Source organism: Haemaphysalis longicornis, unplaced genomic scaffold (genome assembly GCF_048455015.1).
Source record: "Haemaphysalis longicornis isolate Haplotype H1 unplaced genomic scaffold, Haemaphysalis longicornis Haplotype H1 scaffold_2, whole genome shotgun sequence".
Classification (NCBI taxonomy): domain Eukaryota; kingdom Metazoa; phylum Arthropoda; class Arachnida; order Ixodida; family Ixodidae; genus Haemaphysalis; species Haemaphysalis longicornis.
In genome coordinates, this window is record NW_027526295.1 from 195,345,916 (window position 1) to 195,490,094 (window position 144,179).

The 144,179-nt window shown below is 47.3% G+C and overlaps 3 protein-coding genes and 1 long non-coding RNA gene across 4 annotated transcripts in view; 3 read left to right on the plus strand and 1 right to left on the minus strand.

Annotated features, from left to right (window-relative positions):
* LOC144169745 (uncharacterized) overlaps nucleotides 1–2,801 on the plus strand; it is a 5,960-nt gene extending 3,159 nt beyond the window's left edge. Inside the window, exon 3 of the long non-coding RNA XR_013322511.1 lies at nucleotides 1,245–2,801. This is a non-coding gene — a long non-coding RNA (uncharacterized LOC144169745). The remainder of the gene's footprint in view (nucleotides 1–1,244) is intronic.
* The window catches only part of LOC144169741 (putative sodium-dependent multivitamin transporter), a gene marked incomplete at its 5' end in the record, with an annotated part of 51,649 nt that extends 19,539 nt beyond the window's left edge, over nucleotides 1–32,110 (plus strand). The window contains 5 exon segments of the mRNA XM_077699065.1: nucleotides 5,139–5,346; nucleotides 6,642–6,796; nucleotides 21,436–21,698; nucleotides 27,604–27,814; nucleotides 29,838–32,110. Coding sequence (XP_077555191.1) covers nucleotides 5,139–5,346; nucleotides 6,642–6,796; nucleotides 21,436–21,698; nucleotides 27,604–27,814; nucleotides 29,838–29,876 — 876 coding nt within the window. The 3' untranslated portion in view covers nucleotides 29,877–32,110.
* Nucleotides 11,331–15,106, plus strand: LOC144169744 (uncharacterized). The gene is made up of 4 exons (XM_077699068.1): nucleotides 11,331–12,997; nucleotides 13,860–14,037; nucleotides 14,587–14,669; nucleotides 14,741–15,106. Exons 1-4 carry the CDS (start codon nucleotides 12,832–12,834, stop codon nucleotides 15,088–15,090), a joined length of 777 nt encoding a protein of 258 aa, XP_077555194.1. The 5' UTR covers nucleotides 11,331–12,831; the 3' UTR covers nucleotides 15,091–15,106.
* A 16,132-nt stretch (nucleotides 32,111–48,242) lies between the features above and the next one.
* LOC144169740 (cytochrome P450 3A41-like) lies at nucleotides 48,243–114,401 on the minus strand. The gene is made up of 14 exons (XM_077699064.1): nucleotides 114,083–114,401; nucleotides 85,998–86,097; nucleotides 82,107–82,159; nucleotides 78,833–78,929; nucleotides 74,964–75,089; nucleotides 73,975–74,212; nucleotides 66,068–66,198; nucleotides 63,608–63,701; nucleotides 60,448–60,511; nucleotides 56,473–56,581; nucleotides 52,980–53,071; nucleotides 51,797–51,937; nucleotides 49,473–49,635; nucleotides 48,243–48,412 (listed from the first exon to the last, which is right to left on the minus strand). The coding sequence occupies exons 1-14, from the start codon at nucleotides 114,169–114,171 to the stop codon at nucleotides 48,323–48,325; spliced, it is 1,587 nt and encodes a 528-aa protein (XP_077555190.1). The 5' UTR covers nucleotides 114,172–114,401; the 3' UTR covers nucleotides 48,243–48,322.
* Nucleotides 114,402–144,179: the final 29,778 nt, after the last annotated feature.

Here is a 144,179-nt window from a genome sequence, read left to right on the forward strand (position 1 = left end):
AATGCAGGATGAAAAGCTGCAGCTGGTGTAGAGAAACCTTTCCTGCGTGTCTCGCTTGCTTTGAACATTTTGAATTTCACAGCAGTGTACTTAGGGTTATGCCTTGTCCCACTAGCTTGCGCGGTGTGGTTTTCAGGAAATACAAAGCCTTCAAAAACCATATTTTCAGACACCAAAAAAAATCAGAATGGACGAACAAACAATTGCATTTTTGTATTCTCTGCCGTCATGTGGGAACCACGAATCAAGACGTATGAAGCCCATCCCACACATTGTGGACCACTTCAAGAACAAGATAGTCTGTTGTGCATTCTTTCATAGGCTGTGTCAGCGTGCTGAAGTCAGCTGGCTCATTTATGACCCACGAGTCTAGGTGCCACAAAGAAGCAAAGGATACATCAGTGCACTTTGACGACCTAAACAACAATTTTTAAATGGAACCAGTAACTGCCCCAGAGCAATTACAGGGCCCCTGCCCATTTTCGTTGATTCATGATGAGAGCCTATTGTTAGCCAGTGCAAAGATGTCGACCTTATGACAGCGAATTTTGCACTGTTTGACTACAGCTGCAGAGCCAGCAACAAATGCGATCGCGCTCTAAATATTTTTTAATAAATCAAAAATGGTGTTTCTCACTAAACTAAAGCCAGTTCCACGGTGAAAATACAATGTTCTACACAGTATTAAAGTTTCATCTCAAACAAAAAATGGATATGGCAACATTTTGGCTGTCCTTATCTGAACACACCCTGTTGCTTTCTGCGCGATACAAGCTATGCGAAAAAGCCAGACTCTCAAAACACCTGGCAAAACGATTCGCTGGCAACCCATTCGGTTTCGTTCGCAACGTTTGCAAGCACGTGTGGTTTCAGTTGGGTGCAATCCAGTGTCCAATCCTGTGTGCAATCCAGGTTGATAAGGCTGACGGTGCCATACCGAAGAAATATAAATAACGATGTGCAAGTTCATATCGATGTAGACTTTCAACTGATCGTGTAGATCACTTTTATGTTTTACTGATTACCGATTTACCGATTCCTATGAGGAGTTTACCGACCCCTATGAGAGGGATCAACCACATTTTTTTTTCAGCTGACGGGGCCCACATTTCAAAGGTGTTCTAAGAAATAGGCTTTTCTAATAGGGCTGTTTATTAGACAAAGGTTCAAATGAATCTAGCTCTTAGTTTTTGTTAGGTGGCTAATTGCTCTTGCGGTTTTTTGTTTCCTTTTCTCTTCTTTAGGTGATGCCAGGGGACACAGCAGAGGGTGAACATGGCAGTTTGTGTGAAAATAAATTGCAACGCGTTGTAAAAGACATCAAGCGCCCCCGTGGCTCACCGATTAAAGAAGGTCGCGGGGAGGTTTGATGTCAAGATAGTGTTCTCGGCACCAAACAAATTGTTCTGTTTGTGTGGGGCTATTGCAAGAAAAGTCAACCAAACGAAAGAAACTCGGGCAGACAGGTGCGGGGTCAGGTATGAAAAACAATTCGTAAAATGCGCGAAAGGCGTTGGTTACCGAATCCCGTTTGATTGCGGTGGATCCTATGTAGTCCAGACGGGCAGGTGCCTGAACATCCGTCTTCGAGAACACTCGTCTACCTTGAAGAGGACCCCATGTTCCCATCAATCTGACCATTGCAGGAAGCATGTGTGTGTGCCTCTGCTGGAAAAAACAGAAGTCCTGTTTGGGCACCCTCAGCAACGTACACCCGAGGTAGCAGTGGCTTACTTTATCTTTTTGTGCTATAAGAATGTAACTTGTGTAAGCGCCCCATCCGTCGCCCTTCTTAATGAGGAATTCGCCTATCTTGAAGACAGCGTCCAGTGAAAAGGCAATAAATTTCTTGGATTCGCAATGTTCGGTGCTGATGTTATCGATCTGTTAACATTCGCGCGGATCATCGGGCAATTTGTTGCGGCGCATGTGATTGCTGATTTCTTCCCGATTGCTGTTGAATTACGTCAGTTTTGTGTGTATGATGCGGCACAAGGGTGCGCTGTGTCGGGATTTGTTTTTGGTTTCATTATACTCAGTTGTTAGTAAGTGCTCGTCCTGTGTGGTTCTTCTCTTTGTCCCGAGTTTTTCTGTGCTTTTATTTAGCAAATAAATACATTGTCCAGTGCCAGCAAATCAAGTGGTGAGCGTTGCAACATATAGCCTCTGAGTAAATTTCTGTGTTCTAAAGTGAACAAAATATTCTCAGAAAACTATAACAATCATCAATTAGGAATTTCTTAACACCGTTTTTCTTTTTAATGTTAATTTGCATTGGGTATGAGTGGTCAAAGGGGCCGTTTCATTAAGCCGAACCAAGCTGTAAGCATTAAATATGAATGTGTTCAAGATTACTATTTTATAAAGGAATAACACTCCCGAACTCTGTTTTGTGTATTTTATTGCCGTGTTTTCGACTTGTGAGTTGTATTGTTCTACAATTTTTTTCACTTCAGTTGTCTAAAGTGACATTTTCGAATATTTGTTCTAATGGGGTTTTAAGAAAATTTGTGTTTTCATGTTCACTTATCAGCTGATCACTGTTGTAGGGTTGTGTTTTGTATATGTGAGCTCAAGTGTTGCCTGTCCCGTTGAATGTTACAAGTTTTTGTTATTTGAGACAAATGTTGTCTAAGGTGATAATTTTGAATCCTTTATTTCTCAGTTTCTTCTAGTGTGTATATGTAGTCTAAGACAAAAACCCGTGATTTTTATTTCTTGTAACATTTTTTCTAGTCATTGAGCCAATGCATTATTTAAAAGGTTGTAGGCTTTATTTCAATAAAATAGTTCTTTTGGTACTTTGCATTGATGTTTCTTGCATGTATGCATACCCTTTCGACTCTCAAGGAATCCTGTTTGGTCAATTTGCAAAATAGTCGACTGGACTTTTTCTTTGCAGATTTTGAGTCTCGGTGACTGTGCTGCAGAGTCCTGCATGCTATATCTCTGGGGTCACGGGACTCCCTTTCAGCAGGTCAGGGCAACTTGGCTGGGGTCATGTAGTAGCCAAAGTAGCCAAACGGGCTCTTTCTAGCCAAACGGAGAGTCTGTGTGACTACTTTTACTGGTCGCAAAGTAGTCATGACGACTCTCTTCGTTTGAAAATTAGGAGTCGAGGTGACTTCTTTTACAGAGTCCTGCATACCCTTTTCTGACTCGGTCTAACAGAGTCACAAGACTCTTATCCGAACAGAGTCAGGACGACTCTTATTACTGGGTCATAACGTAGTCAAGCGGACTCTTTTTGTTTGCTATATCGGAGTCGCCGTGACTAATCTTCAGGAGTCCTGCAGACTCACTCTTGACTCTTCGTCACGACTCCCTCCCTAAGAGTCCCAGGACTCTGTTTGAAAGAGAGTCTGGTGACCCTCCCCATAAGAGTCCAAAGGTAGTCAATTCTGTAGCAAGCCAATGACTCTGTAAAATGAGTCACTACTGACTACCATTTTTCTTAGAGTGTAAGTGTAACGCTACGCACAACGGTGTGAGCGTTGCTAAGCGGTCAGCCGAGATGTTGTCGGCACAGCGGGAGGGAGGGACGCAGGAAACGCTGACCTCACCCTGCACCGCAACAGTCCCCACCGAGCCAGGGCGCCGGCCACCGCCGTGCGCGGCGGTGGCCGCTGCACTCCCTGCAGGCGCTATCCTGCTTCTCCTCTCGCTGTTGAGGAACATTGCGGTTCCCACAATACCGACCTACCCGTTCGGCAATTGAGTATTAAAGCTCATCCATTCATAGCGCAAGAGAAGAGTCCCGGTGTCCCCGGAACCGGAAACCGCGCAACAAATTGCAACGAAGTGCAAAGGTATCTGACAAGTCCAGTTAGGGAAGCAACCAACTTCTGGTAGCCCCCAGCTTGAAGCTTAACGAAAAAGTCAATTGGAAAACAGATGTTGTCAAAAAAAAAGGCTAGGGTGCTGACTGGAAAAAAATAAAAGAAAAAGCGAACAAGGCCTCTGAACAGTCATGTTAGACTAGCAGAAAAGTACCATAAAGAGTAAACATTATTTTGAGAATGAGGTGAGTGTACGGCGGCCTTACTACTAAAGTCATTGCGCAGCCCCACCCCGTTACAGTTGCGTAATCATCATCATCATCATCATATGTGTGCAGGGATTCAATTGAGAAAACCAGCATTTTATCAATTGTGGGCGGAACGAAAGTGGAATAGCCAGAGGCGTGGGAGGGGGAGAGAGAAGAGCGGGTTGCGTTACATGGTCGGCACAAGATTGTATTTTGAGAATATTCGCAGCAGAGCGAGCAGGTACGGGGCAATTTTTTTGAGGTGGAGGTCTACAAGGACCGATACAAATAGTAATAAACAGTCTTTTTTTTTTAAAAAAAACAACGCGGAAACTTCCTCCAACTGGATTCTTATGTACTGTAATTTAGGCTGGGGCCTCTCAAGCAACTGCGGGCAGTCGCTGCATGGCCAAATAACGGCCGAACGTTCAGCGCTTTTCTGTCTGCTTAATGTCTGCGTAATAAATTCTGTCAGCTTAATGGTCGCACCCAATTGGCGCTACAGTTATGATACAGTTTCAGCAGGACAAACAAATATGACCAAAAACGAAATCATGTACAGAATTCAGGTTTGCTTGTATAAGTAGGACTAATAAGAATATTTGTGAACGCTCATGGCTAAAAAACCTGCAGATATAAGCATAACAGTTCCCTCTTTTCCAAACTTCTATGATTCACCATTGGCGCGTTGAAAGCTTTCTGTGGAAACACAAGCTTCGGAGGAGTTTCCTTTTTTTGGCACTTACAACCGACATATGCATAGGGCCTTTTGCCGGTAAAGACGGGGATTGCGGCAGTAAATGCTGGGATTTTTTTTCTGTTAACTTTTTGGAATCTTTCTGCCCAGAATATGGCACGAAATGTCTTAGGTGAAACCCCATTTCAGAGAGTTCTTTACCACAATAGAAATATGATTGGATGGGGCAAACTTAAACCTGATTACAAGAGTAAGTATTGCTCCTGGAAATGTTCCAGACGTAGATGCGGAGTGAGAAGAGCTGAATGTTTGCGCAAGTTGTATGCAACCGCACTGCTAGTATCAATGCCCTGTATGCGATAATATGCAGTGCACAGTAATAAAAGTTGGGTATATTTCTGCTTCTTATGACAGGTGCTGCCTTACTTTGTGATGCTCCACCTCGGCTTTGTCAAAGGTCTTCCCGGGCTGTTTGTGGCCGGTATTTTCAGTGGTTCTCTGAGTACAGTCTCCTCAGCTGTGAACTCCTTGGTGGCCGTCTTGTTGGAGGATTTCATGCGGCCGTTTTGCATCTCCCAGAAGACGTACGACAAGTATGCTGTACTCATTCTCAAAGTCCTCGGTGAGCATTTCTGGGAAGCTTGTCTTTCCTCCGTTGCATGTCTTCACAGTTCGTTTCAAGAGAGAAATGTTTTTAGGTCAGTTTTAGTGAAGCCTTGTGCATTTTAAATAAACAATACAAGCGAGGAATATGTTACTGAAACTTGAACCATCATGCACAGACAAAGTACTGAATGTGGCTGAGGCGAGTCGACGCGAATGGCGTAGCTAACAGAGTGAAGACGTCCGTCATTGGAGCAGGAAACATGAGATTTTAAGAAATGAAGCTCCGAAATACCCAGTAAAATGAATAATTCTGCCATTCAAGAAACATTTAGCCTTTCAACTTACAGTTGCGAAGTTAACGGTTCTTTGTTAAAGAAAGAACGATAGGATCTGCCGTTAGGGAAATCGACTTGGAATTATGTGGCTTTGAGAAACCACACACAGATCGAATCTCGAATTTTAGAATTTCGGTAGTGGTAATTTATGACCAATCGCTACCCTACCTACGTGGCTGAAGGGAGGTGGCTTACATCCGCCAACTGGCGACCGGGGATGTTATTCGGACGAGATGTTTGTTACTCTTAAAAATATTTGGTTTAACTATCCTCAAGCGTCAACGGTATACCAGCTTTGCGAGGCACTCGTTATGTCTGGCAACTTGGAATCGCTTGATGAATTGCGGGATTCTTTCTTAATATAGTGCAAAAGGTGTAGTGCAAATTGAATTACTGTTCGAAAAAGTGAACTACTACGTTACTTTAGCACAATAACAGGAAATAGAAGGGATCAGCTTAGTAAAGGTCACATATGCTGGAGGGAAATAACGAAAAGAAAATGGCCTTGATTTCAAGACGCAGTGTAATAAAAATAAGCGCACCTAACCGGATGTAAAGAAATAAATTAAACATCCTGAATTTGAGCGACCAAAAAGATTTTTAGTGTTATGATAGGTGCAATGAAAGGAATTCAAGTCTACAAAATGCTTCCTTGTAACTTGGAGTTCATCGACTAAGTCTTTACGAAAAAAACTCCGAATGCACTGGTTAAGGTGTTTGTATGTCTTATGGGTCGGTGGTTTCTAAAACCTGCTTGTCTTATTTCTTTTGCGGCGGAAAATTACTCGTATGTTTGTTTTCGTGACATTTCTTATCCCCATTTTCTCACTTCTGTTGCAAGTCTAAGAGGGCCGCACATAAATATATTTCGTGCTTATGGTTGCAGTTTCTTATCTTCGCTACTGTTCTTGTTATCGGGCGCGGACTTTCACTGATGTGTCTATTATGTTCTGTGCTTATGGTGCTACCATTTCAGCCTTCTTCTTCGGCATCCTGTGCGTTCTGCTCACGGCAGTGGTTGAGCAGTTCGGCGGAGTTCTGTACGCAGGATTCATTATCTTCGGTGTAGTAGGTGGACCTGTGCTCGGAGTCTTCACCCTGGGCCTGTTCTGTCGCAAGGCGAACCAGAAGGCCAGTCCATTTCATACTTGCAATAAGTTTGTAATGCCACTTTGTAATTAATTTGTAATTTCTTTGTAAATTAGAGGGGCCACAATAAAACTACAGGTTTGGCTCATCAAAAAGACAGCTTCGCCCCGAAAACAATGGTACTTATTTTTATTACAAACTTCTAAGAAATAATCGAGATATTAATTAAAGAAAACAGTGGCGACTGGAGAGCTATTTTCCAGCGATTTCGCCATGACGTCACAGAATCTTCTTTGTGCAATGGCGGCCGCTGACACAGCCACCGCCAAGTAAAATGACCAGGCGATTGTGGAAGCGCCTTAGTTTCGTTCGATCGTATTACTTGAATGCTAACCGGCCGTTAACACACCGACAGCTGTTTTAGTGCTGACCCATACTGCGTCACTGTAACGAGAAATTTGAAACTTCTTTTGAACTTTTTCAGTTAAAGAACGTATTTCGTGGTGGGAATGTAGTTGAGGTAATTGCCAAAGGCCAGTTTCTTCAAACTGAACGAAGTTTTATTTTATCTACATGGCTTTTTATGAGCTGTCCAAGCGGGCGTGTCTGTCAAGTCTATATTTATTCATTTATGTGTACATATTACATTAGAACAGGAGGTAAAGTGAAAATTATTATTTTTTAGGTGCGCAGTACCTTAGGACCACACAATGTCCATCCGCGTCCGTGCGCATAGCATTTACAATCGCAAAAAAATCCCACAGGCACTGGCAGGATTCGAGCCTGTGTCTGGTAGACCAGACAGAGTTGGTGTCAGTCGTCTTACCCATTGGGCTACGACCGTTTTTTATCTTTATTGCCTAACTTTGCATAACACAACAGTTACATGCTCAACCTGTTCGGTTGATGTTAATAACACCCTGCAATGCTTTAAGCAGGCAGTTAACATTTGTGCACTTTCATCACAATTAAATCATTCATGATTCTCACATCACAACCCTGTGTGGAGTACACTTATCTAAGCTTACACACACTTTCCTTGAAATAGGAATACATAATAAAGAAGACGCCGACCACAAGAGAAAATAAACAAGGACGTTTTGGCACCCCGACCGGGAGCCTTGTTCACACTTTGTGAACAAGGCATTGTGAACAAGGCTCCCGTTCGTGGTGCCGAAAACGTCATTGTTTATTTTCTCTTGTGGTCGGCGTCTTCTTTATTATGTATTTCAATGTCATTCCAAACCAGACGGGCGTCCGTCGAAGCCCCGATTTTCCTTGAAACAATTAACCACAGGCATCGCGTCCACGTCATTGTTTCGTACAGCCATTCTGCTCCTCTATATGGCGTGAAGGCCGAGCAGGAAAAAAACATCATATGGTATGACATCGTGTTTTACGTCAAGGTAACGCATACCATTCGGTGTCAGTGGCAGATCTTTGTCGAATGTTCGCTGGAGCACATCCCCCCCCCCCCAAAAAAAAAAAAAAACACCGCATCCCAGCAATCCACAAAGACATGCTGTACATCCTCTGGCATTTTACAACGCCTGCAGTTCGTATCCCTGCGTCAAAAACATCCCCCTTTCATGTAACCATGATAAAAATGGCAATGTCTGAGTGTGTCACTTAAAAAAGAAAGTTTTCAAACGACGCATTGCCCACACACACTTTCCCTTCACCTTACCACAATGCTGCCACTTTTAGATGCCAAGCATCTCGTGCTCGGGGCTGTGTTTCTCCCTCCCTCGTTGTCGTTGTCCGCCATCCGCACTCTACTGCGCATGCGCGTCTCTTCAGCCCCGTCAGCGTTTGGGCTGACGTCAGCGCAGTGCACTATAAAAAGAAATAGTTAGGCGGCGCCCGGTTTTGATCCCACGACTCTCTGGCCGCAACGGGAGGTACGTGGCGCTCTTCCTACTGCGCTACAAACCTAGACGGGAGCATGTGCTAAGAACGCGCCTTATGTCCTTCACTCATTCAAACTACGTCAAGAAGCTACTGATACAATGAAGGCACGCGAAGCTGAACGTCAACGGAAACAACGAACTGAAAACTAATGGAAACTTCAGTCGACCCCATGGCTGCTTCGCATACTACTCAGGGTTACCCTACGGGAAGATGGTGTAATTTTTTTTCAGCAACAAAGTAATCCAGAGTCATTCAAAGCTGCATTGACCATCCCACATAACATTCCCACTTTGAATAAAAAAATTGGCGCCGTACCTGCTTACCTCGCTGCAAATGTCGTTGACATGCTATATATATTCTTCCGCCACTATCACGTAAAGACATCTCTTCCCTCCTCCGCCCACATCTCACGCTCTCCCTCCCCCCGTTTCGCTTTTCCCACAATAAACATGGAGGAGGTTTGGTCGAGTAATTTAAATTTTGTCGCGGTGAACGCGACGAAATTGAATTAAATTGAATCTAACATCTATTTAGCCTTTTCGTCTAGGCCATACAAGGGCGTAATATATATATGCGAGTCCTGCACGCGGAGTTCTAAAATCTAGAGCGCAGAGGCCGCCTTTTGGATGGCTGTCCGTTTTAACTTTGCCACTAGAAATGCACACTCGTGGTTTGAGTGGCGTACGCTCATGGGTGCGGCGGTTGCGGCCCGGTTGGTGAGGAAAGCGTGGAGAGGACAATTACGTTTTCTGGAGCCCATGCGTGGTCACTTTGTGAGGACTCCCTTCCTCTTTTTTTCTTCTAATTCGACGAATTCCGACGAAGACAATCGAGCGGCTGGACAGGGTTCGAAGTCCCGGCTTCTTGCGCCGGGAGGGAGAGAGCAAGAAGGATGTAAAAAGTGATGATGATGATGATTAGTGGCTCTCCCTTTGAATCGGGACTTCGGTTGTCAGCAACCGACTTGCCTGCTTTATTCAACTTACTTGCCCTACTTTCAGCTAATCTAGATTTGCCTCCCCCATCTCCCCGTCACCCCTCATTCATTCTCAATCTCATTTTTATTTATTTCAAAACATTGGTTGGTACAAGAGTGAAAAATTCATCTGGGCCTATAGCAAAACCGGGCTCATGCTGTTTTAAACTCCCATAGCCCCTCCCCCTGTTCTTCTCCCCAGTTCTAAATTCTCATCCGTTTGATTACTCCCCTACGTACCCATCTCTTCCCCCCTACTTTCCTACCACTACCAGTTCAGCCTCCTCTTCGTCACCTCTATGGCACTGATGTTGAGGCTTTCCTTCACCGAAATCCAAAAACCTCCGCCAACGTCGTAACCCCATCGCCTCGGGGCGGTCGCATCTCTGTGCAGCCCCTGGCAATGTGGTCTATGGTTTATCGACCTCTGCCGCAGCCAACAAATGTTTCAGCCTGCTGCCTGTAGATACCCGTATATGCCAGGGTCTTCAGACACCCCTCCCGTGCTTCAAAGAGCAATACACTGCTTCGTGTACTGCCATAGAAACCTTCCTTCATTATTTCTGGTTTCTCTCTACTATACGTCTCCAGGGTTTTTTTCGCTTCCATTCTCTGCTGCCCCGCCTTTTAACTGTTGTGTATAGCTCACTTTTCCCGGCCGACTTCAACTCTGAACGCCATGTGGTGTCAATATTTGAAGTTTGAGGTTGTGTCCGACAATCCTGGCTATGTCACTGCTAAAACCCTCCACTGAAACCTTTTGTTGCTTTTCAACACACTACCACTAGGGGGCGCGACGAGGACAAAACATTTTTCCAAAGCGTGTTTCTTTTTTGCTTTCGAAATTAGAGCAGCCACACATTTTAAAGAACAATGCAAATGCCACTTATGCATTGACGACTTGCCTCAGATATGCCGAATATTTTTTTACTCAACAATGTTTACAAGTATGTACATTGCCACCAGACTTTGTAGCTTAGAAATGCTTTCTTATATAAACCCCAGACAACGCACACACATCCAAGTAGTGCTTGGGAAGTTCTACCTTGAAGTCTGGGAACTCCCAGGGACATCCCGTTTAAGTTCCAAAAACATCCCAAATGACACAAAAAAGACCTCCCTGGGATTCCATAGATTAGGGCTTTGCTGGGAGGTCTAACAACCCATGTAGAACAAGGAAAGGAAATGTTTAGGGATGTTCCAAAAAGGTGCTTGTAGGTCCTTTTCAGGACATGTTCGATTAATTTAGGTGGTTATCGATCAGCATTTCATTGCAATGGAGCTTTTCCACCACTCAGCTGCGGAATTAGTGCTTTGTGCAAAACCTTGCAAAACCATTTTATTGGGCAAATTTCATACAAAACAGCCTCCAGTGGCGAAATCACGCAGCACACTAGAAGTACGCAATACATTTCTAATACCATAATAAAAGTTCCTTATAGCTTCAGGCAGGAGTTATGCTTCTGTTTCTAAAAATAAATTCCACTATATATCTCAAGCGGAAGGGAACTTTCACATGAAAAAAAAATTCACCCGCCGTGGTGGCTCAGTGGCTAAGGCGGTGCGCTGCTCAGCACGAGGTCGCGGGTTCGATTCCCGGCCGCAGCCGTCGCTTTTCTGATGGAGGCGAAGAGCAAAAATGCCCGTGTGTACAAGATTTCGGCGCATGTTAAAGATCCCCAGGTGGTTAAAATTAATCCGAAGCCCTCCACTACGGCGCGCCTCATCGCCTGCGTTGCGTCGGCGCGTTAAACCCTACAATCAATCAATCAACATGAAAAAATTCAAAAGGTAACGCAAGTTATGTACAGAAAGATAAGAGTTGTCTGTTTTACCAGCAAGTAGCCATGCATCTGAGTAATTCATTTAGAAATAGGGGCAGCCTAAATTCTGTGCAAATTTTGGCATCAAGATTGAGGTCTGAAAGTGCTGTACTTTCTGAAATAACAAAAGATGAAACATAGTTCACGACCCAGGAAAAGCACATTAGGGCACAGAAAATTGATTAATTGGCTAGCTGTGTATGCGTGCTCACGAAGACGATCGTAAACGTACCTGCCACTCTGGCCCACATAGACCCGCCCGCATCACAGTGGGATCTCGTACACTATACAGTCCATGCATTTAACACACTGTTTTGTTTTTCATGCTTATTCCCACATGTTTCCCCGGGACCCTTTCCATCATTGACCATATGGCGCACAAGGTGGCTAGTTGGCTCTATAGTTGGCAAGGTGGCTCTATTGGCTAGTTGGTAGGGTGGCTCTATAGTGACACTATAGAGGCCCAATAATGTCTCTTTCATCGCATAGGATGTAAATGCTTTACATAAAATAGGATGTAAATGCATTTTTATCTTATTCCAGCATTGAAAATGTAACGTGCACACCTTTAAATAGCAACAGTACTGGCAAGGAATCGATTAATATTGGCGTCTTATTCGCCGAATATACAAGTGCGCTATGAGGCGCGCCGTAGTAGAAGGCTCCGGATTAATCTTGACCACCTGGGGGTGTTTAACGTGCGCCAAAATGTCAACACATGGGCGTTTTTACTTCTCGCCTGCAAAGGCAAGGAATCACATTTATTGGAGAGCTGGTGCAGAGTGGTGCGAAACCTGCCGCAGTAAGCAACACAGTAACCACGAAACTTGTGAAGTAGCGCCTACACCACTACTGAAATCTCTCTTGAGCATAAGGCCGGAATACATGGAGCGTTTATGCGACGAATAGTCGACGAACTTCGCCCGGCGGCGTCCGCTGGACGCTCGGCGGCGGAAAAACATCGTCCGCCGCCTATCTAGCCAGGGCAGAAAAAGTTCGTCGCCGTCGACGGCAGCGGCAAAGCGTTTCCAAACATGGCGGCGCCCTCTTCGCCCGCTTCACAGCGAAAACAGCTTCGTCGCTAATCCCTCAATGCGATATCGTGTGCTAAACCGTTTACTTCGAATTAAATTTGTCCACTCTTGCCCTCACATAAATTTTCAAGCGGCAAATAGCCTTCTTTTTTCAGATAGAAGGGCGTTTTTCTAGCTGTTAAGCCTGACGCAGTAGCGTTGGTCGTCGTCATAGCAACGGTCTCGCGAGATGTGTCGTGACATTCCGTTCTCTCCGCCCGCGCCCCGACTTCCTGCTTCCGAGCGTGCCGCGTCCCGTCCCGTGCCGTACACGCCGGTCGCATTTGTTGCAAAATGTCATCGTCCAAAGCTGTGCGCCTGGAATTTAATGACAAATTCATTACGGCAGTGCAGAAGCGTCCTATCTTGTGGGAATGCGGACGGGCGGACTACAAGGACCAACGTAAAAAAAGTGTGGCTTGGGAAGAAGTTGCTGCGGAAATAGGATGCGACCTTCAAGGTATGTTTACAGTTCCTATTCCTAGTACGCTTCAGCACGCAGGATGTACTTCCTGCAGCGCTTTCACTTACAGGGGTATGTATCCAGCGAAGTCCTCACTGTGCGTCATAGCTTGCCGTTGTCAAAATTGCAAAATAGTTGCAACTGCAATAACTGCCGCAACGTTGGCGCACCCTGCATATCCCGACGATAGAGCCCGCACGCGAGCGGGTAAATTCTCATTTCCGTAATCAGTGAATGGACAGCGAACACCTGCTATTGCGCGACGGTGCAGTGATTAAATGCCGTAAATATTGCAACCCCTAATTTGCTGCGCTGTGTGTCTTGATTTTTTCCCGACCGGCAAAACCGCCTCCGCTCACTGACTAGGCAGTCACTGTTAATGGTTAATCACTACACTCTTTTTTGTTTTGGTTGGGGTTTCGCCCAGACGTATCGCTGGCTTTCGCTGGTGTGTCGTGCACACGTAGGCTATTAATACTGACTAATCAAGGACAGTAACTCTGGCTAGTCAGTGAGCGGAAAGGTTTTTTGCCGGTTGGGTAAAAATCGAGACAGACTAGCTGCTCCCACCGCGAGTTGCGATGCGGGCGTGACATGGGTCGCCGGGAGGTGGTGGGGAGATTTGGCGACGCTTACCGGACTCTTGCCCTACTCGGCATATATTACCCTGGAGCTACACAAACGAAATATTTTTTGACCACCCACACGGCTCGCCGTGCCTCGAAAAGCCAAGGAAACACGAGTGATGTGCAATTGCAGCGATTGTTATATCTGATGCCCCCCCTCCCCCTCTCCAATTGCTGGTGTGCTAGAGATTTAAAGGTGACTATGGGGTAACAATTTTTATACCTACTTCCAGAAGCGAATCTACCGGGCCGATGGAAGAGCCTGCGGGACACCTTCACAAAAAAACTGCGGATGCAGAAAACCGGCGCCCCAAGTGGCTCAGGTGCGAAGGAAGGCAAGAAGGCAAAAGAAGTCACCTGGCCGTACTTCACCATGCTGAAGTTCCTAAAAGACGAGACGGAAATTGACAGGTTTGATCCTTGTAGTGGTTGTTTGACTTGTTTATTTCAGGTCCGCATGCAATCAAAGCAGGTTTAATTAAGTGTCAAAGTTGAGGTTGCACAAGTGGCTAGTTACAATACTATATCCAAGCAACTGGCACTTCATCTTGAACGTACGTGTGAGCTAGTTGCTTGCGTGAAACCGTATGGCAACTAATGCAAATAAGGACAGACGGCTCATGTGCCATTACTGCTTTTTTTATCAATATGTAAGCCTCCTGCAGACTCTTACAAGTACACAGCCATCACAACGCTCAGTGAAAGGGCCAAAATAGTTATAAAACACATGAATACAGGAATAATAAAGGCAGGAAAAAAAACAGCATGACGAAATTACATGAATGCTCCATTACTGGATCAGTCTTCACCAGAACAAGTATACAGTAGTAAGCAATGTGGAAAAATATGAATAACGGGCAGTGCGTGCGACACGAACAATAACCAAACTAGTCTTTTCTGTGCCATAGAACACAGATGTACACTCGATGTGCCTCTAACAAAACTGGTTGTAATTTTCAGCACCATATCAAATATTACTGACCCGGAGTGCACGGATGAATCCCCTCAAGCACTGTTGGCGGCCATCTATAGCGACACTGCAGGTAACAAGTTATTAATCATAAATGAAAGTACTGTGGATGTTCACACTGTCTTCGCTGTTTCTTTTTTGCAGAAGAGCTGGAGGAAGAAGAGGTTGTCGTCCACGACGTTCCTGCCAGCAGCTATTTAGAGGAGAGCAGCCTCGACGACACTACACAGAGCAGTAGCCATGACACATCCCACACCACCGTTCCGGAACGTGCTACTCCGAGGAGGAAGAAAACAACGAAATCAAAAAACAGATGGGAGGAAGAACTGTCACAAGTTGACAAAGCCATTGCTGCCCAGAGCGACCAGGCCTCTCTGTACGGCCAGATGTTGGCAAGCAAATTGAGATCTTGTCCGAAAAGGATGAAGCAAGTCATGGAGTTGGACCTCCTTGATTTCTTTAAGAGGTATACGTTTGAAGAAGAACCTGAGTAAAATCTGTGCATGCCAGTGTCGTGCCTATGTTTTTTGAGGAGCCGGGAGGCAAGTGTGTGCCCACTGCCACGTCACGGCACCTTCATTCATGAAGTACTGTGCGAACATTTTTCGCGTCTCTGCAGCACCTGCACTGTAGTTCCTTGACGGTGTTGCTTCCAAGTCGAGCAACTGGCTCCTCTGGGTTTCATTCCTCCACTGGGCTGGAACAATGTTGCCGTAGTCGTCCTCCATGTCGGCGTAGCCTGGTGGACTGTACGTCGCCTCACTTGCTTCACACAAAAAGTTATGGAGCACACAGCAGGCCAGCACAACAGAAGTTGCGTTCTTGGGGAGTAGGTTGATTAGCCCAAGCAGAACGCGCCATCTCGCTGCCAGTATGCCAAAAGCATTTTCGACGATGCGCCTGGAAAGTGTGCATTTGGTACAATAAGTATAACTGGAGCAATTGCTGTCAATGGTTTGAAAAGGTAAAACGTACATGCAAAATTTTCGTTGCCTGAATTTGGTTGAAATGATCATTTTATACCCGTGAAATCACCATAGCAAAGGTTTAAGTAGCCCCATAACACTTTAAAGCGACATGGAAACAGAATACAACCACATTCAATTGGAAAGAACTAGGCTTTGGTAACTCACTCGGCTCCATTCCAACCATGATTTTTTTTTGCCGAAAAACAAATACTGAAAAACGTAACTATTTCACTATACACGAGGCATGCAGTTACACAATGGAGGGAACACTACAAATAGCATTACGAGTGTGCTAACTGCCCGTTTGCATTCCAGTGATTCAATGAATCAAGCCAAACTAGTGCACCACTACAATAGCAGTTACGTTTCTTGATGGTGGCTTTGATCGGCGGCCGCCAATCGCACAAACTTCAGTATGCTTTTGCAATAAGGGTTTAGCAAAGCAATAGTTTTTTGGTTATAGTGAATGGATGCTTGCGGAAACCCCTCCCTGTACCTTGCTCTGCTCAGCCTGTAGTTGAATACCCTCTGGGCTGGCAGCACGTGTTTCCCAGGGTACGGACGCATAAAATCAGGTCTTAGTTGGAAAGCCTCGTCCCCAACAAACACGTGAGGGGCAACACTGCGGCTCCTTGGCAGACGGGCTGGCACAGGGAAGACCAGGACTTCATTCTGCAGCTGCCTTCCAAATGAAGTAGCCTTGAAAACTCCTCCGTCGCTGTGCCGGCCAGGAGCACCGGCGTCTACCATGATGAAACGGTAGCTGGCGTCTACGATTGCCATCAACACAATGGAAAACGTGCCCTGGAATATGTAAAATGTTATTCACATAAGAAAAGCCACGGACCAGCTTGTTGCGAAAGCACCACTGTTAATTATACCTTGTAATTGAAATATTTGCTGCCAGATTTTGGCGGTGCCTTGATCTGTACATGTTTCCCATCAACCGCCCCGATGCAGTTTGGGAAATTCCAGCGTTTGCCGAATTTCTCAGCAACGCTTTGCCATTTGGCAACCCCTGGCACCTAGATGGGACAAAAAAATAGAGCAGTGCATTTTGCACAGGTTACTTCACATGGCATGGCATCAATGAAATTTTAACTTTACTGCTGGCCACTGCCCTTAATACATGTTACACGTATGGTTCATTTTACAAAAAAAAAAAAAAAACAACGTAAACATAAGGCCAGCAGTACTCACGGGTAGGTACAGTGGCTGCAAGTGCCGCCACAATACTCTGCAGGTGTGGTGGATGACAAGTCGGCATGTTGATGGGGCAACTCGAAAGGCCAGTGCAACCTGCTTAATTGCACTTCCGGAGGAGAGGTACCTGCGCACAACAGAAAACACTCAGTCATGAGGTGAAACAGTGTGTGAAAGCATTATTCATGTTGCAATCAATACTGTACCTGAGGGTAATGGCCAGCCTCTCTTCAGGGCTCAAGGGTTCCCGACACAAATATTTTTTCACCAGGTCCTTTCGGACAAGCTGCAGGAGTTCATCAAATTTGGTCGGAGTCATTCGGTAGTACGAGAAAAACATGGTAGAGTCTGAGTCCTTTTTCATGACTTGGAACTGCAATGATTGGAGTACAACAAGAACACGAATGAATTGTTAAATGTGCGCTCTTTTGTAAAGCAACTTACGACTCGCGTATGTACATTTTTTAAGCTGTTTATGATATCTTGTTCATGTTCCAAAAGCTGGTGAATATATCAACGCCGTGGGCCTCACTGTAATACGAAGGTTGTGTCACCCGTTTTTGGAACCCAAAGACAAATTTCTCCCCAAAGCTGACGTAATCACTAGTACAGAATGGGAAGTGGGACTTACAAGAACTGCAAACAATGTTCGCTATTGACGAACTCTTGTGTGTGAACTCGTGTTTATAGCCCAAGCGCGGATGCTGAGGCCAATGGAGTTTTTCAAAAATCACATTTTTTGGGTTTTATGCGCCGGAGCTGCACCTGAGCTAAGAGGCGAGCCGTAGCGGAGGGCTCCAGATCAATTTTGGCCACATGGGGTTATTTAACGTGCGCCGAAATTTCAACACACGTTTGCGTTTTCCGCCTCCGTCAGAAAAATTGCCGCCGCGGCCGGGATCGATCCCGCGTACGTGCTAGCAGCACAACGCAGCCACCGCGGCGGGTGCGGATATAGTTCGTCAGCACGTCGGCGCGGCCGGACGCTTTTAGCAAGAAACAGCTGAATCAAATCGCTTACACGGTTGATTTACTGCACAAAAACACTCCGTGTTGTTTACATCTACATGTGATCTACATGACCTGCAGTAGCAATTCCGAAAGCAGTAGGGGACACGAACGGGTACTTACCGCGGTGTGGTATTCTCCCTCTTTTTTTCGCTGCTGCCATACCTTGTGCACCCAGTACCTCCGCTTTCTTTTTTTTTCCTCTTCCAGCTCTATTAATTTCTTCAATATTATTCTTTTCTTCGCAAGGAGGAGGCGCCCAACGACACCCATGATCAGCCACGCTCCGTACGGGGTCTGTTGAGAACGGGCGTGCGAGCTGAGGAAAGCGGGGAGGGAGGCTGCCGCTGGTTCAGTGTCGGACGTTACTGATTTACAGGGTTCACAGGAGGAGGAACTTTAGATAGGACCTAAACGTTTACTGTGAGTAGAGCGAAGTAGAGCTACAGAACAGGGAGGAGAACTAACCAAAACCAACGCCGCTTCAACCTTCAACTCAGTATATCCACACAGTGTAGCCAGACCACATAACCTCACCGCTTTCTTCCAATCACAGAAGCACATAAATGTCGGAAACACAACAAAAACTTTAAAAACTTCTTCTACACAACATTTTACGCCTTTCTAGAGGGTTTTGCAACTAAAAAGCAATAATAATAGTCTTGACGGCTTTTTTTGCTTCTCCTGTGTTTCACTTCAATGCATTTGCCTCGTCTAGCCACACTGACAGCAGCGCAGCGGCGAGGCGGCGGCGGCCGCCGTACTTTGCTACATGTAGCGCAGCCCGACGAACATTCGGCGTCGTGACGCGGCTGGTCTTCCGCCGCGCGAACTTCGTCGTGAAAGATCGCTCCATGTATTCCGGCCTTTAACGGAGCTGAGGCGCACAACAGCTCCACGAGCTCATTGTAGCGCTCTCTGCTTCGGCTCGTTCTACAGCTCCTAGGCCTGATGGAATAACGTACCGTGCACTTTTTCATCTCGGCACGCAAGGAAACAAAGCTATGTTGGACCTGTACAACTTCTATTGGTGTTCTGGGTCTGTCCCAAGCCACTGGAAAAGAAGTCGTTTAGTGGCTGTCCTGAAGCCTGGCAAGCCTCCACGAGACATTTCGTCCAACAGGCCAGTGGCATTGGCTAGCTGTGTAAGCAAAGTGATCGAGCGTATGGTCCTCGCTCGTCTGGAATGGTTTCTGGAGAAGCGTGGCTTGTACCCAGACACCATGACATGCTTTCGCAAACGACGTTCCTCAATAGACAGCGTTATTGACCTTGTCACTACCATCGAGAATGAGAAACACCGCCGTAGTCTTACAGCTGCCGTGTTCCTGGACATTAAGGGAGCATTTGATAATGTCTCCCATGATGCCATTCTGGATGACGTTGAGTCCATTGGTATTGGAGGACGGTTGTATCAGTGGATAGCGAGCTATCCAGCGGACGGATGGTTTTCGTGTCCACACTTGATGGAGTGACATCCGATCACCCTGTCACGCACGGCGTGCCACAAGGAGGTCCTCAGCCCTACGCTATTTACCCTGGCTCTCATGGAATCACTAACGTGCTCCCTTAAATAGCGTCAGTATCTGCTTATGCGGATTATATATGCATTTGGACATCAGGTGTAACACGACTGCACGTGCAGACACGGCTTCAGAAAGCAGTATCTGCCACTTTGACGTACCTACGCCACCAAGGAGTTGAAATTTCAACGTCAAAACGTTCAACATTGGCATTTACCTGAAAACCCATGATATTCTACCAAATAAAGATCGAAGGAGCTGTTATTTCATGTGTCACGCATCACAAATTTATCGGCGTGACAATTGATCGAGATCTGTCATGGTCAAAACATGTCTCGGCACTAAGAAGGAAATTACAGTTTCACCCACGTCCTTCAACATATGGTAGGGAAATCATGGGGCCCATCGGTTTCATCGCTGTTGCGCCTTTACCAGGCGCTCTTTATTGGCTATTTGCAATACAGTGCACCTAAACCGTGTAACCTTCGGCGATCGTCATTACGCGTGCTTCGAAGTGCACAGACACAAGCCCTACGAATCTGTTTGGGGTTGCCTCGATGCACATCAACACGTGGAACGATCGCAGAAGCGCGAGTCTGCCCAATTCAAGTCTACCTAGCGCAATAACCTCTTCGTGCGCACCTCCGACATGTGACAAGACATGAGTGCCATCCATTGTCGAGTGTTTTCAGGGACCGGCCGAATCAAAACTACTCCTGAAGTATTTCGGCGCAGCAAAATTTGATGCCCTTCAGTTTTGCAGTCGCCAAAATATCAGAAGTGCCTCTATGGGTTGTACCTGATCTACAGGTGCAGTTGTCGATTCCTGGAATCGGTAAGAAGTCCAACATGGCGTCTTCAGTCTCAAGACAACTTACTATTTTACATCAGTGAAATGTACGGAGAGGCATCGCATGTTTTTGTTGACGGCTCAGTCACGGCGTCTTCGTCGGCAGCGGCAGTGGCTATGCCTGGGAAGGACCTGACCCAACGTTTTAAGATTGCTTACAGGACGTCGTCTACCGCAGCAGAACTGGTCGGTTTACGCGAAGCGCTCCGCACCATTTCTTGTGAAAGGCCACAGCCGTGGATTATCTTTTGTGACTTTCAAACCAGCGCTGCAGGTACTAAGGTACCAAATGAAGCGAGGCGCATATGATCAGCTGACCACTGATATCGCTATCCTGTTTAAAGAGTTGAATGAAAAGGGCCACACGGGGGTGCTTCAGGGGATACAAAGTCACTGTGGCATCGCTGGAAATAAGTTAGCGGATGCAGAAGCACAGCAGGCACACCACAATCAAATTTTCCTGTCTATACCGATCACAAGGCAGGATGACAACGCGATACTCTACGGAGCACGTAAACAAGCTGCAGCCTTGCATTCGTCGAACCCGCAGAATCGACATGAACGCCTTCACAAGCTCGATCCAGAGTACAAGTTCTGGGTCAGTCATGCTCCTCGTCTTCGCCGAAGTCAAGAGACATTGCTGCACAGGCTGTGTCTTGGAGTAGCATTGACTCGGAAGTATCTTCACACAATAGGATGAGAGGACAGCCCAGACTGCCTTCTGTGCGGTTGTCCTGCGACTATCGAACGTTTGCTTAGCGCTTGTCCAAAGTACTCTAGTGAGAGAAAGAACCTTGAGACAGCTTTACTACGCTTGGACACTCGCCCTCTGTCCGAACGAAAGATTTTGGGCACGTGGGCTGCAACAGGAAACAAAGCCTAGCCGTTAAAGCCCTGCCTACATTTCTTGGTGACACTTCTCTGGATTCTCGGCTATAGGTTGCGGCAAAATTGAACAGAGTGCGAAATCATGTCTGGCCATTTTTTTTGTTTTCATGAACGATAGTCGTGTGCTGAAAAGTGAACTGTAGTCATCTGATTCAGCGCCCCGTTGTATGTGAGTTGTTTATTGGTTTCAGTGCTTGCACATAGTTCATGTGTCGCTTTATTGTCATTTCCCATACCTCCCCTATTCATTCCTTTCTCTTTCTGTCCCTAGTACCCCCCCTCCCCCAGAGGGAAATAGCAGGCCCAAGATCAATTTCTCAGGCCGACCTCTTCTACTTTTCAATAAACATTTACTCTCTCTCTCTGTCTCTCTCTTCAGCATGTCATTTCTCTTTGCAGGCTGCTTTGCTGGGTTTTACGGCAGGCTTGGTAATGTGTTCCTGGATTGCGACCGGAGCCACGCTGTACCAGATGCAACCGAAGCCTCTGCCCTTGCTTGTCGACGGCTGCCGAACTTCGTCTGAAGACGCAAGTGCCGTGAATATAACAGATATGCTTTACGATCGTAGTGACTGCAATGTGACGTCAACAGTAGCCACCATCCTTTCCGAAGGTACAATGGCCGAGAATGCTACCTCTGCAGACGTCATCACTGACGACACGTGAGTGGTCTTCATTATCTCTGCCGACTGATCGTGGCGTCCACCCTTCACGCGGATACATAATTGCTTCAAAGTTTTAGTTTATTTCAGATGATTTTGCTCCCCAGTTCATGTACGAGCGCGCTTTTTAATTAGGGTTGGAGATGAGAAGCACACTTAAACGTGCATGCTGGTTCTTTTAGAACGCTAGGTTCGTATAAATATTTCTGTGGTTTTCTAGTTTTAGCTGTGGGCGCAGAGTTTTCTAGTTTTTATGACTATTGCGGCCACAGCCGTAAATTGTCGCTGCAAATAAGTACTTTGTTGTTTTCAACGTAGGCTTAATTTGCCAAACTCATGTTGTTGATGACTGTATTCGCAAGAATATAGAAATTTGCTTTGCCGCTGGCTCTCTTAGTGACAGTGAATGCAAGAAACTTCACCGTTTCTTGTTTCTTGCCCATAACCCTGTTTTAGCACTGGGTACGAGATGCACTTATTCTGGTTTGGCCTTACTATTCAAGCAGAGAACAGATCTGAAAGCTACACTCCTCTTCAAACTAACTGCCCTATCTTCGTTAAAACAGTGCATTCTATGTATTGCCAGGACACGAACAAAAACAAAGACACATGATCAAGGTAAAGTACAATTGATTGATTGATTGTAGGGTTTAATGCGCCGACGCAACGCAGGCTATGAGGCGCGCGGTAGAGGAGGACTCCGGATTAATTTTGACCCCCTGGGGATCTTGAACGTGCGCCGAAATCTCGCACACACGGGCGTTTTTGCTTTTCGCCTTCATCAAGACAGCGGCCGCCGCGGCCGGGAATCGAACCCGCATCCTCGTGCTCAGCAGCCCAACGGCTTAGCCACTGAGCCACCGCGGCGGGTAGTAAAGTACAAGAATAAAATCATGCACCCCTCCGTTTAATGAAGACAAGGGTGGTACGCGAAGCTTTCTTGTCAGGAATTTCTTGGTTGTCGTCTGAGTTTGGACTCTGACTCACAGACGGTTTAGACGTCGACTCGTTAAGCTTTGAGTTTGACTCGCATGCAGTTCGGACTTTAGATCGCAGCGACTTTTACTTTGGTCCTTCGCCATTTGATTTCGCATAAAGAAAGCTTCGCGTTCAACCATTGTCGTCGTTAGACGGAGGGGTGCATGGTTTTTCTGTCTAATTTTGTTCGTTCATGCACCCCTCTCCACAGCCATACTGCTTTGGCCATGTTGCATTCACGCAGTCGGATATACGTCGTCTTCTTAACACCGGGTTCAATTCCGACCACGAGAATTGCTTTTTTGAAGCGCTTCCACAATCGTCATCATCATCGTCATAAAAAACTGGCCTTCCTGCGCTGCCTTGGTGGCGCTCACGGACGAATCACTGGAGCAAAGAAAGCTTCGCTTTAATATTTGCATATACGACTGAACTGGACAGCAGCGGCGCCAAACAGAACGCAACGACAGCAGCAGAATTAAACAAAACATTGCGCATCCAACAATCGGTTCGGCCTAAGACGCCCGCGTATACTTCTCTTGTCCAGAGCATTCGATTATTAATTGCGTCCATAGTGGCTATTTATTCTAGGGATTTATACAGCGTTACCACACAGTTTAGCGAGATACCACTGATAGCAGTTGTGGCCTTGTGTTATAGACAACCTGTAAATATGGGGAGCCAAGAATATTTGAAAGTTCAGCTACTTACAACGAGCCGAGCGTGTCCTAAAACCATCCTTAAAAACCTGTGGTTGGTTCCTCCTTCACAGGAATCGGTAAAACGCGAAAGTGAAATGTGCAGCGAAATTTGCAGCTGAGCATGATTTGCGGGACGGCGGCTGCCTTGTGGATATACTTGGCGAGCGACGCCCTGCTGGCGGGTCGCTTCGGCAAAGGTTTACTGGCGTCATTTCCGTGACGGATAGGACGTCAGTGAAATCTTGGTGAATCATGGCATACAACGCTTTCATGTTAAAAGAGAAAACCCGAAAACGAACAACCCTAAGCATAACCTACTCTCTAGTACTATAGGCTGCTTCCCCCTTCCCCGCAAGAAGACCCTGCGTGCACGGGTGCACCCTTTACAGGCCACTTGCTTCGTTGTACTGGCGTCACTTCCGTGACGGATATGACGCCAGTGAAATCTTCGTGTACCCGGGACTAAAACACTTTCGTGTTAAAAGCAATTCGCATTGCGGTCTTTCCGGAAATACCACTTTGTTCTGTCCGAGTGGCTATAACGAGCTTTAGGGGCTGCTTGAACATTGCGTCCGGCAGTTCATATTCAAATTCAAGTTCAGATTTATTTCTGTTCATGGTCTCCCCGGCAATAAAGCTGTCACTACAGCTTCACGCGACCAGGGATCCAAACTGGCAGCTCAGTGACCACTGTAGAAAACACAGCGCAGTTTAAAAAGGCGGTAAAATATGATAGCGTACTCTTTTTGACAAAATCCCATAATAAGAGGTCGATAAATGGCAACACAAATACTTGTGCCATAAGCTTGAACGAATTTTCTCGGCGTTACATAATGGCAGGGAAAAGGAAAATATAGACCAGGCAATTGACGCATGTTTTGTTAAAAATTAAGCGCGAACTACTATAAAACACGAACAAGAAAGGAGGACGAGACTGGCGCTTGCTAACAACTGAAATGTTCATTTTCACAGAAAACGCACGCACGCACGCACGCACGCACGCACGCACGCACGCGCGCACACACACTGAGAGCCACCAAAGCAAAGTCGTGTCACCGCTGCCCATGAGCATATCTGGGTAAGACAAAAAACTGGGCTGACCCCTGTATCTACCCTCTTTCTTTAAAAGCTTTTACTTCCTATGCAGAAATACTGAAAGAGGGTTGGCTAACATAGCCCGAGCCCCTAATCTGTATGTGGAATGCTTCGGCCAGTTCTCTTGTTGTGCGATCACGGTGCTTGAAAAGTACTTCCGTGTCGTAAAAGCTCGGTTAACATCCACATTTCGAACAATGAGAGGCCAAATGCGTGCAAGGTTTCCCCTTCAAAGAAGAGTGATGCCCCCTAAGACGTACTATAATGCACCAGCCAGTCTGGCCAACGCACACGCGACCACAGGCCAGAATAATGCAGTAGACGACATTAGTGTTGCACGGTACAAAACGTAATCCGTGATTGATTGTACAACCAAGTACGGCAACGTGCCCACCGATGTGAAGTCTGTTGCCAACCATTGAGCATAGACTGCTCAGTTTATTGTTGGCAGAAAACGCCACCCGAAGGTCGAATCTGTCAGCTGTCTTTTTCAAAGGGTGAGACAGCGCATGCACACGAGGTATAACAGCCACTTTTTCGCTTTTGTCCAGATTAGGCTTACCAAGCGAGCTGCCTTTCAATTGTTTCACAAGACGCTGACAGACGGACTGCAACACAAAAACAGGACAGCCGGCATTTCTCAGCCGAACAAAGTGCTCTCAGAAGCTGCGTTACGCCAGATGGTGACAAGACTTGTTAATGGCCGATTTTGGGCTCATAAGCACCATTCTGTTTTGTACTGTCTTGGAGTGGATAGAACTGAAACTAAGAAGGGGCTTGCTTGACCGGGGAGCATACATCCAGCACACATGTTGGGCACAGAAATTTAGCCTTAGGTCGAGGTACTTCAAGGTTCCCTCTGAGGGAACCACGCATGTAAAACTCTAGCCTCTACCTCTGCCCTTAAAGACGTCAAGAACACTGTCTGAAAGATTCTATATAAGCACAGCTTGCCAGCACCAGAAAATCGTGATCATAACGAAAAACCTTAAGTGCAATGTCTTGTAAACCACGGTCCAGGTCACAGTCAACCTTGCTCATAAAAATATTTCTCAGGACAGGAGCCAACTTCGACCCTTTTTTTGTTCGTAGAACTTCTCATTGAAGCCTACCACAGTACTCTTGAGGTAGAAGGTCAGTAATTACAAGAGCAACTCCACCGTGACACCACAGCCATTATTAAGGGCGAACTGATCATTGTCGTTAGTGATGCAGTCCCTAACATATTTTAACAGCAAGTCCTGTCGCAGGGAGAAGAACAGTTCGTCTGCATCAACGCTAACACCTGTGACGTTACGGCACGCAAGAGTGTCTAAATACTTTGCGATTTCTTCAGAATTCTGTACAAAAAAAAAAAAGGGGTCAGGCACGGTCAAAGTTTCTAAGTGCCTTTGTAGGTGACTGGAAACAGCCATTTGCCATGAACCACGCTCAGAGACTATCGAACGAAACGGGACAGCCGGCTTGGGCGTTTTAGCAGCAAAAAACAGTTTTAGTATGAGTTGGTCTTGCTTCTTAACAGCACTGGCTAAGCCATCCAATGAATATTCAAACAACACAGCGAGCACAACTAAAAAAAAAATCCTTTCCTTCAGGCATATATTGCGTAAGCAAGCGCTTGTTAACCTTCCGTAATTGTTGTTAAAGCCCTGTAGTTTATTCAGAATCTTAGGAGTGTTTTATGCCGATGACAGTCAAACGTAATTGGTGCGTTGGCGTGGAACGAGTTATTATTGTCCCGGCCCACGAGTTGTATAAGTGCTCGTTTGTAGTGCTGGACCACATATGCGACTAGAGCCATTAAAAGCTGGTTAAAAGTAATATTGGAGCTGTGAGTCACAGTCGTGGATAATGTACTAGCAGGTAAATGGTAAATATCCAAACGAATGAGGTCTAACTGTTAGTAATTATTACATTGCCCGTAATGGTCGAGGCACCGCGTACTTGAAACGGGACACAGAAGAGAGACGCCACAACAACGCTACGTCTGCATCCTACTGCTGTATCCCGTTTCAAGTTCGCTGAACATCCGGATTGTCAATATGCCAATCAGCCCCTCAATCTGCGCTAGTTGGCCATCATTTGGTAGGATGGCTGACCTTGAAGGTAAACCAATGAGCTGAGAAATCATCGAGGTCTTTGCAAGGGGTCAGACTACTGGTAGACATGCCAGTAAGTTGAAGGTGCTAATAAAATCTAGTTCAGTAATTTGTGTGTTTTTAACATTATTTTGGCTCTGGAGTCAGGCGGAACTTTCTAGTATGCTTCGCGTTATAGAAATCCCTCTAACCGAATATCAATCTGTAAGACCCCGGGAGCACCCGCCGCGGTGGCTCAGTGGCTAAGCCGTTGTGTTGCTGAGAACGAGGTCGCGGGTTTGATTCCCGGACGCGGCGGCCGCTTTTCTGACGGATGCGAAAAGCAAAAGCGCTTGAGTGCACGAGATTTCGGCGCACGTTAAAGATTCCCAGGTGGGCAAAATTAATCCGGAGCCCTCCACTACGGCGCGCCTCATCGCCTGCATTGTGTCGGCGTGTTAAACCCTACAATCAAATCAAAATAAAAGACCCGATGGGCTGTCTGTCTGTTAAAAAAAGCTACGTGTTGACAAAAGATTATAAAATGACTTGGAAGCATTTGCATGCTTAGTCAATTTCGAAAGCTGCACCGCACATCCACATCAAATGTGGTAATGAGAGTTTTACACTGTAGCGCGTCGTTCCTTGCATTGTACGAACTGCTTTACAATTACGAAAACCTGGCAACCTTTCGCTCTTATTTTGTTTGCGCAAGTTCCTTATACCTGCGCTACACGGCCGCTTAAAACGTCTTCCAAAGGCCATTGAATTAATTGCACATCCAGTGCCCCATTGTAAATACATTGGGCGACCTTGTATGCGAGCGTTGAATTGCCAATTAAAAGTTGACGCGTAGCACGGCCGTTGCGCGGAACGGGTAGGAAAACTGCTTAGGAGCTTTATAACCCCGGCCTTTTCGCGCCGGTTAAACACGAGAACACTGAGCCTTGCCCTCAGTTGACCGGTTCTTGGGACCGATTTTGCAAACTACTGCAGTGTGTCCACCAAAACACCGCTCATCTAATACGAGATTATTCGTTGCTTGAAATGCAGATATGTGCTGCCCCTGTACCAGCTGTCGTACCAATGGTACAGTGGGCTCGGCTGGCTGATTGTGGTTGTGGTTGGCTCGCTGGTCGCACTGCTCACGAGAGGCGCCGACGACGTCGATCCCAGACTGCTGAGTCCTCTGATTCGCAAGAGCACAGAAAGGCGTAAGATGTCGCTGAGTAGGGCAGATGACCCATTGCTCACACATCCCCAGGTTTGATTGCTTTTTTATCTGTCTACCTTTTGATGTTACCTTTGTCGATGTTTTTCGGTTAGCCCCTTGAGGAGTGTAAGAGGCATGTACCCTGGATCAGTAGTAATGTTCGTGTAATTTCAGGGGGGCCTTAAGCGAGGCAAGTTATCCCATCTGCGCGTTTGTGCTGTCAAAGCTTACTATCTTTTCGTTAGGCCTGGGGTACTGCCAAACATATTCCGTGACCGGGATGTACTCTGTAATTAGTATCCTTAACTTGTAAATATGTACGGTTCTTGTAAAGAAGGTTCACTGACCTCGGTGTTTCACCGCACGATCAATCAAAGAAAGTCTGCGCGTTTCATGATGGACGTGCTTCACTAATTACTTTGCCCTCCGTGTCCTGTGATCAGCCTACGCCTAAATTAAATCTTAGGAGGTCGCACCAGTTGCCCGAAAGCCATGTGCAATGGCAGCTGTGCTTGAAAGGGTGACGTGACCACGGCCTCCCTATAGCAGCTATAAATGCACAATAAATAAAAGAGCAATCACGTGGGCGTCACTGTTAACTCTTCAAAACTCCGGTTTAAGTCGAAAAAACGGATGCATGAGATGTTTCGCCTTCTATTCCAGTGGCGAACAAACTAGCTATTACAAAAAAAATCAACAACCTAACCTATTTCTACTGTTTACCATAAGCATCCAGTAGAGTGTCGCGATTAGCACTGCTCGCCATTTTTTCAGGGGGTAAACCACAACTAAATAAATCCTCTGGGGCTTCCGCCACTCATGGCATGCCAACTTTTTTTGTGTCGAGATAATACCATGTTTTCACACTTTCATCATGCACAAGATAAATAGGTTGTTTTTTTCTCGGGCATCCAGTTTGTTACTGACGATGCTAAAATATTTCATGGTGAACAGTGTTACTGTTTTTACTTTGTTGAATAAAGCGGAGTTTCGAAAATTGAACCATAAGGTCCCATATCATTTGTAGAACCTTATGACATCACGTGGGTAGGTGGGCCCACTACAGTTCTTATGCGCAAGGTGTAGAAGCAGGATACAGAATCAACATAGCAAACGTGTTATCGTAACCACCGAATCACGATGAGCTAAAGAACTAAGCAAATGCGGAAGCGTTCAAGCAATAGGACCCGTCACCATAAGCCTACTCTTGATAAAAGTCAAAACGAGGTTAAGAGGCTGCGTTTGCTCCAAGACCGTGGTGTGCGTGACCATGAGGCTTCACCAAAAACAACTCTTTGAAAAAGCCTGACAGCTCACGCTGAACGCCTTATCGCACTGCGTGATGGGGTAGCCATTGTTACAACGAATATTAGAGCCTGGCTGCATTACCCGCTACAAGTAACCACTACATTCCAAAATATCCGCTTATGTGTTTCAATGCATTTTTCTGCATGGCATTGTAGCGGAAGACGGGAGAAGGCTTCCCCCTCACTCGTTGCAGTAGGGATTCGCCGCGCAGTATTTGCGCTGCGAGAAAAAAAACTGCGGCTGCCCTGTATTTTTGCTGCCTAAAAACAGCCCGCAAACTACGTTATTGGCGTATTACCCCATCGGTGCCGTTATGCGTTTGCCGCCAACGACGATGCCTCACCTGCCGTGCCTCCACGCAGCCACACGTACCAAGCTCTGGCGCGAACTTGCATCAGCCAGTCTTCCCACTCGAAAAACCCATTGCACCCTATGCTTTCCTTATAGACCACATTTCTTTTTCTACCAAGAGCTACTACTGACGAGATGTTTTTTACACTTTAAGAGCATCTGCTTTGGAACGCTTTCAGCATGTGCACAACGCCAGTTGTGCCTAACCTCAGTCTTTAATGACGGAATGGTAGGTTATGGAACTATAAATTTGAGGCAGTAAATAGACTTCAAACATATTATAGCATTATACTTAGAGCCGTGAATTAGGCAATAACATATTTGTCATTGATTTATGTCATCGTAAAATGAACGACTTATGACACCGCTATCTGAGATAGAGGGCTGTCTAATTCGCGGGATATTTTTTTTGCAGATTCCCATGAAAGTGATCAAGAATAACATTCCTGCATAACACTAGAAATCATTCTTCACTCCAGAAATGAAAGAAAGAATGTTCTCAGAGGCCGGGCCATCATGCGAGCAATGTCATTTTTATGAAGAGAGCGTAGAAACAACTTGTTCTTGTGCCTAAATATTGACCTGTACCTGTCGGACCTGCCTCTGAAAGTCATCTGTTTTGTCTGCCTCAAGCCGACCACGCAGATTACTCTTCGCAGGTAACTAAGAAGAGCAGATAAATCAATTCACCGACACGTGGATGGATGGTCTTCACAAACTCCCGCTCATTTATAATCGGGATTGCGGACAATGAGGCCGGTGTCTTTTGTGATCGTTATCATGTCATTGAAAACAAAAGCCCGTTGTGTCACAGCTCATGAATCACCGCGCAATAGCCACAACGTTTAATTATCAAGCCAGTCAATGTCACTAAAATTTAGGTCGCTGGTATTTTCCTTCATCGTCACTCAAATCAACCAAAGCATTTTAAGTCCTCACATGTCCACATAACACGACTGCACCTTGTCGTGGCAATATATAGAATGATTTTCCTCCACCCTCATTTTAGCTTGTCTTATTTTTATTCCCCCCTTAATTCCCTCGCAGAAGTACAAGGCACAAATGAAGCTGCAAAGTGCGATTAAAATTTTGCTCCGTTTTTCGAATGGAGATGAAAAGAGAAAACTCCCGCATGACGAGATTACCTGGGTGGCCAAATTCATCCGTAGCCCACCTCTACGGCGCGGCTCATTGATCAGGTGTTGCTTCGGTGCGTTAAATTCCGCATTCAATCAATATTTTTTGATGAACGGCTCGAGCTTTTGTATGCGGACTCAGCGAAGAAACCCGTCTGCACATCTGTGATTGTTGATGTACCATGTTTTCGTACGCAAGCAAAAATGGCATTAATAAAATGCGATGAGGCTTTCATACTTTGCTATGAGGCTCCTTGTACTGCCCCCAACAATTTGCCTTCCCACCAATGATATTCTAATGAATTTGTGTGTAAAAGGGCTCGCTCGGTTACAGTGCTTCATGCGGTTTTATGAAGTATTTATATAAGGACTCAGAACCAACGTATTTTTATATAAGAGCTGTCTTGTTGTACATGAAAAAAATGTCTTATAACCAATACGATTGTGCATAGCCGTGAAACCGAATTGGAAGGTGCTCTGTATGTTGCGTTTTCTTGGGATACGCGAGGCTTTATGGAGGTATTTAACAAACTGCCAAGACAATTTAGTAAAGGCAATTTTGATGCCTGAAAACTAATGTCTTCCCACGCATGCTTCTGTGTAGTGGTGAAGTCGACTTCGAAGATTGGACAATGCTCCGTGGGAATTCCTTGTGAATTTTGGTGGTATTCGTTAATTTTACCTGCCGTGGTGGTTCAGTGGCTAAGAAGTTGTGCTGCTGAGCCCAAGGAAACTGGTTTGACACCGGCCCTGGTTACTATTTTTCTGATGAGGTCGCAAAAGTAAAAGTCCAGCGTGTAAATGTTTTGGGCCCACATGTTACAAATGCCCAGTTTGTCTAAATTAATGCGCAACCCACCACTACGGCGTGCCTGATAGCCCAAAGGTGATAAGTTTGGCGCGTGAAACCCACAAATTTGTTTCTCATTTCATAACCTTGCTATATATTTTCACTTCATTTCATAAAAATATTCACTTATTTTCTCACGTTTTAAGCAAGCTGTATTCTCTTGCTGTATTCTCAGTGACTGTATTTGTCTTTTTTCCAGCCATTTTATGGCGGTATTGATGTTGTTGCAATCAGTTGTGTGGTGCCTTGCGTATACAGTTTAGGGGTCCCCAAGCTCAAATCTTGTGTTGAAGTCTGTGTTGAAGTCTGTGTTGAATGTCAGTTTGAAACGAAAGCTAGTATAGTTATGTTTTGATCTACAGTGCTTCATGCAGTGCAGTGCCCAAATCTTTTGCAAATCTTCTATACGACCCAGAGCAACGGCATTTATGAAATAGTGACAAGTGTAGAAAAACAGTGCTTCTTTTCTGATTCTCATGTCTGCTATGAGACATCTTTAACACCCAGACATCTATTACACATGACTGCTGCGAACTCACCAAGATGCACTGAAGCACTGCTCCCATGTTGTGGATCGAGTTGTGCTAGCTTACGAGCCGGTCACCAATGCTGAGTGTTTTGTAAGGGCCCTTACACCTTTAGTGTGTATACTGCAGAATGAATAAACGGTCTTTGTGGTGCCTTCCTGGAAGCACGAGGCTATGTACATGCCCATTTCTTGCAAAATGGTTGACAATGGGACAACAAACATAGGACGTGAAGGGCTGTTTTATTTTTGTTAGCTGTTGCCGTCGTGAAAATGGTATAATAATTTGCACTTTCTCAGCGTGCAGCCGAATGGGTGCAGGTGGTAAGGATTTAATGAATGAATCATTTTAGTAGTTCCAACAAGACTGAATTGTGTCATGTAAAATGTCGGTTAAGTCCCAGCACATATCTCATATCGCATTTCTGCTGGACGCTCAAGCTCAGGAGCAAGATATTACCTCCAAACTACCAGTATGTACATTCAAGATCGAAAAGAATGGCATCACCTGTCGGGGAGACTCTGACCATGTATTGCGTGCACACGGTAAATAAGGGCATTTCAGAGCAGCCAAGAAGACAGGATGAAGCCGTATCTTTAATGTCTGTAGTGCGCACGGAAGATCAAAGCTCTTGCAACGGACCACGCAAGAATAGGAAAAGGCTCGACAAAGGGGCGACGACAAACCTTGCACTTAAATGGCAGTGATGCTGTATATTCACGGGCGTTGGCACCGGCTGAAGACTGTGGGAAGCCCGTGAGGTACCAACGTGTCTTTTTTGCGTGAAACGGGATGACCGGCATGTGTTTATTCATGCACAAATGGGTGCAAAGAAAGAAATTACCGCCTCCTTTCAGAGCACCCGGGAAAACACAAGAGGAGATTAGTGAATTTCGCATGTACAGGTCATGTGCAAGCTACCTCTGACATGGGGACTTCTGAACATTTGGCAGACCGGGCTGTGTCTGAACATACGGGTGAGAGAGCACCAGTATAACCTGAAAGTAGTCCGCTGTTTGCTCTCACTTAGTGGTGCACTGCAAGGACTGCGGGTACCGCGCATGTCGTCCTCTTTTAGACAAAACGACTGTATCATTCAAACACAAAAATACGTTGTCTCGGGAAATAATTCAAGCCTTCTGCATAAGCACGAACCACGACATCTGAAATTTGGCCATCAATAAATTTCCCTCTTCGTTGGTGGGATAACTGCCCTCCACTTTAATGAGAGCGTTTATTTGCGCGTTAGGTATTTTTTGCCCACTTTATTGTTTGGTTGTTCGGTCACTTTTATTTGTGTACGACTTGTACAGTGTGGGCTAGTGCGAAGTATTGGTCTTTTCTGTGCATTAGTGCGTTATTTATGGCTGCACTGATGTTCTTGGAATCTGTTGTGTGGTGCCTTGTGTACACAGTTTAATAACTCCGGCGTTGTCGCGCCGTAGAGGAAAGATAAATTACATGTGTATTTGCTTGAGAAGGCGGAAGGGGTCGCGCTGAGCAGATAGCCCCCTCGGTCCCATAAAACCTGCGGCTAACCAAATACGTAGTGATGCGTACAGCAATGTGACTTGAGAGGGAACATTGGTTTCTCCAGAACGTACAAACTCATCTTTTTCTCACAGCTCTAGCTGAAAGTATATGCATTGCTTGTAATTCCTAAAGATATGGAAATACTCGAGAAAGACCACTGAGCAGTCACTAATCTTATTCCCGTCGGCCTCCAGTGCAAGAGTAGCTGCTAAAGTATCTGGCCACTGCAGTTCTAATCTACACATCGAACCGGTTCGCGAACCGGTTCGAAAAGAATAACTGCAACCAAGTGCGCAAAATTTTTTCGTTGTAGTTCAAACGTTCCTTAATCGAATAATACAAGTTCAAATGATCCTTAGTTCAAAATTCAAAGGACCTTAAATTAACCAAAAATTCCAAAAACGGCATGTCCCACTGGCAATGCTGTCGCTCTTAATGGCATCTTTAAATAATTTGTCTAGATCATCTGGCAGATGAATGAAGTTGTTGCCGCTCACCATGCAATCTTTTTGCCCAGCCCTTACGACGTCACAGGGGCACGTTTACGTGATTCTAAGCCGCCGGTCAAAGCCGCCACTAAAAATCATGTCTGTGAGAATTAGGCGTGCCTCGAGTTTTGTTTCACCGTACTTCTTTATTGCTAGCATGCAGTTAAGGCAATAAAAAATCGGTTCTAGGGGCGAAGCACCTTAGTGGCTCGGGCTGTCAGCGTTACCTGTCGTCGTCTCCTGTCGTCGTCTCATGCCGTCACGGTAAATCAAGTTGTCAAACGATGGTCGGAAAACAAATGTATAATGAATAAATCCGGTTTAAAATAAACATGATTTAAACTAATTTAAAATGCAGGAATAATCAAGATTTAATTGCATTATAACCGCAATTTATTTGTTAAATTGCGCCTCGAAATTCGTTTCAATGCTGAGCACGAGGTCGCGGGTTCGATTCCCGGCCGCGGCGGTCGCTTTTCTGATGGAGGCGAAAAGCAAAAACGCCCGTGTGTACGAGATTTCGGCGCACGATAAAGATCCCCAGGTGGTCAAAATTAATCCGGAGCCCTCCACTACGGCGCGCCTCATCGCCTGCGTTGCGTCGGCGCGTTAAACCTTACAATCAATCAATCGAAATTCGTTTCAAACGCCAGGTTTTCTCCTGTAAAGCCTACTTCTTAGCATGCTGCGGCGTGTGACACGAAGGCAACTTTCGGCAGTCTGCCTCTCATTTAATTGCCTAAATGAAATTCAACGCAAAAGTGGGCGCCAGCGTCTCAGCAATCGCGGGATTGCTCCTACAACCGGCGCTTTTTCGGCGCCCAATCATGATTGTGCCCGCCGCTTGGCAAGAGAGCTCTAAACAAGCTTTGATACAAGCTTTGCATACACTTATACACTGCATGCTTCGCTCCTTCTGAGGTTTCACGTTAGTGCAGATGGCCCGGGATTTTTCGGGATGTTGTCTTATGTCAATTATACGAATTCTTTTCGAAAATACGCAGTTTGCTATTACTCGGGTTTGTTTGTCTTGCCAAGACGTTTTCGATTAGTTATTCCATTCTTCTAGTACGGCACAGAAGAGAGGCAAACGTTGGATGCGTCTCGGCGGACAGGTTTGTCAAATACGCATCGTGGTTACCGACTTCCGTCCCGGTTTTTCCAAGGATATTTCCTTTGAAGAAGACAAAAAAAATCAGGTAAGCTTCCATTCACGCGCAAGACTTGCATGGCGAAGCTGTTGCAGGTGAGCATTGCCGGACACATAGTTAAGTTTCAGTATCATTGTTTATTTGCATAGTTGCGGTGCTAGTAATTGCCGTCATATGCATCGAACAGGCCGTCGTCTTCTTCGCGGCAGGTGGTGGATGGAGTTCTCCTCAGCATTGTAGATTCCGCCAGCTCTTCGTCATCGACTGGAGGCGGTGGTGGCGGGATCTGCAAGTCTTCTCGGGAAGAAGTGGCACACTCCTAGCCATGTCTCCAATTATCCATAATGTCTTCTAGAAAATGCAGCGGCCGCGATGACCTCTCCGAAGCAAGGTGTAGTTTCATCATTAACATTAGCGCTGCCTTTTTCCACATTACGTCAGCGCTCACGTTGGGTAGTGTCAAACTTAAAGGTTTTTCAGTACCTAGTATTTTTTTGGTGAAAAGAACGTCTTGCATGCCGGAATGGAGCGGAGCGTGTTACCAAAGGCGATTTTCTTCAAATAAACAGGGTCACAGTTTATTTTGCTCTCATGGTTGCCTTGACGTCCCATGCAGAGAGTGTAGGCAGACGCTCCTACAACAATCTTAGGCGACTTCGATATGGACCAGCCTTTCACGCTCCCCCCCCCCCCCAAAAAAAAAAAAAAAAACAATTCTACCTCCTTCTTATACCACTAACAATCTACGAAGCCTAGTACAAAAATTCTGACAGTGGTCTACTAATGCGTAAACATTCTTTCCAGCCGCTATCTTATGAGACGAGCCTCCATAAAGTCGGTTTCACCGCTATACGGAGTGAATTGGTAGGTCGATAGTTTACCAAGAATTATGTTAGCCGTTTTATACCACAGTATAAAAGCACCAAGCATTCCTCTGCATCTTGAGGAATTAGAAAATGCAGCAATTAGGCACTTTTGTGGCTGGGGTCGCTGTTGCGAGGTGTAGCAATGTGGTGGCCTACCTGCCCATCACCATTTTGTTTAATACACGAGTTTTTTCGTAAGCCAGGCAGTGGGTGACTTCTCCCTCAGATCGGCCAGGGAACGGATAAAAACGTATCATGAAATCACCACGCACTACTGCCTTGAGAGGGGCAGGAGAAGTAAACTTTTTTTTTAATATTTGTTCGGCAGTCGTGGCAATTGGCAGTCTAGAAGTCCCTGGGCGGTCGATGCCAGGCGGGCCCTTTCAAACAGCCGAAGAATATCACCGGTGTCTTTTTTAGTTAGGTTGTCATGAGGCGGGGGTAAGATGACTTAAATATTCTCCACCCGATAGATCCCTCAGCAGAACTCAGCAAGTCACCTAGAGGTAGTTCCAGGCTAATACGTGTGATAACACCTATAGACTATCACTGAACAATCCAAGAGCGTTCCAACCCGAATGCTACTTTGCAATGCCGAACGAGCACATTTAGGTTATATTTTGCATTGCTGCCCCGAGAACCCCCCTTCTAGCAATCTGAAAATATCAAATTCAGAGCAGTCCGCGGGCGCGATTCTCAGCATCGACCCGTCGACTCAACTATAGACCGTCACAAAAGCGCCGGAGGCTGTTGGAAGGTACAGCCTTGTCGCAACCACTCGTGACAAATGACCAACCCTACCTTGCCCCTTTTTGACGAAATTAAAGTTCTATTCATCCATTCATTAAGCGGGCTAATACACAAGAGACCATTTGCCTGCCAACAAAGTATAAGTGGTTAAGAAAAAGTGGTTCTTAAAAGTTTGTTTCTGGTAATATGTATAAAAGTAAAATATTTCGCGAGATGATTATCAAAAATGTATTCGTTCGTTATTTTATCTTTCTTTTTCTGTCGATGTACAACGCTTGTATATTCGCAGAAAAATAATAATAATAAACAAAAGATATCGGTACTTTGAACTGCAAAACATATGTTTCGTTATCGCCTGCACGCAGACGAGTGTAAGATATTCTGCGGGCGACGAGCAGCAACACACGGTTTCAATATTGGTGCGCATTTCTTTCCTCTAGCTGCGACCACGATCAGGCAGGGAGTTGATGGAGTTGTGATTAATTTGAGAAGTAAAAGTCTGTGGACGATAGGAAGCTGATGGTACGTAGAAGAAAATCCCCATATGACCATGACCGCTCTATATCAACCACGGATGGTTGAACCATTTTTTCGTGAACCGCTAACCATTATTTATTTTTTGGTTCAGTTCCGGAATTCGGTTTCGTTTGGCTCCGGTTCGACACCTTCATATATATATATATATATATATATATATATATATATATATATATATATATATATATATATATATATATATATATTGTAAGGGATATAGTCGACCCTCTGGTAGTAGGCTGTAGGACGTTCATTCGCAGGAGCAGAAGAGAGGTGAGCGTAGGTATAAGCGTACACACGATGGCCGATCTTACGTGGCGAGCACTTCCTGCTGTACTTTCCTTCTGCAGCTACCAGCGCGCGCGAATACCGTCGTATATAGATTGGGCATGATCGCATGGCAGTCATCCCTGGTGTGACGAATACCCCAATGGGCTGATAACTCTGGGTGATCTGCTCATTAGTCTTGATACACAATATATAATATATATATATATATATATATATATATATATATTCTAAGGGGATGTATTGCTCAACGCAAGGTAGCTGACGAAAGGCCTTTAATGACCGTTATCCAAGATGGAGCGGGTTCACAGACGCGCGCCTGTCGTCTTCGTCGTCGGTGGTTTTCGTTTTGTTGTTACTGTCGATGCTGCTTTCGCGGCTGTGAAATTTGGCGCACTATCGTGTTTCGTTCACTCGCGCCTGTACCCTTCATCTCCTTTACAATTTCCCCGGGACGACTAGGAGCCATCCTGGCGACTTAGGGGCACGAGACCATGGCGGGTTCGAAGTATCGCTTCAGACGTGCTACGTGAACGGTCTCTCGGCCACGGCAACGATTGTCAGAGGAAGGATTCAGAGGCTCGACCACATAATTGACAAGCGACGTCCGTTCGAGTACACGATGTGGTCCGTGGTACTTTGAAAGGAGCTGGCTCGACAGCCCAGGAGTCGTGGCCGGAATCCAGAGCCAAACGAGATCATTCGGACAAAATTCTGGGGTAGGCGTCGACGCATCATGGCGGAACTTTTGGCGTCCTTGCTCGTCCGACGTGAACGAGCGAGCCAGTTGGCAACACTCCTCCGCACGTCGGGTGACGTCCGAGATTGACAATGCTTCAGACACGTCGGGACTGTAGGGGAGGATTGTGTCAAGCAGGCACGACGGGTCGCGTCCATACACAAGGAAGAAGGGAGAGAAACCCGTGGTGGCTTGCTTGGCAGTGTTGTAGGCGCAGGTTACGAATGGAAGAATCATATCCCAGTTGGAATGGTCGGATGATACATACATTGCCAGCATATGTCCCCCAAGGTGCGGTTAAAACGTTCGGTTAAGCCGTTCGTCTGCGGGTGATATGCAGTGGTCGTGCGGTGGACGATGCGGCAGCCCTTTAGGAGCGCTTCAATGACGTCAGAAAGAAAGACACGCCCCCTGTCACTGAGAAGTTCCCGAGGAGCGCCGTGACGGAGGATGATGCGGTTGAGCAGAAATGTTGCAACGGCGTCGGCAGTACCGGCACGCAGCGCAGCGGTTTCGGCGTACCGTGTCAGGTGGTCGACGGCTACGATGACCCACCTATTGCCAGCCGCAGTACAGGAGAGGGGTCCGTAGAGATCGATTCCTACCCGGTCAAAAGGTCGAATCGGGCACGCCAAAGGCTGCATCCGGCCAGACGCACGAGGGGGTGGTAGCTTGCGCCGTTGACAGTCTGTGCAAGAGCGAACATAACGACGAACGAAGCCGTACATACCACGCCAGTAATATCGCAGTCTAAGGCGTTCGTAGGTCTTTAGCACGCCGGCGTGAGCACACTGAGGCTCACTGTGAAAATGGTCGCACACTTCAGAGCGCAGATGGCGGGGAATGACGAGCAGCCGTTTGCGCCCATTAGGGTGGTAGTTCCGCCTGTAGAGCTAGCCATCACGAATAGCGAAGTGGGACGCTTGGCGCCGAATTGCTCGAGGTACCGACGAGAGCGACGGGTTCGAAAGGTTGCAAAGCGACATGATCCACGGATCTTTTCGCTGTTCAGATGGCATGGAACTCACGTCAACGAGCGATACAAAGCACCCAGAGGGGGAATTAGTCGTCTCGTCAGGCAACATCGGACACCGGGAGAGGGCGACAGCGTCGTGGTGCTTGCGGCCACAGCGATACACCACGCGGATGTCAAAGTCCTGAAGGCGGAGTGCCCAACGTGCCAGTCGGCCAGAAGGGTCTCTCAGGGACGACGACCAACAAAGCGCATGATGGTCGGTGACCACGTCGAAAGGTCGGCCATACAGATAAAGACGAAACTTCGAGAGAGCTCACACAATTGCCAAGCATTCCCGCTCAGTGACAGAGGAATTCGACTCCGCAAGTGTGAGTGTGTGGCTCGCGTATGCGACCACGTATTCGTGGAACCCGGCCTTCGTTTGAGCCAGAACAGCACCCAGACCAACTCCACTCGCATTGGTGTGGATTTCAGTTGGGCCGACAGGTCGAAATGGCGAAGAATTGGCGGGGACGTGAGGAGGCGACGTAGGGTTGTAAAGGCCTTGTCGCAAGCCGATCACAATGACAAAAGACCCGTCTTGTTGCCAAGAAGTTGTGTCAATGGCGCGATCATGGAGGCGAAGTTACGCACAAAGCGGCGGAGATACGAGCATAGCCCGATGAAGCTACGAAGCTCTTTGATCGTGGTCGGCTTCGGGAATTCAGCCACGGCACGCAGCTTTTCCGGATCGGAAAGAACGCCATCTCTGGAAACGACGTGGCCAAGGATCGTCAGCTGGCGAGCAGCAAATAGGCACTTCTTTAGGTTTAGTTGAAGGCCTGCGTCCTTCATACAAGCTAAAACTTGCTCGAGCCACCGTAGATGCCTGGAAAAGTCGGGTGAGAACACTACGACGTCGTCCAGGTAACACAGGCATATCTTCCATTTGAGGCCGCGAAGAATATTGTCCATCATCCGTTCGAATGGGGCGGGTGCGTTGCACAGGCCGAACGGCATGACGTTAAATTCATATAAACCGTCTGGAGTAACAAAGGCTGTTTTCGGACGATCCGCATCTGCCATCGGGACTTGCCAGTATCTGGAGCGTAGGTCAAGGGACGAAAAATATTCTGCTCCTTGAAGGCAATCTAGGGCGTCGTCGATGCGTGGTAGCGGGTAAACATCCTTGCGAGTTATTTTGTTTAGGCGACGGTAGTCGACACAAAAACGGATGGAGCCGTCCTTTTTCTGCACGAGTACTACCGGCGGCGCCCAGGGGCTGTTCGATTGTCGAATGATACCGCGCTGGAGCATGTCACCCACTTGTTCATCAATTATGCTCCTTTCGGAAGGGGCAACGCGGTAAGGTCGCTGGCGTAAAGGCGCGTGGGAGCCGGTGTTGATAGGGTGGCTGACCGTCGTGGTGCGACCAAGCGACGGCTGTGCACAGTCAAAGGATGAATGAAATTGACACAGCAGGTTTATCAGTTGGTCTCACTGGGGCGGCGTAAGGTCGGCGTCGATGGCACGATCGAAAACTTCCGGGGATACCCGAGATGCAGTGGCAGGATGTGGGCAGAGTCCGGTCACCTCAACGTGCGGCAGGTCTTCTAAAGCGGCGATGAAAACGGTGGACTCCACTGACTCGGCGCGTCCAAGGCACTCGCCGCGGAGCAAAGAGCGAGGACTAGCTCTAGGATTAGAAACGAACAGGGCGGTTTGGCCATCGCGGATACTGAGCAAGGCGAAAGGAAGCAACAGACAGCGGCGTTGGCAGAACAAATGCGACGGCGTGAAAAGTGCATTGACGTCGGAAGGAAGATGGCAGATCAAGGGCACAGGGACGGTGCAGCATGAATGGATAGTGGTGTCGTCGACTACAGAAACTTTCACGGAAAGTGGTGTTGGAGAAATTTCAGATGGTATATCAAGTGGCGAAAACAACTAAACTTCGGCTCGGGCGCAGTCAATGATAGCGTTGTGCCGGGAGAGGAAATCCCATCCCAGGATGACGTCATGTGAGCATGATGAAAGGGCAATGAACTGAACAATGTACAGAACATCTTGGATGAACACCTGGGCGGTACACGTACCTACTGGTTCGATCGAACGTGCTGAAGCAGTACGTAAGGGTGGTCCAAAATGCGGCGTCATAACCTTTTTCAGGCGGCGGCAAAGCTCTAGTCGGATAACTGAAACGGCGGCTCCAGTGTAGACAAGCGCATGAGTGGCGACTCCGTCTATTACGATGTCGACGACGTTGGTGGGTGAGAAGGTAGATCTTGAACAGTTCGACGATGACGCAGCTCTTGCCTCCGGAACTGTGGCGCCTAGTTTTCCGCTTCAGGAGGCAAGCGGCGCCGAACGGCGTCGCGGGGATGGGTGACGGTTGGTGGTGTCACGCGAGTTGGTGGGCGGAAACGTCTCGACAAAACTGGTCGGAGCACGAGGCATCGGCTGCGGCGAGACATACGGCCCGTTCCAAGAAGGCTGCCGTGCAGGCATCCCCCAGCGGCGGCAGCAACGCGCCACGTGTCCGGGAGTTAAGCAAACAAAGCAGATTGGGCGATTGTCCGGCGTGCGCCAAGCGGTGGTCGAAAATGGCGGGTCAAGCTGTACTCGTGGCGGCCTCTGCAACAGAGGCGGCACCGGCAGGTAGCTGGGATACGTTGGTCTTCCTGTGAGCTCAGTGGGCTGTTGCGGCGTGACCGGGACGATTGGTTGACTTGTGACGGCTTCGGAAAAGGGCCTGGAGATGGCGTCAGCGTAGGTTAGAGGTCCGGAAACAGGTAGCGCTTGGAACGAGGTCATGTACGTGGGCGGAACAGCAGGTGGTGTGGGTTGCGCGATGCCGGCACCGATGAGCGAAGCAGTCACAGGTGCGTGTTGGCGGGAGCATGGTATGGTATCGGCTACCTGCTGCTGGATAGCACTTCTAAACGAAGGGGCAAGGGTAGCGTCAGGCGCCGGTGTGAAGGGAACTAGGGAAAGCTGACGGGCAACTTCTTCTCGGATGAACTGCTGAATGCGCGGAGACAGAGTGTTGTCGCTACCAGCAGTTAAACTCGACACATCCGGGCCAACGGATCGCCGTGTGAGAGCTCGCTGTCTCCTGAGCTCGTCATAGTTCTGGCACAGGTTGATGACGTCGGTGACCGTTTGGGGATTCTTCGCCAGCAGCATTTGAAAGGCGTCATCTGAAATGCCTTTGAGGATGTGCTTAATTGTGTCCTCGTCACTCATCGTGGCGCTCACCCTCCTGCACAAATCCACAACTTCCTCGATGTAACTGAGGAAGTTCTCACTGGGCTGCTGCGCTCGTTCTCGCAAGCGCTGCTCTGCGTGAAGCTTCCGCACTGAAGGGCGACCGAAGTGTTCGGAAAACCTCGATTTGAGTTCCGACCACGTGGGGTATCGCTTTGCGTGGTTGCCATACCAAAGCTCGGCCGTACCGGTCAGGTAAAATTCCACGTTGTTCCGCTTCACGTTGTCATCCCAGTTGTTGTGGGCGCTTACTCTGTCGTACGTGGCGAGCCAGTCTTCCACGTCCTGCTTGTCTGTGCCATTGAAGAATGGGGGATCCCGCTGACGAATGGAACCGGAACAGATGATGGTCGTTGAAGTAGGTGCAGCCGGGGGCTCAGTCTCGCGAGGAGGAGCCATGGCGCTGGGGAGCGTCCGGGAACGGAGTTCCAGTGTATAGAGAGGTCAGGACCACAGCAACCTCCATCAATTCTAAGGGGATGTATTGCTCAACGCAAGGTAGCTGACGAAAGGCCTTTAATGACAGTTATCCAAGATGGAGCGGGTTGACAGACGCGCGCCTGTCCTCTTCGTCGTCGGTGGTTTTCGTTTTGTTGACACTGTCGATGCTGCTTTCGCGGCTGCGGAGTCTGGCGCACTATCGTGTTTCGTTCACTAGCGCTTGTACCATTCATCTCCATTACAATATATATATATATATATATATATATATATATATATATATATCAGATAAACGGAACGTCAAAGGCCCGAAAAAATTTGTTCTATATAACAGGAGTGCTGTTTACTGTGCGAGATGTGCAGAAGTGCAAATTCACGTGCGTACACACTTTTAATACCATTTCATTGAACTCTAGTAAGCCCTTGAAAGTGAATGTAGCTGATACTTTTTTCAGAAAAAAAACTACAACAGGTTCAGGTATAACAACCACAAAGTTTATTTGTCAAGAATTAGTCACTGTGCACTAAACAATGCATCAATTTTGTTGTTGTTGGAGTCCTTGCAATTGCACCATCAGGTTCGTTTTTTCCGTTCCACTTCAGCTTTGAACAAACGTTTCAGGTCCTGGTTCCTTCTAAAAAAATTCTTATATACTGCACAGGTGACTGTGCTTCCTGAAGTGTGGTATGTTCTACGGTAGCTATCTCTTCAGGTTCATCTTTCGGCTCATCCTCCTCATTTTCCTCTTCATCGCACCCATCTGCACCAATGCTCTTCACTGTGTTGTCCGGGAAACCCGCAACATCACTGTCGATGTGCACATACTAATCGAAATCCCGTGGGAATTCCTTTATAGCACAATGCTCTATTACGGCCTGCCTCTAAAGAACATCTTTCCAGTCACCTTCGGACAAATAAAGCAAGTTGGTGTCTGGTCACTTGAAAACAATCCTGCATGCCTGAAGCAATCGGCTATAGTGTTAGCAGTTACCTGCCTCCAGTAACCGGCAATAAGGTGAATAGCGCCAAGTATTCCCACCTTGTACTGATTATTCTGGCTCATGCACAGCAGCATCCTCTGCAGGAGACCATTGAGGAAGCCGGGTTTGAGGACTTGAATAACTCCCTGGTCCATGGGCTACAACAGTGCCGTGGTATTGGCCGGGGGGGAACTCCAACTCCAACTGAATCGACTTTAGTCTATTACAGTCCCGTGCCCAGGGCAATTATCATCAAGGAAAAGTACTCTCGTTTTCTTCCTCGAAAATTCCGCATCCTTGGTGTGCAGCCACTTGCTGAAGAGGGCTTTCGTCATCCACCCTATTGAGTTCGAATCGTAAGTGACGGGCATAGTAGTTATGCCCTTAAAACAGCAAGTATTTTTGAATTTCCCGATCACAAACAGCTTCAACTAGTCGCTGCCAGGCATGTTCGCTCCTACGAGAAGAGTTAGTCTCGCTGAGGTTTTGCCCTGTGTATTTCTAACCATTGAAAGTGATCGATTTCGATGGCAGGAGCTTAAGAAAAGTGCCGTTTCATGTGCGTTGTTGATGTCGTCGTCCTTGAACTGATGCATGATCTCCGGAAGCCGTCCTTCCCGCCAGTCGCGACATGCAGTCGCATCAGCTGTGCAGCTTCTCCTGCATTGGTGCAGAAAATCAACTCCATTTCTCTCTTTAAACCTTGTCGGCCCGCAGTTACTGTAGAAGAACTCTGTTATCCCGAGTTGAAATACAAACTCTTTTCCTTCGGCACAGATTAGTAGTCCATTGGTGGGAATGTTCTGCCTCGGGGCTCTCCTAAGCCGTAACACGAGACTCTTCTCCGGTCTTTTGTGGTTGCCGTGTGGCAGAAGCTTCTTTTGGGACAAGAAGCGCGAAGTTTTGAAGGTATCTCGTAACTTGTCCTTGTCGTGCAGGATCCTCCTTAAGCTGCTTTTCTGGACACCGTGCTTCGTCGCGAGAGCCGCCTTCGTGTAAGAGCCACTTCCAAAGTCAAGAATGATGTCTGCCTTCTTTTCTAACGTGAGCGCATGGTGTGCCCGCTCTTCTGCCGCCGTTGAAACAACCGAGGTTAGAGGCCCCAACTTTGCAAGTGCTTACGTCCAACCGAATTTAAACGACGGCAACGCGGTAATGAAGCACTAATGGCACCACGATGAAACGAACGAGGTGGCACGACCTAAGCCATGTAACCTCGGTGACTTGAATCGAGAGCGAATGGCTGGAACAAGAACTGCGATCTTGCATTCGTCACGCTAACCCGGGTGGCTAGTTACGAGACGAGGCTTACGAGGTCAACGGGCTAAAAGAAAAACAAAAACAAAAACGACACAGCCGGAACCAGAAAAAAAATTACACCATCTTCCCGTAGGGGAACCCTGAGTAGTATGCAAAGCAGCCATGGGGTAGATTCAAGTGCCCATTAATTTTCAGTTCGTTGTTTCCGTTAGGTTGAGGTACGTAGCTACCGTTATATTTGCAGTTTGGTTTCCATGGTAACTGCCACACTTTTCACTTACCGGAACTACGAAATGGGAAATTGCGTTGAGGCCATGACTGTTTCGCATACTACTCAGGGTTCCCCTACCGGAAGATGGTGTAATTTTATTAGATGCGACGAGGCTATGTCCCTCCCTTGTCGTTGCTGCGCCGTCCACACCCCCACTGCGTATGCTCGGATTGCTGAACGCCCGGTGGTGTTTTACCCTTTAATGGCTCCTGGAGCGACAGTGTTACCGGTGTCTTCCTGGGCCGGCCCGAGATGAGCCGAGCATGCGCAGTGGGGGTGTGGACGGCGCCACAACAAGGGAGGGACATAACCCCGACCATGAGATGCTGGAGCGACAGTGTTGCCGGTGTCTTCCTGGGCCGGCACGAGACGAGCACGCTTCCCCTTAAAGGGCTCCTGGAGCGGCAGTGTTGCCGGTGTCTTCCTGGGCCGACGCATGGATGGACGACGGACGACGGACGACGGAGCCGAGAGCAAGAGATGCTTTGCACCTAAAAGATGAGGCTCATGGCAATAGGTCTGACAAGATGTTTCATTTTCAGTTCCGTGTACATGGTGACCCGGAAATTTTAGTTCCGGTAACCGAAAACTTCTTTACGTTGCCTGAATACAAAACGAAGCAACTTATGGACTATTTTCTCGTTTAAGTGGCAATTGCGTATTCCATTTATGCGGTGTCTGTTGATCTAGATCGTGTGTTTTAGCAAGGATAATGAGCAGCTCTTGTAACGCCATCAGCTTATCGGGGTATGCGCCACATCAAGAAAGAGTACCATGTAATCGTGGCCAATCTAAGCACGACGGTATGCGCGCACGCTGGTAGCAATGGAAGAAGAAGTACGGTCGAAGGTGCTCGGCGTGCGAGTTCGGCCATCGTCTGTACGCTTGTACCTGCGCTCGCCTTGCTTCAGCTCCTGCCAACAAACGACGTTCGGTCTACTACCGAAGGGTCAACTATATCACTTACAATGTGTATATATATATATATATATGTGTGTGTGTGTGTGTGTGTGTGTGTGTGTGTGTGTGTGTGTGTGTGTAAACATTTGTTTAACCCTTTGTTATCTAAGGACCCTACCTATTTCCTGTTCAGTTGCTAGCTCTTGTGCACTGCTCTTTTGTGTACTGTGTCTATTCTGTCCATCCGCGGGGGGCACACCCAAAACACATTCTTGGGTCATGCCTGTATGGATCCCTCCGAACCAGTCTCCCCAGCCACTGCATACCTTATTGTATACTTTTCCCTTCCTCTTGAAACCGCGATTGTCTAGTCTCTCTCTCTCTCTCTCTCTCTCTCTCTCTCTATATATATATATATATATATATATATATATATATATATATATATATATATATATATATACAGTCGAATCCACTTATAACGATACCGCTTATAACGATATATCGGATATAACGATAGACAACGATTGCACCGTCCAATTTTGTATGCTTTCTATGGTAAAATAACCCGCTTATTACGATGCTCCCGAGCCCCGATATCGGATATAGCGATTGAATCCGCTTACCGCGCGCGCCGAAAATGCGAGCTGCCGCCGGCGCTGGCGCCGGCACTCGGCGCCGACAGCACGCGACGCGCCTTGCATCCCGTCCACCCCTCAGAAAACGAGTCGGCTGCGCCAAGCGACTCCCTACCCGGAGCCGCTGCTTTGGCCTCGTCCGCGTGTCCGGCCGAACCAACGTTCGGCTGGTTCGGCCAGTTCGGCTCGCAATGCTCGCAGCTCGGAAGTTTCCCTCGCCTTTTCTGCGCGCCGAACTGAGTGCTTTTTTTTCTCCGCATCTGCCTCCGTTCAACGTTTCACCAGTTTCACTGCGGAGTCGGACTGAACGTTCGGACGTCATGGCCGATTCGCCTGCGGCGCTGCGGCGAGCATCTAATTGCCTGGAGCAATTAGATGCTCTCGAAAAAGATGTGCGTCAGCTTCGCGTGAAGCAGTCAAAGCTGACTGACTATGGCTTTTCTGCAAACGAGTAGTTGCACTACCTCACTTGCATGCTAATAAAATGTTTTGATCTCTCTTGTGGCTTTTTTTTCTCGACCCGCTTATAACGATTATCGGTTATAACGATGGGATTTTCTTGGCACTTCGATATCGTTATAAGTGGACTAGACTGTATATATATATATATATATATACATACATACATACATACATATAATATATATACATATATATATGCATATTTGGGGCTGCTTGTGTTGCATTTGCTTTAAACTGCAGCTTTAAAAATTCTTCGGGATGGATCAGCCGGCTAGCGTGTCACTGCATGTTCGAGGCCAATGGTCAGTAAAATTTTGTTTTTAGAAGATTACATGAAATAATACTTTGAATGTGACTGTGAATCTTGTAATCATGAAAGTGAGAGTATATGTTAAGCATAGCTTCACAAGTATTAGTTAAGTATTTGTGGAGGTATGCTGGACATATACTACATACACATTGCCTTTCCCCTGAGAGTTCAGAATTAGAAAAGTCGCTTTGGGGTGTAGCGGTGCACATCCTTTTATTTATTCCAGGCCCACATGCCCTTAGCCGTTATGCGAAGTGATCGGGATACAGTATTCCTTGTTTGTTGCATGTTAGATCTCTTCGGACGTGACATCTACCGTATATGATAACTTAGTCTTCTCATTCGATCCAGCGAAAAATTGTGACAGATTTTCTATCGGGCTCCTGGCTATGCAAAGTTGCACTTTCCTGGTCATGCATGGTTCCTTTTCAACTCGTGTCTGTGTGTTGCGTGTAAAGAACGTCAAATACTGCAGCCTCCCGGGATTTTATTCTGACGCCAACGCTGAAAGGGCTCTCGAACAGCCGCCTAGTATAAAACAAAAAAGAAATTATGCGCCGCTGTTCAGCCTTTGAAGCTGAATCCAAACTATGTCTTTTGGCACTGCCGCAACTGCATATGTGTCCAGCTCCAGTATGGGCTGCAAAAATGAAGGAAAGATGGAAAGATTGTTAGAAATAAAGAACTCACTCCGCACAGTAAATTTCACTTTTGTCCGCGGGTTTTATGTTTACACAACGTCACACTGCGGCTACCTAAGAGCATAATAATAAAAAAAATATTGAGAATGGCAGTTTTTCTGCCTTACTACGTTGGTAATACAACTCGAAGCTTGAGGCGATGAGAACTGTCCTTTGTTCGTTACTTTAGTCTTGCTGAATCACTGAAGAACAATTGTGTGGTTAGATTCATTGCTGCACGCAACGCCAATGAGCTTATTTTAACACACGGGCTGTAAACCTCTACGACTGCGAAATGGTAAGTCACGAGAAGAGTCAAACATGTACTCATTTCACACTTATCATTGAAGAGTGAGAAATTGCATTCGAAGATGCGTTCCAGCGCCATAACGTAAATCAAAATCCAGTGGGAGCTGAATAAAATTGGTGCCGAAATTCTCGGTTTTGTGACAAAAATCGTTCGTCTTCGTCCTCAGGGCTGTTTTATATCACCATGATTAACTAACTTCCTTAGGCTACCCTCTCTGATTTAAGCTATGTATACCCTTCTGTACCCAATGTACAATAAATTTGAAGAGCGGAAGCTTGGACGAGTTGGTAATTCATTGCATTGGCGGGAAGCGCAAACTAACACGGGGATAGACAAAAAAAAAGAAAAATATAAACGAGACGACGTTGACAAAAACAAGAAGCGATGTTTTTAGGATCACGATACCCTTGTGGGGTTGCTCAAATAAAGTGAAGGTCGCAGACACAGACTACTGAGACTAAAGCATGATATGAACATTGAAAGCTTTAGAAAAAAAATACTTTAAGCGCACAGTGAAACAATAATAAAAATTGCTAGGCCGAACAAATCATAGGCTGACCATTACCCGGCGATGCTGTTCCACCTTTTGCCTACATTCAGGAAAGAAAACGCGCTTGACCGGGGCATAGTTCAACTCAGAGCGGAGATCTATCACTTGATTGTCAGGCTTTTACATAACTTTTAAAAGAGCAATGAAAGCCTCAGACCACCTTTTGGCTGGGGCCCAGCGTGATTCGGAAATGTCGCAGAACTTGCGTCATGACCGAGGCGAGTGTCACGAGTGCCAGACGCCGGCCGATGCACATGCGGGGACCGATACCAAAAGGTTGGTAGGCAGTGGGGTTTAGAAGGTGCTTGTTGTCGGGACTGAACCTGCAATCGACACGAGAGGCATGAAATTGTCGACACATGTGTGAGAGGGCTCAGGTCGGGAAGCAGGCTTCATAGTAGGTCTCACTGAGCCAGTTCACGTATTTCAGGTTAAAGGAGCCATGAAGACAAAATACAAGTTGGGTTTAACAGAAAGACTGCTTAGTCCCGATAACAATGATACCACTATCATCGCAATCTTCGAACAAATAACGGAGATATTAAAGAAAACGTGTGAAGCCGTGGCGACCCCCTAGCCAATTTCCCGCAACTTTTCTATGACGTCACGGAACCTTGTTTGTGCGATTGGCGGCCGCCTAACTGACCTGTCGCGACGACACATGACTGGACGTCTGTAATGGGACCTCTAGTTCCAATTGACTGCATCACTTCAATGCTAATGTGCAGTTAACGCATTGAAAATTATGTTTTATTGTTGGCCCGTGTGACGTCATTCTTCCTCATAACACGTCAGTGTGGCGCAAAATTTGGAAGTTTTTAAATACTTCTTGCTTTTTTTTTCGTTAAAAAAACGTCTTTTGTGGCTCTAATGGAGCTGAGTGAGATACTGAATCCTAGTTCTTTCAAATTAAACGAAGTTGTATTTTCTCTTCATGGCTCCTTTAAACAGCCTCAACTGTGCTGAAACATGACTTTACCTTTCCTCGCCGTGACTTTTTCTTGTCAGACTAGAGGAGACTATTCAACATTCATCGTTCCTAGAACTCACGGTAAAATGCACAGTACAGCGTCTAAGGATAAAATAAGCCTAATTTTGCTACATAAACAACAGTTGCAAAATTTTGAATGAGTAAACGTACATTCTTCACGCTAACCTACTCTGACATAACATAGAGTCAGCGGTGGAGGTCACAAGAACAAGAACACTTTTTCTCTAACTGTCCGAACAGTTAGGTTGAGCCAGTCGAAGACTTCGCTTGAAATTTTCATTCCAAGGTATTTCAACTCCATGAACCCAGCTTGCTACCCAAAACAAAACTATCACACTTATCGTTCGAATAGTGTTATCACAATTTTGAATTTCGTACGCAAGTATTCAAATTACAGCAACTCCGTGCGCTCTGAAGAAAACGAAAGACTGTAAACTCAATTGTTGCAGATTATCTCTATCCACACTAATAATCAAACAAGTGGAACAAGTGGAGTAGAACGAAAAGATGTCAAATGTCAGATGTCAGAACGAAAAGATGTCAGAAAAGACAGTGTGCTTGTCTTATGCGGCGATATTATCACCGCTCGCTTCGTAATGAGGCAGGCTGTTGAAAATAGTGTCGTCCACGGCCGTAAACATATCTTAAAAGTTCGCAGTGGACATCTTAACATTTAAACATAATAACAGCGTAGTCGTAAATCAAACCTAACTGGTTTAGCGCAGCACGTAGAAAACGGTTCGTTATTGATTATTAAAAGAGCCATAAAAAGCCTACGCAAGCAATACGTTTAGTGTATCGATAAAAATGCGAGTCGTTATTTCGCAAGATCATCGAAAAGATTAATTTCGTACTGGTTGTGTATGCCCAACAGTCTTATATCAAATTACTTAATTTCTTAAAATGGTTCACCCCTTGGTCCCCATCCCTACCGCCTCGATGTCCCTACCCCCCTACCCGTCGTTCTCCAGCACCTAATCTGGCACAGTCCGAAATTCACGCGCTACGGAAACTTCAGCCCTCTTCCAAGTTCCTCGCCCTCGCACATCCACCCTTATGCAATGAAACCATCCACGCTGACTCTTATTGCACACTACTCTATAGAAAGTAGTCTAGCGGGAGAAGTTTAGAGCCATGAGTCTGCTCTCTTCCTCCACACGGGCTATCCCTCCTCCGCTTAATGTAATCAGTAATGTTCCCCAACCACCGTTTATTCTGCTGTGACATCTAGGGAAAAAAACCTTCTGCTTTCCTTCAACTGTGCAAAAATACCAAGCTTCGAAAAGGCGGATCTCTCTTTCCCCTGCAATTTTTACAAATGGCATTTTAACGGGAGCGAGCGTTTCAGTGTCACAACGGAGCCAGCGGATATGGCTTTTCTTTTCGTTGAGCCGTATCCTCATTCCATCTGGTTACCCGCGTACATTTGTGGACCTTCAGTCAAGCACACTCACACCAACTATCCCGCTTTCAACCTCTGCGGTATTCCTTACCTGTCCGGGTCGAACTTCTCTGGGTTAACCCAGTAGAGGGGATCGTGGTGCAGTTGGTAGGTGGGGGCCAACACTGTGGTGCCCTTCTTGATGACGTACCTCCCGTACTGCCAGTCCGTCTCAGCCCCTACTGTTGTGGCGCTGCGAGGTGGGGAGGGCAAGCAGCTTCTCAATGCGCACATCTACGATCTAAGCAATATTAACACGTTGGAAGTGTATACCGGCACGTCGTCAAAGTGCAGAGCTAACAAAGGTATACAGCTATTTCGTCGCTCGTAAATTTATTCAGCCGGAATTATGAAGCGGTGAACGCAGCACAAGTGGAAGTAACCTTACTTATGCACATATAAAACTTATATTACTTATAAAACTTATAAAACGTATAAAACATATATTACTTATGCACATAAAAAATATGTCGGGTAGCAAAGCACGCGAGTCCAATGGCGGAGCTCTGACTCCGCGACCAAAAGTCACTTTTTCGTCCCAGTAGTTTGTAGGCATCGCGAAAAATCATCAGCACTGTTATCGCTTCGATGTTTTTAAGGGACCCCGCAACACTTTTTTCAGCTTTTGTTTAGAATCCTAAATGCTTGCAGAACGTACCCACCCAACACACCCAGTACTTAGATTAGGGTGTCGCTAAGTACCTCAGCCAAAAATAACTGCTCTATGCCCATCAGATAACTTGGAAACTCGCTGAAAATATTTTTCTCTCTTTCCCGGTCTTGACGTCTGTAGAACGCCCGAATTACGTCACTGAGGCCATGTGGCGGTTGTTGGCGAGTTTTCCATCACTTGCAGCTATGAACGCTATTCGATAGAAACTTTAAAAATGAAGCTCCAAAAACAAAGCAAAAACGGAAGGCATATCTGGTGCGACGAACAAATCACGCACTGCCTCTTCGTGCTGGCGATAACTGTAGCTTTCACAGTGCTTCCAGACGCGAAGGAAAGAGCGAAAACGTTTATCGAAGGTGTTGCAGGGGGTGCCTTTAAGTAAAATCTTCGTGTGTAATTATAAACCGATGACTACGACAATTCTTAGTTTCTCAATTTTCCACATTCGTCAATTGCTTGCCCGTAATTCAGAATAAAAAAAACGATTCGAACTGCTTAACATGCCAACAGTGATTAGCATTTTAAAATGCGTTAGCATAAATCAAAGCAATGCGGGGCTTACGTGATGACTGGTGGATAGATTCGTAGCGTCTCGTCGATTACTTGATTTACGTAGCGAAGGTTTGTAAGTGTCTTCACTGACAGGTGGTCTCCCTGGAACGGAAGAAAACGTGTAATATTCCCAACTTCGAATTTTGTTTCCTTACGGAGTGGCCCCGCCTTAAGCTACCCCTTCACTTCTTCTATTCGGAGGTTAGCGTTCTTTTTATATTACATAATTTATTTACCTTTAATAAACTGCTATACCATTGCTCAAATTCCTCTTTCTGGCAATTTAGCAACTGCGGGTGTCGGAGAAATTATAATCCCAATATGTTAACTGCAAACTATAATCATATGTTACCTTTAATTGGCACAAATTACGGTTAAACAGCTTCGCATTTTTTAGGTATCCCACTTTGGTAAATATTCGGTGATACCGTTAAATCATACCCGCACCATTTTTTAAGAGGCAACTAAAAAGTTTATATTGAAAGGCGAATAACATTTTTGTAGTCTTATACTGCTTTTATGAGTTTGTTTTTATAAGCGCTGTGCTATTACGTGTTATTTGTTTATTTTGTTGCAAATTGTGATGTTACAACAGTTCCCTATAGGAATTATTCGGAAATCGTTTCCTTCTTGATTTGAACAACTCTGTTCTTTTTTCGTTTAATTAATTCACAAAGGAGTAAAATTGTGACTACTGCGACATTCGGTACTATTATCTGAAGAACGGGTCCATACAGTGTGCAACACACCTGTCTATAACAGTTAACGATTTCAACTTCAACTTGGTACATCTGGAAACTGCTGAAACAAACTTTCCAGAAAGATGCTGGAGACGAAATGGCTGGGCTTAGATATCACAATGCCGTGGTAGCTTTCTTCTAACAGCGCTTGGGCAAGACAAAATAAAGCTGAAAGCATAAAAGCTGTGTACGTTGCCCTGTGCACATCACGCATAACACTACATGTTACGGGTTGTGTATGGGCAAGTTTTAAACATCATTAGAAGGTGATCTCAGTAACGGCTTCGCTGGAAGTTGGGATATGATATTGAAAGGTCGAACATGCCCGATGGTATTTTATTTTTTCTCCCATCATAAATCCGCCATTACAAAATATCGACTACATCGCGCTGTTTTTGGAACAGAACGCCCTCGCTTCTTCGCAACCGGGGCGAGGAAAAAAATTTCAGAGGTCGTCCGCAAAGCAAGTTTGTGGTTGTAAAAAGAGTTTGACCGAGAGCTAAGCCGAGCAAACTTTCTAGACCTTAATCCAACATTCTGATCTTTTTGTAGACTACCCATCGTTCCCGCAGTGTAATTTAATGCAAACACAATATTGGATCAACTTTGCAAAAAACGTGCTTGTAATAAGGTGGTTTTGAAATATGAAACCTCTTCATTCGTCCGCAGTCATCTGGAAACCGCATTCTACGGAAGGAAACACTTCTGCCGTGGATGTGGTACATGGTTAAATTTTAGCCTGATCTGATCGTTATTAAGAGGAAAGAAAGTTATATGTGCGCCCCTAAACGCAATTTAAAGAAAGTTGTGGCGCCAGCCGTAGGTAAGTTTTTTAGTTCTGTGCTTTGATTGATCAAGGTTCAGATTTCGTAAAGGGTAGGAAACATGATAATATGCACGAAAAGGCGAGGGGTAATGGATCATCAATGCGGTCATAAACAGATAGTGTATTTGCCCAATGCGCTTTCTCTGAAGCTCCTGTACTGGAGGGGAGTAGCTTTGAACTCAGAGTCTACGAAAGTAATTCGGGGTGATCAACGAACTTTTATTGTATATCCTGTGACTATGCAAATTTTGGCGCTCCCACAATGCTTTCAGTATTTTGACTTCTTTGAGATATGCCATTTCGAAATGGCTTATTTGTATATTTCTGTGCGATGTTAAAGGCGTGCGAGAAAGTAAAACGCACATTACAGTAAAAGCTCGTTAATTCCAACTCGGTAAATTCGAACTTATAGTCAATTCGAACTGACGGTCTGGTCCCTGCACAGCCCTGTATATTTCAATGGGGGGAAACCCCCTTTAGTTCGAACGCGTCGGTATCCAGTACGGTTAATTCGAACTGGGATCCCCTGGTTTGCATCGCTCCTCGCAGAAGGAGTCGGTCTAGAGTGATTACAATGGGTTGCACACCCAAACCAAACTAAATTTAGTGGAGATGATGAACAACGAAACCGAAAACTGGCAGCATCTCCACTCCATGGATGATAGCAAGGGTGCGGAGTACGGGGACCCGAAATGACATCCAAATTGCGCCCCGAGTGACATCCTATTTGCACCCCGACCGTCATTCGATTTGAGCCGTGAGTTGAACCTTGTTTATTCCCTAAATGAAACTGAAACTCACGGCTCAAATCGAATTTCGCAAAATTTTCGCTTGATGGTGGTGTGCGCACGGATGGACACGGACATTGGGAGGTCCTATAGGTACTCCGCACCGTTACAGGCGAGGGAGTAAGGCGTTTGACTCTCGGGTACTAACTCACAGTAGTAGCCCAATGGGTAAGACGACTGACACTAACTCTGTATGGTCTACTAGACATAGGCTCTAATCCTGCCGGTGCTTGTGTGATTTTTTGCGATTGTAAAGGCTATGCGCCCGGACGCGGACGGACATTAGGCGGCCCGGAGGTACTCCGCACCTAAAACAACAGCGTAGCGTGTGGGCTACGCTCGTGCGACAGCTTAGTTTGCTTTCGCAGCGGCCGCCGCTGCGCATGCTCCGGCTAGGCTGCCTTGATGGTGGCGCGCTACCCTGAGGGTGACGACGCCCGCGTCGTCTGCTACAACAGCCGCCATTATGCCGCCCGCCGCGGCTGTGTAGCATGCGAAGCGCGCTACCGCTTGCGGTGCACGGATACGCTCGGGAACAAGTACACGTTCAAAAGCTCTTTTTTGCGATGCTTGGACAGGACTTGCATTTGGCCCCTTATCCCCTCAAGAATAGGGTACCGAGCGGCAGTACTGTGTAAATACGGCGGTGAGATATGAAATGCGAGCTACTTTATGATAGAGTAGCTCGGAAATGCGGAAATGATTAAAATATTAAAGTTTTTGTGGTATATGAACACCTGTTTTTCTCTTATTATTATGCGAAATCGGTACTCTTCCACCGCCTCGCCATTTACAGCGTGTACTGACCGGGCAAGCCTGAACGCATCACATCCATGCTGTTGCTCTACCTCTACGAAACAAGACCCGAAAGCTCTAGTGAACAGGTTATTTATTTGTGTGCATAAATGCTGCGCGGACAGAAGCAATTCCACTAACAGAACGCTGGTTAGTAAAACGCTACCAACTGTCGCTGTCGGAACGTTTTGATTGAAAGTGTCACTTACGTGCAACGTAAACAAACCGAAATTACGTCACATATTCCTTCCTGCTCCGTGTAGCAACGAGCGGACTCATGCACGGAAAGGAGGCTTACCATGAATAAAACTCCATTTTTCTAAATAGTAAACAGGTCTTCTCTCGTGATCTTACCTCCGTTTTAAAAGCTTCCAGTGCTTCCTGGCGCATTTTCTCCTGGACGTCAGGGTACTTGCCCATTAGGTAAAACCAACAGGTCAAAGCCGTTCGTACGGGGTCATACCTGCGTTCAGCAAAAAAAATTAAAGCAGTTCCACTCAACTTGAAAGCTGTTGGAAGTGCCGAGCAGTGGTTCCCCAAAGAGGCTGTGACACCGCTATTCACTCATTGCTACCACTGCTCACGCTTTTCCACTCCCTGTACTCCTCCTTTGTTGATGAATTGAACAGATTTATCCAACACAATTCAAATTTCTCGCCTTGGAAGTGCTAGCTCGCCCTCCGCCTGGAACAGCACGACCGGGAGTTCTGTTCCTTTAAGTACAGAGTACTTTACGGTCCCGCCTTGTCGTCGTAGCTAGCTCGCTGTCACGCTGTCTAGCCACCGCCGCAACCAGGCGGCGTGGCGACGTAAATGACAAAAGCAGAGCTCCACGGCATAGTGGCATGACGTACCCCCAAATTTGAGCATTACCACTCAACGTGAAAGCTGTCGGAAACGCAGAGCAGTGGTTTCCTAAAGAGGCTGTGGTGCCGCTATCCGCCCCTTGCTACCACTACTCACGCTTTTCCACTCCCTGTATTACTCCTCTGTTGATGAATGGAACAGATTAGTTCAACGCAATTCAAATTTCTGTCTTGGAAGTGCTAGCGCGCCTTCTGCCTGAAACAGCATCTGTTCTTTTTGTGCTTTCTTTCATCTCACACGTGCCGGAGCGTTCCCCCACGGTTTAGAATACGTGTGTTCCTCAGCCAATTTTTTTGCTTACTATCGTAAAAACCAACCCGACAAGTGTTCTTAACTAAATGAACGCGAAGGCTGCCGGTCAATTACACAGATTTTGCCTCAAATGTACCTGCAGTTTAGTTTGCGCTTAATAATGGGGAGATGTATGGCAAATTCCAGCAGTTCAGGAGTTTTTAAAGGTTAATGTCGGGCGCTCCGACGCACCAACTGGCGCGGGCCCTGGGACGAGCGGCGCGGAAATGAAAAGCACGTGTCGCGCGGCACCTTGAAACGCCGCGCATTCCGAAAAAGACCGCACCTGCGTGCACCGTATGCCTTAACCGCCACCACATGGGATGGCCACCAACGAAGACGATTGGCTTTTCCTTCTTCACCGGCCCTCAGCGGCAGGAGGAAGGGAAGATGAGACAAGAGAGGCGCGGTGCGGGCGCAGGAGAGCTCGGCCCGTCGTCTTCGGGCTCCGCGCGAGTACTGTTTTTTTTTTTTCGCCCGCTGGGCTGTAAATAAATGTACAGTTTTGTATCGGAGGCTGAGTTTGTCGGTTGAGGATACCCGGGGTCAGATCCTCAGCGCTGCTGCGGCTTGGAGGAGAAGCCCCGGGGAAAAGAACACCACGAAGATAACTGTTAAGCTATATGAACCGCTTGTTTTTCGAAGCTTCTGTGCTATGCGGTTACGCCATGGGGGCTCTGTTTGGGTCTGGTATGTCGCTACTTTACCCGATTGCGGTGGTGGCTAGACATCATGACAGCGAACGAGCTACGACGACCACGCGGGAACCTAAAGTGCTCTGTCCTTAAAAGAGGCTTTGAAAAACAAGCGGTTTATATTGTCATAACTGTTCGAAACTCCTGAACACTTGGTGCTTGTCATACATCTCCCCGTTGTTTAGCACAAAGAAAACGGCAGCTATATGCATAGATTTGACGCAACATCTGTCTAAATAACCGGCAGCCCCCGCGTCCATTTAGTTTGGAACGCCCGTTGGGTTGGTTTATAGGACAGTAAGCGAAAAAGTAGCCGCGAAGTACGACGGGTTCCAAACTGCGCAGTAAGGCTCCGGTACGTGCGAGATGAAAGCAAGCACAAAATGAATAGAACTCCCGCTCGCGCTGTTCCCGGCTGGGGGCGTGCCAGCACTGCGAAGGCGGAAAATTGTAATTGCATTGGACAAACCTCCCGTTCAATTCATCAAAAAAGGAGTGACAGGGAGGCGGAGGGCGCGCGCAGTGGTAGCAGTGCGCGGATAACGGCGACACGGTCCATTATGGCGAATCACTGCTCTACACTTCCGACAGCTTTCACGTTGAGTGGAACGGCTGTTGATACTACGCGTTGCGATAATCATCCAGAATCTGTGCAGAAGTCGTCAGAGACAAATGACAAATTGTCACACTCTGGTAACGGTTTCATGTCTCCTCCCACCATTGCGTTAGCTCACAGTGGTCTTGTCGTAGCGGTAGTGTGCTGTTTACGTGCAACCACTTTTCTCCGCAGTTCCGCCAGGTATGTGGACATCTTTTTACCGTATCATAGCATGTCTCGTGAGCAGCACTTAAATGGCGACACCGTAGTCGATGTTCCGAGGATGGGACGTCACCATCGTGTTGACATGCACCAGCACATTCACTACCTGCCACTCATGAGGCGTTGACTCGTCATCTTCAGCGTTGGTGATTTCGACGGCTTCGGTGGATACGTGCACGGATCCATTCGACGTTGAGAATGATAGAACATTGCAGTTCCACAATCGCACGCGGAAAAAGTGCTCATATGCCCTTGTTTTAACGGCGCCTTTAAAAGAGGAGCGCACAAGTCTGGCAACAGTTTCAAATTGTAACGAAACCACTAGCTGTCACACAGAGGAACACGGATGGATTGTCCCGGAACCAATCATGGTAGAGTTCTGGTTGCTGGGCCAAAATCCTGGTCACGTAGAGATAATTGGTCAGCGGTGAGCGTTAGTTCCCGGTTGTGGGAATTACAAAGGTCCGCCATCTTCCCTATCTCTCTCGGTTCGCCGCGGAGGCGAGAGGGTGAGGTCCCTCTCTCTCTCCCTGCGGCCGTGTGTTTCCGCGCCGCGAAAGGATGACGCCGGGGGCGCAGCAGACTCCCTTACGTGACCGGTTTGTCCGGAGCTCCGGGTGGGCTGGTCTGGGGTGGACAAGGGAAGAAGGCTCCCTTGGATACCAGCCATCATCTGGAGCGGGCTTAGGTGCGTGTTACTCCTCTCGGCCTTTCTTTGTCCGCCCTCGCACCTGTTTCTCCCTACCTGGCGTGGTGGTCTTAGCGGTGGCAGTGCGACGCGCCCGACGTTTCTTATTGCGGTGGCAATAAATGTCGTTGTTGGCGATTTCTATGTCTTGTGTGTTCCTTGCTGTTCGCTGCCGCTACGCCAGTTGGCGGTCCGTGGCGGAGTTCAGTGGGGCTAGCCTCGCGGCCGAGTCTCGAGTGCGAGCTAGGTCGCCGTCAGTAAACTTGTTCCCCCACGGTTTAACAGCGTGGGGCTTTAGCTTTGTCGGCCTCGCTGTTCATTTCGTAATTCCATCACTTTTGGCCTTTTACCACTTCTAATGGCAGCTGTGAGCCGGCTTGCGGCAACGTTTCGGGGGGCTGCCATAAGGCACGATGGCACAATACCCCACGATTTGCGCTGCCGTGGTGAATGATGGGCTAGAGGGGCTCGGTGAGGTTATGTCACCTAATGTTTCACTTAAAGCTGCGGTGTGAGAAACATGTGTGGTGATAAGGACGTTGTGGTACTGTCCCTGACGCATGTTACGAGACCGTTCTCGCAGTTTCTTTTCTTCTGTCACCTACTCTGTGATGTATTGTTGCGTCCTCAGATCACGGATAAATTGATGGTCACAGATGCTTTCTCGCGTCTCAAATAATATTTTGCGAAGACAGCCTGACTAGCTGTCAAAAGACATTTGGCGTCCGCATAATCCTGATTTAGTGTTCTCCCTATATTGTCAACAGGGGTCGCACAATGTTTGCACGTACAGTTATTTATTTAAGGACAATAAACAGTTCCCGACGAATTGGTTATTTCGACCCACTTACGGTTAGGCTGAAGCTGAGCGTTCTAACTAGAAGGCAGTGTGAGGGTGGCAGACGCGGCATAACATGCAATGCTCATTAAATGCCGAGTCAATGTAAAGCATTGCAGTGTGAGCTTACCCTCCCACGAAAACATAGGTACAGTTGGTGGCCATCTTGTGCATGGTGGCTGCGGGCAATGGGGCTGCAGAATAAATAAAGAAGAGAAAAGTTCTTTTGGAGAAGGCTAGTTCGTCTTTGAGCTACGTCAGATGGATACATAAAATCATTGCCTTCCCAATCTGGGAAGAAGGCTGGCCAGCGAAGCCCTGGGGGCAGTGCAGGGCGTGCGCGAAACGTAACACATTTGTAATTTATGATTGAGCATAGTTCTTAGCTGATTAGCTGAATGAAACTTGGAAGGACTACAGTTTTACTCTAAGGGACAAACACGGGGCTGCCCGTTTCCCTTCCTCGTCGTAATCATCTTACCGTCTGTGTAACACACCAACCAAAACCGCTCGACCACGGAGGAAAGCAGTCAGGTCCCATCGGGCCGTGGGACGTCCACTTTGAAATCTCGCCACACCAGAACGGGGGGTGCGCGCAACGGTGAGCGCATGAAGCCCGCCTGCGCCTGCACGTCGACCCCTCCCCGCACCCCTACCCCCAAACGCACGCGTAGACATGGCAGGGGGAAGGTAGACGCCGCGCTTTGCGAGCAGTATACACGACTCACGAACGAGGCGGCGGCGGTGGAGAGGAATATAAAGTGGGGCTGTAACCATGCCATGGGTTAATTGGCGTATTCATGGGAGGTTGTGGCCGTTACTACACCAGGGTGGCCAGTCCTGCTCTGGTGAGGGAGTGCGTTACCGGCAATGGTCGCCGGGGTCAGGCCGCACCCCAAGCTCCATTTTGCAATTCCATGAAAACGCGGATTTTTTTTTTATCCGGTGGGAATTGTCTGGCACCGGGATTCGAGCCACGGTCCTTCTGCACGCGAGGCGGATGCTCTACCTCTACGCCACCTCTGCACCTTAAAAAAAAGTTTTTTTTTAAATTTCCACCTCTGCACCTTAAATTCAGGACGACTCAGCGAGCAATGAAACGGATGATGATAGGTGTAACACATTAAGGGACAAGAAGAGAGCGGAGTGGGTCAGGGAAGAAACGCGTGTTAAGGACATATTAGTAGAAATTAAAAGAAGAAATGGACGTGGGTAGGGCATGCAACGCGAAGGCAAGATAACCGTTGGTCATTAAGGGTAACAAGTGGATCCCGAGAGAAGGCAAGCGTTGCAGAGGGCGGCAGAAACTTAGATGGGTAGATGAGATCAAGAAGTTAGCGGGGATAAATTGGTCGCAGTTAGCACAGGACCGGCGTAATTGGAGATTAATGGGAGAGGCCTTTGCCCTGCAGTGGGCGTAGATAGGCTGGTGATGATGATGATGATGTAACCATGCTCCCTCCATTGATGGTGATGCTTCGCTGCGCACCACACAATGGGGGATAGGCAGCTTGCAAAACCTCAGCTTACACCAATTGCCTTAACGTCGGCGTCACATTCAAATTGAAATACATTGCGGGAAAGACATTTTTGTGAGGGAAATGTAAGCCATCAAAATACGGAGGCCCTGAGTGCCTATAAATATGTCTTTAAATGTCTTTAAGACGCTATGTACACAACTGTGTACATTTCAATTCTGCGTTTTTTAAGAGAAAAAAACATACAAAAACAGAAAGTTTTCGCTAGTTTAGCATAATTTTGTATCCTTCGTCTAACAATGAAGACCGCAAACAAAATGGCGACGCGGGGAACGGCTTCAGTGGCTGGGCTTTTCAACTCTTTCTCCTCGTTTTCTCAAAAGACTTGCGGCCCTAAAAAATATAGAAACAATGCATATCACACAAATATACACGTATGTGGAAATATTCAGCGCTACTTGACGCTCCTGAAATCTGTGACGCTAGGTACACGATTCTCTACATGACTGGAAAAAAAAAAAACTAAGTTGGTGTTGGGGTCAGTAACCTGCCAATTCATCTTATTTGGTGAGATACGCAGCATAGAAACAACAAAAAACATTTAGGGGGAAATAGCGAGCGGCGTCTGAAAGGTTTAAGTAAAAACGGCTCGGAGAAAGCGCTGACTTGTGGGTAGTCCTTATCAGGGCTTTATCTGACCCTTTACTCGCCTCCGTCGTTGCTGTTTGCGGGCAGACGCTCTTTGCCCCGGCGAGTACACTTTACCGCAAAAGCTCACTTGGTGAAGCCCGCAATGGTTTCTGGCTAAAACGATGATTTACCTACTCATCCTAGTTTATTCGAACGTGACCGACGTGGTCATTTCCTTTACGCGGTGCTGTGGAGCTGTAAGGATAAAAAGGCCACTTGAGGTTATGCTTTGTAGTCACCGGTTCAAAAAGTGTCTGTAATGGCCGAGGCCAGATGGCCAATGTGTAAATCTTTGAGAACAGGACTTCTACCATAAGATGAAGTGATGTCACAACAAGACCAAAAACCGCACAGTACCGACACCTGGGGTAGCGCGGCTTCCATTCGTGACCTCCCGTCCACGGGAATTATCGCCCTATATGACAGTTCAGTGTCGTGCAGCAGCGGTGAATGTGGCACGAGTTGATCCCGGAAATTATTCTCGTAAACGCCACTCCAGCAAACTGTCTGACATTACAGCTTCAACAATCAGTCGTCTTGCCCTATGCAGGAATGTGCCACTATTTTTTATCTGGTATGGGTTTACTCAGGCTTGGGGTCTGAGGAATATTCTCAGATGTGTAATGAAGACGAAGAAAATATTAATAATAGCGCTTACTTAAGCGCAGCCAGCACGCTATGAGGAAATTGAATACTTTTAGAAAAATACCTTTTCTCTTCGTAGTGGATGATCATTTTGCCAATTCGTACGTTCGTACACCACCCGGCCTGCACAGCCCTGTTTTCGAAGCTTTGAACGAAGCAAATAATTTTTGGTTTCAATGGTGTGGCTTCGATGTGAGCACCCGATCTCTGAATGTGATCGGGTGTGCGTAAATGCTTCTATTTACCAGTTTTGTTGTTGACGTGGTGCTGACACAAAGGGGAGCGCTGGAATCTTGACTCGGCGTGCGGTTTTCTTTGACACGGAGATGTGGATTCGATTATTTACATGCATACAACTGACACGGTTTTTCGCCATATTCTTTGTCCTCCATTGCTGCTTCGCTCAAGTGACATTGACGCTTTTCTTATTTACAAAACCATAGGGGTATTACTAGGCAAAAAAAGGGGACAGAGTACCTCTATTTTTCGTCCTAGAGCCGGCCTTGGCTTCAGCGTCTCTACGGTCGAGTGCATCGTCTAGGAGAATTTGGGCCATGTCGGGCAAAGATACCTGAAAATCAAGGTGTCCACACTGAGGCAAAAAAAGCTCTTTGCACATGTTCAGAGCTCCATACACTTCTGCCCGGGCAACCTGTCTCGGTACGTGATGTAAACTGTAAGCTTTCGTTTTAATTACAGAGTGTCGGAACGAAATGTTTTTCGTTTCGTTTTTTGTTTCGTTCCACGGAGAAAAGTTTCGTTTCGTTTTAGTTCCGGAACGAAAAATATAACGGTTCGTAACGGTTGGTGTTTGCGTGGAAACAAATGAGAACAAAAATTAAAAGAACAACAAAAAGCGATGTTTATTGATTTTTGGTAAAAATTAAAGTGGTTAAAGAAAACTGACAACTGCACACAAACGCTGCAGCACTTATTCAGACACATTTTCTGGCACTGAACATTACCCCAGAAGCTGAACGTCCTCAAGTGTCACAACGGCACACAAAAATTCAAGCACTTTTTCAGACACATCTTATGGCACTGAACATGACCTCAGAATGTCACCCAGAAACTATATTCTGGCAGTCGTTAATCTGGCACGTAGGTTTGTTCAAGATGCTGTCATAAGCGAAAAATCTTCTAGCGCGATTTGTTCGTTCGCGCCCCACCATAATGAGGTGCGACTACTGTTGTGCTGGAAATCAAGCTGTTGCACTGAAATGCAAGTGCGTGTGTTCAATGGACCTTTTTTTCCAGTACCGGTCCTCCTAGCGGTCGCCACGGCGAACCTAAGGCATGACCCCAGAGATGTTTGGATTTACGAAATATCCTGGTCATTCAGCACCCCCCCCCCCCACCCCCCGTCACCCCTGCCTTTCACATGAACGTCACGGTAGCAGGCGCACGCTCGCGTGGCTAATCTGCAGTGGCCTAATCGCCCCTTTCTCTTCATTTTTTTTTCATTTTCGTTGCTCCCTTACTGGTAGCCAATTAAGTGCTCGCGGCGTGGTCAGCCTCAAGCCTTTTTTGTGTGCGCAAACGAACTCACTGAGATCTGCCAGAAAAGAGGATATAAAAACGTGCAGCCCTAGGAAGCATAGCCGCGCCCCAAGCAGCAAGCTGAGGGGGCACCCTTTTGTTTGTTTCGCCAGGGGCTACTTCCAAGAATGGAGGGCCGGCAGCCCAAGCATGCGTAGATCGCTACTGGGAAAAGGTCCATTCAATCAGCCTCAAAGAATCTGCACAAGAGCGCACGTACTCGAACGCACTTTGTACTCGAACCGGAAACCGAAACGTTTCTTTTAGGTTTCGCTCTGGAACAAAATTATAAATAACGTTTCGTTTCCGTTTTCGTTCCAGCCAAAAATATCGTTTTTTTCGTTTTTCGTTCCCAGTTTTCGTTTCGTTCCGACACCCTTTACCATGACTGTTATTAACCACGTGTATTCATGGGTAAGTCACGTGTTCGTTTTGTTCGAACAGGGAGATGCAGTGCTATTGCGCGGGCATTCCCCAAGTTTGCGCCCCTGCAATTATGTACAGTACAGATTCATGTCAGTATCTCGTGATTCCTGAGGCCATGACAAGCGAGCTTGCTCTCGCATATTCTACACGGGAAACAACCTCCCCCCCCCACCCCCCCCTTTAAAACACATCACTGACCCCAAGAACATTTCCAAAAGCACGTATGATTGGTGTACTGTTTTGATGCGAGCTATCAACCAGGCTAGGCAGCTTAAGTTACGAAGACGTTCTTCAGCAAAATGTGCGTAAAGTATAGTTGAGGACATCGTCACTGTCGCATTTCTTCAGGGGAAAGCAGGTACCGACGGCGAGGGAGCGGAAAAAACAAGAAAACAGGTGAGGTATCGCGCAGTTGGCCGGAATTGACATCAGGATTGAAACCTGTTTCCTATTTAGACCAGCATAATGATGTCTAGGTACTGCAGTTTCTTGAGCATCCGCCGTCGATCACACGTTACATTACCCTGTTGATACAGAGATAAATCTGTGGCTGTCGCCGGCAGAAATGTAAGTTCGCGCTCGCATGGCAGTGGTCGACTTCCGGCACACCGCAGCCGATCCCAATGACTCGTCGATACCTCCATCGCAAAGACACCAAAGAGAAATGGCCGCACCCTTCCCAAGGTTTCGGGGGATAAAAAAATGCCATAAAACTCTGTATATCTCATTTTGTCACCTTGAAAAATAGCGCAAAAAAATACACGGACAGTTCAAGGAATAGCCCAAACTGTGTAGAATTACACCAGTCCTACATAAAGGTCTCAGTGAAAGGCCTATCCTCATCTTGTTTATTTTTTGGGCACGTCAACGTTGCGGTTGTAAGAGAATATTCCTCTGAAAAATTTTTGTGCCGATTTAAATTAAACATTTCTTAAGCTTACTACTTAACACGGATGCAGTGAATCACCTTACCTGCGGATTCCGCCGGCGGTATTCGATGACGTCTTTTGCTTTTTTGCTCATTTCGGCGAAAGAATTTGAGATGAAGGGGGTCATCACCTTCATGGACACCTTAAGAAGCCAGGACCAATGGAAAAGGCTCTCTGAAAAAAAGGTACAGTACTTCGCATATAGGCGTCTGCATATTCGGCCAGCCGTCTTTCGGGGCTGAATTTACAGATTGTCTAAATGTGAACCCAGGGGTGACATTCACGTATTTTTTCCCTTTTGTGTCCGTTTCAAAGGTGTCCCTTTTGAGCGAGCCCGGATTTGTTAAAAGCAAACAACCGGATGTGACGTAACGCAAGCGCGGCGGACCTACTGCGTGTAACCGCGGCTTCTTGGAACAGGTGATTTGAATTTCAAACAGGCGGAGTTGCAAGTTCAGTCATGCATGCGCCGGTCATCGCCTTGTCGTTGGCTCGCTTGCGGAAAGGCGGCCGAAATGCCCGCAGGAGCACTCCACCATCATTCCCGCCTCTCGAAGAAGACTGTGCGGGGGCTGAGTGAAGGGCTGAGGGACGAACTTGGCCGGCGTTCGCGCGGGCTCAGTGTCGAAGGCGAAGTGTTATGCGCGCTTCGTTGCTTCCCTACCGGTGGCTTTCAGTCACCGGTCGGTAGCGAGGAAATCTATTGAGATGGGGAAGGCCACATGGCCGTAGTTGGGGAAGGAGAAGAAGGTGTTGCGATCAGTCAGTCGTGATGGGCCTCGTTGGAGATGATCATTGATATGTTGCGAGGGAGAGTGTAGTCCCAATCTCACACTACCCTCGCCAGGCCGCTCTTAATTGAAAATTATGAATGGCCTGGCGGAGAAACGATATCTCTGCCACAGCCCTCCGTGAACCAGTGCATCCACACAGAGCTCCATGCTAATATGTATGCTAGAGGTAAATCTGGCGCCACCGTCTAGGGGAGCCGCGCTGCAGCGAGCGTTCCTTCATGTACCGGGCAGGCACGTTTCACTTGTCCTTGGAATAGCTCAAGAACAGGCTGAAAAGTTTGCTCTGGCTGCAAAAAAAGCAACAATACTACTGTAAAATATTATTTAAATTTGTGTTGTTATTATGAAAGTGGAGCCCCCAAAAGATTTATTTGTCAGTGATTATTTAGAAGCTTCATGCACGATGCACAAGAAAAAAGTAGCCCTTTTTTTGTTCATTTTGGGTTCGAGTCAAAAGAGAAGCCTTATGGTTAACTAAGCCAAGTAGGTGAGGAACGTCGCTAGCTGAAATGGCGCCGCCCACGGCGGCCTCAGATTGAAGCTATTAGTATTAAACTATATGTGCATCCACACCGTCGCCAAGGCCGTCACACAGTGAAATAAACGATCGTCTGCGAGCTCGACAGCTGTCGCGCAGACGATCATAATTACACAAGCACTTGGCATGCAACTTGTAACCTTTTATTGGTACTTGACGATTACACATACCAGCCTAACGTTCGTAGACTTCACAAGCAACAGGTACGGCGTTAAGAAACGAAAATCCCCACCACTTACAAATTTTTTCACTCGTACAGCACCACGAGAATGTCCACGGCGTAACGCACCATTCCGGGTTCTTGGAAAAGCTCGCGTCAGCATGCAACATGTGCGCCGATGCCGAAATACGTAACGGGAGGGTTATACTGATGCATGGTCATTGTCACCGACCTCAAAACGGGGTCCATGTGCAAAAACTCTGAGTAGCCTTAGCATTGTTTGCACTTAATTGTCACAGGAAACAGCTGGCTGTAGCTGCCATCTTTAGAGAGAGAGAGAGAGAGAGAGAGAGAGAGAGAGAGAGAGAGAGAGAGAGAGAGACTTTATTAATTTTTTTCTATTATCGCAGTGAGGCAGCTGCTCGTAGCACTTCGGACGAAGTCCACAAGGTCCCGTTGGTCTTGGTGATTGCAGGTGGTAGCCAGTCACTCCTTAGTGTGATGTGTTCTGAGTGCTGAGGTGTTAGTGCATTCCCACAATATATGTTCTTGGTTAAGTATGGCGTTGCAGTGGCTACACTGGGGAGTGGGCTGGTGGTCCCATGCCTTAGGCGGTGTAACTATGCCTGTGTTTGTAGTGTGTTTGTTTGTGCTTGTCAGAGTAATGTTCGTTCTTCTCTGTCTAACAAAGGAAGGGGGGGATACTCCATCATGTCGTGGAGGTACTGTCTCATTTTGATACGACGTTGGGGGTGAGATTTCAGGGTACATACATAGTCAGCGGGAGCCCGGAGGAGTGCATCACGGGCGAGTTGATTGGCTCGTTTGTTCCCAGCTAATCCAATGTGCCCAGGTAGCCAGTGAATTGTGGCGTGTCCTTTTACTGTGGCTAGAAGTTGCAGTGCAGATGGAAAGGTGATTCTGCTTGCAAGCAGGTGACATGCCTTCTTGGAGTCCGTTTAGATATTTGTAAGCGTGGTGGGTGCGTCGTTCGGCCTGGCTAGCATTTCAGCTTCCTCCGAAGTGGTACAGCTGGTGTGTATTGAGGTTCGTATAGGCTATTGCACACATAGGTCCTTTCTTGGCTGCATCCGTGAAGATGTGTTTTTGGCGGGGATCTCTCACAGCCTTCTCTGAATAAAATGCCACTCTAAATTGTCGTCGAGATGAATTCTTTTCTTTGTCCATGTGCCATGGGATGGGTGCCACCTGTACGTTCTTGAGGATGTCTTGCTTGATAGGGGTTGTATAGCGACCTGGGTTGGGCTTGGTTGGTATCCGAGTCCTGTGAGTATAGCTCGTCCCGAGTGAGGGCTGTTTAGCCGTATTAGTTGGTTGTGACGGTGTGTGGTTATAATTTCTTCGGTGGTATGGAGAGTCGCTGTGTTGAGAAGCTTCGTTGCGTTGAAGGGGATTCCTAGGGCAAGTTTTGTTGCTTTCCTGATTAGTGTATACCCAGCCGATTTTCTAATATTTTGGTGAGGTTTATGTAAGGGGCTTGATATCTGATGCGGGTGGTAATGAGGGCGTCCCTGAGGTGAATTAAGTCTCCTTCCATGAGCTCTTTATTTTTGTTTGACACTCTTCTTATCATGTGTAAGGTGTGCTCACACAGCTGTACGATTTGGCTCACAACTCTGTGTCCTCCGCCATCACTTTGTATGTGGAGGCGCAGAATTTTTATGGAGGGCTTGGGGTATATGTCGTGGTTTTCATGGCTTAGGTGTATGGTGGGGGGCTTCCATCGAGGATTGTGCACTACTAAGAGTTCCGTTTTCTCTTCGGAGCATTCTAATCCTATGTTGTGGGCTGATCTTCCTACTGCATTCAGGGCCAATTGCAGGGTGTCTTGGATGTGACCTAGACTTCCCTTATTGATCCAAAATGTTAAATTATCTGTGTAAAAGGAGAACGTTGTGTCCGGAATCCTGGATAATTTTCTGTGGACCTTCATCCTGGCAAGATAAATAATGTTGTTGAAAGTACACACCCTTGGGGTATGCCTTTTTGTGGGTGAGAGAAGGGAGCAGTAAGATGGTCGCCAATGCCGATGGTGAGTTGCCTGTCTTGTAGGAAGTTTCTTACATAGTTATGCATTCTGCATCCACAATTAGTGTATCCCAGTTTTTCGAGCATAGCGTCGTGGTCAATGTGGTCAAACGCCTTGTTCAGGTCAATGGCTAGGATTGCCTTCAGTTGTGCTGTACTCGGTTCTTTGTGTATATCTTCGTAGATACGAAGTAAAGCCTCGTGGGTGGATAGGTTGCTTCATGTTAGGAGGTAGCATCTCTTCATCTTCAAGATGCTGTTGGAGTCTTTTTAAGGCCATTCTTTCCATTACGTTCCCCACATTGGACGTTAGCGTCATTGGTCTTAGGTTGCTGAGTTTAAGGGGTTTGCCTGGTGTGGAGATGAATATCGTGTGCCCCAACTCCCATTTTTTGTAAAGTGGGCTTCCTCTCCATATGTAGTTGATTTCTGTGAGCAGGAATTCAATACCACTTTCCGCCAGGTTTCTTAGGTGGGCTGTAGTTATCTGGTCAGGGCGTGGCGCTTTTTGTCCTGTGCACTTCTTGATTGCTATTTTAAGTTCGGACATGGTGAAGTGCTTATCAAGGTCTTCGTTCTTGGTTCCCGAGTAGTTCCGGTAGTCGGGTTGGGTCGCGGAGGGCATATACAGGTTTTGTAAGTATTTCAGCATATTTTGTGGATTTTCGTACTCATCAATTAGCGTTTGCATTTTGTTCCTAGTCATGGTCTTGGTGGCATCTGGATCGATGAGGGCTTTCAAGATACGCCATGTCTTACTTGTGCTTAGGGTTCCCTGAGGTTGCTCGCACGCCATCTGCCATTGTTCTCTTTTAAGTTTATCTGAGTACGCCTGGACATGTTGGTTTAGCTTGGCTATCCTTGCTCTGAGCTTGCGATTTGTTTTGCATTTTTCCAGCGCTTGATAAGCGCGTTTATTGCCTACCAGCAATGAGCTAGGTGCTTGCCCATGCAAGGTCCTCCTTCATGTGTGTAGGTCTTGGTATGCTTCCTTTTTGTGTTGATAATATCCTTTGTACAAGCGTCAAGATCAGGGTGGTTTTGCCCTTCTCTTTCTTTTCTATATATGCCCCATTCAGTGATTTGTTGTTTCTTCCATTTCAATCTTGGTTTGGTGGGGACAGAAAGGGCGATAATTGCGAGATCGCTTCCCGTGTATTCTTGGGTATGGGTCCAACTGACGTTTGTCCTTAATGTGGCCATAGTAATGTCTGGGTTCGTGCTCCGTTCTACAGAGTTGCCCAATCAAGTAAATTCCTGGGTGTCATTGTGGATTGTGTATCCTGCTTCCTGCGGGGCATATAGCAGTTTGCGTCTGTTCTTGCTGTCTTTGATGTACCGCCAGACTCGGTGTGGGGCGTTGAAGTCCCCAGCTAGTAGGTGTTCGTATGCACTTCGCGTAGTCTTGGGTCTTAATATTTCCTTAAGTTACGGTAGGTTGCCTTTCGGCGGCCTGTACACATTTGTGATGTGCAGCGGTCCTTCGGTCGTTTGGATTGATATAGTGATGCTGTTATCTGTGTAATGTTCTAGGTTGGCGGGAAGTTCCTTGAGAATGAGGAGTGCAAATTGGTCTCTGGTTTGAAAGGTAGTGTAATCTGGTAGGGTTCGATGCTTTCCAGTTTCCTGTAGAAGAAGTATGTCTGGTTTCCTAGGTAAGTTTTGGATTCACTGACGTAGGGCGTTTCTTTTGTTTTTGAAACCCCTACAGTTCCACTGCATGAGGCGTAGCTCTCTAGCTATGTTGTGGTTGATCTGCGAGGGTGGTTAGGTGGCCTGCTGTATTGAGAAGGTGGTCGAAGCGCTGCTAGAAATGGTGGAGTAGTATGTCGGTGAGGTGTGCAAGCCTTCTCTCAAGGAGGGCATCGAACACTTTGTCTATCATAGCTGCTATTATTTCGTCCAGTGTTGTGAGGAGGGTGTTAAGCTTTACCTCTATTACTTGGAGCCTTTGAGAGTGTATCTAGAGGTCAAGGTCGCTGTGAGCCGATGGTGGGATTCTTCCACCATTAGGGGTTCCTTCATCATCTGGTCTGCTGCGTTTCGGGCCCGGTGTAGAGCGATGTATTGCGACGTTAGATTCAGTGTCCATGTCCCTTTGGATGTCTGGTGTGGTGACCGTAACTGGTGGTGAATGGTTGGGAGGAAGGGAGCTTTGTTGTGCGAGTGTTTGTTGTCGTGGTAGCATTTGTTCTCGCCGGGCATATGTTTGTGTCCTAACTGCAGCTTTGTAGGACTTATAAGCTTGTTTGGCTGTGCGTATGTGTGGTGATTAGGGTGGATGGCTTACCTGTGGTTCACCGGCGTTTTCTGGTGATTGTTGCTTGGTCAGGTCCTGGGATCGGGATGGTGCTCCAGGCCTCCATGAGCTTCGTTGCCGTGAGGAGCTTTTCGATTGCGATCGGATGCCGTTGTTGGTCTCGTGTTCGGCGAAGCGTGTGTGGCTTCTTCCACGTTGTTGGGCTTCTTCTTGCTTGGGTTGTTGTGAGTTTTGCTCGGTGTTGAGGTTCCTACGGCGGACAATTCGTTTGTGGTAGGCTTGGTACCGTACTGCGGTGTCCGCCGCTTTTCTCTTCTCGCAGGCTTTGTCATCCGCACTATGGTTGCCTCCGCAGTTAATTCCTTGCGTCAGGCAGTCTTGGTGGTCTTCTTCTTCTGCGCCTTTGCCGCATTTCGGGCAGAGTGGTTCGCTGGTTTTGGTACGGATGTTAGCCCTGTGCCTGATTGCGAGACATTTTCGGCAGAATTGCGCTCGGGGCCGGTGTGGACGGCAGCGGTATTCGCCTCCGGCGTAGATCACGTCACGGGGGATATAGGTGCCCATAAAGGTGCTAATTGCGGTATCAGTTTTGCCCATCATGCGTGCTGAGGTGATGGTGTAACCTGGGGCGGAGAGGTGCTTCAAGAGGTAACCGGAGTCCGCTCCTGTTTGGATGTTGTGAACTACTCCCTTGCAGGTGTCATGCGCGGCCGAGATGTAGATGGATAATCGGCCCGTTGCTGAGTTGGTGCTAATCGACGAAATACTTTCTATCTTCTCGGTTGTCGGTTTGTCTCGGCAGTTAAGGAAGGCGAGGTTCTTGCTCGGGCCGACACGTACAGTGAAGGCAGTTGCCTCGTTAGGTGAGAGTCTCACGATTTGGCATAGCTGGTGGTGTAGTTCACTTGGATTGGCGAACGCAAGGTTGAGCCCGTCGGCGGGTCGTAAAATGAGCTTGATCAGTTCTTTCGGACTCACCGGGGGTTGCGATATAGGATGCCTCCAGCCGTCTTCGTCCTGGTAGGACTTGGGAGCCATGCTTGGTTGGTTGGCACGGCGGCGCCGGCATGTCGGTGTCGGTGGTTTGTGGAACACGTCCTAAGCCTAGTAGGCCTAGCACGCACTCACATGCCGGTCGGGACAAAATCACTGGTATTGTCAGTTTCGTTGATGGCAGGGATCCAAAATTTGTTGAGAATGGTCCTGGTCGGTTCCGGTATGCGTTCCGCTGGTCCGGTGAGGTCGACGAGTGGAACTTCGAAAAAGCGAAGAAACTTGCGGAGCCGTGGTGTCCTGCTGCTTTTAGCTGCGGCCGCCAGCAGCGCCCTCCCATCTTTAGATGTTCGTCCCCTTGCGGTGAAAACTTTCAACGTCGTCAGAAAAAAATCTCATCGCGTTTAGATTTTCAAAAACGCGTTCAAATAAACACATAAAAGATAGTCTGACATAGTTTCCGTTCTTTAAAATGCCTTTGCAGGAACAGTTACGGTACTATCTAAGGCCCACTGCTTAACCGGAAGTACGTCACCATGAAATGGACGCAAAATGGACAATTACCAGAATATCGCCCGAGGTTATTTCGTGCCTCCTATGAAAATCAGGCTACGTAAACAGAAGTAAATATTTCTTCGTGCAGCAGAACTTGTTGGGCTAACTGAGGATACGAATTCATGGCGCAGCTAAAACAATTAAGAAAAGGAATAGGCGAGTTACCGGCACAGGGTGTCTAACTTCCAGCGGTGTCTATGGATAGCCACTGGAAAAATCCGCAAGTCGCGCACAGCAGCCGGTTATCAACGGTACCTCCCGGTGTGATATCGACGGCCGGTTGAAAGCAAAACTTTGAATATGTTTCTAGTGGACTAGGTTCCCGTCCCTCAAACGCATACCTATCTCCGTACGTTTTCCTTTTTGTTTTGTTGGGCATGTTTTGAAACACTTTTCTGCCTTTCTTAGGTTGCCCCAGGATGAGTTTATATAGAACGGTTACAATTTATAAGTCAAAAGACTAATTCCCTTCAATTCAATTCATTATTCACGTGTCAAAAAACAAACATGCAAAGGTATTGCATGTTTCTGTTTGCAAATAAGCCTATGCAAGAGACGCAGTAAATCAGACTAGCGTAGCTTTGGAATACGTGTTACTTACGTCCCATAAAGTACACAAATCCCTCCATCATGTTTGGAAGCACCTTTAGCGCAGTTTGGAAAATTGGGCTCCGAGGGTCCCGTTGAACGCCCGTGTCGATGCCGAAGGCCACCTTCGCAATTGCGTCGAACGTGTATCGCTCACAATGTTCGTTGATGTCCAACTCGGCACCTTTGTCAGCATTGTCGCCCAGGATTTTGATAAATTGGCCCTCGGCATCTAGTAAAGACGGCAGGACCTGCAAGAAATTTTGACATTGAACCGCAGCGAGGTAACTAGTCTATATGCTACTGCCAGGTGTGCTTAGCAGGGCCGCAGCCAGAAACGTTTCCCGGGGTGATATGTGTTGCAGGAAGAAAAAAATGTTCGCAAAAGTAACACTAGCACTCGCTCTCGCACTGCCGTGAAACAATTTCGGGGTGGGGTGGAGGGTTCGACTCCTCCGTCACTGGATACGTCCCTGGTTCTTAGCAACGTGTTTATGAACCCTTTTCGCTATCTTCGCTTGTGCTGCAAGGCGACTACGCCACACACTGCTGGCGGCCGAGCGCTGTTATTAACCCTGTTTTTTTACCCCTCCCATCTCCACTTTAATGGGGCGCATATAAAAACCACGCTATCGGAAAAGTAAGGCTTCGGCTTTGTAGGGGGCCTTTGAACGCTTGTACGCGTAATCGGCGACGAGTATAGAATTACGACGGCCGCCTCCTTGTCTGCCACAACCACGGTAGGTTACGCGAGCCCAACGCAGTTAGTATCAACTCCAAAGCATTTACAACCTCGCAAAAGTTTCAGAGAATGCACGGCCGAGTACTTCGACCGACATCGATGCGCAGCGTCACCCTCGTCGAGCTGAACAATAGCGTAAACGGCGCTAAGCTCAACGTGCACCTATTCACCAGGTCAGCTTGTTGTTCCCGTGACTGCCTCGGGAGACCCGCACCTAGATGTTAAAAGGTTATTTAAAAACTTCAGGTGGGCACTTGTACCGTTTTTAGCTTCGCTGAGGTGAAGAACTGTGACATGCAGCTTCGCGTCTCCTTCCAAGCTTCGCCTTTGGAAAAGATCAAGGAGCCAGCAAGGGTGGGATGTTGCTCGTGCATGAGCATCGTGCTCTGGAAGCCAAAAAAAGGGGAAGCATCAAAAGCAAAAATCAGAGGTTATTTGAACAGCGCGTTGTTGTACAATGTCTAGGGCTTTAGGTAAGTATTTTTGGTATCTTGACGCACCCACTATCAAACGGAGTTCAAACAAGACTCCTGCACAAACTTAAGCTGCTTCACAATGCAAGGATCAAACCAACACCGGATTACGCTTCAGTAATTTGAGAAATACAAGTTGCAGATTTTTTCGGTGTGCTGCAAAGTGTGCATAGAACGGAGTCAGTACCCTACACTACTGGATGGTCAGCCTTAGATGTAATGCACTCCATTATAAGAAAAAATATTATTTTATGCCCAGCCAAGGAAAGACAAAAAAAAGGAAGCAAAACACTCAAAATTTATGGCGGAAGAACTTTATATACAACTTAAGTCGAGAAACAGGACCGAGAAACGACGTTATTGAGAACACTGAGCTCGGCTTTGTAGTTGTTGAGAGGCAGACATAAAAAGAGAAGATTGGGTGAAGTATGTCATTCAAAATAATTAACAAATAAAACGATGTCCTCAATCTCCACGAGCCGCGTAATGTCAATGTCTTCATGTCACGAGCAGTTTACGTTGAAGGAGTCAACAAACAGAATACTATCCTCAATGCCCAGAGAATGCCCACACCGTATGCGCAAAAAATATCGCACACACCCCTATGAACACAACCCTGAACACAGCACTTAGAAACCAGACAGATATTACGACAAACTAAACGCGGAAAACAGCAAGCAGCTTCAGCCAGCAAATAATTACCAAAAAGACGATACCTATTCTGACAGTACATCCAAAAATATTCATCCAGATCTTACGGGCCTCCTTATAATGTACTTTCAAAATGTTGCTCTTCATAACTGTAGCATTATATTACACAAACATACACAAAGCTCACCAAAACCAAACACTTCTCAAACCTTGTAAAAGTGAACACAATCTACAAGATTTATGTTGTTTAAGAAACAATTACCAAGTGTTCTTTCAACTGTGATAGCCCGGGTGTCTAAAAGGCGCAGACTGCGGCACAGACGCTTTAGGGGCAGGTTATGTTCAAGGCAGTAGATTAGCAGGGGCTACGGTGAGATGTTCGGACCTTCAGGGGCTGAAGGCAACAAAGCGCCATTCGGGGCATATATGCCGCATCGAGGTGAATATGGGAATAGAGGAGAAAGTATAGGAAAGCAAGAGAAAGCCAGAAAAGTAGGGAGAGAGGGGCTGCAAAAAGCACAGATAGTCACGAAACCTACATGTTTTCGAGTCTAAAGGTATGGATGCAGTCCAGTTGCGTGCAGGAAGTTCATCAGTGACCTGCAGTATCTATCTTCCTGGCCCCAGCGGTTGTAGTCACCCGGTTTATCCCGCCGGAGACCAACCTTTCTGAGCGCGTTGTCTCGAGCTGTCCATGTTCCCGCGCACGTCCACAAAATATGCGTGGCATCACTTGGGACAAGTTCCTGGGTCCACTTGTGAGTGTCCCCAGGTCCAAGTGACTGAAGGTGTGAGGGCCACCCCAGCCCGAGGCCTCCTGAGAGAAACTTTCTTCACCCGGGAAAGATTAGGGGGCAGGGAGTAGACACACGGAGGAATTAGTCTACGTGTGTCCCTTTTCAGAAGAGATTTCCGGGCTAAAAGACGAGAGTGCGGATCACAAGGAAGGGGGCTAGGGGAGGATTCAAAGGGGGGGGGGGGGGGGAGAAGAGCGGGAAATATGGTCCGGTAATTGGTTCAGTATATTCTGAACATGCCCTTATATCAAATGTACACGGATCTCTAGCTGCGATGTTTTGCGGAGGCTGTGAATCTGCTGACAGATCAGAGGTGTCTTCTTCACTTGCTTCAGATGTTTCACCGCACTGAGCGAGTCTATATATATATGCACCTCTGTGATGTTATGGAGTGCACTTGCAGCATTGACTGCGTCATGTACAACCTGGAGCTCCAGTAGCAGCGGGGCTGGAGTGTCGTAGTGTAACAACGCGAGCCTTTAATTTCCGGGTGCATGGCACTGAAGAAAGTAGTCCGTCCTCCGCCCGGCAGAAGAGCTGCGCCTGTGTACAATACGCAGTGACCTTCAGGGACTGTGGTATCGGAGGTTGGCGTTGGCTGGTCACGGCGACGAAGTTTCGTTGTCTTATTGGTTGTGATTGTCGTGTACCGGCACGGTGGAAGATCATCTAAGGTTGAAGGGACGGGAGGCTCATTACAAAAATGTGAGTGAAGCGCAGCGGCTATTGAGATATACAAACGCTTGAGCTTTCTTGCATCTTCGCGCTTGTTTATAAGCTCCGTTATAGTATTGAGCTGGGCGTGTTCCTGTAAGATGAGAATCGGGGTAAGGCGAGGAAGTGCCGTGATGGTGCGCCTGGCCTCTCTGTTAAGAGTTTCACGTTGCGCCCATTGTTGCATGGTAAGTCTGTGAAACTGTGCCTGCTAGAGTAGGCGTGTCTACCTCCGTGCGGGCTCCTCCAGTACGCGTTGCTACCCGGCGCATCAAGTGCAAGGTTGTCGAATAGTCCTTGCGTGCATTTCGGAGCCAATAAATACCAGAACCAGACTCGTGGATCTGAAGTCCGAGCACCCGCAGCTTTTCTTTGGCCCGTATGGCACCTGAAGCAATTTTAGGTTGAAAGTTAGCGATGGAGGCTAACTTTCTTCCTGCCTTGTTAGCCACTTGTACGTAGCAAGACTTCTGAGCTGAAATTTATAAACCGGCTGATTCCGCAAAGGTATAAAAAACATCTAGGGCTTGCTGGAGATGACGGCACGGCCAACCGAGGTCTCGGTTTAAGGGCCACAGCGCTTTGTGTAAGCGTCAAACTAACTAGTTTTACGGTGTTTGCGAAGGATCACCTTGATGTCTGACGGGAAATCCGGGATTTCTGCCAATACGGTTGAGGTGTCTGCAAAAGCCGCCGATATGTCTGTCACCTAATTTCCGCGGGGGCATGTAGAGGGTATCCGCTGAAAGAGAGCCTGGTGGCTGGCCATAAGTGCTGCAGTCAGAATTTTCATTGTTTCACATGTCAGTAGACTATTGATTCAATGCAGCTTCAATGTATAGTAAAAATCGTAAGGCCATGCGTTGAAGTTTGAGTATAGCATAGTCGTTAAAGTATAGTCGTTATAGAGTATAGTATAGTGAGCATAGTGGTTTCACAATTAATAGCGTTGCTGACTGCTTTTAAAATACCCAAAAGCTGGGTAGGTGCCGACGTTGTAATTAGAAAGAGCCGATAAAAGCGATTAACGCAGCGGGCTCGTAAATAAAAAGCAGGTGTCGAAGTAGATCCCAGTGACGACCAATCTATGAACATTGGTATAAAGTCGCCGTGCAGTTGGTGCATCGCGAGTAGAGGTAAATAGTACTTTGCTTCCAGTGGCTGCACATGTGAGTTAGGAATAATGCCTGCCACGGCAGAAACAACACAAGCCAATTATTGCCATTGTGTACACGCAAATTCTAGCCGCTGAAAATGCCCCACAGTAATCGTGTCCTTCGTGTCTAACCTTTGTAGAAGGTTATCATGAAGCCAGTGTTGGGCACGTTCTGTTGCCAACGTTAAAAGAAACGTCTACAAGTTTTTTGAAGACATAAAACCTGGTGGGAGGCCCTTTGCTTCAGCTGTCACCAGGGGAGAATTGATTATTCGACCAAGATGGCGGCTTTGGAAGTTCCGAAAAAGAATCGAAAGAGGCTACGCCCCTTCGCTCACCCCACGACTACTGAAGTTTCCGAAGTCCTTGACGAAAATTTCCTTAATCATGTCCAGGTCCTTGACCACAACGACTGGAGCATCACCCACAAAGAACCTGAAAAAAAGTATAGCATAAAAGTCGACTATTTCCTTGCTCATGACAAAAAGAAAAAGAGAACTGATGCGGTAGCGTGCTTCATATGGAGCACAGGAGTGCAGTGGTCTCGCCAAAAGCCAAAAGTTCCACTCATTTTATTTGCGTTGCGCCGTTAATTTCATTAAGCAATATTGTGCCAATGCGGATACACTTTTTTTAGGTCCCCACGGATGTAATGACACGTTCTTAAAAACGCTCCATTCGATCTGAAAGCCCTGTACAATAGCGCTATGTTGCAGGGATGTGTTACGCCAGCGGATTCGCAAATTATTGGCTGGTTTAGAAGCGGCTGCGGCTGGCTGGGACGTCTCGCTCAAAATACAACACGGCATCCACAGGCAAAACGAAACGGGATCAGGTGGGTCAATCAATCAATCAGACCATTAAAGGGACACTGAAGTGATATGTAAACATTGCGGGATTACTAGCGCAAATTGTAGTCCGGAGTCCCCAGGCCATGTTTCGACCACTCTAGGCGCGTTTACGCGATTTTATTTAGTAGAAAAACTAATTCGAAAACGCTGTCCTCCTCTCTTTACGCTCGCCCATTTTCTGTGGCGTTTTCGTGTGACGTCAGGAGGGGATGAGCTGGCAATTGGCTGCGCCACGGCTGCGCTACTGCACGGCTCCCCGGCCGACAGAGTCAGTCGGCCCAGCGTTTCGTCCGCCGGCCGCCGGCGGGTCGTCGCAATCAAGGAGGTTAAAAAAAATTGCTTGGTCGCAATTCGTTCGCTTAGTTGAAACGAAGCCAGGACACTTGTGAATGGAAGAATGTGCCTTTCTTTACTTGGTTTGTTTGTACACTGTATCTAGCTCCAAGTCAAGGTCGCTTCACCCAAGCGCTGCACATGCGACGCTTCGCTGACTGGTACGCCAGTAGGAAAATATAAGGCCTCTTGAAGGCGGGAGAAGAGTCAGCGAAGTCAATATAGGTACTAAGCAAATAAAATCAACTGATATTTTTACCGTACAGCGTAAGACTAGGGCGCGGGAAGCACTTTTTTGCGCTGGGCGAACAAGCACAGCGGTCAGCAGCACTACGCATCTGCGAACGCTTTTCCGTCTACGAAATGCAATTGCTAGACGTGAGCTACTGTGGAAACTCGGGCGACGCTTACTGCACGATCGCAGTACAACAAATAGTCACCTAAGCGACTTGAAATGCCAAAACTAAATAAAAGTGTAAACCGGTTGTACAATATATACCCTATATTAGCAAGGCATTCACGTCCCGCTCCGTGGCCTAGCGGTCTGGGGCGCTGGGAATTTCCCGCAAATGTTTTGCGAGTCACGAGTTCGAATCCCCGCGGGTACGTGCTTTTTTTTTTTTGTAAGTTAACTTTTTTGTTTTCCGCCGATGTTTTCTATATTGAGTTCACCTTTTTTTGGGCCGCAACGTTCATGGCTACACGAACTAGTTCACAAAACGCGCGCAGGCTGGCACTGGCGCGCTAGCGAGTTCTCGTTGGCGGGCTGTTGCCATAAGCACCGACTGCTTGCAGGCAGTGGGCACAGGCCAGAATGAACAGACCCTTGGCCTGGTGCGAACACGCTTTTTACGATACAGGCATGAGGGAGGCAAGCTCCAAATATGGGGGAAAAGCGCATGACATTTGGGCGTCTGCGGGTACGCGGAGGGCGTTCATGCACTGCGTAGGTCTCGGCTAGTGAATGCTACGACTACAAGCCGTCCTGGGAGGCTTATCTTGTGCATTTTACAGCCGACAACATGGCAGAAGCGCGGTACGATGATTACTGAGATATTGAGAATGCCCATCCAACAAAGCCATTGGTTATGTTTTACAGAACCGAAACAGAAACCGAAACTTGTGTGATTGCTAACCTTGGGCATCGTCCAATCACGGCGCCCCTCCTCCCAACGTCACAGCCTTAGTTGGTGCGGCCGCCGCAAACCGCGCATGGTAGTTTTTCTTCTTTCGCGCTTTGTAAAATAATTACCGATTTGTCAACCGGATAAACGATGAAAAGTGTGCTAATTTGAGCCAGTCTACGCAGTGCAAGCAAAAACGGGAGCTTGACAAATTCACTTCAGTGTCCCTTTAAAGTACACGTTGCACATGGCGTCGTAAAAAGAAATAGGTTTGGGTCAATAAACTGACGCAGGCGTGGACAAGCAGTTTCACAAATAAAGCCTTGAATTGAACGTATTCGCGCTGTCAGCAATTGAGCTTAGCCGGAGGGACACAATATTTTACAATATTCTTGCTCCATTCACTGTACGTAGCCCGTTACTGATAAAGCAATCAGTAAAATAGTTCAAGTAAGCTTGAAACGCCTACCATATCTTTTCTCATGAAAGAATCAGTCAGCTCACAAACCGTGGGATGCGTCATTCCGGTTGCCCGATATATTGTGGAGCAGGGGTATAGCAAGGGGTGGCGGGGGGGGGGAGTGGGGGGGGATACCGGGAACACCGGGAACGGGGGGACACCGGGAACCACGCATGGTAGTTTTCCTTTTTTCAGGCTTTATAAAATAAATACCGCCTTATCGCCCGGATAGACGATGAAAAGTGTGTTTATTTGAGCCAGTCTACGCAGTGCAAGCGAAAGCGGGATCTTGACAAATTCACTTCAGCGTTTCTTCAAAGATGCGTTCGTACATGCAAAACTGAACACAAAGACTAAGCCAACATCTGATACCTAAGGCTGCTCCGGATGCTGTACTTGGAAACATATACAGCCCGGTGAGGCTCGGGCATCGCCGGGCTCCGAACAGCTCCTGCTGCATATCGCGTCGAATGCGCCGAGTTGCGGCGGGCTACACTGTAGCCGGGAAACCCGCCGCGCGCCCGCCGATGCGGCCGTGCTGTTACGAAAGGGAAACAGCTTGACCGCGAAACGGCGAAATAGCACAAAAAGCTTCATATGGACTTACAGGCGGTCTGTACTTAAGGCTCCAACATTTAGTTGAGCGTGACACCCCCCCCCCCCCTCCCCACCAATAAAAAAATCCACGAACTTCTTCAGTCAGTAAAGATTGCCTTACTATTGTTTGATTGCATTCGGGAAGAGAGTTTCCTTCAATTACCGTTATCCAACTGGGGTGCTAATTTGAATACCGAGTAGTTCTTCCGCATTCTTTTGCGGTTCTAATCGGTTTCAGGGAACTCACCCGAAAACGTCCCCATATTCTTCGAGCCATCTGCCCAGGCTTTCAATGAGTGTCTGTAAGGAGAACATTCGGGATCATTACAAAACCATAGGTGTAAATCAGTCAAACACACTTCCCAAGATAACACAAATTGACAATTATCAATGACAAATTGAAATGCAGTGATGTTTGGCTCTCTCCTGCTGCGCCATTTTAGCACGAAATTTTGAATGTTGTTACACCTCTACCCTGCACTGAGAACCTATCCCGAATTATTTGTACCGCAATTACAAATATTCGTTCGACGCCGCTGTTGTGGGAGGCAATTGTTATCACGATTCTTATTCATTATACCCCTATTTCCCGCGCTCACTGCTCACTGTGCGTGGCTTGCCCATGAACAGGACAATTCCCATCAGGCGAGAATATGGCACAGTGGGTCCTTTATACCCACTGTTGACATGATTATGATTATGGCTACGGGCTTCCCCTTTGAACATGTGATGGCAGATACCGTCTCAACCCATTAAAGTCCTCGCACTACATCATATTTATTAATTTGGAAGCAATAATTAACTGGGTATACACAGTCGAAAATCCCTCGTCGTCATGGCCCAGAGGGGGCCGCCACAACAGGATGGCCGACGGCTCGAAAGAATACAGAACAGGTAAAAGAATGCTCGCATTTACGCCAAGTTTCTCACGGAAGTTCCCTTGAACAAAGTAAAGTAACTTAGTTTAAAAACGGATAAATTTCGACACCGACCAGTGAGGAGGGTGGAGGGCGTGGAGAAGCGATGGGGGGGAGTAGAGGTAGCGGAAGAGGACAGAGTGGCGAGGAGGGTGAAGGGAGTGGAGGGCTGGTGGGAAGCAGTGGGGTAGGACAGAGACAGAGAGAAAACGTTTATTCAGCTTGAGAAGAGGGGGTTGATACTAGGTTAGGAGGGTAGGTGAAGTTGTGTAACACAAACATGTGACAGTTGGAATCCCAGTGCTAGCGCAGGCCCCACCGCATAAAGCGGAAGGACCACGGTGCCTCGGGCTGCCACCGTGGGGTACGCGCGCACGCGCAATAATTCTCGTGTGATAGCAGTTTTCTGCTACCCACACTTGACCGCTAGCACCGCTAGCACCGTTAGCACCGCTAGCACTTGACCGCTAACACTTGACCGCTACCGGAGGTAGGACAGTGGCTACCTTCAGCGGCCAAGTAGGGATAACGTCATCCATTACACAACCCTCCTTCAATACGCTTCTGTTTGCATTTACGTAGATAAATATTCATCAGAGGGGGTCCTTCGTCAATTTTTATTTGCGTCACAATCCAGTCTATGCCATGAACAACCGAAGTGGTGACTTCTACATCGGTACGGGGCGTTTAGGTGGATTTCGCGAGTGGGCACAAACACTGCAGTTACCACGAGGTTTCACTGTAAAACAAAAGACATCAGCGGTCTTTGGAAGCACTAACGTAGTTTCAAATGAAAGAACACTGGGCCGGCTGTTCGGTGAGAATGAAGAACGAGCGTAGCATGCATTCATCATGGCAGGAAGAGTTTCAGCCAATGTTTTGTCCTTTTAGACAACAGCGCCTACGTTGCCGTGATGTAGTTATGTCCGATGCGTAAGCAGACAACAGCAAAACAAGTTAGAAATAAACCGAGTAGAACAACGAAACAGATGAAGGAGAGTACGAACAAACACAGCGCCGACTCACAACTGAAATTTTCCAGCTGAACGCTGTGCCTTGTATGGCACACGTCTAGACCAAAGGAAAAGAGCAGCTACGGGCGATTACAAACAATGATTACAACACCACGTGCAAGGGCTGCCGGCCAAGGACAAAACAGATTGCTACGGGCGATTACAATGTGTACAACAACATGTGCAAGGGCTGCCGGTCAAGGACAAAACACAAATTTCCACAGAGGGGAATATGACACACGTAAGTCTTCTTTCTAAGAAAAGATAACAGCCTACTAGAAGCGAATGTAAGTGCCAAAAAATGCGCAAGAAAGCAGCACGAGCAGCCAAAAAGCTAGTCGGGTGAGTTAAGCTCCAAGGAATGCACTCCTTTTTATAAAGAGAAAGTGCGGTCGTTCTTGCACAATCATCCACAAGTCCACGAATTTTCGATACCTCCAAGATTTTACGAACCATTTGGTCGCCATGCCTGCCAGTAACTGAACACCTCTCAAAAAATGGTGTGCAGCCGCAACCACGGAAATGCATAACTCGATGGCTGCACACTCACGCCTACAACTTTAGTGCCCGCTGAGGCTCGTCTTGCCAACGTAGTGTTTTCCTCATGACAGCGGTGTAGAGTGCACCACTCCATGTGCGGTTTGCACAAACGGATGGCAATGCTTCGTGTAGCCTATGGCATGTTTTCCGGGGTGGGTATTCACTGCTAGCCTGGAAAGTCTCTAGTATCTCGGGGGCTGAGAAGACCAACCTGGCACCGCAGCGCTGCGCGATCTTTTTCATGCTTGAGACACCCGACGTGTGTGCGGCGCAACCACAGTTCTTTTTTCTTTGGTCTACTCGGCAGCTTTTTTACCTAGGAGCATAGATTCTGCCACGGCTGACAGCATGTGCGAAGGGTACCCTACTTAAGCGCTGCTTGCTTTTTGAAACTTGAAGCAATGCAGCGAAGGCACGACTTGCGCAAAGCGTTTGTTAACACAAGATTTCACCTGTGCCCTCTTGCCCCCTGAGTGCGCTGATCCATACAGCAGCGACAGATTTCCGGTGCGTGGTTCGTATGTTTTGCCCTTGACCGGTAACCCTTGAGTGTGCTGTTGTACACATTGTTTGTATCACCCGTAGCTGCTACTCCCTTTTCTTTTCATTTCGGCTGGATGAGTGCCATAAAGAGGCACTGCGTTCAGTTGAAAACGTTTGTTTTCTAGACAGTGCTGCGCTTATTCGTATCTCTCACTTGTGGTTTACTGTTCTGTTCTGTTTATTTTTAATGGTGTACCAACTCTACCAAAATCCCATTTTCGCAAAACAAGGTTCAGGCTGAAAACAACAACAAAAAAATGAGCTCTCCAAGAAAATGTCGCGGGCTTAAACATTGATACAATGCAAACCCTACATTATATGGAGTTAAAGCAGTGATAATGCTTTGGCATCAAGCACACGGGGACGCCGAGTCGAAGCAACATCGCTGCGCTGTGCAGCAGAAATAGCTTTGTACAAAGATAGAACAGTGTCAGTATTCCGAAAATTTTAAAGAACTATTATCACGGCTCCGCATACCTCCTAAATAAACGGTGTACAGGAAGGTCAAACAGAGACCGCAGCTCGATGATAAGCAATGATCACGAGGCAGTGACCATTCTCTCGTGGCAATTTTGTCCTTCTAACTACCTCAAGCGAAAGCCTACAGCTGAAATACGTTAGGCACTGCGAGATGCATTGTTGCATTAAAAAGCGAAGTGCCTTCGTTTTGTCTCCAGTTTAGGACGGGAATTTTCGGGAATTTTATTTCCAGCATTCGCGCCTTCAGTGAGCTAAAAAAAATCAGCGTGGAGTCTCACCGGGTGTATATGTCTTCCTCTTTTTGATGAGAATCTTATAGCCCAGTGTTTTCATCGATGTCAACATGACCGACAGCTGCCTGTCTCTGGCTTTGATACAGTATCCCCATAATCTTGTCGCACTGAAGGGACAGTACGACAGTTTTAGTATTTTCGTAGTTATCTTTATCTGGTGGTATTTTTAAATTTTTTAGCAACAATACCTTTAAGCAGTGGCCTATCAACCGTCCTCATAAAACTATTTCGGCCCGGGGCATTTCTGAAGTTCCCGTGCCAGCTCTAGATCTCTGTATTTCTCTCTTTTTTTTCTGAAGGACTTTCATGAAGTCAACAGTAAGTGGAAGAAAAGAGCCCTTTCTCCACCAACCGGCTTCCAGAAGGCGTCTGCGTTGCCCTTGATGAGGCTTTGAATCGGTGGTCCAGGTATCCCAGTGTCTTTGAAAGTGTTGAAGCATTTGCGGCGCTCCCTGCATGATAAAGACGGAATGGATTTGCAGAACCAATTCTATCCTTGCTTTCATTAATCATAAGAGGAGATGCAACTGCCTACATGACAAGCACTGGACAGCTCCTCGTTCCATAAATAATAATAAAAAAAACGCCACGAGGTCTGCTTCTCCACAACGCACTCATAAAGACCAATTAAACGAAAGCATTTATTGACCCATCAAGCTCAAAAGCGGGCGTCCGGCATCTGAAGCCGCGATACGGCTCCTAAACTGGCCGACGGTGCGAAGAGAATAAAGGGTAAGAAATCGCGAGTAAAGAAAAGAAAATGAGGTAAATTTGAGTATGGCGCAGGGCTCCGGAATGCGACGCAACCGCTCACCCCCAGACCAGTTCGGCACCATTACTGCCTTTACAAAAACAACGTCGCTCCTTCCTATTCCCTTCATCAGCGCATATTCTCCTGGTAACTATTGCAGCGATGCTGGTTATGCAGTCACCTCCGCAATAGAACCACGGCGCTAACCACTACGCATGGGGATGCAGGTTAAAAAATGCGCTGCAATAGAATTTTTACAGCGAAGCGGTGGCATATGTCAAATTCACCCAGGTCTCACACCCGTGTGGAAGGAAAACTCGAGGACTCGTGTTCATCGTATAGAAAAACTCATCGTATAGAAATAACAAAGGTATCAGGGCCTCTGTATTTCGATTTTTGCATTGCCCATAAAAATGTCGCCTCAGTAATGCAGTTGTGATTAAAAAAAAGACGACTTTAGGAAGATCGGTGTAAGCGTGGTTGTTGTAGGCTGGCTTTCACACATTGTGCGTGGCAGAGTGAAGCACGGTTATCTACGGAGGCCGCCGCCTCTTTCCCTAGTCGTGTATGGTGCTCGCCACGGGCGGCGTCTATCCCACCACTGACATATTCATACATGCATTGGGGTGGTGCATTCGGCACAGGCAGGCTCCACGCGCTCCCCATTGACACACCCGTTCTGCAGGGGCAGGCGTCAACGTGGACATCTAACGGCTCGGCGCGACCCATAGTTGCCGAAGCACTGGTCTTCGGCCAACAAGCTGAGCTAACCCTTTGTTAAATAAAGTTTTTTCTCTCTCTCTACGCGAAGATACAAACGATATCTCTGTTATTATGACTAAAGCCTTAGACGCCTCATTAAGCGCTAAAAGGGACCGTCTTCGTCGTCCATCCAAAAGGGAAGTACAAGAAGGACTGGCTTTGCAAATATGGAATAAATAAGTAAAATCACATTTAGGTTCCCCAGGGATTTCAAGGGTCTCCAGAATAGGAGCCAGCGCGTTACCAAGTGCATTCTCTCGACTTCTTTTATTATTGCCAGGAATGTGTTACCTCGGTAGTGTGCCAGAAGGGAAACAACGGGTAATCGACAGAAGAGCACGCGACAAGAAAGCACACGTCAAAAGGGCACCGCAATTTAAGCACGGCGTCAAAACAGCACGCGACAAAAGAGCAGAACGACCAAAGCGCACGCGACAGAAGAGTACTGCGGCAGAACAGCACGCGATAAAAGAATGCGCCGCAAGAGGAGAGCACTGAAACAGTTCGCCGCGGTTACGCAACTAGGTAGTCTGGCACCCGGGACCCATAAGTCTTCGGCCACCCCCCATGCCGGGTGTAGTCAGGAACACTAGGCTTTCGAGGGGGTCCCCATTTTTATTTTGTGTTCTTTCTTATATTTTGTGGCTCATAAAATGGGGGTTAAACCGCCTTGTGTTCGGCGGCAGCGTAGTAGCAACTACTTCCCGTAGCCTTCATGATAAACCTGTAGTTTGTGGCCAGTTCACTTCAGCGATGCAGAAACTCGTAACTGCCTGCATTATTCCCGCAGTTCTCTTTTCCTTTTCCTTTCTCTTCATAATGAGCATAAATGCATGTGCGTAACAAGCATATCTGCCGATTACTTTCAAAAGCCCTTCGACCGACCCAACCAAAGCGCTCACCAGTACTTTTTCTCGCTTGACCCACAACGTATCTCAATAAAAGGATTTTTTTCAGTAGCGCTCTGCGCATGCGCTACTCTCGCTCCCAGTGACCGATCCGCCATAATTGGGGAGCAAAATGCAAACAACACGACGCCGTATTGGATTAGCCAGTTGCGAACGCTGCACCAGCTAAGTGCTGCACCGTTTTCTAACTTCTGAAAGCGGCCGACAAGTAGGCGCTACGGCTGCTACCGAAACATTTCTCTGCCACCAAAACCATGCATGGCGCCTAGGACGGCTTCCTCAATTGCGCAGGGCAGGCGGAAATAAAGGGTACGTGTTCTTCTATAATCCCCAAGTATGGTTCGGGCGGCTGCCGATCGAGGGCTACGCTACTGGAAAAAAGTCCACTGCGTTCTCGCCGCACTTCTGCATTCGTGATTTGCCGCACTCGTTCACCCTAGTCTTCGGCCGCAGCGAGTCTGAAGATGGTCCCAAGAATACCGTTACCGTATGTGGACAGCTGCCGTTGTGTGAAGCTTAGCACCGGCGATATCGAGCCATGCTTCACCGTAAACGCGAGGGCCCCAGGAAGATCTTCCTATGCGGCTGTTTTTTTTTTTCGTCTTCGCAGCGCACATTTAACAGAAGAGAAACCCAGGAGCTTTTATTTCTTTTAAATGTTTGAATCTTCACACACTGAAAGCTACACTTGGGCTATGAGGCAATCCGTAGTCAAGGGCTCCGGATAACTTTGAGCCGCTGGGGTTCCTTCACGCGCATTTGAACAGTGGCACACGGGCGTTTCCGCTTTTCGCCTTCATTTGAAAAGCAGCTGTTGTGCTAGGATCGAACCCATGGCCTTTGGCTCGGCGGCACAATGACGTCACCACATCGCGGCGGGTAGAAAGCGAAGAGCCAGACTCTATTGATAGATTGATTGCTGGTTTAACGCACCGACGCTACACAGACGATGAGGCGCGCCGTAGTGGAGGGCTCCGGATTAATTTGACCACCTGGGGATCTTTAAAGCATGCGAAATTTCGAACTCACGGGCATTTTAGCTTTTTGCCTCCAGCAGAAAAGCGGCCGCCAAGGCCTGGAATGGAACCCGCGTCCTTGGGCTTACCAGCACAACGCCTTAGCCACTGAGCCACAGCGGCGGGCACCGGACTGTATGTTTAGCGACGCAAGCGCCGAGCATGAGCACGCCGAGCATAAAACGTTCCACTGAGGTGAGTGCTCTGAGAACTTAGCGAACTAAATTGTTTATTACGTAGGATGTGAAATCAGAATGAAATGAAATCGCCATCTCCATACGAAAGCGCTAACCGGGAACCCGAAGTTTTGGGAACCAGGTCGGTCCCTTTCTCAGGGGTTACCGGGGTACGTTTTTAGCACAGCTCCCTCACAAAGCGCAGTCCCTGCAAGTACAAGAGCGGGAGCGTTCGGAGGGAATGATTTATGTTTTTCGCTGCTTTGTGAATATGTCCAAAATAAGTAGCAGTTATTTCAGTTGGTCACGCTTTCGAAGATGGACGCTCCACCGAAGTTCATTTTGCGGTGTGATGTCTCGCAGTACTGGCCGACAGCGCTTCGATCTCAGCTTGGTATCCGCACGTCGTTCTCACGTGATTCGTTCCGGTAGATTTTTTGCTCCCCAATACCGTGGGAGCGGTACTCGGCGCAAAACACCGGGCATTTACGATCTTGTATACGACAAAACATGCATACGACACATACCTATGCTGTACGAGCGTTTGAAAGGACATTTGAGTCAACTGGCCTTCGAAATTCCAAATGCCATTCGAACTGGAAGGAGTTTAGCCGATCTACACAATTCCACGAAACGCAGTTGAAAGTTTCCCGTTCACCCGCTATATTTTGGTGTCGCCACTGGTGCCCAGTTTCGTTCTCGTAAAATACAAAACAATGTAATTTTAGAGTTAAAATAGGCACAAATCACAATTAATAGTGATAAAATTGATAATGCATACAAACGCGCACAAAACATGAATAAAAACAGGCATTTCTTTCTTTTCTTGCACCGCCAGTGTGGTTAAGTTTGGCCACGTCATTTAATTAATGCAAGCCGCCTGCAGCTGATGTATCGGAGTTACCTCCGTTTGTAGCTGCCCCGTTCCGCTTTGTGTTCTATCCCTTTGTGTGGAAAAGGTGGGGATGCTTAGCCCGGGTACTCTTGTGACGTTGCTGTGCGTCCACCTCGACCAGCCGGTTTCCGCGAAAGGCGGTGGGATGCACAGTAGTGAAAACAGTGTCGGCGCGCTGTCTTCTCTCGGACAGCGCGCACGCGGGTGTGATGGCTTGCCGACGTTGGGAGGGGATTCGGACGTTCGTCAAAGTTGACAACGGACAGGAAGAAAAAGCGAGGAGGGACCAAGGCGAGGCGGGAAGGCGAGGACACTGTAGGATGTTAGCCGCGCGAAGACTGCCCTGGGCGTTCGGCCTTTGCACTTTGTACAGGCGCCGCCCGGTGAAGTTAATGGGTTGACAACTCAGCGCGGTCAGTGACTTTGGATGGCAGATGTTTCGTCTTGGCTTGTTGGTTGCAATAACCTGCGTGGGAAGCGTACTATGAGTTCCATGAGAGAGAGAGAGAGTGTTGGGTCACGTGACCATGCATGTGGACGTTTTAGGATTGGTTGTTTATTGTGGCCAATAAGTGGTCCATGTGAATCATGTCGAAAAAATGTTTTCGCTCTTTCTTCAACGCCCCTTGGAGGCGTGGTTTTCGCGTTCAAAACCACAGTGCCAGGTTTTGTCCGGGGTCGGTCGAGAGGGATCTAGTTCAGTATAGATCTTGGCCGAACGGGATGCTGCGGGAGAGTGGCAAAGTAACCGTCATTCTGTCCTGATGTAAATATCTGGAGTCATGCAAATAGTGTAAATAAATCTAATATCCAGCAAGAAAAGGAGTTCTCATACCTCAAGTTCTTCAAGCATTGGACATCGGTCATCGTAGTGAGTCGAGATCGTCCTGTCCGCTCGAGCACCCCAAAGAACCTAATTATCTCGCCTGCATCATTCACCAAGAAGATGGAGAGGTGAAATCTAACTGGCGCAGTCGACAGAATGACCCCGACAGCGTGCTGAAGTTGGTGGGGAATCGTGAGAGACTCCTTCAACATAAGGTTCGGCTCGGACCACAACGGGTGAGACTCCAAGATTCAACGAGGCGACACCTCAGCGGGAGGCCTCGTGAGCTCCAGCTCAAAGCGATGGCAGCCACGATTCGACGGGGCGACACCTCGGCGTGAGGCCTCGTGAGCTCTGGCTCAAGGCGGCGGCAGCCGCGATTCGACGGGGCGACACCTTCGCGGGAGGCCTGGTGAGCTCCGGCGCAAAGCAGCGGCAGCCGCGATTTGACGGGGCTACACCACTGCGCGAGGCATCGCGAACTCCGGCTTAAAGGAGTACTGACACGAAATTTCAAAGCTGAGATAACTATGTAAAACGCTTCCTTTTTATCAGGAGATATCTCCCAGCAAGTTTCAACAGCAACCGTTCAGCGAAACATATTTAAAATCCATTTTAATCTTCGCCCGCACGAGAAAGCCCAGAGCGGACCGACATGACATCATCTGCTACGCGCCCCAAACTGCCGACGTCGGGGCTCCCGTGACAAAGCCGACGCGCTGGCTGTGGTTGGCGCGCGCTGCTCGGGCGTGTGTACACGTCATGGTTTTGGGACTGACGTCATGCTGCCAGGGCCTGTGGGGACGGCGAAGACCTCGGCCGGTCTGGGCGCGCCATGGGGCGCGCGCGTGCGCTCGCTCGCGCGCGCTTCCAGAGAGGCAGCGATACGGCAAGAATGGTGACGCCATGTGATACATGCTGTCATGGCGGCCGCTCGGCGTTTTTTTGTCGAAACCGAAACTGGCACGAATAAACGACGCCGTAAATGAATGTTTACGCTGCGCTCGACCGCCTAATCTGTCATTCTATGATTAGTGGGCTGGTAGGCACGCATAGCAGCGAAAAAAACGTAGCATAAAAATTTCGTGTCAGTACTCCTTTAAGGGGGCGGCCGCCGCGATTTGACAGGGCGACCCCTCAGCGCGAGGCCTCGTAAGCTCTGGCTCAAGGCGGCGGCAGCCGCTTTTGGAGTGTGCGACACCTCCGCGGGAGGCCTCATGAGCTCTGGCTCAAAGCAGCAGCAGCCGCGATTCGACGGGGCGACACCTCGGCGCGAGGCCTTGTGAGCTCTGGCTCAAGGCGGCGGCAGCGGCGGTTCGAAGGGGCGACACCTCCGCGGGAGGCCTCGTGATCCGGCTCAAAGCGGCGGCAGCCACGATTCCACGGGGCGACACCACGGCGCGAGGCCTCGTGAACTCCGGCTCAAGGCGGCGGTAGCCGCGATTCGACGATGCGCCATCTCAGTGGGAGGCCTAGCGCGGGCCTGCTCATGACGGGAAGTGGGACGCTCCAGCGCCGGAGCTGCGGACGCGCTGGCAGCGGGTGGCAAACCACGATGCATCGACGCCGAGGCGCCGACGACGCAGACTGTGGCAACGCAGTCGCCGCGCTGAACTCAGGTAGGCCCTTATTCTCTTTCCTCCTGGGGTCCCATGGCAGGAACCACCCGAGCAGGAGCCGAGAAGGCAGGAGCGATGAGTGGGATGGGCAAGGAAACCCCAAGTAGAACATGAAACACTCAGAACCCCGGGAATGTTGCAGTTGCCATAATGCTTCAACAAACAGGAGACATTGCTTCAGTGGAAAGCGATGCGGGTACAGCTGCATCTGCTGATGTGCAGCAGCTAACAATAAAGAGTATTGGAGCTGCAACTCGAGCTCGAAAAGTTGAAGAAACGGGGCAATGGATAACGCGAGCATGGTACCAGGTCTAGACCAGGCCGTATGCTGAAGAACAGTTCTTGCTGCAGTGCCAGAATTGGACGAACTAGTGCCTGCTTGGTTTAGGAACGCGTGAAATATGTTGAATAACCGTGCTATCCCTGACGATGCGCGTGGGCCCATCATTGCGCCTTTCTTCACTGAAAAGTGCCGCGGGCTGATAGCGAACAAACCAGGTGGTGGGGTGCTGTCGTTCGAGGAGGTGCGTGAATTCGTGTGGCTAGAACTGAAGCTCACTCCAGAGGCGTACAGCAGAAGGTTTTAGGTCTGCCGGAAAGTCACCAAAGCATGGGGTCAGTTTGCGAGGAGGGTAGAGACCATGCTAGACTATTATCTCCATAGCTGTAAAATAAAAACGGTGGAGGAGCTCAAGGAACTGCTTGTAGCGGATCGCACATAAGAGCTCATGAGCCGTGAGGTCCGAACGTACGTGCTGCAGTAGGAAACCGGAGACTGGCTCAGGCCGAAGGACGCTGCGAGGCTAGCAGAGAAGTACGAGGATAGCAAGTTAAGTCACCGTTTGCTGAACCTAAAACAGCTGGTAGGAGACAAAAAGGGGGCTGCGAAGCAGAAAGAATTGGTGGATAAACAACCGAGAAGCGATCAGAGCCCCACCGATATGCTTCACCTGCGGTCGCCTGGGACACTTCCGGTCAAATTGCCCGCAAGCAAATTCGAGGGGATCTCAACCTCAAGACCCATCAAAGAGGCCTCAGGACAGTCTTACGGCCGTTAAGGCCACGTGCTGGCAGGCAGCAGAGAGTAAAGAGTCAGTCGCAGAGGCAGTTGGAGACTCGCGACTGACTTGGATTGGCGAGCGTTTAAAGCCTGTTTGGATTCGGGTGCCGACATCACCATTTTGAGGAGAGACGTAGTCCCCGAGGGCGCCGAAGATCGTGGGAAAGTGCGTCTTAGCGGTTCGTTTGGGCACACAGTACCCGCGGACCTCATGTATGTGACGCTTAGCCTACCAGATCGGAATGGCCCGGGAGTATTAATCCCAAACTCATGACGCTCTGCGCAGTAACGGACAGAGTTGGCCGTAGGGGTTGAGGCTGTCCTTACGCCACACACACTTGAGGAACTCAAGAGAGTGGAAAATGAGGCTGCAGAACTAGCGACACGCTTGGGGGAAATGGAGAAAGAACAGGGCGCGGAGCGCAGCGCAGGAGAGGGACTTAGTGAGCAGGTTTCTGTATTGAACACAGAACTGGACGGGCATCAGGAATGCTTTGTAGGTGTGGCATAGTCCAGCGAAGTTATAAATACGGTGCAAAGAAGGGCCAGCTAGACTCGAGATGTTTACTGAGGAGCAAAGAGCAGACAAATCGTAAGAAAGCGCTTGGTCAGAGGCTCAAGCTTGGACTCATGGAATGTCTCTAGAGGGGGATTTACTTTTTCATCGTGGCACTCTCGACGAAAAAGCCTGTAAACAGCTGGTACTCCCGTAGGCACGCCGTAGGGAAGTGCTAACGCTCGCGCACGACGCGCCAGTAGGCGGGCACTTTTCCGAGAAAAAGACCAAACAGCACGTTCGCAGCGCTTTCTTTTGGCCACTACTGGCGTGAGATGTTAGGAAGCACTGTCAGTTATGTTCTACTTGCCAAATCTTTTCAAGGGCAAGGGTGATGGATCAATTCCCTATCACACCACTTACTACACCTCAGGAAACGTTCCAGGTTATTTACCTAGATTGCATTGGACGTCTTGAGCCGGTCTCGTCCCGGGAACAGATACGCGTTATGCGTGATCGACTTATGTACCCGGTGACCGGAGGTGGTGCCACTTCGGACCCTGACCACCAAGGCAACCTGTCAAGCATTGCTCGACATTTTCTCGTGTTTTGGCGTTCCCAAGTTAGTATGTTGCAATCAGGGTTCGAACTTCGTGGCGGGATTGACGAAGGAGCTGTCGGAGTGACTCGGAGTACAGGTGCGTTTCTCCTCGCCGGAGCACCCAGAGAGCAACAACGAACTCGTGAAGCATTGGAACGGCATGCTTAAGGCCATGCTAAGGCCCGTAATTCACGGCCACGACTGTGATTTGGTTCGATTTATACCGTGTATCCTTCGGGCTTACCGGGAATTGCCTCTCGAGATCACGGGGGTGTCACCGTTTGAGCTTATGTACGGGCGTGTTCCGCAGCGACCGTTAAGCATACTACAAAAGACTTGGGTTGGTGCATGGGAGCCCCCAGCAGGACTCAACAAGCCTGCGGTCAACTATTTGACAGAGTTGCCGGCGCGGTTGGGAGAAGCGGCACGAGTAGTGGACCTAAGGGTGGAAGAGGTGCAACAATCGTACGCCGAAAAGTACAACCTAAGGGCACGTCCTAAAGACTTCGACGGGAGGGGGAAGAGGGGGGGGGGGAGTCTTAGTCCTAGAAACACGACAGGTGGGGAAAATGCAACCGAGGTGGTCAGAGCCTGCTAAGATAAAGCAGAGGATCAGGCCAAACAGCTACATTGTACAATTCCCTTACAACACAGAAATGTGGGTGCATGCGAACCGACTGAGGAGGTACTACCTTCGCGCGAAGAACGTTGGGGTGGTGTTGTAGTCGGACAAGGAGTTGGGAAAATTTGAGACCACCCCAGAAAGAAATGCTGAGCGCAGCGTATCAGTTCGGCTACAGGAATTTGGTCACTTGATGGCCACGCAGTCGCGAGAGCTCACTGGACTAGTGGGATGCCGCGAAGCCACATTCTCAGGGAAACCCGGGAAATGTAGTGTCGGAGAACACAAAATTGTTCTTCTCAAAGGAGCGAAGCCCACTAGGGCCTACCCGTATCGAGTGTCAATAACACTGAGAGGAGAGGTCGAACGTCAGGTCCAAGAGCTTAGATAGTGGGGCTGAGATACCCGATCGAAAGTAGCGCTGCTCACCCTGTCGTCTGTGTGTCAAAAGCGTAACAGTACGATACTAATGTGTACCGATTACAGCCAGCAAAACGCCGTCACTGAGGCGGACAGCTTCCCCATGGGGAACATGACAGAGCCACTGTATGATGTCGCTAAGGAAAAATATATCACTTTACTAGACATGACGCGAGGGTACTGGCAAATAGCCGTCGAACCAGCATCGCAGAGGTACACAGCTTTCGCTACCACGAGTAGGTTGTACGCGTGGCGGGTCATGCCCTACGGGCTACGTGACTCGGCTGCTACCTTTACCCCGGCTGCTAACATTACCTATGCAAAAAAAAAAAAAAATCAACTGCCAAAAAAAAATTCAACCGGAGATTCGAACCTCTTGCTACGATGCACTGCATCTAGTGCTTCAGAGCACTCGTCCATGCCACATTTTGTTCTTTTCTGCATGAAAAACTGGCGGTTATTATGCAATACAAAGGTTAGCAGTTATCCGATCAGGATAACACCAGATGAACTACAATAAGGTCGCCGTCAAAACTTCAGCAAGCAGACACGCGCGTCCAACAAGTGCAGCCACTCTGGTGTTTAACTTTCCGCCACATAGATGCTCTGCACCAACGCAGCCCGCTCCCAAAAAGTGGACTTCGTTGGGCCGGGGGGTTCCGCATGCCAGCCAGTCATGCGGCACTTTACTATCTATACAATCCCATCACAAAAAAATATAATAGGGCACTCCAGTAGTGTATCTAGAAGGGAAGAACCACATTGTGTGGAGGGTAATGTCCATGTCCCTTTTAACAGCTTGTTGCAAAACATCCCACGAAAACACCGCATCCCGGCACAAAAGAAAGCAACGATTAATGGTTTGTAGTTGATATAAGCGGCAATTATCCGAGCAAGAGATACGTATTTCTTTGTCGCGCAAGCATGTTCTCACTGTGAGTTTTGATGTAAGGAGCTTAAAGGATATCTTTTTTGCGTCCGTCAAATCTCCACATATATGTTACCACTAGAGACTGCGTTCTTGAGGCGGGATAAAAGAGATCGCCAATGTGCGACTGTGCTGCTGACCTCGGTGCTAGCTCACCCCGCGCAAAAAGTGTTTCCCTTCCTTGCATTTACGCTTTACAAAAAGAGCATTGGTTGATTTTTTGGCTTATTGCCTACATTAAATTCGCTTAATCTTCTTCCACTATTTATTGGCCTTAGATTTTTTACTAGCGTACCAGTTGCGCGGGCAAATGCAGCTTACAGCTCCCGTGAAGCGAACTCAGCGAAGCGTCGTAAGCCAATATACGTATTGCTCAAGCGTAGAGATACATTGACTTGGACTTTTTACAAACTAGCAAAATAAAGCCACATTCATCCGGGCACAATTATTTCCGTGGCTTAGTTTTAACTGAGCTAATGAATTGAGACGACCCGCCGACGGCCGCCCTTGGGTTGGCGAGCTGAAGTAGGCGCTGCAGTCAAGCTGAGCCTACAGGAGTAAGCGTCATACGAAACGTCATAGAAAATCGGCGAGGAGGATAGAGAGGTTAGGACAGCATTTTAAAATTAATTTTTCTACTAAGAAAGTCGCGTAAACGCACCCAGAGTGGTCGAAACTTAGTCTAGGGACTACAGACTACAATGTCCACAAGTAATCCCGCCATTTTTACAAATCACTTCACCGTCCCCTTTAGGTAATTCAATTTCCCTAAACAAGGTCATGTGTATGAAACAACGTCACAGGTTGTTCGCATATATTTGTGGTCATTCCTGTTGTTAAGGGTGCATATTCCTGGTTTCCGCAAAAACTACGTTATCCGTCACATTTGGACTGCGTTAGAACGGTGGTTTTGGCTAGTTGGTTCATACAACTGAATTGAAAACAGCGCAAAAAGACGTGAAAAAAAAAAACAGCGCCACGTGTCGTCGTTTCTTGCCCCATCTTTTTGCGCTGTTTTGAATTCGCTTATTACATTGAAATGCTTGAGGAGTTTGGCGGGCCGTCGCAACCGCCGGCTGACACCATGGCCAAAACAAATTGCGCAGGTATTGCTCTCCGCTAAACCGTCGAATACGTGATCAGACGTCCCACAGACGTTTCTTGCTTCATCTTGAATTCAGTTTTGAATTCAGTTAGTACATTAAAAAGCTTGAACAATTTGGCCGGCATTCGCAACCAGCCGCATTGGCAACCAATTATCTCCAATTCATGATTTAACAGCGCAAATTAAACGGGACGAGAGAGGACTACACAACACGAGCGCTACTAACAACTGAAGGTTTATTGAAAAGAAGGAAAACATATAAAGAGTTGAGCCTGCGCACTAACCACAGCCGTGACGTAGACCACGCGCGATACACACTCTCCGCAGCCCAGATAGCTGAAGCTCAAGTACTGTTATCTCCAATCTCCAAATTATCTCCAATTACACTATTATAACGATTACAAGTCGAACTTTCGCGAAATCTGCATTATTGTGGAAATGCATGGTTACACGGTTCGCCATTTTCTGTATTTTTTATATTTTCTTAATTTTTACTGTTCAAAATTTTCTTTCTACCAATTACCTCATTTACGCTATTATAACAATTATAGGTGGAACTTCCGCAAAATCTGCATTATTGTGGAAATGATATGCGTTATACACTTTGCTTACTTCCATGGTTTTTAATATTTTTTTATTTTTTAGTTTTTCAAAATTTTGTCCTACCAATTATATCCATTTACGTAGTTTTAACGACTAAATTTGGAACTTTCGCGAAATCCACAGTATTGTGGACAAGCAATGCGGTATACGTTTTGCCTATTTCCAAAATTTTTAAATATTTTTTTATTTTTTAGTTTGTCAAAACTTCGTCCGACCAATTATCCCTACGTTCTTATAAGCAGTACATTTGGAACTTTAGCGAAATCTGCATTATTGTGGAAATGCAGGGCGTTACACGGTTCGCCATTTTCCGTAATTATTTGATATGTTTGTTATATTTTTATTTTCTCAAAATTTCGTTAAACCAATTATCTCCATTTACGCTATTATAAAGATTACAGTTTAAACTTTCGCGAAATATGCATTATTCTGGAAATGCCATGCGGTATACGTTTTGCCTATTTCCGTAATTTTTAATATTTGTCTTATTTTTTAATTTTTCAAAATTTCGTCCGACAATCATCTCCATTTCTGTTATTATAAGGATTGCATTTGGAACATTCGCGAAATCTGCATTATTGTGGAAATGCAGGGCGTTGTTTCATATATTTTTGTTATTTTTTCGTTTCTCAATATTTCGTTCGAGCAATTAACGATTGAAGGTGGAACTTTCGCGAAATCTGCAATATTGTGGAATTGCCAAGCGGTGTACGTTTTGCCTATTTTCGTAATTTTTAATATTTTTCTTATTTTCTAGTTTTTCAAAATTTCGTCAGACCAATTAGCGCCATTTACGCTATTATAAGGATTACATTTGGAACTTTCGCGGTATTTGCATTATTACGGAACTGCAGGTGGTTACACGCTTCGCCATTTTTGGTAATTATTTTATATTCTTGTTATTTTTTTTCTCGAAATTTAGTGCGACAAATTATCTCCATTTACGCTATTATAACGATTGCAGGTGGAACTTTCGCGAAATCCGCAATATTGTGGAAATGCCATGTTGTATACGTTGTGCCTATTTCCGTAATTTTTAATACTTATCTTATTTTTTAGTTTTTCAAAATTTTCCCGACCATTTATATTCATTTGCGTTGTTATGAGGATTACATTTGAAACTTTCGAGAAATCTGCATTATTGTGGCATTGCAGGGCGTTACACGGTTCGTCATTTTTCGAAATTATTTTATAGTTTTGTGATTTTTCTATTTTCGCAAAATTTCGTTTGACCAATTACCTCCACTAACGCTATTATAACGATTACAGGTGGAACTTTCACGAAACCTTCATTATTATGCAAATGCAGGGCGTTACACGTTTCGCCATTTTCCGTAATTTTTTAGATGCGAAGCAACTCTTGCTCGGGGGGATGCCCCGCATCCGTGTCCCGTCCGCAGCGCCTCTGATGCTGATTGTGGCAGAATGCCCCTAGGGATTGGCCAACCAAAGAATTCATCACGAGATAGCTTCGCGTTCAACCACCGTCGTCATCTTCCCGTGGGGGAACCGCTGAAGAAGAAGAAGGAGAAGAAGACAAAGCTGCGAAGAGGAGGGCGTGTACGTTGCTCTCAGCCGGTGCACCAACGTCAACAACCTTTACCTCACCAACGCTGAAGGACACTACCTATTCTACCACAGAGACGACAACATCGACAAGAACTTGATGGACGAGTTTCGGCACCTCGAGAATCACCGCTCACTCACCGTAACACAACAGTACTTGCGTGCCTTTGCACCAGTTATAACAGGTGGTTATAACGGCAACACAATGGAACCACACGGAACCCCCATGGTGCTTCGCATCCTCATCAGGGTTCCCCACGGGAAGATGGTGAAATTTTTTATATTTTTCTTATTTCTTAGTTTTTCAAACTTTCGTGTGACCAGTTGTCTCCGTTTACGCCATTATAACGATTGCAGGTGGAACTTCAGCGATATCTTCATTTTTGTGGAAATGCATGGCGTTACACGGTCCTGGCTGTGGTGGTACTCGACAAAGAATACTACGCATTAAAAATGCTTCCCGTGATCGAAATCAAAACTGGGTCCTCCGCGTTATGAAAGTGGCGTATATTCGATTGAGCTATCATCGCATTCCGGGCGCATATCATTTCTCTTAAGTTCGTAGCGCAGCACGTTGAATTTGGACTTGGCCGCGCGTTCTAGCGTATGCTAACGCGCTCCACTTTGGAAGAGATGTGAGAGCCTGCGGACGAAACGATCTGGGCCTGCCAGTCATAGAGAACTTTCAGCGGCAAGTTCGGAATTAAATGTGAGGTCTCCTGCGAAGGAAAAGAAATGCTCATCATTGCTCTTTCTCCAGCCTTGCGCCACCCCTCACTCTTGATTCATGTGTCACCTCCAAGGAGCGCCCTTCCCCTCCCCAGATGCTGAATCCAAACCACCCTCTGTCTCCCCGTCTCCAGATATGGGCGTAGCTTAGTCGGCAAGACGGCGGGCTCTCGCTCCGCTTGTCCATTCGGGCCCAGGTTCGATCCGTGGCGGTGCCAGTAGTTTGTGTTGGCTGGGCTACTAGCCAGTAGCAGCCTGAGATGTTCGTGTAGCCAGTAGAAGCCTGGGAAATTTCTGCTGACACGGACAAGAAAACTCCCTTGGCTGGTTGGAGGTATACTGCTTCGCAGTAAACTGATTAGTGAAACTGATCATTGTTGTGAACCTCGGTGTTTAAAAAAAAACGAAACCTCTTTTGAGTCTCTGGACGAACGTACATGAAAGGCGGGTACTCTAGGTGCTTTCTTGCGCGAGCAAGAGCTTTCCGCGTGGACAAGAGTTACACCTCGTACAGCAATAAACAAATTCCAGAATCCACCACACCGCTCTTGTAAAGTTCTGTTTTGCAGACTTAAATCAATTGTTATTCTTTTGAAATATCCATCATAACGTAATAATTAAAGCATATTTGTTATGAAGGAGCAATCGCGCCCTCTGCATTAGATTTAATATGCACTTGCAAGCGCGGTTCTCGCGTGATACAATCAACATCGTGAATAAGATCGTAGGAAAGAAATTATTTACCCTCCGCATAGCCCAGAATGACAAGTAGCTGTATTATGTATGCTGAGAAATAACACAAATGTACTATGACAATATAAAAAGCAAAGCACTTTATGCTGGAGCGTGAAGAGAAACTCATAATTTGTGTCCGCTATAATACTTCTACAAACGTTAAAATCTACATGACTGTCCATCTAGGAGTTCCATAAAACATGCTCTTCCGTCGCGTGCTCTTTTTCCGCGTGCCCTTTCGTCTTGTGCCGGTTTGACGCCGCCCCAAACTAACATGGTGCGTGCGGCGTGACAGGTGAACGTGTCGGTACGCGAGTAAAACAGGTGCACGCGAAGTAGTGCTCTGACTGTGGGCACGCTGCCGCGTGAATATCGGCCAGTTCGACTGTCGTAGTAATTCGCATCAAAAGACCAAGAAACGAAGGCGAAAAAACAGACGCAAACCCGATGTAGCAGAAGGTAAGATAGAGAGATAAGACTAATAAGAATCACCAGGCTTTCTCCTTCAAAGCACCTGAGCAGACCTTTCACGAGTGATGTTTGCTAAAAGCGGTATTACACACCTATTGAGATGGGGCTATAAAGTGTGCATTCAATTTCTTGTGTTTAATTAAGCGTTACTTCCAAGGTCGTTTCAGCGAGAGAGCAATCACAACTTCTCGAAAAAGTATATGGGGCATCTCCGCAATTCTTGATCTGTCTCAATGCAGAAGCGCTGCTTGTCGCAGAGGTATGTACCTGAGCTTGTGGTTGTGACGTGGCGTATTAACATCGTTTCACTGCAGCATGTCGCTTCGCACGTTGCGCTGCGTTGCAATGTCTCTTACGTTGTCAGAAGTCGTGCAGTGGAACAGCTGCCGGGCAGCCACCACGACCCCCTCCGCTTCTTCACGTAGCTGTACGCTGGGCGTGCTTCTTTTTTGTGGGTGTTTTATTTCTTAGGCATATGATACAGGACGCCTCGCAACCGATTGGAGGCATTTGTGGGCAGTTTTTCTCTCACGGCTTTCCTGCCATGAGCACGACTTCCTGATGACAACTTGCTTTCCGCGATATAAGCCAAGTAACGCTCTCGTGTAAAAAACGCGAACATTATCAGTTATAACCATCCGCCTACAGTACGTCCATTCAAAACAGAAAGGCTGTTTCATTTCGTTTTCTAAGCTCTGATAATCATCTGCATGGTGGTATGCAGCTGGCATCAGTCTGGATGTCGTGAGGGACCTTCGTAGGCTGTTTTCTTTTACCAGATGTTCTAGAAGCCATAGAAGTGCACGACCAACGCCTAGCTTCGCGGCTTAAGTAGCATCTCGTAACAAAATGATCTTAGTGATCATAGGGCACCAATGTAGATGCACAAAGCATTTCACAGTGTTGGCTCAAATAGGGATGGTGTTGAATATTCGTATATCCGCGGTGATATCGCAATAAATGAGGTTTGCCTCTAAATGGGAGAAGTATCCGTATGCTGCAATGGAACTAGCGAAAGAAAGTTGCAGCGAGGAAAATTATTACGGCGTCGAGTGGCAGTTGTAATGATAATTTATGACACGGCACTAGAGAAGGCAGAAGTTTCAAGCGCAACAACACTGAGCAACCAGTTGACGTTCCTGTTTCGCCTGCACCTTTTCATTGGAAAGATAGAGTAGTTTAAATGATGACAGACTAACAACGCCTGCGTACTAGGCTATTGGAGTGTAACTGCTACATGTTTATTAACTGCTGAGAGAGAAAAAAAAATCTATCGGGTCCCCTGAACCTGCTTACTTGCCCTGAACGCAAAAGCATTATGGCTTGTTCTGACGACACTTATCAAAGGTTCCTTTACTGATACAACATGTGCGCGTCTTTGTTCGCTTTTCCTCCTTCGGCGCGAATTATTTCGCCAGGCACACTACCCACCTTCCCGCCGCCTCTTCTCCAGAATCTGAGCTCTCCGAGGCTGGCGAACACCTGTTCTACCCACGTGCCGTAGCGTTGATCTGTCAAGCGGTAGAACTAAGCTATTTATTGTTCCACTGCTGGCAAAAGCGCTGAGCCAAAGTGCAAGTATAGCACCAGCTGGTCCTCTTGAGACCCGGGTTCGATGCCTATACGAACTGAAATGTTATTATTTCTCTTTACAGCGGAGGCCATTTTCTGTATCGGACAACAATTGCAGCAACTACCACAACGCCGGTTTTTCGCACATGGGGCCACCTAAAGCTTTCGTCTTAAATAGCAGGGACGTACGACGTCGTTTTTTTTAGTATAAACCGACGATTGTTAGACTACCTGCACAAAAAGTCCTTGAAAAAATGGTTCTGAATTTCTGTTGACGTTTGGTTGAGTTCTTATTGATTCAACGGAAAGTCAACAGAAACTCAATGCTGATTGAGTTTACGCATTGAGAACTCAACGGAATTTTCGTTGTGGTCTGCACAATGATTTTTCCAGTGTGGAGTTTCTGTTGACTTTTTGTTGTATTCTTAGTGACTGATGGTGATTATTTGTAGGCAAGTCATCAACAAATGATGCCATATACTATCTACGTACATGCCTCTTCGACATGGACAGCCAGGTGCATTAAAACTTTAATACCCACTGTCCTGGAAGTATCACCCTAATTAGGCAGCAGAAACATATTTTTTCGCAGTGTGAGTGTATTAAAGTGGCATTTTTAAAGGGAGTTGCATTTTGTATAGGTAGCCAGCTTTCATAATGCAACTCTCAGTACTTTCTTGCAGCGGTACGTATATTCCCGCTGAAAATATGGCGACAATATCCATACAACATGTGTGATATCATAACGATTTCAACGACATCTTTTCTATATCACAAAAATTTCAACCACATTCAAATAACTTCCTCCTATTCTCTCTCTTCCTCTTGCTTTTTCTACCTCCCATACAATAGTAACTCCGAAAGCAGACGACAAGCAAAAATTACGGGTTGGTAAAGCATACCGACCAATTTCGCTAAGAAATGTTGATTACAAATTTTTTATGAAGGTCCTGGGGAAAAGGTTACAAATGGTAATCGAGCAAATTGTAGGTCCACGTCAGACGTGTGGCATCAGGGACATAGGTCGGCAAAACAGAAAGAACTCACTCAAACTCAATCACTATTTTTTTCATTCACGCTGTACTCAATCAAACTCAGACTCAAAAAGTTCGTCTGTTCCCAAAATCACTCGTACTCACTCATCAAATACTCATTTGTAATCGTACTCACTTGTACTCAAACTCATTTGTCCTCACGAGTATTCGTACTCAATCTGTACTCATGAGTACTGAATCTGTACTCATGAGTAGTCACTCTGTACTCATGAGTACTCAATCTGTACTCATGAGTACTACTCATTCTGCACTCATGAGTACTACTCATTCTGCACTCATGAGTACTCAATCTGTACTCATGAGTACTCAATTTGTATTACTCACGAATAATCAACTTATCTGCACTGTTAGCTAGGTCGTAGCTCGAATGAAAAACTAAGTAGAAAAAATAAATTGTTTAATTGATTAGAAAAACACAGGTTACATATAAATCAGGACAGAGGAAGAAAACGTCTGACGCGGTGCACTGTCGTTGGGCGACTTACTGCGCGAAGGCAAGTACATGTGAGAAAGCGAAACGGAACGTAAGCACTCGCGTTGCGTCTGGCGTCTCCTCTTGTTCTCAGGCCGGGTCGGGCTCAGGGGAGCTCGGGGCTTAACGGGGCAGCCGTGGCCGTAAACTGCGTTTTTCTGCGTGTCTTCGGGTGGCAGCTTTTGTCGTCCGTTTTCTTGTTTGCACTACTGTTTGCACTACTGTACTCAGGAGTGCATATACTCAAGAGTGCAAGCACTCGCAAAAACAGTATTCATGAGTATTGTACTCATGAGTGTTGTGTACTCATGAGTACTCATACTCATGAATACTCAAACTCATGAGTACTCCTACTCATGAATACTGTACTCATGAGTACTCATACTCATGAGCAGTGTACTCATAAGTACTGTACTCACGAGTAGTGGACTTACCCCTGTACTCACTCGTCATCGTACTCACTGTTTTTTTCTGGGTGTGTGATCACTCATCATCGTACTCACTCGTGAGTTTGAGTACAAATGAGTACAAATGAGTGTACTCACGAGTGAGTACGCCGACCTATGATCAGGGATCGTAACATATTTACGAATATCCACAAGGCGAGATGCCTGGTGGAACGTTGGTATGCAATGCATTCGCGCGTGGCGATTCTCCAGCTCGACCTGGAAAAAAGCCTTTGATTGCGTCTCTCACAAGATAGTGTTTTATGTTTTAGTGCACATCAACCTCGGTTCTGTCATCGGACGGGGAGTGGCGCTGGCGTACCGGAACTGCACTACATGGTTGATAGTGAATAAGAAATTGGGAGCGGTCACCGAGGTGCAGCGTTCGGTGCGCCGGGGCAGCCCCCTCAGCCCTTTATTGTTTTGTATACACATAAGCTCTGTGCCTGAGCATCATTCATAATAGTAAAATAAGGGGATTTAAACTACAGGAGGCAGAGGTCAAACTTCTCGCCTGTGCTGACGACATTGCCGTTGTTTGTTGTTTGTTCGCGGTGGCTCAGTGGCTATATGGCGTTGTACTGCTGAGCACGAGGTCACGGGTTCGATTCCTGGCCGCGGCGGCCGCTTTTCTGATGGAGACGAAAAGCAAAAACGCCCGTGTGTTCGAGATTTCGACGCACGTTAAAGATCCCCAGGGGGTCAAATTTAATCCGGAGCCCTCCACTACGGCGCACTTCATCGCCTGCGTTGCGTCGGCGTGATAAACCCTACAATCAATCAATCAATCAATCAATCAATCAATCAATCAATCAATCAATCAATCAATCAATCAATCAATCAATCAATCAATCAATCGAACAAAGAAAGCGTGATGTTCGCAGTGAACACACTAAAGCATTTTGGTGAAGTCATGGAGAGTCCGGTGAATTGGGGAAAATGCCTGGGGTTTTGGCACGGTGAGCTGATGTCAACGCCAGTGGCCTTTGCTAATGTAACTTGGGTAACCACCCCAGTAAAGTAGGAACCCCTCTGAAATACTATCGCGACAGTGAGCCGTACTGGCGGGGGAAGGTACAAACACTGAAAGAGAAAGCGGAAAAAGTGAAAACAACTGGGCTGTCAGTGTTCGCGAGAGCCACGACTTGCAATCTTTTCTTTGTGGCAAAGCTTCGGTTTGTTATCCAAGTGCTGCATTGTTCACGTTCGAATGTCCAGAAGCTACATCGCGTGTTTGCTGTTTTGGTGTGTGGGGATCCACGGGGGAGAGCAGCAGTAGGACGAATTTGTTTCGGCGAATCCGTGATGGCGGTTTAGGACTGACTCACCTGTTTCTGCGGCAACTCGTAAACCGATTTTTTTTTGCGCGATGTACAGGACCCTTTCCTGCGCACTGTCATGCAAATTCGGTTAATGCGTGCTTTACCAGAATTTGTGGTTTCTTTTCGAGTGAAGTTGCATGGCATGTGGTGTTTATGGATATTTTAAATAAATCGTTTTGTCATTCCGATTTTTGGCAACCCGTTTGTCAATGCAATATCTGGCCAATGTAACCAGGAAAAATTATGTAAGGATGTATGTGACGTAGTCTTCCCAGTGCCACTGTATAGAGCAATGGTACAGGACAAGACGTGTTAAAACGAGTGAAGCGGATGGAAGTGTCATTTGGGGCTAACACTTTCTTTTTTAAATTGCACACTGGTACACTTTCAGTCGCAACTTGGATGAAAGAAAGGGTGCTCCCAGTGCCATGGGGAAGCGAATGTCCTATTTGTAAACAACCCGAAACTGTGGAGCATGTCTTTCTTCATTGTTGGGCCGCAGTGTTCCTTTGGGATGTCCTCTAGCGGTCACTCCAGAAAGATTTTTCACTTAGCCCACACGGCATACGTTTTTTGCTCATTGATAGAAAGGACGGTGTACTATTTGACAGTGTCGTGTTGTTGGGCCTGCACAGCATCTGGCGTTCGCGCCTCGCTTAGCTTCAATGGTATGTGGACGCGCGACCAACGCGACAGTATTTTCGGGAAAGTGTGTCACAGTTTGTTGAAGTTCAGAAAGCGATGAATTCTCCATCAGAGTGTTTGTCAGAAATTGAACCCTTAACTACGCTTAGCGAATTTTAAATGACCACACCGGCCGTTGGGGGCATGGTGGCATTACTGTAATTTTTCTTTGTCATTATAACTGGTCCCTGGTGTTGCTGTCCGTGATCGGCAATAAAGAAAAAAAACTCAGATGGCCGAGTGGTATTGCGCTCGCGTACTCTTTTATAGGTCCATGGGTCGAACCTTCGTAAAACCTCGTTTTCTTTTTTTTTGGTGATGGTTTTATTACCGCTTTTTTATTAAACCAGGGTAAGCGCCTGTCCCTTGCTTTCAATCACGCCGAAGTTTACTACCCCCTTTCTAATCCCAAAGTAGTTCGTTTTCTCGCACCTTCTCTCTTGAGAAACCCGCCGTGAAAACAAAACCAAAACAAACGTCAAAACTTCTCTACAACATGAGTATATATGTCACTTATTTTATTCTTATTCACTTTTGCATTTAAATACCTCCAATTAAAGTTATAAAGACACTTTAGACTTTGAAAGCAGAAAGGTAATTACCAATATTACAGTACTAACATGATTTTCGTCAAACATAGAGGTGCTACTATTGCAACCTGGCAACGATCTTTCACTTTCTGTGTGCGTTTGACCATGGCGTTGCTGAGTTGTTGCTGGCATGATTTGTTCCGTTTTATCTATTTCAAGCTTAAATCATAGTTATGAAAGCTTTATATGGTGATGTCTGCCCTTGCAACCTACGCGCGTGTTGAACACGCGTGCAAGGGAAGAACGATCATCGTCTCATAAAATACTGCGCGTCAAAAGTGGATGACATTGCGTCCGAACAAAGTGTGTTGGTTTCCGCAAGGGGGAGACGACAGTGAAGACGGGTTTTACGTTGGAAACGTCGTTTCTGCTTGGGTAAGTACGCATTTTTTGTTGTTCTGTACTTGTTTGGAACGAGTTCTGGTGTTTATGGGTCAGTGGTTCACTATACCCCCATCTAATTTGCTATGAGCCTACGGGCCTTAGCATACTTGCTTGGCGCCCTGGATTTACCAATACAGCTTTCCGCAGCAGTCGGCATCAATTTACGCCGAAGCTAGACCTTGGCTACGATGCTCGCGCTGCTTATTATTTCACATCACGCAAGGCTCTTTAATACCGGGGCGATGGTTTGTTATGTCTTTCTCAAACAGTGCCTTTGCGGCTGCAGATCGCTTTCGAAAGTTGGCGTGAGTGGCACGACGCTGTGATTAGTACACCTTCGTAAATACCTGCAGTATACCAAGAAATAACATGAACGGGAGGTGCCCTGGAAGTGCATGCGAAAAATCATACACTTGATTCCGTCAGAGTAGCTCGCGGGAAGTCTGGGGCTCGACATCAGAGGCATATGTATTGTTATTAGGGCAGAAAGTTAAGCGAATTTGCAAGTTACCATTATCCCAAACCCGCAGGAAACTCGATTTTATATTGGAGAACCGAACTTGCAAAGACAAGCCAGGCATTCAAACGGAGGAGCTTCAAAGAGCACACACCAGTGCCTATTGAAATCTAGGGTACAGATGTGCTGCTAGCATGCGTTCCATGCTAATTAGATTAGCTGTGAGCTTAGGATATATCATGCATACCCCACTCACAGTACCTGCGTGTCTAATAAACAAATTCTTCGTGTCACCTAAATTTCACTGTGGATGTTGCGTGAATGTTCTTTTAATGCCTTGAACATTACTGTCCTTAAAAGTTTAAAAATCTACTTGATGTAAGGATTCGTGCTTTGTGTGTGCTTTTTTGTATATCAACAAGTGTCAGTTCACTCTAATTATGTACCTTCAGGTGCTGCTGCTGGCTGTCCTTGGTCGGCTGCCTTTCAGTCCAGTTTAAAAGGCTTTGCGAGAACCTCCTCTGGCCAACCGACACTGCACCTGCTGTACCCAAACACTGCCTGGCCTTTCGTTGGTGCTCCGTACGCTTTTCTGCCAGGAATAGTCATTCCTTCATCCATCATCTGGCCACTTAGACCACCCGTTCAGAAGCCAGCGCATTTTATCAACGCATCAGTCCAGGCACTGCTGCCATATCAGTGCACCCACCGATTATGTACTTTCAGGTTAGTTATTGCATGTTGTGGAACTTCATAGTCATGACGTATACCTGTTAGCAGTGTTGTGACCTCTGGTTATTTGAAACCTTTTCATGAAGCAGCGCTATGCGTTTGGTGTGTGTCATTGCTTATCGGGGATATTGAAGAGAATCTGCGGCCGATGACTAAAGTGCAAGAAGAGAAATTGAACTAACTTTGAAGCAAGTATCCGCATGTAATCAAGCCAAGCAAACATTTAGAATCTTTCAATATGGGTTTGAGCTTGCAAGTTACCATATAAACTGGGGTGGAGCTACTTTTTATGTTAAGTAAGCGTACCATTTTATCTACTACAGATCATACTGGTATTAATCACACTATTCCGAAAAGTACATCCCTCAGTCTGTAGAATTGTGATGGCACTTTTTTCGCAGTCTGATGACAGGCACTATTCTCAATGATTGGACGATAGCCGAGGTAGCACCAATCTATAAATCATGCATGGGCCGGTACTTCACGATTAAATTTCCCCAACAAGCACCGTATGCAAGGTCGGGGAACATTTCATCCACTCTCAAGTCTCTAATTATTTATAAAATCCCAATAGCACATTCGAATATCAGCATGGTTTTCACAAGGGTTACTTGAGAAACACCACTTTCAGGATTTCATCACGGTCTACATTGTTCCATTGACGCAGCCTTACAAACTGTTGCAGTTTCTTTCGATTTTGTGTAAAGCATTCAAACGCATTGCACTCCACAAACTTCTCAAACTTCACCCGAATGTCTTCACTTGAGTGGAAAATTTTCATTCTACTCGAATGCAGTTTACTTCTACTAATAACTGTATACTTATTTTGCTCTTGCTACTGTTGTTGTCCGCCCAGTTAGTTTGCTTGGTCACGTACTTTTTTAATCTATATTAATCATCTTCTATGTTGCATTTCCTCCCATGTAGGTCTATTTGCAGACGATGTTGTAATTTATCACACCATTTCCTTCAACAACGACCGTCAATGCTTTCAATTTGATCTTAACACAATTAACTCATGGGGCTGCAAAAGGGTAATGTCACTTATCTCTAAAACAAAGTGCACGACTTTAACAGCGACAAATCTTGAATTTTAAACACTTCCTTCATTAGCAACAGCCTGGTTACCTTCTGAGACAAAGTTGTTTTAATAGGCCGGCAGGGGAGGGGGGATTCCATGGTAGATTTCGAAAGGTATGTAGATTGGTAAAATAAGACGTGTGATTATTATTTTCATTTGTACTCCAAAACTCGCTTTATTTCATATGTTTAACCTGCTGCAGTGGCTCAGTGGCTAGAGTGGTGTGCTGTGGGGGCGAATGTCGGTTAGATACCGCCTGGGGTGGCTTTTTAGATGGAGGCAACACGTGAAGACGCCCGTGTGTCGAGATTTCGGTGCGTGCAAAGAATACCCAGGTGGTCAAAATTAATCTAAAGCCTTCCCCTGCAGTGTTCCCCATAGCCCAGATGTACTTTGGCGTGTTAAACCGCCTTTTCTTCATGTCTTTGGTATGTTACCTGCTGCGGTAGCAGGTGCTTTCTTTAGAAACATAAAGCTGAAGTTATACGTAACAGCCATACAGTATGTTTCCAAGAGCTAGACATAAAGACCATATTGAAGTGCGTTTATAGGTCTATCTTATAGCAGTAGTGAGAGGTTCTATACACTCGGGTACAAGTTAAGAACGGCAATGACTCATGTAGTATAGTCCACTGTTTGACGGAATACCGTCTGATCAAGTACAAGCATTATTGCAACGATGAAACAAACGTCACCGACCAAGTAAAAAAAGCCGTTTAACGTTTCGGTGCTTGATCACAATGAGCATGTGCCGTGGAAAACGAAGCTATATATTGGGCATTACGCGGCGCAATCAGTTTTCATAGAAATGGCGCAGATTGCACTCCATTATGTTGATACTGTCGGGTGTCGTCTGAACGATGAGGGACTCGAGCAGCAATCGAGATAACAGATTGCGCTCAGTTTTGCCTTGTCCCAGTCGACCACGTGTCCCATCCTCTCACAGTGCTCAGCCAGTGCACTTGTTTTCGCGTGGACCTTGTTCATTTCATTCCGGCAATGCGTTAATATTCTGTGCAGATTGCTCGTTTCGCCAATGTACACTGATTTGCAGTCGGCGCACATAATCTAATAAACACTTGGAGCATGAGAGGGGGTCTTCCACGTTGGCAAGGTCAGAACGTAGCTTACTAGTGCGCACGCGCGCGATGTGCACACCACGTTTCTTGAAAGTGCGTGCGAGAGCTTCACTCATGCGTAGGACGTAGGGAATTGCAGCACATTTTGACGCAGTCCTTGAAGCTGCCTAAAGCATTTTATTCGAAAAGAATCGAAGAGGTCGACAAGCAGGAATCCACATTGATATGAGCAGGCAGAAGCATCCAAAAGGCCTGCGTCAAAGCGTCCTGCAATTCCCTATGTCCTACAAATCGTGAAGCTCTCGCACGCATTTTCAAGAAACGCGGTCTGCCCATAGCGCACGTGCCCACTAGCAAGCTGCGTTCTGACCTTGTCAATGTGAAAGACCCCCTCTCACGCTCCAGGTGCTTATTAGATTCCGTGCACCGAATGCAAATCAGTGTACATTAGCGAAACGGGAAATCTGCACAGACGTTTAACGTAGCACCAGAACAAAGTGAACAAGGGCCATGCGAAAACAAGCGCAGTGACAGAGCACTGTAAGTGCATGGGATGCCTGGTCGGCTGGTACGAGGCGAAAGTACTCCAAACCGAGGGCAATCTGTCTTGTCGATTGCTGCTCGAGTCCCGCATCATTCACACGACCCCCGACGCTATCATCAGAACGGGCGGCTATCTGCACCATATCTATGCGCACTCATTGCGCCGCCTAATGGCCAATATATAGCTTCGTTTTTCACGGAACATGATCATTGTGAAGAAGGTACCTGTAAGGGTACCGAAACGTCAAACGGCCTTTTTGACTTCATCATTGACCTACGTTTCATTGTTGCAATAGCTCATATAGCGTATCGCTCCACCGAAGCGACATACCCGGATGTCAACTCGCGTGCTTTTCGAAAGGAGATGGCACTTATGCGTGACATCGTCTTCTTTTTGTCATGTAGTGCTCGGGTGAGCACGTGCTCGCGAGGCCCATTTCACGGAAACAACGTGACGCTACTACAAACTAAAGCCTGGGTGAAGGCGTGCTTATGCGTTCTGTTGGCGCTTGATGATTTAGCCCATGCCATTTGTTGGGGCTTCAGCTTCATGGAATGCTCGACAAGCACCCTTGCAACTTGCAGACTAACAGGAGACCAGGGTGCACAGCTTTCCATCATTGTCTAGATTGAACACCAGCCTCCCAGGTTGGGCCGCTTTTCAAAAATCTTTTGTGTGGGAATAGATACAGGCATGAATATCAAGTAGCTACTTCAGATTTTCCTCCAGTATTTGCGGATAGCTATATCTCATTGTAGCCTTTTTTGTATTTTTTTTTCTTTTTTTTTCTTTTTAGGTGCCACTTGGAACTTTTGGGACATAGCGGGACAGGAAACGTGCCTGTAGCGAAGCTGCTTGTGCTTAATGGGTACATCACCAATCAGCAGCCTGCTGCGCTACGTCAAATAATAAATTGAAAGTGTTTGTACAGACAGGTGTGGTATGTACAAGTGCTTAAGGATGCAGGTACCTCGGCCCTGGAGGACACCTTTACACTGGACATTTTGGTGGGAATATGTGTCTGGCTAGCAAAATTCTGCTGTGGTGTGTTCATGACGTGGTGGTTACGTTGTTTCATTGCAGAAGGCGGTGCGTGTTATGAATGTGTGACTGTAAATGCGAACTCCGTATAGCTCCAAAGAGCCGCTTTAGTTTGTCTCGTGACTTTTGTTTTCATTTCTTGTGCCACTACATGATATCTTAGAGGAAGGATAATGGACCTTCAATTCAGCTCTGGTGTTTAACTATTGGTAGCACGGTCTACGAACAGTAGGCTTTTTCAATAAACAAGTGCTTTCACCGCAACAGAAACTGAGCGCAAAAACCTTTTAACTAAACATCAACAAAAACACAGCAAGCCCTCGTAAAAACCTTAACAGCATATCAATACCACATTCAGTTGAATCTCAAATGACACTTAACGGAAAATCAACAAAAACACAGCGAGCACTCGTAAACACCTCGACAGAATATCAATACGAAATCAGTTGAATCTCAACAGACACTCAATGGGAATTCGACGTAAGAAACTCAACGGAAAATCAATAAAACCATTGTGGCCACTTTTCCTGAAAAACTCAACACATCCCCAAAAGAATTACAACAGAAATTCTTTGGACACTCAACAATATTTGTTGACTCAATTTCAAATGAAACTCAACAAAAAGTTCTGTAAGGGAGGCCAATTTCAGCGTCCTTGAGCTAGATCGCCGTTACGTTTAGTGGCTCACCTGACCACCCAACGACCGAAGGCGTACAATCCGCATGTGAGCAGTAACAAGACCCAGGTGAAGCAGCCTGTGTCCAGGATAGCATCCATCGCGTGCGGTGGTCCGGCGTCTCTGCCGACCTGATGCGGACGACTTATTCAAAACGCTTGCTTGTGCAGTGTTGCGAAGCAACGGGCTCTGTCGAAACCGGCTGCGCCGGCGCAAACATGCCCCGTCGCACGGCCTTCACAGCGAGGTTTGGCTCTCTTATCCCCGTATTCAGAAAGCGAATTTATCTTCTGCCTTAAGGCCTCGGAACGGTACCTCCTGCAAGGTCGTTCCGTTACGGCCAAAATCATTCCGCACAGGGGATGGCGGAAGGGGTGGGTATATATATACGCCTCGAGCTTCGCGATCGCTGCACCGCCGGCCGCCGCTTATCCGCGGCGTTGACGGGATTTGCGCTGCGTGGCTGATAGGGTCTCGTGCAGTGTTTTGGTTCTCTTTTGCTTCTTTTCGCATTTCCGCGGCCTATAAAACTTGTTATGGTGACGTCTATAAGCAAAGGGTACGTTTAGGTCACCTAAGAAGCAGCTGCGTCTTCGTGGATTACTAGAACGCCAACAAGAGCTACCCGAGGACGCGGTTTAGCACGCTTCGTCGCCGCTATTCCGGGCGCTGGCGGGGGCAACAGCATATCACCACTGTCACCTACGAATACGTCAGGCGCAAGTGAATTCTACTGTCGCCTCGTGTGGACCTGATACTGGCACAGCGAGAGGTCGGTTTGGTTTTGCATCGCGGACAACGAATGCGGCTTCGTTTCGAATATATACGTCGCTGAAAAATATGTTTCGTAGATGTGATTACCCAATCTCGGGCAATAACGTCTGCCTTTTATAAGAATATAAGCCATGCGAAAACGTTACGTATATTACAAGGCTGTGCTTCGATAAGTATGTGCCCACTCACGGCTTATAGCAAGAACCAATGACACCTAATGAAAATACGGAAAAATAAACGCTGTGCAAGTCCGGAAGAAACAGAATAGCCCTAACGGGAATGAAAAAACCTAGGGCAGCTTCTGATTTGCTAAAGGCATTCGTCTAAACTTAAGCCAGGTAGGATTCTCCAGACTAACTAGACGCGAAATGCACTGCTATTTGGCGATACATGGGCGGGGGGAGGGGGTCGCTGAGTACCAATTCGGTGCGAAATCAAGCAATGAACGCTTTAGTGATCCCACAAACAAATGTCGCGTTCACGTTTCTTTTGTTTTCGAATTCAACGAACAGCTGATCGCTCAGCGGACGCATTTTTGGAAATATACAGGGTAGGCAGTTCACGAAGTCATGAAAGGTGTCGTTGGGAGACTGTGGTATTTGATAAGGCCCTGTGATTTCAGTTTGTGCTTAATTCTGCAGGCTCCCTGTGCCATATGACGATGTTTCAAAGAAGGGATTAGTCGCGGACGCGGATTATTTTCTAAGCCCGTCTCCGCGCTGCTCGTGGAGGATATATGCAGCAAATGAATGCTTACAGGCACTCGCCTTACGACAAGACGACTTTTTTGTCGTGTGCTGATCTCCGAGTATAATTCTGTATTATCCATCGTACTTTCGCTGAATGTTCGCGAAATTATGACACTGGTAAATGGTGGTGATCAATATATGAGATATGATATTGGCAACCGTAACTGGTGTGCTGTCAGGTATGAGGGCTCCGCTAGATTGTGTGAGCGCACAAAACCGATTTACATTGTAGTGTATAGTCCTAGCATGAACATCTGCGAAAATGTTAGTTACGGAGACACTGTTAGTAAATTTCGGCGCTGTGTAACTGCAATCAGCTCCTCCATGCATACGTCCGTTCCGCGACACTGGCCTGTGAAACACACCTAGCGCTTATGCAGGCCGAATGTACCACAGATCGCGTCATAAACATTTGCACTCTAGTAAACAAACCCCATTTGCGACCATAGTGACTGCTCCCCATAAACATGGATTTCCAGCGCCCACAAACGGTAAATCTCAGTGGTGAACCTGCGGCAAAAGCAGCGTCGACAGTGGGGCACGGGATGGAGACTCCCGCGGCTGCTTTCGAAACGGACCGCTAGAGGGATTTCAGTGGCGCCCCTACAGGCAGCGCTCGAGGCGTATACGGTTACAGTGTACTATTATAGGGGAAGTGGGTTCAATGGCCGGCGCACTCCGTGAGCGGGCGTGAAGCGGCGAGTGTAGACCGGTTCGGATGTATGCGGCGGCGCTGCGGTAGCGTGGGCCGTACGGTCGATCTTCTCGACTGCTTTGACTGCGTGCGGTGTCGGTTCGACATCGCGGCTTAAAGCTCAAAAGTGTCCTTTTTAGAGAAATGCAATGCCGGGTCGTCGACGTCAGCGTAATTGTTCTGCTCCCGGGAGCAAGACGGGATATCAGTGGACGAAACAGTCGTTGGTTACGGGGCGAAAAGAACTTGCACAAAAAGTAAAAGGTGTTAGACGACTACTTGTCAATGCATATAAATTGGGCTAGTTGGTTCGAACTGTGAAACATGGTTAAGTAGCGCGGTAAAAGCGGGGCAACAATGAAGACAGGACTAAACACACGAGACCACACAGGACCGTTCAGTGTCGAGTTACATTTTAACGCTTCGTGCATCGTCAAAGGATATCTACATAACATTGATGGCAAAGTCTGCATAGCGCAGGGTAAGCCAGAACTGTTGTCCGATTCGATACCAATTACTTTGCTTCCACAAACAAAAGCTGCGCAGCAACAGCTGGTAACAGCGTAGTCGGCGTTATGCGGCCGGCTAAATCGCAGTTTTTCTGCGGAATTGGGTGCAGCCAGCACTCTGATGAGCTAGCAGCCCCACATTCTGAAGTTTTATGTTTTAACTAGGCTGCATTTCTACGTCATGGGCATTAATAAGACGCAAGAAGAACGCAGAAAAAAAAAACATCCTCATGCCAAAATAAGCCGGCGCTCCTAGTTGCTCCTGCATCGTGTACATTTACTGTGTGGAAAATATAATGTTGAAATTGTAGATTGTGCTAGTAAATGAAAATGTTGTATTGTATTTCAGCCTTAAGAATGAGCTGGGACCAGCATGCCTTGTTCGAAGAAAAAAATTATGGATTCCTAAGCTTGCACTCACGCGCAAGACTTAAAAGGCAAAGTTGTTGTAGGTGCACATGAGCATTCGGACGCACTGGTATCGAGGGGTGGATGCAAAGTCATCCTCAGCGTTGTAAACTTCCATCATGCAGCTCTTTGTCATCGACTCGAGGAAGCGGTGGCGGGAACTGCGAGTCGTCACGGGAAGGTAGCACACTCGTAGCCATCTACGTCTCCAATTATCCGCAATAACTTTTTAGAGAATGCGGCAGCCGCGGTGACGTCTCCAAACCAGGGTGGCTTTTCACATTTGTCAGTGGCACCAGAGTATTCTTTTATATTCTTTTTTTTTGCTAGAGCCACTGCGCTAACCAGGGCCTCAGCGGTCGCCGCGAGGCAGGCACCCACGAGTGCTCGGCATTTTCTTGGTATGTTTTTCTGCAACGGCGAACTTACGGCTTGTACAACAGTTCCGCTGTTAAAAAAGCGTTTTTTTTTATTTTTCACCTGATTTGCATTCAATCATGCTCGAAGATATATTAGTAATAACAGACCACTAGTTTTAAGGACCCGCAAAAGGGCGAGCAAATTATCACATTGTTCCCGTTTTTAAGACGATCAACTTTTATTAAAGTTTGATAAACGGCGAGCGTAGAACGATTGTCAACGCGTTGCTGTTGACTCGCCCTACCGCTCTTTCCTAGAGGACTTGTAAGGGCGCCACGTTTTTCTGCCGCCTACGCACGTTTCAGCTTTCTCAACTTCGTATTATGTTTATCGCAACGCAGCTTAGCTGAATAGTGCATATTTCTCATTGTTTGACCGTCTCGGTGTCCGGCCGCAACGATTGTGCGGGCATATCGGCACGGTGCCTCACTACCGCATCTGCCTGAACGCCCTGCACCCTACAGCGCATGCTTCGGTGGCGCCGTCTCACGTCGTCGACATGAGGTGCGTCGGCCGGTGGTGCTCCCTGAATCCCCTTCTATTGGCGGTGAGCGCGACCACGGGCGGCGCTGCGAAGCGCGCGTCCGTGACGTCGACATGAGGATTCTCGCATTTGTCGTCTCCCACTGCTGTTTCTTTGCGCTCGGTTGACCCTGATTTTTTTATCATAATAATAAACTTAAAATCGCATACACTAGCTCAATGCGTGAGTTAAAGTATAGTTTGCATAACGCTAAGGAAGAAACATTGCCGGCGTCGCCCCATTTGTTTTGAAGCCGGTACTGTGTGGAGCGAAAAGAGTCGGAGCTAGGCGTCAGCTTCTGCAGTAAGCAATCTTTCTAACAAGGAGAACAGCCAGCTACTAGTAACCGACAACAGCGAAAATACGAGGCCAAAACAAATTCCAGGCCTTCGGGGCTGTCGGCTGTGGGAGAAGGCATTGCGATTCCCGGTAATCATACGTACAGTAAAACAGTTTTTGTAGCCGTGCCGAACGATCGAAAGTATTGTGTCACATCACTTACATTGTCATGGCATGAAAGAATGCCGACGTTCACTATAGGCTGCAAAAACCGTATGTTGAGTTCCAAATAACCTACTGTGTGCACTGGGTTTATACCGGGCTTCTAGCCAGTATCAAAGTTTATGTAACAAAACGAGTCGCGTCTACGGTGAAGAAAAAAAATGCGTAAAAAGCTGAAAAACAAAAACCACACTTCACTATGCTTTCTCGTACCGTTTAACCACAGAACTACAGCAGCTGCCTCGATGTACCGGCGTTTTCTATGGTGCATGGGCACTGCGATGAAACAGTTAGTACATTTTCAACCGTTATCGAAGGAAACTTTTTCCGCACGCATTTACCTTTCCAAACACTCCAGTGAGAGTGAGGGCTGCAGGGTCGGTAAAACACGTTGAAGATGAAGAATACACGATAAGTAGAAACACAGCCTGCTTCACAGTAGTTTTGGTTATGCTGTCGTGTCCGTCGACTGCTATGAAGACCCGCTGGATATCACCCATCTTGGAGCCTGAATGGTGAAAAAATTACTGCACTTGCGTACCAGTTGAGGGGGCGATGCAACGATTTCGATTTTCAACTTTACGTACTTTACACAAGCCCGACACGTGAGAAAAAAGTAGCGAAAAGTATCCATGCATTGAAAAGCTGTTGGTCCACCAGGTTTACTCGACTTCTGCCCTATTAGGACCCGATGAAAGAGTCTACAGTACTCACTTCCCCACCCCCTTCCCCGCGTCAGGGAAACAACGTAGCTGGTGTCAAGTCATTTCTGTCTACCGAATCTTTGCAGGTGCTCGGTCACGATCAACCGTATCGTTAAGCGTAAAATTATATTCTACCATTTTATACGTGTCGCGTATTTGTACGAAACGCCCACAGCAGGGCCGCCGAAATCAGCCGCTTTCGAGCACCTACCCGTTTGTTTTCATGTTGACATTTCGTACCTCTGTCAGCTTGAGACAAACTCGTCAAAGCGCATACAGCATTCCTTGTCTGGGGACAATTAAAAGCGCTAGAGAATGTAAAGGCTGTGGCTCGTCCGTGCAACGGGGAGCACGTTCAAGATCGCCGTTTTAACGTCGGTTAGCCCACGGCGGTGGCTCGCGCCAATGGCCATGTTGTTGTTGTTAAATCTTTTATTCAAAAAGGGAAGGCCGGAGGCCCTGTGGGGGAGTTGGGAGGGGAGGATTCATGGTTGAAGGGGGCTCGTATGAGTTCGTGGTCTTCGGGAGGCGGCATCAGTTTTTCAAAGGACAATTGTTCAGCATTGAATGGTCCATTCACTGGTGTAGGCCATGGCTATATAACTCGCGCTAGACCGCTCTTAGTGGCGAACCGTATTATAAGGCTAAGGGTGTGTTCATCTAATGTGAGGGGATCGATACGGGTTGAGGGATCTGGGTTTGGGGAAGTGAAATTCCGGTATCGAGAGAATTTGGGGCATATCCAGACCAGGTGGTGCAAATCAGCTGTGACGGCTTGCTGAGAGTATAGACATTTTGGGTTGATGTGGAGTTAGTACCATTTGCGAATTGTTTCCGGTGAAAATGATGCATCTGTATAGAATATGTTAATAAATATTTCTTGGGTTCTTGTAAAGGAAGGCCTGTTGGAAACGTGATCCTTCGGCGTAAGTTGCTTGAGTCGGAGTTTCTTTTCGTGTTTGTACCGGTGTATGCGAATGGCGGGGGGTACGCTGATATTTTCGGTCGTGTCCAAGGATTCAGGAAGGTCTGAAGGCTGGGCGACGGCGAGGTCAGCGGAGGATAGGAAAGAGCAAGCCTCCTGCGCAGCTTCGTGGGCTGCCTGATTCCCCGGTGCCGCCAAATCATGGCCAGGAGTCCAGTCTATGCGGACTTGAATGCCATGCAGTTGTAGGGTCATTGTTTGCCGGATAATTTGGTTTACGGAAGGGTGCGTTGAAAATGGTCGTCGAAGTTCTTGAAATGCTTCGTAGCAATCGGTTAATATTCGGATCTTTTTTGGTATAGGTTGATGGTGGTCGTACATCAAGTAGTCAAGAGCATGGGTAATGGCGAGTAGTTCCGCTTCCGTGGGTGTTACAGGAATTTTGGAGTGTCGGGTTCCTATAATGGTTCGGTCATCTGGGGAAACCCAGGCAGTTCCAACATTTGGTGGTGTCAGGCTGGCATCAGTATAAATGTCGATTTCGTCGGGTTGTGTTGTGCTGAATAGCCTCTGACAACGTTTTTGTCTAGGAATGGCCGTTGTGTGGGTGATGGGGTGAGTTGTTGTTGGTTCGGTCAGGAGAGGTCGTTGCCACGGAGGAATAGGTATCGGGATATCAGGTAAGGGGATGTGATCTTGCTTATCCCAGGCCGTGAGTATGGCACCTTAATGGGTAAGTTTCCGCTTGAAGTTGTATTGGTCGGTTTGCTCTTGAATAATTTTTTCAATTGGTGGAAGGGCAGCCGCAGATTGGAGGTTACAGATTTTGGTATGGCGTGGTAAGCCAGTGATTGTACGAAGAGTCGCATTGTGAAGGACATTAAGAGCGCGTCGTTGGGTACAATTCAATATGTAAGATTGGGCTCCATATGTAAGAATACCCACTGCAACGGCACGGGAAAGTGTCTGCACTGCTTTTTGCTTTGCTCCTCCATGCTTATTAGATAGTCTTCGTATGGCATGTTGAGTCGAATTCCATTTCTGTTTTAATTGGTTCAGCCATATAGTCGGGCTACTTTTGTAACCGACGGGGATGCCTAGTAGGCGAATGTTGTCGAGTTTGGTGGTGATAGGTGTGGTGCCAACGATGATGCAAGGCGGACTAAAGTCAGGAGCTGGGTTGCGGCCAAAAACTGACAGAAATTCGGTTTTATTAGGGGCTAAGGAAAGCCCGAGATCCGGTAGGGTAGATTCAATGCTTTCTACTGCATTTTGCAGGGCCGTAATCATAGTTCGTTCATTCGGGTAGTCCCTTGACTCGGTCCATATTGTGATATCGTCCACATAAATAGTAAACCTCGCACTAGTGTCTCTTTGAAGGTTCCGGGCGATCCTGGTCATGGCTAGATTAAAGCGTGTGGGACTGAGGATCGAGCCTTGAGGAACTCCTCTGTCGAGGTAGAAGGTACGACGGGTCCAACCTGGAAATGTTCCTTGAAGCTTGATGGGGCGGGCTTCTAGGACGTTTCGGACCCATGTCTGTGCTCGTTGGCTAGGAAAGTCCTTAGCAAGTTCATCAAGGATGGCTCTCTGACTGACACAGTCAAAGGCCTTTCGGAGGTCTAGTGCAAGTACATAGTCCGGGAGTCTTGAACAGCTTGAGCGATTAATGACGCGTCGCAGCAGCCATAGGCTGTCGGTAGTGCCGAGATTCGGGCGGAAACCAGTTTGCGCTGGGTGAAGGTATGGTTCGACATACTCGAGGTAGTGCACTATTCGATTGTTAATGAGTCGTTCGATGAGTTTGCATAGGACAGGTGTGAGGGAGATTGGCCGAAGATGGGAGAAATCGTTAAGAGAGGTCTGTTTTTTGTTAGGTTTCGGTATGGGATAGATGAGGGATAGCTTGAGATATGGAGGTACCTGCCCGGTTTCCCAGGAATCATTGATTTGTTCCAAGAGTTTATATCGTGCTGGTTCTGAAAGGTTGCGGAGGTGGGTCCATTGTATGCCGTTGTGTCCGGGGGCAGACTTCGGTCTACCTTGATGAATAGCTGTAGAAAGTTCAGCGATTGTGAAGGGGCTTTCAAGGTCGGAGCACGGTTCCGGGATCGGGAATTCGGGTAAAGGGGATGGGAGAGTTAGTGATACGTGTGGAAAGAAGCTTTTGAGCAGCAACTCTTCGGTATCCACGGGATTCATGCTGCTCAGCATGATAGTGCTAATTATTGGTGTCTTACTGCGTTTTTTGTCCCCAAGGCTGCGGTAAAGTTTCCATAATGAAACATTACCTGATGTTTTCCCGAGGTTGTGACACAGATTTACCTAGTTGTCGCTTGATAGTTCTTTTTGGTATTGGTTAATGACCTTGTACTGATGTCGGATACGTCGGAGTATGTTGTGCCTTTTTCCAGTAGAGCGATAGAGCTGGGTGAGGTACTCCATTCGTTTCTAAAGGTTGGCGAGGTGATTGTCGAAGGTAGGGGAATCTTCATCCCATGTAATAGTTTCCAATGCAGCAGCAGATGATTTCCGTATAATTTCAGCCATTGCTGCAAGTGATGTAGGGGGATCGTATTGAAGCAGATGATCTCGGAAGGAAGACCAATTAAGGTGGGTGCACTGTTTCTTGTTCTGCCCGTCCCGGATTCGTTTACCGCGAAATGTGATGATAATAGGGAAGTGATCACTGCCCCACGTTGTAGAGCAGGGTACCCATGAATTTGTAAGACCTGGCGAGGCCCACGTAAGGTCTGGTGTGGTATCCTTTTGAGACGGATGTAGACCGATGCGGGTAGGGTATATTGTATCATTGATTAGTTGAAGATTTAGGATTTCAGTAAATTCAACTAACTTTGTTCCACGAGCCGAATTTGTTGAGTATCCCCATGCCGTATGATGTGCATTGAAGTCACCCCCTACGAGAATGGGGGTATTTGGATGTGCATTGATAAGGTATTGAAGCCATGTGAAGGGGCCAGTGCCGGTGGAGGCAGTATATGGCTGATAGTAGGCGGACACCAAGACTAACTTTTTAGCGTGGGGTGGCTGGGCGACAATCACCACAACTTCGTGCATCTTCGAGTTCGAGGCAGGAACCTGTAGTTGTACAGCCGGAATCGATGCGTCCACCAATATTGCTGCATACCCGGGGGTGGCTCCTTTTCGTGATATGGAGGGATTTACGAAAGCGTTGTAGCCAGAAATTTTCGGGGTATCCAAAGTTTCTTGAAGGAGGTGGAAAGCTGGTCTGAGTTGCTTTACTTTACTGGTCAGAATTGCTTTCGCTGAAGAGAAGGTTCGGCAGTTCCACTGTAGGGCTGTGAGTGATGTGTGGATCGAGGTTGACCTTTTCTTGGGGGTTCGGGGATGGGTTCCGGAGGGTGCATTGATTTGAGGACTTGCTGGAGAAGGTCTCTGATTTGGTTGAGCTGACCTTCAAAATATTCTTGCATGCGACGGCCGTCGTCCAACCGTGCAAGCCGTTCTTGATAGATCTCCGTGCGAATTGTTTGCAACGTCTGAGTCATCTGGGTATCATTTTTGGCCTGAGAGGTAGGGGTTCGCTTAGAGCTGGGGCTGCGGCTGCGAACTGTGAGCGGCGCCACAGATTGTTTTGACGGAAGGTTATTTGGGGGGTTCCGCTTGGGGACATGCGCTCGCTTGAGCTCAGCGATTTCAGCTTTAAGTTGCTGATTTTCAGTTCGAAGAGCATTCAACTGAGCAAGGATGGCGGCGAGTTGTGGATTTTGGTCGGTTGTCCTGGCTGCATTTCTTGTTTCGTTTAAAGGGGCTGTAAGTGAAGGAAAGTCTATTTTTTTGTTGCTGTTTTTGACACGGTCTACCCACGAAATTCATTGAGCTTTATCTTTGGATGGGGAGCTCTGGGTGGTTTGGGGTACCAGGGCAAGTTGGGTTCAGCGAAATGTGACCGAACTCATCACAGACCACGCAGTAAATCGTCGGGCCACAGTCCTCTGATTCTGGGTGCTTTTTTCCGCATAAGCGGCACACCGTTTGGGAGGGGCAGTACTTTGACATATGACCAATGTTATGACAATTAAAGCACACCATTCTGCGTGGTTGGTATGGGGACACTTTCACAATGGCCATATAGTATTTGACCACTTTGGGTGGCACGGGGGAATCGAATGTAATGACAGCTTTGTTAGTGCGGCCAAGGCGGTGGCAGTTTAGGATTTTGGCTTGTTCACATCGTAGCCAATGCTTGATTTCATCATTGGTGTCACTGGGTTCAATTTCGATAACCCCACGAGAGGAGTTGGGCCGGTAGAGGGAAGGCTTTATTTCGACTGGGAGGGTGAAAGTGGTGCCAGACTGAGGAAACTGAAGGTGAGTTACTGTTAGGAGGCGGTCCTTGTGGGTTTCGTCATACGTCGTGATGTGCAGGCAGTTTCCGAGAGTATCGTATCAATGAGAGGCTAGTTCTGCAAGGTACGGTTGGGGCGCGGTGTTACCGATAAGGTGGGCGAGAGTTTGTTTGGGTATGTTGTTAATGTTAAATTTGGATAGCGGTCTTAGCACGAGCAGATAGCGAGGTCTACTCACCCGGTCGGTTTGGTTGACAGGAGGGTGTGCAGCGGAGGACCTCTTCCACGTGACCGACTTGCAACGAGGATCGGGGCCTTGATGTCCAGTTTGAAGGAAGTTGTTGGAGGCGTCTTGATGATTCCAGCCGAATTGATGACCAGGATTGGAGTCTTCAGCAGGAACAGTTTCTGTTTCATTCATCGCGACGTCTTGCGGTGTGACTGGACGGTTAGCAGGGCTCGGGTCAGACGGCGTTGGAGAGTGCTGGGGCTGCGTGGTAGGTGGGGGCTCTTGCAATTGTGAAGACGATTGCGGAGGCGTGGGGGGGTCCTTCAGGTTGGTCGGCGGGCATGGATACGCCAGCAACGGCGGCCGAAACAGCCCCGGTGGCGTCGAGGAAGACATGCCCCATTCACTAGGCCTAACGGCCGGATGTCGCTGTTGATGACGATATTCCAATGTAACTGCGAAGCAGTGGGCGATAAGAAATGCCAGTAAGGAGCGGTGAAAGTCCACTCACTGTAGGGGCACGTTTGCCCCGTGCGCGTACTCAGGCCATCCAAAACCTGCTGCACACGCCGAAATAAGGTTGGATGTTTCTGACACGACTGTCCGCATTGTATTTGAGGCAGCATAACTTACACACTTGAGCGTTCTTACCAGAGACTGCGTTGCGAAGTTTCTTCATGAGGGCAAATCTCTCGCCGCGGTGAATACTTCACTTACTCTATCAGATGCACTTGCTGTGTTGCTGCAGCTCCATCCGCATTGCTCCCATTAACGCGGACGCTGTCCTCACATACAGCAAGGCGAACACACTGTAAAGCTGTCGCGACACCGACCAGCGAGGCCACGTAGTTGCGAAACACCACCCCAACGCCCCCATTACAAAGTACGCCTCGACGGTGGAGCCCGCACCCAAGTAAAAAAATTCTAGTACGCTTTCAAGTCGACGACCGGACGCCTGCGCGGGGGGGACACGACACGGCTGACGTAACACCAACGGCAGCCAATAAGAGCGGCATCTTTTTTGTTGTTTTCTTGCTTCTCGCATCAGTCCCCCTCTCACACAAAGTTGTGCCGTGAACTGAGTCCGAAAAGAGTCGCAGAAACCGTGACTCCCTCGTGTGACTCACTGCAAGAGTCACCAAGCGTAAAAGAGAGTCGTGGTTGCCGGGACCCTTTTTTAGAGTGCACATTCTTGGCGCGGAGTGATCCACGGTGTGGAAGCCAACACCCCACCTTAAGAACTCGCAGCTAACCTCATCAGCATGGGTGCTTCCATCGTATCAGCACGCACGATGAGGCGCACCGAAACTGCCCTCATTATTACATCCGAGGGCTCCACTATCCCATAGTACGTGATTTACCATCACACTGAATTCAGGTACTACCCTCAAAAACCAAAATTGCAGTTCTGGTCCCGCTGCCACATCATCGGCTATCGAGTGGGCGTCGGTCCCGTGCCTGCATCAATCGTGCTCTGTCCAGCCTGCTTCCAAGTATTCACCGTCCTGGCAGCAGATCAGAAACACGATTGCGTTCCGAAGTGCCACCTCTGCCGGGGTCTCACGCCAGCACTACGCCCAAGCGCCTTACACGCATGGATGCCGACGCAGAATCGGCACGTCATGCCTACCAACGTTGTTTGGCTAACCGCCGCTCCCAGTGACCTGCCATCGATACGACTACGTCCCATTGCCAAGACCAGCGACACCGATCCTCGTCCCGAAAACGACAACGCTCCGAGTACCGACATCAACAACGGCCCCGGTTTCAGCAGCGACACGGATCCCGGTCCCACCGCCACAACCGCTCTCTACCTTCTCATTGCCGGATCGGTTAATCCTAGCATGCTCGAATTCGCCTGCCAGACCACACTCCGGCGCCACAGGGGGTGAAGAGGCAGCAACCTTCCTTCGAGGCACCTACCAACCATGTACAACCCCCTGCCACGCCAATCACGTCATGCTTCTCCTTCCTCCGCAAATCACGTCATCTGTCTACGTCATCTCACCGCTCCCACATACCCCCGCACAGACAATTCCTCAGCTTTTCCCTCATGGTCAACCTTTTCACGAATTTCGATCACCGCCTCGCCACCATCGAGGGGGTTCTTTACCACCGATCCCGCCGTATACGCCCTCACCCAGCAAGAGCAGTCCCACTCTACCCGTCTCTCGAGACGTTAGTTACGCCTAGGACACCGAAATCAATTATAATTCTGTCTCATCCTCCACTTATATGGCAGCGGAACATCCGAGGCCTCCATCGGAAACTTTTCTATCTCTCAAAGCTCTCCTTTCATCACAAACGCCTCAGCGGGTCTTTATTCTTCTTCAAGAAGCTTTTCACCTTCCCAAATTCCCCGATTACTATGCCTATCACACAGGCGTTACTGACGACCACATACCCCTCAATCACATCGCGCGTATTGCAAAACGTCTCCTCTACACCCCCGTTGACCCCACATTTCCATTCCCATGGCGTCCTCATTAAAACTGAGCCAAATTCTATCCATACCACAAAAGTAATCAATGTCTATCACTGCCCAAACAAACCGCTACCCTCTGTTTCACCGTAATTTGCCCGCTGTCCACCAAAGGATCAAGTTATGTTGGTGTTGGGGGACTTCAATTGCCCCCAGCCCCTCTGGGGGTAAAAGCCAGCGAAACGGTCCGATCCCTGGACACTGCAAGCAGTTAGGGCTGTTTATGGGCATTGAATGATCCCCTTTTCCCAACTCGGCTCAATAACTCCGTCGAACGCGACACCACCCCAAACTTGTCGTTCTTCCAGGGCACAAGCAACCCTTCGTGGGCGCACCTCCGCGAAAACCTCTGAAACGGCCATTCTATACTTGAAATCCGTTTACCGTTTCTACTGGCCCGTCCTATTCCGGGATCTCGCGTTTCCCTTACCGACTGCCATTTCCGGCTGTCGGAGCTCCACACCCTTGAACCAACAATCCCGACGCTTGGTTTCGTGCCCTCCTGCGCAATCACGATCGCCACACTAAATATTTCGCCCCGAAAGGCGATGCCCCTTTCATAGACGCCCATCTAGTGCCCCTTTGGGACGCGCGTTGCTATGCCGTACTTGGAGCCCTCGCCATCACAGCTCTTGTCCCTGGAAATCTCACTTCGTACACTGTACCGCATCGCTGTGGGAGTACCCTCCTACGCTGCCAGCGCAATCCTTCTAAAACTCAGAATACACAACACCCTCGAAGAACGCATCGCGTGCCATCGGCAGGCCCAACTCCAGCGCCTGCAGACTTGTGCCCAAGGTCGCGCTATTCTTGGAGCACTTAGCTACCCCACTAAGCCCATACCACGGGAATTCCCTCCTTGAGCCACTTTCGCTAATTTACGGGTTGAGTTTTGCCCCGCAACATGAACCCTGATCGACACCCTGTCCGTCGTGCAGTGCACGTGCAGGCCCTCTCCAATGAGTTCATATCATATCATATCATATCATATTTTCTCCCGGTTCCATCGTTTAATTTACTGACGACAGCAACATCCCCTCAAACTCAATGGGCATGGCTTCATTTCTCCAACTCCCTTCTTTAGACACTGCCACGGTTTCTTTTCTTTGCCCTCCTGATTCGACCTCCCTCGAAGAATACGCCATTGTCCTTGCAATTAAGCACGCTACTCTCACCGCCCCTGCCACCACGCCAGTATACATTTTCTCCGACTGCCACTCATCTCTTCGTAATTTCGCTCACCACGAGACCCACCCATGCACAAATGACTTAGTAACATCAATACTTGCTTCGACTTCTCGGCCACTTTTCCCACCGGTTTGGGTTCCTGGCCACGCTGGCTCGTGCTACAACGCCCTAGCAAACGTGCTAACTCGAGTAACCTTCCCGGGTCCGCCCATGTACTGGCCCCAACACTACCCGCCAACGGTTCGCACTCAGCACCGCGCTTTTCTCCACTATAACTTACACGACCACCGCCTATCATGCACCCTGTACCCACCCCACAGTCCCCGTACAACTCGTGAGGCTGCGGGCCTCATTCGGCAGGCTCAAACTTCTTCACTGCCCTCCCATCACATCCTTCAATGCATCTATAGGCGTCCCAGCCATCCTTCATGCCCCACCTGTCCTTACTACCCGTCCATTTCTCATTGGGAATTCACCCCACCATCTCTTTCCCCATCCTTCGCTTTCATCACTTCCTTGGAGCTCTGGCTGTCTCCGTCACAGACAGTGAACATCCAGGCTGCCCAGGGAGCTCCCTTTGAACATGTGCCCCGCACCCGCACGAACGTTCTGCAGCACTATGTGGTCCCGGTAAATTGAAGGCTGCAATTAGGACTTGGACCTAGGTACTACGCACAATAAAGTTTGTTCTATGTCTCTCAGTTAGGCGCGGACGTAAGGGATGTGGGACCATGCATTTGGTACCATATAGTACCATTTGCGAAAGGTGTCCGGAGTGTCGGCTGCGTCTTAACGTGCTTTGTTGACAAAGATTTCAAGCTGCCGATGGGGGGATATCGATGCAGGGAAAAAAAATCACGCCATATCCACGGAATGAATGATGATGAGTGGGGCGAAGCTCGAGAGGGGGAGATCATCGGTAACCGTAACTCTCCCGTGAAAGTTCGCCCATTACATCATTAAGAAAGACGTAAGACTGTGTGCGTATATTGTACAAATCAACTTTTATTTTCGGAGTCAATGCTCCCAGGCCCAGACCTGGCGAAAGACCCCGCGCCATCGAGGACTACCCCGCACCTCCACCACAATTTGTCACGCAGGATGGGACACAACGGTAAAGAAATAACTTTTATTTAGGGCGAACTTGTGCCCGAACAAGACGAGAGGAAACGAGCAAAGGTCCTTGCGTCTCGTTCGATCACCGAGAACGACTGCCTGCGTTCGTGGCGTGATCTCTTGCGTGATCTCCCCCTCGCAGTGCACGTGCGCTCGCGCCTCCGTTGGCGAACACAGACTAGCTCGCGCTCCCGGTGCCGAGTTTGCGCTGCCGGTTGCAGCCGGTTCTTGCGCGTGCAACGCGGCCCACTTTGCGACATCTCCGAAAGCATGCGGCGGTCACGTACCACGAGACACAAGGGATGGATAGACCCATGGCTTTAGGAGCTTCGCCCCTAAAAGCAGCACCGTCTTGCAGCGTTGGGTGAAGTGAAATCTAAGCGATTCGGTAACACCTAAATATAGCAAGCTCTGACGCTTCCTCTCTAACTCTGTAAGAGAAGGGCGCAGAGAACGATAGTCGATTTAGCAGGAGTTCAGTCATAGATGTATCATAAAAAACGAATTTAAAAGAATGGCTGTTCCCATGAATGTTAAAATAAAAACAAAAGGTCGAATGGAAGTAAATTAACAACGTTAATTTTTATCAGCTACTACCGAAATTGGGTTTTACGCGCTGATGCTCCGCCTCGGTTTAGCATTCCTGCCAGCGCACGGCGACGCAAACACAACTCTCGAACGTAAAATCATATCAACTGAAGAAATTACAATATTAAAGCTAAACTGTTTTTAAAAGGTTGCCTCGGACATCCTGTACGCCGAAATGTCCGCACAGAGACGTCCTACACTGAAAATTCCGTGCACCGAAAAGTCCGTGCACCGAAGAGTCCGTGCACCGAAGAGTCCGTGCACCGAAATGTCCCTGCACCGAAATGTCCGCACCGAAACGTCCTGCACCGAGACGTCCTATACCGAAATGTCCGGATCCCGTTATAGCTCACATGCGGATTCTACGCCTTCGGTCGTTGGGTGGTCAGATGAGCCCCTAAACGTAACAGCGATCTAGCTCTACGACGCTGAAATTAGCCCTTTCGTGCAGGCAGTCCAAGAGTCGTCGGTTTATACTAAAAAAGAAAACAACGTCTTACGTCCCTGCTTTTTATGACGAAAGCTTTAAGTGGCCCCATGTGCGAAAAACCGGCGTTGTGGTAGTTGCTGCAATTGTTCTCCGATACAGAAAATGGCCTCCGCTGTAAAGAGAAATAAGAACATTTCAGTTCGTGTAGGCATCGAACCCGGGTCTCCAAAGGACCAGCTGGTGCTATTCGTACTTTCCAGCGAATATAGGTGGCGCGACGGGATATCCAAAATGGAGGACGGGACGATGATCGGACGTCGCGTAAGCGCGCGCGTCAGGAGAGAAAAGCCGATCCGGGCCAATTAGTGTCTCATCAGACCATCTTTTTCCTTGCCGATGAGACACGAAGGTGCTTTGGCGAAGGCGAAGCAGTTTTATAACGCCAGTCACATAGTATTTTGCGGCATCAGGGAGGCTACAGATGACATGCTGAGCGTCGAGAGATTGTGCCTGCAACCGAATTGCGTCACCAGCCAACCGCACTGCGTGAACGTTTGTTGGCTTTATAGGTTCTATAAAGGATGCTACACTTTCATCCATGCTCGTAAAATTGTTCAAGCACACTTTACGAATATCTATTTGGCGCCGAGCAGAGCTCGGTAGACGCAACCGAGCACAGTGTTTTGTTATTGCCACTTGCGCAATTGTGTCGGGTGAAGTGCGAATAACGCGAGTAAATTATAATTTGTAAGCTGTTTTTACAGGGAAAGATCCAACGGCGTTTATGCAGGTTACAGGTAATAATAAAAATACCGAAACTAAATACCAAACGCTCACGCCTCTAAGGCAGAGCCTGTTACATCAGCTGTGCTGTGCTTTCAGCGCGCTGTCGGAAACAACGATGGCGCAGTAACAAGTTTATTTATTTATTACAAATACCTACATCGCCCATTCCTCTGGGAGCTTTGAGAAAGAAAAAAAGCAGCAAGTTCAAAGCAGTAATCACACATAATGCTAAAAAGAGAACGAAGCACAAACAACCCAACAAAGCACAAAATGCAACTTGAATGCAGCATTTATTAAAAGAAACCAGCACGTTAATAAAAGAACAATGACGTTCTCCTGTTGGTTCTTGCCTTCACTTTCTTCTCGTGCGTGCGCATAGGAATGTTCTGTGGCGGCACGGCGCCTTTCTTCAACCGCGGTTTCTGTCGCTGCAGACCATCTATTAATAAACGAAACACTCAACTTGCACGAAAAACCCACCATCAATAACGAGAGAGCGAACTAAACTTAAGGATATTGCTCCAGAAGAAGTCAGCTCTCGTGAAGTGACTACTGCAAACCCCATTGTGTTGCTGACACCTTTTCCAATGCGGAGCATAATTATCCAAACCTATCGGGCTTTTTTATCTCTAGGAAAGGTATGAACGCTGGCTTTTCCCGGTACTGAGCGATTTCTATATGCGGTACACACCACATTCGATTGCTTTTTAGATGCAGAGCATCTCATTCACTCGCCTTGTCCCTCCGGCGTCGTCGTCGTCGTCGGCGGCGTTGTCCGCCCCTCCCCCATTCTCCTCGCCGCGCCAGCTCCGCTCTCCGCCGCTCTCCGCCGCTCACCCCCTCTCCTCTCCGATAGCGAACACTCTCTCGCGAGGGGCATTGGATTGGATTCGATTGGCTAGGATTGGCTTGGCTTGGCTTGGCTTGGATTGGATTTGGATTAGATTGGATTAAAGTGGATTGTGTTGGATTGTGTTGCGTCATAGCCGCGGCACGTTGCGTCATAGCCGCGGCAGACGCGCTGGGGCCGGCGCATGTGCAGTACTCTCTCTTCCGCGGTTTCCTCTCCTTTGGGCGCGCTGCGCATATAACCGGTGTGCCGTTCTCCGGCGAAGCAACATCCACACTTGGCTCAAACACCTAGAGCCCGCGCCGCTTTACAAGTACGCCAACGTCGTCATCGACTGGGACCGGCTTACGCAGTCCCCTCAACGTTATGCGCGCTATAAAACGCGGTCCCTCCGCCGCTCTGCCTATGCGTCGCATCTACACAGGGGTTCCCGCGAGGGGAGGTGGGAGTTTTTGGTTTTGCGTTCTCAATCCCCGCGTTTACGAACGCTCCGGCTGCCTTCGCCCGGGACGCCGATATTCTACAAACAGCTTCGGAAAAAAGGCGCGCGGCGGCGCCACCGTTGCTGGAAAGTGCTGGAAGGAAATATTCGGCTTCCAGAAGCGCTAGGATTTAAGGGTATCACAGAGGAAGTTAACTTCAAGGATGTCGAGGCGACGAAAAGAAGATTAGAATGCTGGTGGACGAAAAGCAGAGAGGGGAATATTGCCTAAGACAGTTACCACCTGTAACGAAAAAAAAAAGTATTTTGTGCCTAACAAGCTTTCTGTGCCTGCTCTAAGCAGCGCTCGGATTAAACCAAGAGTGTAAAACATAGGTATATTAGTCTTTTTTGGTAAGATGACATGTCATCACCCCGATACAAAGGGGAAACCAATATAAATCATCATTATCATCATCATCAGTGCAAATACTAGCACTTTGGCTCAGCGCTTTTGCCAGCAGCGTAACAAGAGTCAGCTTAGTCCTACACTCTAAACTTTTTTTCCACCCATATACTCCCTAGAGGTTCTTTTTCGCCTGTCCTCTAGTGATCCTCCTTGTAGGAGTTTTTTTACTACATGGAACAGGGAGGTTTTGTTTACCTCCTCAAAACAGGGTGTTTTTAGGTGATAGAAAGGAGGTAGTTAGGGAGTGTTAAGAAATGTTAGGGAGAATTTAAGGAGATCAAAATGGAGTATACTTTACTTCCTCAAGGCGTTTTTAAGTGATGTTTATGGACTTTTTAGGCGGTTGAATAGGAGCCTATTATGGCTCCCTTGGGAAGTATTTATGTTATTTTAGGGGCGTTTTGAGGAGGTTCAAGGGAAGCATTTACTTCTTTTGCATGGAGTTTTACGTTTTGTAGGCCTCGCGAGGGGAGTTTTTAGGAGGTTCAAGGGACGCATATATTTCTTTTGAATGGAGTTTTGCAAAGTTGGGGCGGTTTTGTAGGCCTTCCGAAAGGAGTTTTTTCAAGGCCACAAGGGAGAGTTTCTAGTTCCCTGCGGGAGTACTGATTTCACACGGTTTTTCTCGGTTTCAGGTTTATTTCAAACGAACTTTCGCATACAAGTTTACATGGTACATGGTGTACACCAGGCTCCGAAATAAAAACTTTGGGCGACCTCCTATAAGAAAGCAAAAATGGTAAATTGCTAAAAACACGCCAGTTAGGAATGGAAGACAGCAATAGAATGCTAGTTGAACAAACCGTAGAATTAATATTACTACAAGAACTGGAAATACGCGAAAAACAAAGATAGGCGCAAAAACAACCACATGGTAAGTGAAATCATTATATAATAATAGCGGGTCGGGAACGCGTCAGTACTTATCAGAACTTATCAGAACGCATCAGCACTCAGTACAGAAAGTGAAAAAAAAATGGTTGCAGTGGTTTACAACAACAAAAAAATTTCAGTTGGTGGTGAAATGAGCGATCTGTGTGCTAGTTGAACAAACTGTAGAAACAATATTACTACAAGAACTGGAAATACACGAAAAACATATAGGCACAAACACAACGGCATGGTAAGTGACATCATTATATAATACTAGAGGATTGAGAACGCGTGAGTACTTATCAGTACGCATCAGTACTCAGTACACAAAGTGAAAAAAATGGTTGCAGTGGTTTACAACAACAAAATTTTTTTTCAATTGGTGGTGAAATGAGCGAGAGCTGTGTAACGATTTGATATTGAAAGCTTACGAGCATTTTGTAGATGGTAAAGGCACAAGAGATAAATGATGTAGGAGACAGACAGCAATGAGATGGCTATGGATAAATGAGTAATATAAAGAACGAGAAATATGCTGCGGAAAATACCAGTGCGTTTTGATAAAGACACAAATGCGCCAAGAAAAGTGACCCAGTCTGAGGGGTTAATTGCAAGGATATAGAACAGAATGCGTGGTTTTGCGACAGCTTCTTCAGAGTGAGAAGAAAAAGCCATGTAATTCGTGTTTTTCCGATAATTTTAAGTTGATTCATTTGGCACCAGTTGCCAACATTATTTAGATAATCGTTTCAAGTTATATTAGTTGGTTAATATTATTGCTTCACTAAAAGATAGCTGTATTATCAGCATACTGAAGGGCCCATCAAATATCCCCTGTTCAGTAAAAAAAAAAAAGAAAACGTCAGAAACATAATACGAAATTCTTTAAACTACTATCCAATGATTACAGGATTGAAAACAAATAAAATATTGGTGAGGGATATTGATGCGATAAAAGTTAATTAGTTCTAAATCCTTCACACGTGGTTTGGTGCTGGCTAGGTCCAAAAAGGCATGTTCCACAAACGTTAGAGCTCTGTGTGCCTTCTTGGGATATTGAATGTTGAAAACCCAGAACGATGCAAACAGACTACACAGTCCTCCCAGTAAAGATGATGCAGTCAAGACACTCTGGCCATCGATGCGGAGGCTAATTTCCCCGTTCGCGGAAATGCAGGCAGGGAGTCAAAGGAACATCTACCTGAAAAAGCAAAAAAGAAACAAAAATGACCCACATGTAAAATTCAAAACAGACACTATGGTTAAATGAACTTAATAATTCGGTGCAGTAATAAAATTGTTATGCCAGGTTCCCTGCGAAGATTCAGTACTTAAATTAGGAATGCAAAGGCTTCATAAAACCAAGTGCCAGTACATTAACCATCGTGGCTTTTGCAGCAATAAAAAAGATATTACTTCCGCACAATATACTCGAGCACAACTTTAAATGACAGTGAAGTTAAAATGCAAGTCTCTCTAGGTTGATAGATTAGCTCACGGAGAACACTATTATACCCCTCTTACACCTGGCATTTTTTTTAAAATAAGGTTGAAACTAGCAAAAACACGTTTTAACCGGAAGGGCTTAAGTGGCCTGACGCGCACAACTTCTTTCTTGGCTGCCGCTGCATGGTGCTACTCGTCCATACTTGGGGTGGCAGTACCGCTTTCCAAGGGAGCATGCGAGCTACGCATGAGAAAATCGTTCGACGCCAAGACTTGCGGGGCCTCAAAAGGCCAATGTTTTTCTTCAGTGAAGCGTAAATACTGATCACAGGTCCAATGGAGAAACATTTTGCTTAGTGGTCTCGAACGGCAAATGACAGGGGAGTTTGGGGAAGCATGAGCGATTTGACCGGAACTGACCAAACTGCTTGGTACGTGGTAATGTTGTATTCAGTTGCTTGTATACTGCTATTAATCACCGCTGCTTCACTTGCTTCCGTTTATCCTGATGCAAACAGCGACTGCAGTCGTGTTTGCGTCACGTTTGATGAGCAGTTGAACAGCGATTTCTCAGCACTTAAGGCATCTTGGCACTAAATCAATGCTGAAATGGCTATGCGGAGGTCCGACTTCCGTTTGAAATCAACTTGCTGGTTGTCTTCAATGACCCTTTAACAACAAGTTACCCTTATGCCTCATCACTGCAACCGATTGTTCCTCCGTGTGGTGCAAAGTGTGTTACTGTGAGTATTTTCAACGTGAAACGAACCGTTTCTGTGATTTGTACGACTGATTCTGCTATTAATTACTGCAGTGACAACAAGCTATGAAAGAAAATCCTGCCATCTCCACGAAGTGAATGATGATGAGAGGGGCGAATCTAAAATGCTTATCAGCAGACAATGTGACGCATTAAGTGCAAGCTGCTTTCATATTGTGTGCATTGACGTGAGGATATGGCCCCCTGGCAGACTGATGCGCTGCGCGAGATTTTGCCGTACCTAAAAGGACAGGCAACTCATTTTTACGGAGTATAGGATCTGTAAATGGGTTGCGAGTTGGGCGAGTTGGTAATTATGCATTGCGAAAAATAAACTGCGCGCAAATTAACGAGGACAAGAACACATGAAGACGGCACAAGTGCACACTCGCAACTAGTTTATTATTGCACAATTCAAAGCTTTATATGCCCAAGCGCCCAATTGCCGCGCCCCCAATGCGTCACAGTTCTCGGCGCACTCAGCCGTAAATACTAAAAAACCGTAACAACAAAACCACAAAACGAACTTTGAGGCGCAGGAAAGGCGAAAAATCAGCAAAGATAACCGCATCATACATGGATTAAGACCCCCCTCCCACCCCCAACACGCATTCCCAGAAGAAGCACCGAAATAGCGCTCAATGTGCGTCTAAATATGCGACTTCTCGATTAAGCAGGGCGATAGAGGTATGACTGATACATTCGGAACCAGCTTTTCTGATGTGGCTGGCTTCTACAATTTCTCGCGCTCGCTGGTTCTTGTGTCGCAAAAGGATGGCTGTGCGCTCAAACACAGGGACACAATCAGGTCTGCATGCGCGGCAATGAGAAGATAAGTGGCTCAGGTCACGTTGAAAAATGAAAAAAAAAAAAATACGGTACTTTTAGACGTCGTACGCTCGAGTTTGTGACAACGTACCCGTGTGCGGCTCTGTCCTGAAGTTCGGAGAAATGCAGGCGGGTTGTGTTATATTTCTCGTCTTGCATTACGCTTTCTTTTAAATATGAGCGCCCTCTTTCCTGATCTCTCTACCTTCCTTCCCGCTTCCGTCTGACTGCGCTGATTTTCTCCAGCACGAAGTAACCGTCACGTTGCTTTGAAACGACGCCGCGCGCGACGAACGATTTTATCTCGAATGCCCTGTTACAAACCGGCCTACAAAAGAATGCGAACGCATACCCCAAAACCCACAAACAAGTAAAATAATACGAGTGTGCGCTTTTTTCTTTGCCCGTGCGTGTACGAGCTGTGAGCGGCACGGGTACCCGGGTACTTCGCTGTTAACCCTATCCAAACGTTTGACAAACGCATCGACTGGTGAAAGACCACTTACCAGCGAGCTGTCCACACCTGTCGCCGTATCCAAATGCTGTTTGCGGCCGTTCCTCGTGTGACAGGGGCACATGAAAATCTTTCCACCAAATGGCACTACTAGTCCTTCACAAATAAGAAAAAACGACGGCCCAAGGCGAGGCTTGAAGCTCCGGCCTCGCCGAGTCACCGGCCGCGCTGCGTTGATAGTTTTTACATCCGGGCAGCCAGTCGTGCCGCCAGGGCAAGTTGAGTCGCTGCAGTCGGGTGAGTTGGCGCGCTGGCACGAGAATTTAAATCGTCTATGTATGCGCAAGCAAGCGAAGCAGATGAACATTGCAATTGTTTGCAACGGCGAGAACTGCATCTTCGTTAGCAGCAGAGTTTGACAACACCTATCGCCAAAATAAACAGATTGAGACAACACGGCCGCGCTCTCTGCCTGTGATCGCGCTGGTTGAAGCATCTATACGGGTATACGTACGGTATTGGTTTTGTAGCTGCGTGCAACCGTCGCGTCCTGCTTACTCGTTCTAATTAGCATTAGGCCACGGTTGAAGTGCTGGTGCACGGAGACAACAGAAGACTAACATGGCGACCGCCCGCTTGAGATGATTACCTCAGATAGGGCGTTTATTGTGGACGTGGTAGTATATAAGGAACGGAACGCCATCTCACAATTGGTGTTAAGTCGTTCTAAATCCTCCCTTTTGCTACCCGGATGGGCAACGGTACTACCATGGAGGTTCGTCCACTTCTTTAGATCATGCCTAGGGAGTACATTTTTTGCTATAGGTACTTTTCAGGGCACATTACTTGATTAAAACTCCATTTCCGGCTAGTTTGCGTTTACAGTGTACGGCTTGACAGATCAACGCTACGAGACATGGGTAGAACAGGTGTATTCTTATTAGTCTTATCTATCTATCTATCTATCTATCTATCTATCTATCTATCTATCTATCTATCTATCTATCTATCTATCTATCTATCTATCTATCTATCTATCTATCTATCTATCTATCTATCTATCTATCTATCTATCTATCTATCTATCTATCTATCTATCTATCTATCTATCTATCTATCTATCTATCTATCTATCTATCTATCTATCTATCTATCTATCTATCTATCTATCTATCTATCTATCTAATCTTCTGCTACATCGGGTGTGCGTCTGTTTCTTCGCCTTCGTTTCTTGGTCTTTTGATGCGAATTACTACCACAGCCAGGCTGGCCGATATTCACGCGGCAGCGTGCCCACAGTCAGAGCCCTCCTTCGCGTGCACCTGTTTCACTCGCGTACCGACACGTTCACCTGTCACGCCGCACGCACCATGTTAATTTGGGGCGGCGTCAAATCGGCACAAGACGAAAGGGCACGCGGAAAAAGAGCACGCGACAGAAGAGCATGTTTTATGGAACGCCTAGATGGACAGTCATGTAGATTTTAACGTTTGTAGAAGCATTATAGCGCTTATAACAAGGACGAAGAAGAAACTACAAGGACGAGCGCACCTCGTCCTTGTGCGCTCGTCCTTGTCGTTTCTTCTTCGCCCTTGTTCGTTTCGCGCCTTCGTTGCCATGGAGCTCTTTACACCGCTGTTATTTCTTTGCCATGCGCATCCTGTAGTGTAGACCACATTTTTGCATACGTCTTCGGTTAAAACATTCTGCGTTGGCTTTGAAAAAAAAAACTGGAATTCAAAATGACTTTGTTCATCGTGGTCGAAATGCGAAGCATTTATAAGCATGGGGCATTTAACAAACAAACCGACAACGCACTACGAAAACGTTTTATTACCCAGTACTACACCTCGGTCAAACTCTTCCCCAATTACGTCTTGGCACAAAGATTCAAGAGTGGTTGGTGGACGCATTTCCGTACGCCTCATATGAGTTGGGCGTCGATTCTGGTTCAATTGCCAAACGAGCAATTGGTTTCGACTGCACTTTTGTGCAGTCGAAAGATGCGAATACATACATCGCAATATGATCCTATGAAAATGCAGTCGTTGTACTTGGAACATTTTTTGGTATTGCATATTTATATTTTAAGTATTTAGTTTATAGTCTTTCCATTACTTACCGTAACTACGAAATCTACCACCCAGAAATACGCAAAGTGGAGGGGTAACTATAAGTAAGTAGAAGAATTAACGTTACCCCGGGGGAACCTATGAGAGAATTCACGTTCAACCGCTCAAGGTGAAATCTCTAAGGCAAAACAATCTATTTGCATAAATGTAAATCATAACTCATACCTGAGTGCAGCGAAATGCCACGCGGAAACCGGCTCGGCTTATCATGTTTTTCGCAGTTGGAGAAAAATTTGTTGCCAAAGAAAACGCAATCTGTACAACCCGTGATACACACGTAAAGAGTTTTCCTCCCAACAAACCCTGACCTCAACTGATAACGGCCTCAACTCGTGAAATGAGCCGGAACCACGCGATTCTCACTACCCAATATATAAATGGACCGATCCCCTACGCGCGCGCTCGGCGTCGAGTATTAACATCAGCCCAATCATTCATGTGCTAAGCATGATTCAAACCTTTTTATTGATTGATTGTAGGGTTTAACGCGCCGACGCAACGCAGATGATGAGGCGCGCCGAGTGTAGGGCTCCGGATTAATCTTGACCACCTGGGGGATCTTTAACGCCCGTCGAAATCTCGTACACACGGGCTTTCATGCTTTTCGCCTCCATCAGAAAAGCGGCAGGTGTGGCCTGGAATCAAACCCGCGACCTCGTGCTCAGCAGCAAAACGCCTTAGCCACTGAGCCACCGCGGCGGCTGATTCCAACCTTGTCCATAAGAAAGCAGAAGCGTTGCGTGTTACGTATGCGAAGCTGATCGCAAGAATGAGATACCACGTGCTATACCTCACGCTTTTTATAAAGAAGAAAAAATAGACTGGAGAACATTAGCCGGAAATTTTCTTTGGCCGACTGCAATGAGGCGTTAGCAAGAAGAGCCACGTTCACACGAAAGACAGAATACTCCCAATTCAACTTGTAAATCATGTTCAATGTCTACGCGCAGCCCTCATAGGGCAGGTAGATTCTAGAAGGCATTAATTTGTACTCCAAGCCTTGCCCCGACCCACCCATTGCTAGAGAAACGTCTAGGGACTTTAGGTAAACTCATCTGACTACTATAGGACAGGAGAAATCCTGAGAGTTGCGCCTTTGCATGGAAACATTGGCCCTCAAAAAACGATGAGAGGAGGATGCAAAGAGCAATCTCCCATAGGAAGTGCAGAGCGAGGAGATCTTACAAAGGCAACATTTATGCAGATGCTAGCGTGTAGAGAACAGGCAGCGCAGCGTCGCAGTCCTGAATGGCAATCTCCACCCAGCGGTTCTAGCCACCGTTAATAGGGACAGCTCCTCCACAGTAGCAGGCATGCGGGCTAAGCCATAGCCAGGTCCGGGCCACCAGGTACCACAACGAAAACTCTCCACAAGATTGAAGCACACAGACGGTGCCAGTGATCATATTCACGGTCTCACATAAAGCAGGTCGGCAAACTATACAAAACGTAGTCAGCAACAGCACATCAGTTCTATTAAATGCACAGAGGAACCGTACATGCGAACTCCTATTGACCCCTTGACATGACGGAATACTTGGAAATAAAATGGTGGACTCGCTCGCCCGCGAAATTGGACTCCAAGCACCATGCATACTACATGCGGAGGTCTACCATAGACCGAAAAAACCTGAACCTTTAAAACTGAATAGAGGAGAGTTTCCTGTCCAGCACCACAGCCTAACTACACAACAAGGCGCGCTATAGAGTGGCTTGTTGACTACGTCCACCAGTTCGTTTACAACGCAGTCTCACCTGCCACGGAGGCTAAGCGGCTAACCGAGCCCGTGGACGTGGGTTTGATCCCGGTCGTCGTGTCTGCTTTTCTGATGGAGGCGAAACGCGAAAACGCCCGTGTGTCGAGATTTTGGCGCGCATTAAAGATCCCGAGGTTGTCAACATTAATCCGAAGCCTTCCAATTTAATCTGAAGCCTTCCAGCTTCCCACGCGCCTCGTAGCCCAGGTATAGCTTGACCAATCCCTTGACCAATAAACAACGCATATCTTACTCTCTTCCCGTTGAGAACAGTTTACGATTGCGGTTCTTGTATTCAAGTCTTGTGGCTTGTTTTAAGGACCAGAGGACCAAAGAAAAGTCATCGGTCGCACGTAGCTTTCGGCACAACTAGGAGCACCAGAAAAATGGCAGCATCTCCACTCCGTGGATGATGGCGAGGGTGCGGAGTACGGTGACTCGCAATGACATCCAATCTGCGCCCGGAGTGACATCCGATTTGCTTCCCGACTGTCATTCGATTTGAGCCTTGAGTTGCACTTTCATTATTCCCTAAATGAAGCCAACTCAAGGCTCAAATCGAATTTCGCTTGATTTTCGCTTGATGCTGATGTGCGCGCTGATGGACGCGGACGCACATTGGGAGGTCCTAAGGTACTCCGCACTGTTACAGGCGAGGGAGTTAGCCGTTTGGCTTTCGGTTACCAACTCACGATCGCAGCACAATGGGCAAGACGACTAACACTAAGTCTGTCTCTACCAGACACATGCTCGAACCCTGCGGGTGCCTGTGTGAGTTTTTGCGATTGTAAATGCTATGCACACGGACGTGGACGGACATTGTGCGGTCCTACGTTACTACGCACCTAATACATACCATTGCTGCACCAGCCCCATGCCCACATGACACGTGACACATCTCCACACGGCAGGTCCACTCAAAAATGGAAACGCCGGTACTGCAGGGTCATCTTCCCCAGCCGATTCCATGTATCCGCATCAATACACAGCACATTCGAACGACCGATTTTATCCGTTTTAAGTATACAACTTGAGGAGATATGCTTCCTAAAATATTGTCCTTGGAGAACCATTGTAAATGCGTAGCTGTACGCTGACGGCAACAGCTTTATGTAGGTCGTGTCCCCATCGGCTGATCTTCCAGTAATGTTTTACTTCAACGGGTCTAAACTAAACTGTCGATTTACCCCAGTTTCTTGCATTGGCGAAGGTGCATTTTTCATTCCGTCGATGTCAACGGAAGCAGTATAGACAATCTACAAGATATTGACTAGCTCAGAAGAAACTCGATCCACACTTCTCGCGGTGTTCAGATTTGTAATTACCTTCAAGTTGTTATAAACACGCATCAACATTATTTCTTAGAAAACATAACTTAATACGACTGCAGCTGGAAGGAAGAAGGCTCACATACGCGTTTCTGACAATCACATATTGCTGCGTTTCAGGATTAATTTGGCTATTCTGGTCACGCACGTAGACCTGTCATGCACGGAGTTTTTGCATTGTGTTTTGCCCCAAGATATTAAAGGACTCTATTGACAGGCACTTCAAACGAGAATTCAACACCAGAATGCGCGCCTCCAAAGACTCGTGGAACGCCCTCGCGAACTTCACGCCTACCCGCTTTAAGGGTACATCAAAAGAATATCTTACAGCGAAGACGCATGCTTGCCCTTAGTTTTTTTAGAAACCCGTCAAGCTTGCGATGAGCATCGGCTAACAATGAATCGCAAAGAACTGGAGAATCGGAAATACAGTACTGATTCTACTCTTTCGTACATACTCAGCACCATCGGACTTGTTGCAGTGAAATGGCTGCAGTACAACGATGCAAACTCAGTAGCATACACGCCTCTTTTAACTGATAACTTTGCCCAATCACAGAAAAATAAACCCTGAAAGGCGACCTCGAATCTCAGAAAAAGACAAAAGAAAAAATATTCGCGCATCTCCACGAAGTAAATCATGACGAGTGGGCGAAGCACTGGGGATCGTTCTTACCGTAAATCAGCCGTGAGAGGGCTTACTGCTGCTAAAACAATTTCCAATCCAATCCAATACGGTTCATTTAATACAATCCAATCCACTACACTCCAAACCCAAATCCAATGTAATCTAATCCAATGCTCGTCGGGCATGCGTAGCACGGCTCTCCAGGAGCACTCTCTCTCTCCCTCTCTCTCTAACCTTTCGTGAACCTTTTATTTTAATCTTGTTATCTTGTGAACCTTTTGTTCAGAAATGTTTCGAATTACACGGTGCTGTGCGTCTCTCTCTCACACACTCTCTCTTCCTCTCTAACGTTTTGTGAACCTTTTATTTTGTTCCTTTTAACCTTTTGCAAACCTTTTGTTCCCAGACGTTTCGATTTACACGGTGCTGCGCGTCTCTCGCCCCCCCTCTCTCTAACCTTTTGTGAACCTTTTATTTTGTTCTTGTTAACCTTTTGTGAACCTTTTGTTCACAGATGTTTCGATTTACACGGTGCTGTGCCGTGAGCACGAACTCCGGACGCCGGACAAGCCTCGGCCTTAAAGGGACACTGAAGTGATTTGTAAACATTGCGGCATTACTAGCGCAAATTGTAGTCCGGAGTCCGTAGGCCATGTTTCGACCATTCTTAGCGCGTTTACGCGAATTTATTTCGAAGAAAAATGAATTCGAAAATGCGGTCCTCTTCTCTGCATCCTCGCTCATTTTCCTTGGCGCTTTCGTGTGACGTCACGAGGAATGACTTGACTTGACTGCGCTACTGCACT

Excerpts from the sequence above, each read along its gene's own strand:
- LOC144169740 (XM_077699064.1), bottom strand. The coding sequence starts at position 114,171 with ATGGATGCTATCCTGGACACAGGCTGCTTCACCTGGGTCTTGTTACTG. Across the intron at positions 86,098-114,082 it reads TTCGGTCGTTGGGTGGTCAG|GGAGCGCCGCAAATGCTTCA; the intron begins GTGAGCCACTAA and ends TTTATCATGCAG. Across the intron at positions 48,413-49,472 it reads CGCTGGGCCCCAGCCAAAAG|CCCATACTGGAGCTGGACAC; the intron begins GTGGTCTGAGGC and ends TCATTTTTGCAG.
- LOC144169744 (XM_077699068.1), top strand. The coding sequence starts at position 12,832 with ATGTCATCGTCCAAAGCTGTGCGCCTGGAATTTAATGACAAATTCATT. Across the intron at positions 14,038-14,586 it reads GACGAGACGGAAATTGACAG|CACCATATCAAATATTACTG; the intron begins GTTTGATCCTTG and ends TGTAATTTTCAG. Across the intron at positions 14,670-14,740 it reads CATCTATAGCGACACTGCAG|AAGAGCTGGAGGAAGAAGAG; the intron begins GTAACAAGTTAT and ends TCTTTTTTGCAG.